Genomic DNA, 144,179 nt, shown 5'->3' on the forward strand with positions numbered 1-144,179 from the left:
GAGAAGAGTATAGAAGTGCTATCCAAGATATATATTTGGACCCAATGTTAAACCTCTTTAAGACCTCCAATAAATATCCCCACTCCACCCTGTTGAAAGCTTTCTCCGCATCCAAAGAGACCACCACTTCTGGCGTCTCTTCTGATGCTGGAGAAAAAATAATGTTAAGAAGGCAACGAATGTTGGAAAAAGAGTGTCGGTTTTTCATAAACCCAGTTTGGTCAGGTGATATGATGTTTGGTAAAATTGATTCAAGGCGAAGGGCCAGTGCTTTAGCTAAAATCTTACAATCAGCGTTTAAGAGAGAGATGGGACAGTAAGAACTACAATCAGAATCTACTTTGCCCGGTTTTAGTAATAAAGTTATTGACGCTTCGGTGAGAGTTCGAGGCAAGGTCCAGAGGGTCATTGTACATATTTTAAAGGAGAGGAGTCAGTTTATCTGAGAATTTTTTATAGAACTCTATAGGATAGCCATTTGGGCCAGGGGCCTTGCCGCTCTGCATTAGTTTAATTGAATCTACAATTTCCCGGATTACTAAAGGTTGATCCAATGCGCTCTCTTGAGTAGTAGTTATGGATGGAAATTTCAAGTTATCCAGGAAACTAATCATGATTGTTTTATCAGCAGCGCATTGTGAAGTATATAGTTCAGAGTAGAATGATTTGAAGGTGTCATTAATGACTGAAGGAATGACTGTAAGTTCATCTGTGGGGGTTCTGATTTGTCGAATTTGCCGAGATGCTGACTGGCTTTTAATTTGGCATGATAGATGGCGCCCTGCCTTCTCACCGTGGTTGTACAGGAAGCCACGCGATCGTAAGAGTAATTTTTCAGTTTCTTGTGTTGACAATAAATTGTAGTTAATTTGCAGATTTTGTCTATCTTTAACCAGTTCAGGGTATGGAGATACTGATAGCTGTCTGTCCAATTCTGTTATACTTTCCATGAGCTGCTCCTGTTTTTGTCTTCTCAAGTTGTTTTGTCTTGCTGAATAAAAAATAATCTCTCCCCAGACTACCACCTTTAATGTCTCCCAGAGTAAAGACGGGGATATGGGAGTAGAGTTGTTGGTGACAAGAAAATCATCCATCACTTTGGAAATTGTTTTGCAGAATCCGTCATCATTGAGTAGTGTGCAATTAAACCTCCATGGAGTCTGCGTTTTTTTTATAAGTGTAAACGAAAGATCAAGTAACAATGGAGCATGGTCAGATATCACTATTGTTGAATATTCTACATTATCGACAGCCGGAAGGAGATTATCATCTATGAAAAAGTAGTCAATCCTTGAAAAAGTTTTATGGACCTGGGAATAAAAAGAGAATTGTTTTTTATCTGGGTAAAGAAAGCGCCACGGGTCCACACCTCCTATTTGACCCATGAGTTTTGAAATTGTTTTGGCCATTTTTAATGGGGGGCCCTGCCTTGGACTAGATTTGTCGAGCAACGGGTCTATTGCACAGTTCAGGTCCCCCCCCCAATATTAAACGATGGGAACTGAGGTCTGGCAAAAATGAAAACACTTTCCTAATAAATGCTTCATCATCCCAATTGGGTGCATAAAGGTTGGCAAGGACAACAGACATATTATTAAGAGAACCTGAGACTATTACAAAACGACCTTGATGGTCAGTTATGACATTTGATGGGCTAAATTGGGTTCTTTTGTGTATTAAAATAGCTGTACCCCTTGCTTTGCTGCTGAAATTCGAGTGAAAAGATTGTCCAACCCATGAGGCCTTTAATCTATGGTGATCCTTAGTGGTCAGATGAGTCTCTTGTAGGAAAGCAATTTCAGTTTTAAGGTGTTTTAAATGGGAAAATACTCTACTTCTTTTGACTGAGCCGTTGATCCCTTTAACGTTCCAAGAAACAAATCTCAAGCAAGATAACCCTTTTTTGTTTGTATTAGCCATAATCACATTTGTAAAAAAATATGGTGAGATGACACAATGCCTTGTAGAAGGAAGTAGTATTAACATACAGACAGGACTAAAAGAAAAAACAAATTTGTAGGACCGAACACACAAAAACCCCAAAACAAAACCCATAGAAACAGGGAACAGATAAACACTCCTAAACCACCCTAAGCTTGTCCTGAGAACTAGAACTAGCAGCGGGACTCCATAAACTCTGTTACTTCCGTATGACATTAATCTGTGAACTAATATCACAGAGCAGATAGGGCTCCTATATCTGCGAATGTGTCTATAATGTACAGTAAGTGCCACTTAAATAGGAATAAGCACCATATTGGCAGCAGAATTATATATAGAAAATAATAATGGGGAAAAAAAAAAAAAAAATTGACCGACAGATATAACCATACCTCAAATAAGTTGCACAACAGGATGATTAGTTGCCTGCAAGCCTGGATAAACAATGTCCATGGTTTTTCTGACGCACCCGTTAATGTCCTCTTCAACGTACTTTTGGCCTGAAACGTCTTCCATACAAAGTCATCTTCCACTAACCTGTGGGAGCGATGCGCTCGTCGTAGATGTCCTGGGCTTTTTGTGGAGAATCAAAGTACAAGTTTTCATTTCTGAAGGAGACCTGGAGACGGGCGGGGTAATGTTGTGTTGTTCGCGAACGATTCGTTCGAACGAACGAATCTTTTGAGTGAACGTACTGAACCGAATCACTTCATGAACTGATTGGTTCCTTTCTCAGTTCAGTTGAGCTCCGCCGCGACCATGCCGGTATGAGTGGAACTGGCGCATTCTGTGACGTCGGCGAACGACGCAGCCAGCTACTCATCATGGGGGCGGGGGGAGGGATTGAGCGAACGATTCGTTCACCGCGGATTAACGACATGAATCACTCAGTGAACGACAACGCTCTCGCTCTCTGTTCTGCTTGCCCCAATGCCGCGAGTGATTCTCCTCCCGTCGCGAGGATATGTTTCATGCCATTGGCATCCGTTCTCCATTCATTCTCCAAGCTAACGGCTAATGTTGACTCAAGCCACATGAAAACAAACACACACATTATCTCAACACATAAAGTTATGAGAGTAGAGGAGACAGAAAGAAAGTCAGTGCAGGGCAAGGCTGAGCAGCAGCGACGCGAGGGGGAGGGGCGGGGGGTAAAGTGTAGGGCAGGCTGTTTGAGAAGATTTAAAATAAAAATAATAACTAATGTATGTACATATACATAGGCTATTATTTATCTTGATTTTTATATTATTTAAGCTATTTATTTTCTTTTTTATTGCATATTTAAGTTGATATTTCCATTTTTATATTTTTAAATGTAAGCTACAGAAATTTTAGTTTTAATGTTGGCTTTTCTGGCACTTGGTTTAATATTTGTTTAGTTTTATTTAAGGTAGCCTATTTATTTTCTTTTTGTTTGCACATTTAAGTTAATATTTTCTTTGTTATATTTTTAAACGTAGGCTACAGAACATTTAGTTTTTATGTTGGCATTTCTGGCTCTTAATTTATTTGTTTTATTTTGAAGGTATTTATTCGCCGACCAGCACACAGAACTGCTGCTGCAGAAGTGATTCGGTGATTCGCCGACCTGCGCACAGAACTGCTGCTGCAGAAGTGATTCGGTGATTCGCCGACCTGCGCACAGAACTGCTGCTGCAGAAGTGATTCGGTGATTCGCCGACCTGCGCACAGAACTGCTGCTGCAGAAGTGATTCGGTGATTCGCCGACCTGCACACAGAACTGCTGCTGCAGAAGTGATTCGGTGATTCGCCGACCTGCGCACAGAACTGCTGCTGCAGAAGTGATTCGGTGATTCGCCGACCTGCGCACACTGTAGTGCCTCCATGGGGCCCTAAGCAAAATTTGATTTTGGGGCCCTCTATTTCTGCCAATAATATTGATTGATCATTCACACACCTACTATAAACTCATTGCGGCTCTGGCAGTGTTGTTTACATTATCCTATTGTCAGCCTGGCATGTCTTTACAAATGACATGTCATTTATAAAGATATGGGGGTGGCCCAGTTAAGAACATAAATAATACCAATGAATGAACGAATGATGTCCAGAGTGCCACATATGGTTCCTAATCTTAAAATGTAGAAAACATTCAGCTACAAGAGTGGCCTGGGGTTGAACAGTCCAAGTGATAAAGCTTTGTATTTACAGTAAAAGTGTCATCTTGTCTCATCAGTCTTGTACATATTAGTCTTTAATTACTAGTTTGTATTTTTAGTTAATTGTTCATATTTAATGTTTACTTTGTACAAAGAGAGCGCAGTCTACTGAAGTTAAATTCCATGTGTGTTAAACATAACTGGACAATAAAGCTGATTCTGATTCACTTTATTATTTTTGGTAACAAAAACCTGAAACAGCAATGTGCAAAAATGTTGACCTAAAATTGTGTTTTTGTACAATAATATATCTTTGATCATTTAGAAATCATCAGTCAGACTCGTACATGCAAAAAATAAAAAATAATAATTTTTTGTTAATTGCTTTTGGGGGCCCCCTGGTGGCCGCGGGCCGGACTGTACTGTACTACGCACGCCCCCCCCCCCCCCCCCCCCCCCTCCTTTTTTTTTTTGGGGGGGGGGGGGTGATTCGGTGAACGAATCTTTTGAACGAATCAATTTAAGGAACTGATTCTAGTGATTCAGTACAGTCAAAAGAACTGCCGATCCCATCACTAGGGCGGGGCGCAGCAAGCGGAATTTCATTCCTTTCAGGTAGAGCGCATTTTTGACGGGGTTGAAAGCAGCTCGTTTCTTGGCCAAAGCAGGGCTGATGTCCGGGTAAACTCTCAGCTCGGTGCCGCGGTAATCCAGTTTATGTTGTCTAGTCCATCTGAGGACTTTTTCTTTCTCCTGGAAACGGAGGAATTTAACGATGAAAGTCCACGGTTTTCCAGCGCCAGCATCAAGTGGTCTGGGACCGAGGGAGCGGTGAGCTCTCTCTATCTCCGATGGGCTGCTGAAGACGTCAGGACCCGTTATCGCCATTAGCAAGTCAGACGCAAATTTGGTCGGATCCTGTTCTTTCTTGCTTCCCTCTGGGATGTTGATTATCCTCAAATTAGAGCGGTGGGACCGCTTCTCGAGGCCGTCCACTCGTTCCAGGAGCACCGTAGTTTGGGACTGTAGAGACTTCACAGCGGCTTCCATCTTGGGGAGTTTTTCAAAGTTTTCACCCACTGTGACTTCGGTTTTAGTCAGACGGCTGTTAAATGACGTCACCTGTTGTCCTAATAAATCGACTGACTGCTTCAGGGACTCAGTCGACTGTGGAATCAGAAAAGCCATATCAGCCTTGAAGCTATCGCGCTGTTTATTGAGGAGAGCCTCGATGTCGTTCTTGGTGACTGGGTCAGATTGACCCTCGAGTTCGGCTCTCTTGTCTTCCGACCCTGAAGCTGCTGCTGCGGCCGCCATGTTAGCTAGCTTAGCTGAGACGCTCGCTGCTCGAGCTGTTGTTGTTGTCGGTTTTGTCTTCAAGTTGCTCATTACGTCGCAATAACCACACTATTTCGCACAAAAAAGGGTGCGTCAGCCAGGAAAAAACACCGTAAAGTAGTTAGACTTTAACGAGTAAATGAAAAGTTTGACCGGAGCCCTCCTCTCACACGTCTGCCCTCTACCTCATCAAACCGGAAGTCTCCCATTTCTCTGTTCTCAATTGTTGATGACTGATGATAACAACCAAACCTACCCCCCCCCCCCCCCCCCACACCCCGAATTGTAAATAATGTAAATAATTCAATGTATACACCCTGATGATTATCTTGTGTGATGACTGTATTATGATGATAGTATATATGATAGTATATAACTGTATCATGAATCAAGTGGACCTTGACTTAAACAAGTTGAAAAACTTATTTGGGTGTTACCATTTAGTGGTCAATTGTATAGAATATGTACTTCACTGTGCAACCTACTAATAAAAGTCTCAATCAATCAATCAATCAAACCGGTCCGTGGATCGATTGGTACCGCGCCGCACAAGAAATAATTCAATTTTTTTTTTTTTTTTTTAAATAAAAAAACATTTTATTTGTTTTTTATTAAATCAACATAAAAAACACAAGACACATTTACAATTAGTGCACCAACCCAAAAAACCTCCCTCCCCCATTTATACTCATTCACACAAAAGGGTTGTTTCTTCCTGTTATTAATATTTCTGGTTCCTACATTATATATCAATATAGATCAATACAGTCTGCAAGGATATAGTCCATAAGCACACATGATTGTATTTTTTTATGAAAAAAATAAAATAAAATAAAAAATAATAATAATTCCTCCCCCGGTCCGTGGAACAAATTTTCTAGCGTTGACCGGTCCGCGGTTCCAAAAACGTTGGGGACCACTGCTCTAATAGGTGCCATTTTTGGGTCCTTATACACACTCCCTAATAATAATCGTATGTTAAAGAACAGTACGTCTGACTACGTTAGCCATAATGCTCTGTGTTCCATCAAACGATGCATCTTCGTAGCTTACCAAAGTCGTACTAAAACATTTGGACTGATTTTTGAGCAATTTTTGTGTAATGTTCTATATTCTCTATGAGACATCAACGTTTTAGTGTCGCTTGCTCACAGGTACTTGCTAGCGTCACTTATTGAACAGGTAACAACTTGCAGTCCACGCATATCTCTTATGTGTGACTGCCATCTACTGGTCACACTTATCATTATACCATGTACCAAATAAAATTACTTTGAGGTCGGTAAGCACAACCAAAATTAATATGTACATTATGCACATCGGGTTACAAGGTGCACTGTACATTTTTGAGAAAATTTAAGGATTTTAAGTGCGCCTTATAGACCAAATAATACGGTATAAATCATTTAAGCAATTAATCTGTTGTATATTGTTGGCCATGTCACTCTCCCAGGACAAAGTGACCGTGGGAGGTGTGATGAGCCAAGAAGATGCCGACGAGGAATTCGTTGAACAAAGCTTTATTTGTTCGTACGAGCCTCGGAAGGGAACTGCAGCTTTTAGGAGAAACGTATGGGCCTGATATTACTCTCTTTTTTTCTGCAAAGAACACTTCTCTTTAAGCAACTTTTTACATGAAGACACTTCCTCTGTGTTGTGCTAGTCTTGGGACAAAGCCCAATTGTTCGTACCACTGCGAACACATATGCTTTGTGACCTCTGACCCCTCATCACTGATTTGATAGATGGTGGCTCCTATATCAGATGTCGCTCATGTGCTTTTGGATGGAATAACCCCCCACAGAGTTCTTGGACCTGGGTTATTGTCACGTTCAAACACTGAGGACATCTATTAAACAAGACAAAAGGCAAGGAATCAAACAGAGACAGAATTCAATTTGGACTCAATTGAGGAGAGACGGCGTCGACCTGTAACCTCTTACAGTGTCTTAGCACGCTCAGACGAAGAAGGTTTTCGTCTCCTCTTTTATTTAGATGTTCAATGTTCACGCACCAACACATGTCTTAGCAGGAATGGGAAGTATGTAAAACAGTCATTGTTTTCGGTCACATTGAAGACCAAGAAGAGGATGTCTCGGGCTTGGGCTCTTCCTGGATCCAGCTGGGGCAGGTGTTGGGGGACAATGGATAACCCCTCCCGTCTCCTGACCACAGCTGCTTCAAGACGGCAGCGGGTCGTAAATAGCGTTGACCTCGGTTACCAAATAGTTGGAAGAGAGTTTGTGAAATACTTCAAAGAGAGTTTGTTAAATACTTCAAAGAGAGTTCCTCTGGAAGTTGAGCAGATCCTGCTATCTGTCCGTGTTGAAATCACAGTGGAGTTTCACGAGCCTTCTTCCTCTTGGTAGGCCTCGAAAGACAGCCTTCATCTTCTTATCAGGAACATAATGTAATACAACGTTTCTTTTGGGGTAACTTACAAACAATTATTCCAACAGTTATATTTAAATCAGACCCAATCTAATAGAAAATGTACATGCCATAATTTACATATACTACAAAACAAACAGAAAACGCTGAATCAAAGTGAAAGCACATGCATTCTGGACTGAATGCGGAAAGTGTGTGTTGACACTTCTTCAGAGGTATGTTGGGACTTTTTGCCTAGGGTGATTCACTCTGCAGGAGGAAAAAAATGAGGGACATGGGGACAAAACAATGTGATCTACCTTGCTTCTCCTTTATCTTTTAACTGTGTCTTGACAAAGTTTCATGAAATAATACATATGAAGAATGTATATGTAATAAATAAACATTGAACATTTGTTTATTACTAACTGTGTGTTTATGTTAAAATACTGTATAAGTTAAAAGTGACTCAGGAGTCAGAGTTCTATTATTTCTGTGGAGCAACACTGACCCCTATTGAAGAGAATAGGTATTTCTTTTGAGTATGCCCGGTACAGTTGCTGTGTATTTAATGTGTGACAGACGTTTCAAAAGAGGCTTAATATTGCATAGCAAATAAATATTGAAATACACTAAATGAAGGTTCACGTTCACACTCTGTTGTTTCAAACTTCCTGTTTGACCTTTACTCTGCCTGCAGCACACACTACATATGTGGCCCCTGCCTTCTCAATATCTGACTCTGTGAGAACACAATGAATCTGTTGTGGCTATATATATATAATCAATGTAAAGGACTTGAAAATGTAAACACTTTTCTGTAAACTCAAGATTAATATTGAGGGAAAAGCGGTAGAAAATGGATGGATGATAATTACACATCCTGTAGATTGAATCAGTCCCACAAGTTCTGATGGCTCCACTAAGGCGCCTCCCAGTAGCCTTGTTGTGTCAAGCCACCTGGACTTTTTATCCTTGGGTGCGCACACATTAATACATCTGAATTTTTTTGCTTGCTCATTGGCGTTGTGGTTAGAGTGTCCGCCCTGAGATCGGTAAGTCGTGAGTTCAAACCCCGGCCGAGTCATACCAAAGACTATAAAAATGGGACCCATTACCTCCCTGCTTGGCACTCAGCATCAAGGGTTGGAATTGGGGCTTAAATCACCAAAAATGATTCATGGGCATGGCCACCGCTGCTGCTCACTGCTCCCCTCACCTCCCAGGGGGTGGACAAGGGGATGGGTCAAATGCAGAGGACAAATTTCACCACACCTAGTGTGTGTGTGACAATTATTGGTACTTTAAATTTAACTTAACTTAACTGTTGTTGCGTACGTTGTTTTCTGGATTTGAACGTCCGCCAATTTGTTTGTAGGAAATCCATGCAACTTTTAATACATGAGGCCCTGGCCTCTGACTGTTCAATTGAAGAATGCTGGTACAGTCTAAAACTTAAGAGAAAACTGATTAAATCATCAGTAGAGGAAATACAGTATGTGTGTTAAAAGAAAGTGACAAAATGTAAGTTCTATGGGTTTTTATATGGGAAAATAATTTTTTTCTAGAGATGTCCGATAATATCGGTCGGGGTGTTTGTGTGTGTATATTTACAGCTAGAATTCACCAAGTCTTTCATATATATATATATATATATATATATATATATATATATATATATATATATATATATATATATATATATATATATATATATATATGTATATATATATATATATATATATATATATATAAATAAAATAAATACTTCAATTTCAGTGTTCATTTATTTACACATATACACACACATAACACTCATCTACTCATTGTTGAGTTAAGGGTTGAATTGTCCATCCTCTGTCACTATTTTTCTAACCATGCTGAACACCCTCTCTGATGATGCGTTGCTGTGTGGCACGCACAGAAGTGCTTTCATCAAATGCACTAGAGTCTGGAATCTTCCATCTCTCCCTAGCATGGCCCAAAACCGGCCAATCTTTGCTTCCTGAGGAAGATCTTCACTGCCAAGCACTTGGTACTCCACTACTTCTTCCCGGAGGCTATCCAGGTGCAATCGCAGCTGCGGCTTGGAACTTACAAGCGTATTTCTTCATCTTACTCGTCGTCGGCGTCGTCACGGCTGTATCTTCCTCGTTCTTCTGCTCCGTCTCCTTGTTGTGTGTGCAGTTGCGCACTGCACTCTCTAAAAGCCGTAGATGTTATTGTCACATATGCATGTACAGTAGATGGCAGTATTGTCATGTTTAAGAGTGTCACAACATTGCTGTTTACGGCAGACAAACTGCTTTACGGTAGACAAAAACGTGACTGCTGTTGTTGTGTGTTGTTACCGCGCTGGGAGGACGTTAATGAAACTGCCTAACAATAAACCCACATAAGAAACCAAGAACTCGTCCTCGATCATTCTACAGTTATAACGTCATTGGGCAGGCACGCTGTTTATATTGTGGGAAAGTGGACGTGAAAACAGGCTGTCGACACATCACACAGGTCCGCATGGAGCTGGAGAGGGCGTGGCCTCCAGCTCCGCCTGAATTTCGGGAGATTTTCGGGAGAAAATTTGTCCCGGGAGGTTTTCGGGAGAGGCGCTGAATTTCGGGAGTCTTCCGGAAAATCCGGGAGGGTTGGCAACTATGCAGCAGGGGATCATCTTGAGTGGAGACAAGTCAGCAGCGCAGAGACGTCCCCAACTGAAGCACAAATGAGTGGTCCACCCCGAGTCCCAACTTTGAACAGCTAGCGCTCAAATATTTTAGTTTTTGCCCTCAAAATCATTCTGTGTGAATTAATCTAATCCCTATCATATAGTGATACTACCCTAGGTATCGACACTATGTGTAAGCCAGCGTTTCTCAAAGTGTGGGGCGCGCCCCACTGGTGGGGAATAGAGACATGACAGGCGGGGCGCGAGGAACGGGAGGAAATTTCACTTTAATTTTTTTTTTTAAATTATATTCTTAGATTTTTTTTTGACTATGCTTTCATTTTCTAAACACACTGTAAATCATTTTGTGATTCTGTCTGTGAAATCTGCTATATAAATAAATGTAAATTACTTATTTTTCCTGTAGGCTTTAAATTTCTGGAGGAGCGAAAGTTTGACAGACATAGCAACAGTAACTAATGGGGGCGGGGCTAAGCGGAACAAATTTGACGAGACAAGAGCAGCAAACTTAAAAGCTGTCCCACTGTCAAACGACGCAGTGGCGAGACGTATATGTGACATTGCAAGTGATCTTGAGGAACAACTCGTAGACAAATTAAAAGAAAGTCGTTTTGCTTTACAAGTGGACGAAGCTACTGACAGCAATACATAGTTTTCACGCCCGACTGATTTCCCATGATGCTCCGCGCGATCCGCCATTTTGAAAGGCAAGCGCACCGGTACAACATCAGCAAATTCATATATACGAACCCCTTCACAAATGTATGCATAATGGCCGAGAAACCAGCAAAAAAGAAGTATAAAGAAGGCTTGGACAACCAGACGTTGGAAAGATACAACCAGAAGACACAATGCATAGGCGTTGACCCGTACGAAGTGCCGAAACAAAGTTTCACGTATGACCACAAATGCCTCCCGGCCATAACGTACATAGACATTTTGAACTACCTCGTCAATTACACCAGTGCCTATACAATGGAGGAATTGAGGGCATTCAAGTCTCTGGAGGCGTACAACCAGTTTATTAACGGATGGGTCAGCGACGTTAAAAGCATGACTGCAAACGAGAAAGTGCTTGTAGTGGGCAGGGTATGTATATATAACGTACATTAAAACCATGTGTTTAGCGAGGACACGTCGGACTCCTTAGGATAAGGGGAGTCTGCCCAAGCCTGTCCTCTCCCATCCACTTATATTTATTTATATATGTGATAAATTTGTTAATTTATTCAATTTGTTAGTTTTGATAATGCCCAACTGAAGAGTATAAAATATAATTCACGAGTATGACAATTTTTTTTCACTTAAATCCCAGATTGAAATGGAAAATATATGAATTTAAAGTATGCCCCCTCTCAATAACCCCCAGCCCACACACACCTTGTTATGCGCCTGTATAGCATACTAAGTGGGTTACTGGTGGTGTATGGACTACTTATGTATATACACTGATGGTGACTGAATGTATTCGAAAAACTAACAAATTATTTATTCTGTATTTTCAGGTGCGTCATTCTCAAAGGATGAACGAAACAGCATTGCGGCCATGGATTATAGCATCACCAAGTGGGATTGTAGACAGTGCTCACTGTGATTGTATGGCAGGACTGGGAGAATCCTGCACACATGTTGGAGCCCTTCTGTTCTATACCATGGAAGCATATCGAATCAGTAAAGAGAAGACAGCTACACAAGAGAAATCTTACTGGTTATTACCAACCACCGTAGACAGGGTGAACTATTCAGAGGTCAGACACATTGATTTTACAACTGCAGAAACATTAAAGAAACAATTGGACAGTGCACGAAATGGGGGCAGTGTCAGCAAAAGAAACAACCTGAAACTTCCATGTGTTCCTGAACCGTCGCCGGATGAAATTAATAATTTCATGGACTCCTTATTCAAAACAGGATCAAGAGCTTCGGTACTATCCGTCCGGAAAACATACCAAGAACACTTTGTTCCAGACGTGCTAAAAGAAGGCTATTTACCGCCATCATTTTTGACTTTAAGAGAAGAACAGTTCTTTAATATGGATGGGAGTGTTCTTAGGCAAAAATGTGAAGAAATATTTGAAACGTTGACTGTTACACAGGAACAATGCAAAAATGCGGAGTTCATTACAAAAGATCAAAGTAAATCAAGAGAGTGGCACACACTGAGGATGGGACGCGTAACAGCATCCAACATGAAGTCGGTGTGCACATCGTCCCTGGATACACCAGCAACATCTACTCTGAATGCCATCTGTGGGACCAACAAATCATTTTCAAATAAGGCAACTCAGTGGGGATGTGCCCACGAGGAAACAGCTTTAAAAGCTTACGAAACCAAAATGAATGCAGAACATGAAAACTTCAGTGTAGGCAAATGTGGACTTTTCATTAATCCAAAATACCCACATGTTGGTGCGAGTCCGGATGCCATCATGAGATGCGACTGTTGTGGAGATGGCATTGTCGAAATAAAATGCCCATACTGTGTTAAAGATAAAGAACTTAAAGATGTAGGAAATGAAGTGAATTTTCTATGTGATGGAAAACTTAAATATAATCACAGGTATTTTTACCAGGTCCAGACACAATTACTGGTGACTGAGAAAGAGTTTTGTGACTTTACAATACATCGTTCTAAAATGTTTAATAAACAGATTGAGACGTAATCCTACCTGTTACAAAGTGATCAGAACATATTTTGGAATGTTGAGATGGCTCCTCTTTCCTGTTGATGCTTGCCAACCACAAGCGTCGTCTCTCCTCGCTGATTTTCCTTGTCTGTTCTCCTTCGTTCTGTCTAATTTTAGGAATACTGAAAAATCCTCGCTGCACTGATCCATCCCGTCGATTTGTACATCCATTCACCCAACAGGAAATAACCATTATGCGCCTTTCACCAGTGTTTGCTCGAAGCTATTGTCAATAATCGTGAAGCGTGTCAACTAGGCCAGGTGTGTTTTGTTTGCCTCCCAAGATGGCGGATGACCCGGGATAACCCGGATGTGTGACGTCACGTAAACACCATGTATAAAGACTGCCTGTTCATCGCATACGTACGCTTTGTGAATGGCGAGTCACTGTGCGAGGATTTGCTGTTTTGCAAATACATAAAAAATAGAGCCACTGCTGATGAGCTGTTCAAGATAATGGACAGTTTCCTCAAAGAACACGACCTAAATGGGAAAACTGTGTGGGCTTTTGCTCTGATGGCGCACAGACCATGGCAGGGTCAAGAAACAGGCTGTAGGCTTTAATAAAGAGGGTTGCGCCAAATGCGCATTGGACACACTGCGTCATTCACCGGGAAGCACTCGCGTCAAGGCAACTCAGCCCCGAACTCAATGAGGTTTTAACATGTTGTGAGCGCGGTACATTTGATCAAAACACGACCACTGAAAGCGTGACTGTTCTCTGCACTGTGAGGAAATGGGAGCTGATCATACGGCCGTGCTGTTTCACAGTGAATCAAAGTGGCTCTCCCGGGGCAAAGTGCTGTCACTTGCCCTGTCTTGCCAAATGCATAGCTCCTCTTTTTTTTGCAAAGATTGCAAAGTGGCACTTTTATTTTATTTATTATTGAACTTGATGCAAGTTATTTGATTTATTATTGAACTTGATGCAAGTTATAACACTTTTATTTGATTTATTATTGAACTTGATGCAAGTTATAACACTTTTATTTGATTTATTATTGAACTTGATGCAACTTATAACACTTTTTTTGATTTATTATTGAACTTGATGCAAGTTATAACACTTTTATTTGATTTATTATTGAACTTGATGCAAGTTATAACACTTTTATTTGATTTATTATTGAACTTGATGCAAGTTATAACACTTGTATTTGATTTATTATTGAACTTGATGCAAGTTATAACACTTTTGTTTTATTTATTATTGAACTTTATGCAAGTTATTTTATTTCTTATTGAACTTGATGCAAGTTATACCACAGCTGCACAGTTATTTTATTCATTATTGAACTTAATGTAATTTTATGTTATTGAGTTTGAATGTATACAACTTGATGTTACTTGATGTTCAATAAATTTGAAAATGTTAAGCTTGGCATTAGCGTTCTGTTGTGGCGATGGGGGCAGGTGGGGCTTGAAAACTCCCCCTTGTCCAAAGTGGGGGATGACAAAAAAAGTTTGAGAACCACTGGTGTAAGCAATGCTCTTTATAGCAGAGGTTATGACCCCAAAAAGCATGCTACAGCAGGTAGCGTGCAAGTAAACAAGTATTTATTGTCAAAAAGTCCAAAACACAATCAGTGCAGGGAAGAAAAAGCACTGAAAACACACAGGAGATCTGTGCATGAAAGAATATCAAATCAAATCAAATCAACTTTATTTATAAAGCACATTTAAAATTTACCACAGGGGTAGCCAAAGTAGTGGACAGAGAGCTGGCAACAAACCGTATTTATAGCAAAAACACCACAAACCGTGAAAGTTCCTCTGAAGACCGGGACACCAAAAATTCGGAATGATCCCACAACCAACAAAGAAAAGAGAGTGGCTTAAATAGCCCTCCTACACCAAGTGAGACAAGTGCTAGGGGAAGGGGAAGCGCTAAGAAAGAGAATAAAGCTCGGGCAAACAGTAACCAAACAAAACAGGAAGCCGAAACAAAATAAGAGCGCAAAAAAAGGAAGTGAAGCCAAGAACTCAGGAAAAACACTAAAAAAATAAAACAAAGAATAGCCTGGCTTAACAGGTCGTAACACCTAATGGATCCACCCTCCCTCTGCGTGCACTCTTGACCACAACACATCAACAGTTGTTATTTGTCTTCTCTAACTCCTGTTAATCTACTTGTTACTTTCCTGTTAATATCGACTTCTTTTTTGGTGTAATGTGATTCCATCTACACTTTTTAAACTTTACTAAGCACTTATTTAGTCTGTTGTTTCAAGCTATCTTAATGACTAGTTTAGCGATTAGCATGCCTTCCTGTCTGCTCCTGCTTGATTTTTCTTGGTGTGTAAAATATTTAGCCTCGTCCTCCAGTGCTCCAGTGATAATAATACTCGAAACAAATTATGTTTATTTGCCACAAAAGAAGTGTTCATGATCAACTATGGACATACACAATTAGCTGCTAGCCCCTTCTATCAGCCGGGGAACCGTAAATATAAAGTATTACCAGATGGACACGGCTTTTGTGGTCAACATTTATAAGACATTAATTGACATTGGCTAATGATGCACTTTTTCTTGAAAATTTTCCGATACTGATTGTGGCCGATCGATTGACATGTCCCAATAAAAAATTATCACATTTAATTCCATAGGTTTTGTAAAATGTAATTCCAAACAGTAGATACCAGAAGACCTGACAGGAACAGACCAACCATACAAACACTAAGAGTGTAACTCTGAAAGCAGTACTTTTATGATTCCATCCATTCATCCATTTTCTGCCGCTTGTCCTTTTTGGAGTTGCGGGGGGTGCTGGAGCCTATCTCAGCTGCATTCGGGCGGTAGGTAGGGTACACCCTGGACAAGTCGCCACCTAAATTGCAGACTTTTATGATTCAGTTTTCATTATCACTGTCACATTTGAGCATGATAGCTCGCATCCTGAACCCAAAAAGATGGCAGCCAAAGTGCAAAAAAGGGACTTTTAATTAAGATTAGACAGGCAAAAAATCCAAAGGCACACCATCAACATTAGTCAACAAACCAGTGTTTTTTTTGCACGTATAGACGCTGCAGCTACTGGCTCTCTGTACTGGTGTATTTATGTGTGCTGCTGTATGAATGTGTTTGTGTAAATGGTCTCAGTACGTCATACACCCTAACTGAATTTCAGCCAGTTGGATTTAAGAGTCACGTGGAAATTACAAGCAAGTCTCATCAGTCTGGCCACATCTCAGACGACATTGCGAGAGCACTGGGCTCACAGTGGCTCAGACCGGGAAGAAGTCAACGCCGGCGGAGGCATCATAAACAAAAGAGGACCTCTGCAGGCCTGTGAGCAAAGCTTTCGCAAAAACCACACAAGCCACGGGTTCCAGGCAACAACAGGCTTCGAGACAGAATCGTGGCGACACCAGCTCATCCCAGACATAGCTGTTCAGCAGACTTGGAACACAACCTGTAGAATTATCTATACCAGGGGTCAGGAACCTTTGTGACTCAGAGAGCCATGAAAGCAAAATATTTGGAAATGTATTTCTGTGAGAGCCATATAATATATTTTAAGACTGAATTCAACTAAATGTGAGTATAATAAGCCTCAAAATTTATTATTTTAAATAATGTTGTTATAATACTCATCATTAATGCGACTTCTGGTGCTGCACGAATTTGCTGATGGCTTTGTAGTCTGATTGGTACTTGGTGAAGTTAAGCTTCATGCAGCCAGGGAAAAGAACGGCACTGCATTTATGTCCTTCACTTGCGTTTCCTCCACTTGGTTTGCCATCATGACGGTAAGATCATGAACAGTTCTTGCCGGCAGAGGCATGTCTTGTATCCGTTTAATTATCTTGTCTTTGTTCGGAAAATCATCAAAAAGTTCATTGGCTACATCCAGCATGAACGTTTTAGCATACTCGCCATCTGTGAATGGTTTTCCGTTCCTCACTAATGCTAAAGATCCAGCAAAACTAGCGGAATTATAGTCACCTGCTCAGTAGCTCTTGGCACGCTTTCTTCCTGCTGTCTCCCGCAGGGTATTTTGATGCAAAGGTAGCATGGCGTGTGTCGAAGTGTCGCTTTACATTTGACCGTTTCATCGATGCGATTTTGTCATTGCAAATTAGACACACTGCAGAACCTGCTCTCTCCACAAAGGCGAATTATTCGGTCCATTCGTCCTGAAATGTATGATACTCCCCATCTTTTTTTTTTTTTTGCCATCTTCTTTGTCAAAGGGTTAGCTTTGAGCTAATGACCGTGCAGACTGATTCAAAAGGGGGCGTTTACCTGTTTACCCAGCAACGCCCAACGTAGGCTATTTTCATCCAATTAATGGACAATTGCTCCTGCAGCCAACTGCAGCCCTGAACAAGACATGATCAGTGGAAAATCGATGGATGGATTAAAACAAGCGATAATATTTTGTTTTATCTGAAAAGCCGAAATCCGCGAGTCAGATGCAACCATCAAAAGAGCCACACCTTAGCCATAGGTTCCCGACACCATGCAGATCCTTCTACCTACAGAGAAATTAAAGATTTTTTTTTTTTTTACCTGTTGTCAAGACTGGGTCCGGGGTGTGTGCTTTTCCGGGATGCAACGGAAAGTTGGCACGGGCGAGACGGGAATTAAGGTACATTTTTAATAATAACACTCAAAAGAACAAAAGGCGCGCTCAAGGCGGATGTACAACTTGACTAATGAAAACAAAAGACTTGCACGGGGGCAAAAAACTATGAACAATAAAAAACACTAACTGTGGCAATAATAAACAAACTTACTTGGCATGGACATGAAGTGCGCAGACGTGGACAGAGTGTGACAGGGGGCATAAATGCGAGGTGAGGTCGTCAGGCCGAACAACAGAAAATGAATGAACTTAAATACTATGGACATGATTAGTGAAAGCAGGTGCGTGACTCAAAACGTGAAACAGGTGCGTGACGTGACAGGTAAAACTAATGGTTGCTATGGTGACCAGACAAGGGAGTGAAAAGACAGAAACTAAACAAAACATGACTTAAAACAAAACATGATAATACAGACATGACACCTGTTACACAAGGTCATGTCTTGTTTTAGTTTTATTATAGTTCTCCTCTGGCTAGTTCTGTTGGCAGCACTCCTTTCCTCCCTTGGTTACCTTTCTACTTGCGAGGAGCGTTGAGTGGCACACCGGCCTCTGTTGGTGATTAGGACACACATCTGCCGCCAATCCCAATAATGCCCCTTTACCTGTCTCGCCGTCAAGTCGGCGTTGGATTATTGTTCACTTTACATGACTGGTTGCTGTTGTGTATTGAGCTTCATGTTTTGTCTGCACTGTGTTACACCCAGTGACCACCAGGGGGAGTGCCAGGTGGGTTTATATATATTGGGTTGGACTTCCGTTCTGTGTGTGCAAATAAAGCTGTCTAAAGTTTACACCAGCTCCCGACTCGACTCTCGTGATCACATTGCTAAGGTGAACAATGAGTATGACTGTAAGTGTTACCGACTAACAGTCAGTATATAATAATTGGCGACGAGCACGGATGCGCCTGCCGACTGTTTAAGAGGGCGAGGGGCGGCGAATCCGCAGAGTTTATCGGCGGCTAGCGTTAGCTTAGCTTTGTTAGCGTTAGCTTCGCATAGAAGCGGGGGTACGGCTCACGTCGGGACGACACACCAGCGAGCATGGCGGGCGTCATTGGACAGATGGATGCCTTTGATGAGTCGACGGAGCAGTGGTCGACGTACGTGGAGAGGTTTGAGCACTTCGTGGCAGCAAATGGACTGAATGAGGAGAGGAAGCTGCCGGTGTTTTTCAGCGTGATGGGACCGGCGACGTACGGTTTACTGCGCAGCCTCATTGCCCCAGAGAAGCCGGGCACGAAAACGTATGGTGAGGTAGTGACATTGTTGCAAGTACATTTCTCCCCAAAGCCCATAGTGATAGCGGAGAGATATAGGTTTCATAAGAGAGATCAGGGGGAGGGGGAAACTATTACACAGTATGTAACAGATTTAAAAAAATTATCAGAGCACTGTGAATTTGGAACTTACCTGCAGGATGCACTAAGAGACAGGTTAGTGTGTGGGTTGAACAGTGAGTCGATTAAAAAGAGACTGTTAACAGAGAAGGATTTAACATACCAAAGAGCAGTTGAATTAGCAGTCTCAATAGAAACAGTGGCACGAGAATCTCAACAGCTTAGTAGCTCACAGAAGGTGAATGCTGTCTCTCTCTCCTTGCCACCGGGCCGTAAATGCACTCGTTGTGGTAGAGTAAATCACAAAATGGAGGAATGTTTTTACAAGGACCAGTCCTGCCACAATTGTGGAAAAAGGGGGCATATAGCTCGTATGTGCAGGGAGGATAAAGGGGGACCGAAGACAACAAATTTTTTTGTGGTTAAAGGAAAATTCAAAAAGAGGGCCGTTCAGGTAGAGGTGGAGACTAAGCCCAGCGACCCAGAGACAACAGATTCAGATGGGGTGGGAGGCTTACATGTAGTGGATGTAGAAAAAACCGTTAAACACGATAGCGCTGCGTCAGCGATTATCTGGGTTAGACCCAAAGTGGAGGGACAAACTATCGAAATGGAGTTAGACACAGGTGCGGCAGTGTCAATCATTTCAGAAAAACTGTACAATGCTAAATTTAGCCAGTTACGCCTCCGTACCACCAACCTCCTGTTGAGATCGTATACAGGCCAGGTTATGACACCCTTGGGGGTAATAAAAGTAGATGTGCGTCTCAACAAACAGTGGGCACATTGCCCCCTGTATGTGGTTAAGGGTGACGCTCTCTCTCTTTTTGGACGAGAATGGTTGCGAAAAGTAAAGTTAGATTGGACAATGATTAAAACTGTTCGAGCCACACATCCCATACAGGAAGACCGCACAATGGCGACAGTACTAGACAGCCATGCCAGGGTGTTCCAAGAAGGTCTAGGTACACTAAAGGGCTTTGAGGTGGCGTTAACCCTCAAGCCGGTGTATCAACCTAAGTTCTTCCAAGCACGGTCGGTGCCGTATGCACTTCGGCCGAAGGTGGAGGAGGAATTAGAGCGTTTGGAACAGGGGGGCGTACTGTCTCCAGTACAGTTTAGTGAATGGGCTACTCCAATTGTACCCATTGTAAAAAATAATGGGAAAGTACGTATATGCGGATATTTTAAAGTGACCTTGAATCTCGCGCTTTGTGCTGAACATTACCCCATTCCGAGGATAGAGGATCTTTTCGCATCGCTGGCGGGGGGGCAGCGTTTCAGCAAATTAGATCTGGCGAACGCATATTTACAGGTGCCGGTTCAGGAAAGCTCCCGTAAATATCTGACAATTACCACGCAGAAGGGAATGTTTTGCTATAACCGTCTTCCCTTCGGGATCACCTCTGCGCCGTCAATCTTTCAGAGAGTCATGGACCAAGTGTTGCAGGGTTTCCCCAACGTCCATTGTTTCCTGGACGACATTTTGGTGACTGGGGAAAACGATGCAGATCACCTAAAAAACTTAGATGCTGTGTTGGGCCGACTGGAAAAATTCGGTTTGCGAGTACAGAAGGAGAAATGTGAATTCTTCAAGAGTTCATTAGAATATTTGGGGCATGTCATTGATAAAAAAGGGCTACATAAGTCCCCAGAGAAGCTTAAGGCCATCGCGGAGGCCCCATCCCCCATTAATGTGAGTCAGCTCCGTTCTTTTTTGGGCCTGATAAACTATAATGGCCGGTTTGTTAAAAACATGGCAACCATTCTCAGCCCGTTACATGAGCTGTTGCACACCGGAGTGGCATGGAAGTGGTCACCGGAGTGTGAGAAAGCCTTTAAGGCAGCAAAAGACCACCTGCAATCAGAACAGGTGCTAACACATTATGACCCCAGGTTGCCCCTGCGGATAGCGTGCGACGCGTCGCCGTATGGGGTGGGCGCGGTACTTTCGCACGTGATGCCCGGTGGTGAGGAGAGACCCATAGCCTTTGCCTCTAGGACACTGAGCAAGGCAGAGCAAAATTATGCTCAGATTGAAAGGGAGGCGCTGGGAATTATTTTTGAGGTACGTAAATTCCACGCCTATTTGTACGGGTGCCATTTTACACTACTCACAGATCACAGACCGCTGACAAGTATATTGAGTCCCAGTAAGGCGACGCCACCTATGGCGGCCGCGCGACTGCAGCGGTGGGCGTTAGTGTTATCAGCACACAACTACACAATCCAATACAGGAAAGCAGCGGATCATGGGAATGCTGACGGTCTCTCACGGTTGCCACTGCAGGTAGCGCAAGGGGAAAAGCCAGATGCAGTAGATAGGGTGACAGTACATCACCTTGAGGCACTCCCAGTGGACAGTGAAGATATTAGGAAGGGAACTAAATATGACCCAGTGCTCTCTAGGGTAGTAGAGATGGTAGTGTCAGGCCAGTTCGTTGGGACAGTTGGGCAGAATGACGCGTTGGCACCCTTCTACATGCGACAAGACGAACTGACGGTGATCCAGGGGTGTTTGCTATGGGGCAGTAGAGTGGTGGTTCCTCCAGCGTTGAGACCGTAGCTTCTGAAAGAACTACATGCCGGGGACCCCGGCATGGTCAAGATGAAGGCCATTGCACGTAGCCATGTCTGGTGGCCGGGGTTAGACGCCCAGACTGAACAGCAGGCCAGGACATGCTCTACGTGTCAACGGGACCAAAAGAACGCGGCGCTCTCCCCACTGCACACCTGGCCATGGCCGGGATCCCCATGGCAACGGATCCATGTGGACTTTGCAGGGCCGTTCGAAGGACACATGTTCTTGGTGGTGGTAGATGCGTACTCGAATTGGCCGGAAGTACAGTTGATGAAAACGACGACGACGGAGAAGACTGTACAAGCCCTGAGGAGTGTGTTTGCCCGCAACGGAGTACCAGAGACACTGGTTAGTGACAATGGGCCACAATTCACAGCGGCAGAGTTCGGGGCATTTCTCCGGGCAAACGGAGTGAAGAACAAAAGGTCAGCGCCGTTTCACCCCGCCACGAACGGTCAAGCAGAGCGTTTTGTGCAGACGCTGAAGCGTTCATTGAAAGCATCTAGGGGAACATTTACGCTGCAACATCGAGTGGAGGCATTTTTACTCGGCTACAGGAATGCGCCTCACATGACGACGAGTGAGTCTCCGGCTATGCTCTTCCTGCGCCGTCGGCTCCGCTCACGCTTGGACCTTGTGAAGCCGAACGTGTTGGCTACGGTGGAGCTGGCGCAGGAGGGCCAACGAGAACGCAGAGCCCTGGTGGCTAAGGATAGACGGTTTGCAATGGGGGAGGCCGTGCTGGTGCGTGATTATCGACGGGGGGAGGAGAAGTGGATGCCTGGACTGGTGGCATAACAAGAGGGACCGGTATCCTACTCCGTGGATGTGGGGGCAGGCGCGCTCTGGAGACGTCACATAGAGCAGATGAGAGCCGGTGACCGTGCGCTGTTGGTTCCCACTGGTCCAGAGCAACCAGCTGTGCCGAGTGAACTGACAATTGGGACCCAGCCGGTTGTTCCTCCCCCTTCTCCGGCAAGAGGGGATGCTCTGGAAACCGGGACAGTCGCCCCTGAGCCAGGAGGGTCACCCAGACGGACAGCAGATGTTGGAGCGCCAGGCCGGAGGTATCCACTCCGGGTTACCAGAGCTCCAGACCGCCTAATCTCTGAACTGTGGGGAGTGGGTTGTTAAAGAGTCATGTCACATTTTGGGGCAGAATAATCCCCGTGGAATGACTCCGAGGTTCGGGGGTAGTCTACCCCCCGGCCTCAGTAAGCATGTATGTGTTTTAAGTTTGACTTCCCTATTTACTAACGTAGATCTAAGTGGGTATTTCAATGTATTTTATTGTTACACCGCTGATTCGCACAAAGCATCATTTTGCACATAACACATGTTCTAAGTGCTTATGGCCTAGTCTGTTTTTATAGGTTGGGTTTAATAGGGGTGGTTTTTGGTGGGTGTGAATCTGAATAAGTGGGGAGAGATGTTGTGTATTGAGCTTCATGTTTTGTCTGCACTGTGTTACACCCAGTGACCACCAGGGGGAGTGCCAGGTGGGTTTATACATATTGGGTTGGACTTCCGTTCTGTGTGTGCAAATAAAGCTGTCTAAAGTTTACACCAGCTCCCGACTCGACTCTCGTAATCACATTGCTAAGGTGAACAATGAGTATGACTGTAAGTGTTACCGACTAACAGTCAGTATATAATAGTTGCGTTCATGTATTAGCTGTACGCCAACTGCTTATGGTTCATGTTTTTTCAACCATGCTCTGCTACGGTCTTTACGATTTGCCTCAGGCTTCACGTGCGCTTTTCAGCGGCACACTTTCTTGTATCTTGCTTCGTTCAAGAATTTAAAGAATCACTTTACCTGCCCTTTGCTTCCTGCTTCCGCATATTGGGATCACGACACCGCCATCATGCCAAGACACAACAGATACTCCAAAATAAACCTATAGTGAAAATTCTGCTCATGTCTTTGTAAGAAGGTAAACAGGAAGGGATCAAATACTTATTCCCCCCAATGTGGAAAATGTTGAGTCAATTCATTGAACATGCTTGTATTCCGACTGTAGGAAGACAACAGCGCCTGTAAAAAAAAAAAAAAAACTTCAAAAGAACATGCAAACTACTCATAGGAAGATTAGCACCTTCAAATGCTAACTGTATGCCCCACATTGCCATTTCACACGTCCTTCATGCTGCATTAGTTGTACCTGCCAGTATAATTCACCGTCATAATTAATGGTCTGGTGTCCCCACATTGTCATGCCACTTAATAAACACTATTGTCAACTCAGGGCTAAGTCTGGCCTCAAGGGCACCCCTTTGCGGAACACATTTGGGCCAATAATCCTCATTTTCGGAATGTCTGCCCCCGAGTAGCTTTCAAATGTCAACTGTTTGACCAATCAAATATGTTCCTGCCTCATGCACTTCCTTGTTTACCTTGACAGAGATGTGGATGTGTGATCATGATCTCTCATTGGTTAACTTTTTTCTATCTTATAATCATGTGAGTGGATGTTCTTATTCATCAGGTCATTGTATTCTCTGGGCATTCAATCGATCGCAACTGGACTGTTCAATTTGTCTTCGAAGACGTCTCACCCAAGTCGGCTCTCGATAGCTCATGCTCATAGACTTAGAATGGTCAGATCTAAAATAGATCTGGCCAATCTATGTCTACGAACAAAAACTGATTAAGCCTACTTTAGGCCAACCTACAGTTAGAGATGCCACCACTGTAGAAACATTTAAGTCCCACCTTGATACTTATCTTATACTCTAGCTGTTAAATACTGTTTTAGACCAGTTGACTTGCCGCTTCTCTTTTTCACCACCCTCTCCTGCATAGAGAGGTTACCAGGTGGCCACGGATAATCCCTGGAGAGGTACCAGTCTGGCATACTTGCCAACCCTCCCAAATTTTCCGTGAGACTCCCAAATTTCAGTGCCTCTCCCAAAAATCTCCCGGGACATCCATTCTCCCGAAAATCTCCCGATTTTCAGCCGGACATCTATATTAGTGGCGTGCCTTAAAGGCACTGCCTTTAGCGTCGTCTCTCACCTGAAAAGGAGACTATTATATATGTCTCCGTTATCCATAGGTATATCTACAACCCATAAAGTAGGCAGGCACGGAACTATTTCTCAGCGTGTTTATTCCAGCCGGCACATTAATACTGTAGCGGCTGGCTACGGGGTGTGAGCCAATAACTTTGGCTTGGGGGCGGGACTTCCAGGAGAGATAGGGAAGTGACTGTGACGACCGGGGCGCATGGTGATGCGGGGCTCGCTCTCCCAGGAATGCAGATCGGGCTTCGGACACAGCGTGCAGGTAAGAAATTATTTATTTAAGAAATTAATTATACAGGAACAAACAAAAACGTGCTCATAGCACATAAGGCAGAAACAAAAGGAGCTAGCGTGGGAGCTAGAGGGTAACCGGGGCCTTTAGCGTGGGAGCTAGAAGGTTTAGCGCAGGAAACAAAAGTCGTCATCTGTTGTATGGAAACAAACTAGGAAGCAAGACAGAAAGACAGGGAAGGCAGGCTTAAATAATAATGTCAGTGATGACCAACAAGTGCGCATCGGGAACCCACGCGGCAGGTGAAAACAATAAGCAGCCATGGCAACAAACTCAGGTGTACAAAACAGGCACTCAAGGAGTCCAAAACTAACAAAAAACACAAGTACCTCGAAAACGTAAACAAAAATATGATCCGGGCAGCAGATCATAACAGTGACGCTGTTAATAGGAAGTGGGTGTTCGAGTTTTGCCAGGAAATGGGATAGACACACATTGGAGCTGTTGTGTGTTTGAATTACATCTTGTGCAATAAAGACAAGACAAATAAATAAGTAGTATGAGCCTACATTCCTGGGATTATGCCAGTACTCAAATGGCAAAACAAAAGCTACTCAAATAATGAAAGGTAAGTGTTTTTTTTTTTTTTTTAAAGTAAGCAGCAAGTACAGTATAGTTAGTAGAACAACTGTGTTTTCATTACTGTTTACTGTACTATATATATATATATATATATATATATATATATATATATATATATATATATATATATATATATATATAAATATATATATATATATATATATATATATATATATATATATATATATATATATATATATATATATATATATATATATATATATATATATATATAAATAAGAAATACTTTAATTTCAGTGATTTCTAGCTATAAATATACTCCTCCTCCATCTGTTGAAAAGCTCTATGGAGATGATGATTTCATTTTCCAGCATGATCTGGCCTGCCAACTCCCCTGACCTGAACCCCATAGAGAATTTGTGGGGTATTGTGAAGAAGAAGCTGAAAGACATCAGACCCAATAATGCAAATGAGCTAAAGGCCGCTATTGAAGCATCCTGGGCATCAATAACACCTCAGCAATGCCACAGGCTGATTGCCTCCAAGTCACGCCGCATTGATGCAGTAATGCGTGCAAAAGGATTCCCAACCAAGTACTGAGTGCATTAATTGACATTTTCAAATGTTTGGTTTTGTTTTGCTGTTATAAATCTTTTTTTTTACTTGGTCTGAGGAAATATTCTAATTTTTTGAGATAGGATTTTTGAGTTTTCTTAAGCTGTATGCCATAATCAGAAATATTAAAATAATAAAAGGCTTGCAATATTTCAGTTGATGTGTAATGTATCTAGAATGTAGTACATTTTTGTTTTTTTAATTGCATTACAGAAAATAAAGAACTTTATCACAATATTCTAATTTTCTGAGACAGTCCTGTAGTCTTCTCAACGTGTCCTGGGTCTTCCCCGTGGCCTCCTACCGGTCAGACGTGCCCTAAACACCTCCCTATGGAGGCGTTCGGGTGGCATCCTGACCAGATGCCCAAACCACCTCATCTGGCTCCTCTCGATGTGGAGGAGCAGCGGCTTTACTTTGAGCTCCCCCCGGATGACAGAGCTTCTCACCCTATCTCTAAGGGAGAGCCCCGCCACCCGGCGGAGGAAACTCATTGTACCCGTGATCTTGTCCTTTCGGTCACAACCCAAAGCTCATGACAATACGTGAGGATGGGAACGTAGATCGACCGTTAAATTGAAAGCTTTGCCTTACGGCTCAGCTCCTTCTTCACCACAACGGATCGATACAGCGTCCGCATTACTGAAGACGCCGCACCGATCCGCCTGTCGATCTCACGATCCACTCTTCCCTCACTCGTGAACAAGACTCCGAGGTACTTGAACTCCTCCACTTGGGGCAATAAGAAACATGTTTAATTTACGGTTAGATTTTTTTGTTAAAATAAAGCCAATAATGCAATTTTTTGTGGTCCCCTTTATTTAAAAAAGTATCAAAGTATCAAAGTATCGAAAAGTATCGAAAAGTATCGAAATACCAAAATATTCAAACCCTGGTTTGAATGCGTGTCACTGATTTTTTTTTTTTTTGTACATTACATTTTCTTTTAATCGTGTGCATGCATGTTTTATCATCTTTAGTTGTAACGGTAGTAACTTTTAATGGCCTCCATGCTTTTTTCTGAGTAAATACAGCAATAAGTGTGCGTTGGGGAATTTCTTGCATTGCACGCATCAAACACTGTTGACATTTTCAAGTGGCAGTTTGAGATTCGGGAGCAGCTGATTGAACCACTAATGTCAATTATTTTTGATTTGGGGACCGTGCCAGCTCAGTAGCCCACGTCCGACAGAGAGATAGGTTTGCTAAAATGCCAGTTCAAGTGAACAGCAGATGGGCTGAGAGAGGCAGTGCGAGGATTTTGATTGGTTTTTAAATACGAATGTGTGTGTGTGTGTGTGTGTGTGTGTGTGTGTGTGTGTGTGTGTGTGTGTGTGTGTGTGTGTGTGTGTGTGTGTGTGTGTGTGCTCGCGCACAGGGTGCGTGTGATGCGTCAGTGCGTTAGATTTGTGGCAGAAGTGCTTGTAGTTAGTGCATGCTGCATGCTGCCCCTGCTTGCTACTCTCTGCTTACAGCTATCGCCGCCAGCTAGCCCCTGGGTGGGTGAAAAGAGGAGCCGAGTGCGTAAGCCTCCTCCTGCTGGTACAAAGCCTCTCCACCACCAAGACCCCTGTGGTGCCTCCTCGTGGCCACACACGGTAAACTGCATCTTTGCGGACACAGGCTAAACTGTAGGGGATCTCGGAGCAGCAGTGGGCCCCAGAGGCGAGGCGTGCAGGCCCACCAGTGTGTGGACACGCCCTGGCGTCCGCCAACTACTGCCCCATCTATGGGTTAAATAGATATAAGACCTCAACGATGGAAGTGGCGGAGGATGACACTGCATGTCACAATGACACTGAAGGCGGATGAAGGCTGCAACAGAGGGTGGTCTCCAGTCGTCATGGATTCATGCCACTGGATCAAGGCCCCTCTCTGCCAAGGACCGTGTGGTGGCTGCAGGCGCATCAGTCTCCCCACGCTAAAAGACGTTACGCGCAGGCGTCCTCCCAAATGGGAACCCATCCATTTTACATCCCGGATACTTCAAAGTCCTTTGGCGACCGGGAAGTGGTAACGGGGGCAGGACAGTGAAGTCTGGCAGTCCCTAGCCACAACCTGGCACACAGGCGGTGGGTGTTAGATTCAGTCGTTAAGCTCATGGACTGAGGCAGAAGAGCTTCTCGGCAGCTGCACCCATGACTGAGCAGCCCTATTCAGGATCCACTCTGCTCACCCCAGTAGGGGAGGGGGTTAGAAAAGGTACCCTAAAAATAGCCTGCCTCGCAACATCCTGTCTGGAATACCGCATCCAGAGGGATCACCACCACGCGGTCAGAAACAAAAAAAACACAAATTACTCATTGGAGCCTGGAACGTGCGAACCCTCACGGACAACCAAGCCAGCAATCGACCGGAAAGGCGAACTGCCATCATCTCCAGAGAGCTAAGGAAGTTCCAGATCGACATCGCAGCACTCTCCGAGACCCGAGTGGCCGACGAAGGGCAGCTGAAGGAAGAAAAAGGCGGGTATACTTTCTTTTGGAAAGGAAAACCTGCAAATGAGCCACAAATCCACGGTGTGGGTTTTGCTATTAAGAACTGCCTCATCAACTACCTCCATGAACTCCCTGTGGGCATCAACGAGCGCCTAATGACCTTACGCCTTATGCTTGCTAGCAGTCATATGGCCACGGTCGTTAGTGCCTATGCACCAACCCTTGATGCACAGGATGAAGTTAAGGAGGCCTTTTATGCTGACCTGGACAAAGTTCTATCTGAAGTCCCCAAGGAGGACAAGTTAATCCTGCTTGGAGACTTCAACGCCAGAGTGGGACAAAACCACCACCTATGGAGGGGTACGCTGGGGAGAGAAGGGGTCGGAAATACAAATTCTAATGGTGCACTACTGCTAACTAAGTGCTCGGAGCACAACCTGGTCATTACCAACACACTTTTCCGTCAGAAAACCAAGTTCAAAACATCATGGATGCACCCTCGCTCCAAACTGTGGCATCTCATTGACTACGTCATTGTCCGCTCTAAAGACCGTCATGACGTCCTAAACACCAGAGCAATGACCAGTGCAGACGACTGCTGGACCGACCATCGCCTCATTCGCTCCATCATGTCCATCCGCTTAATGCGGAAAAGACGGATGCAGAAAAGACAGTGCCAGCCAAGAATTAACATCGAGCTGTTGAGTGACACCACCTACCAACAACAGCTGCAGGAGGCCTTTAGCGCAGCATTGCCCAAACAGTACCCAGAGGATACGGAAACACACTGGAGCACACTTTCGACTGCCATAATGAAATCCTGCAAAAATATTCTTGGTCTCAAAAAGCGGAGACATCAAGACTGGTTTGATGAGAATGACACTGAGATCCAGCAACTAATTGACAACAAGCGGCAAGCTTTCATCACTTGGCAAAATGACATCCACTGCAAAGTGAAAAGAGTAGCCCACGCCAAAGCGAAGGCAGCTGTCCAAACACAGGTTAGGAAACTGAAGAACCAGTGGTGGACAAAGAAGGCTCTGGAGATCGAGCAGCTTGCTGACTCTGGAGACACGAGAGGCTTCTTCGATGCCACAAGAGTGGTGTATGGTCCCAGCCACCGCTGCCTAACCCCCCTTCGCTCAAAGGAGGGTCTGCTGCTGCTGAAGGACAAGGACGCAATTTCAAACAGGTGGAAAGAACACTATGAGGACCTCTTAAACAGGGACACTATACCTGAGATGGAGGCTCTTGACCAACTCCCACAACAACCCACAGATGAAAGCATGGGAGAACCACCTACCTTGGATGAGCTGCAGGATGCCATTGGGAAGATGAGGAACAACAAGGCTGTTGGGCCCGACGGCATTCCAGCAGAGGTCCTGAAGAAAGGCGGACCCGATCTTACCAAGCACATCCATGCCCTGCTTCTCAAAATATGGGAAGAAGAGGAAATCCCTGCACAGCTCAGAGATGCCCTAATTGTATCCATATTTAAGAAAGGAGACAAGGCAGACTGTGGGAATTACCGTGGCATCTCTCTCCTGTCCACCATAGGGAAAGCCCTCGCTCGGGTTTTGGCCAACAGACTCACCCCCCTGTCAGAAAGCGTGCTTCCTGAGTCTCAGAGTGGATTTCGCCCAAGCAGAGGCACCACAGACATGATTTTCATCGCACGACAACTGCAAGAAAAATGCCGGGAACAAAACCAATCACTATACATGGCCTTCATAGACCTCACCAAAGCCTTCGACTCGGTTAACCGTCAGGCACTTTGGTTGGTTCTGTCCAAGATTGGCTGCCCAGATAAATACATCCGGGTACTGAGACTACTGCATGATAACATGTCAGCCACAGTGCTCAGTGGCAGTGGAGATGAAACGAAACCCTTTAGGGTAGACACAGGTGTAAAACAGGGATGTGTCATCGCTCCAACACTATTTTCCATTTTTGTTGCTACTATCCTTCATCTCACAAACATACATCTGCCCCAGGGAGTCGAAATAATGTACAGAACCGACGGTCAACTCCTCAACATCAACCGTTTCAGGGCTAAAGGTCAAACCACCACCATATCCATAATGGAGCTGCAGTATGCAGACGATAATGCCCTCATAGCCCTCTCAGAAGAGTACCTACAGTGCACTCTGTCTGCTTTTGCGAAGGCATACAAACAGCTTGGTCTTGCCATCAATATAAAGAAAACCCAAATCCTCCACCAATCACCACCAAACAGTAGTGCGCCTGTCCTGCCACCAAACCTGTCAATTGACAAAATCCGACTGGAAAATGTGGACCACTTCCCATATCTCGGGAGCCTCCTGTCATCTAAAGCTGTCATTGACGATGAAATTCACCACCGCCTCAGCTGTGCCAGTGGGGCCTTCTCAAGGCTGAGGAAGCGAGTCTTCGAGAACCGTGACCTCCAAGCAAAGACCAAAATCCTGGTCTACAAAGCAGTCGTGCTCCCCACCCTTCTGTATGGGTCAGAAGCCTGGACCACCTACAGCAGGCACTTAAAGGCACTCGAGACCTACCATCATAAATGTCTCAGAAAAATCCTCAGGATCAGCTGGGAGGACCGACGCACCAACACCAGCGTCCTGGAGGAGGCTGGTTTGCCCACCATCACTGCCACGATAGCCCAAAACCAACTCAGATGGACTGGCCATGTAGTCCGCATGCCTGACTCTCGCCTCCCAAAACAAGTCCTTTATTCCCAGCTTGTTGAAGGGAAACGGGCCCCGGGAGGTCAAAAGAAGAGATTTAAGGATAACATCAAGGCAAACCTGACAAAGTGTCGCATAGACCTTAAGTCTTGGGAAGTCAAGGCAAAAGACAGGACGATGTGGAGAAACCTTGTCTGTGAGGGTGCCGCGCAATATAATGACGACCTCCGCCATGCTGCACAAGACAAGCGCAGACAAAGAAAGGAGAGAGCATCCACCAAACAGGCCCAACCCAAACCCACCACCACTACATTCCCTTGTCCACATTGCCCCAGAATAATCGGGTCCAGAATCGGCCTCCACGCCCACCTGAAGACCCACAAAGACCAGGAAGGAGGACAGTCATACTCGACCACGAGTGACCGCCGATGATGATGATGATGGTGTGTGTGTGTGTGTGCCTATCCTAAAGAACGCTGTTTGGTCCACACGAGGTCATCTTTCTGTCTTGAGTTCATCACCGTGCACCTTTACAGTGTGTGTGTGTGCGTGTGTGTGTGTGTGTGTGTGTGTGTGTGTGTGTGTGTGTGTGTGTGTGTGTGTGTGCGTGTGTGTGTGTGTGTGTGTGTGTGTGTGTGTGTGTGTGTGTGTGTGTGTGCCTGTGTGCATATCGTAAAGAACGTTGTTTGGTCCCCACGAGGTCGTCTTTCTGTCTTGAGTTCATCACTGTGCACCTTTACGTGTGTGTGTGTGTCTGTGTGTGTGTGTGGGTGTGTGTGTGTGTGTGTGTGTGTGTGTGTGTGTGTGTGTGCTTATCCTAAAGAACGCTGTTCAAATGCAACAATACATATACGTAATGATAACTAGAGATACGAAAGAATGCAGAAAAATGGAGGGGAAGAAAGGGAAGCAACCTACATTAACCTTGTATATTGTTATAGTAACAATAGGTTAAGCTTTGTCAGTGTGCCATGTGTTACCCAGTTTACCCTAGGGCAACAACGTTAGTATATGTTTGATGAAACGTGATTATGTGCATGAGTGTATGTATGTATATGTACTTGTATATGTACAGTATGTGTGTATGTGTTTGTACAGTGAATGTGTGTGTAGATGTACGAACTTTGAGTATGTAGGTATGCACTGTATTTGTGTATGTATGTGGGAGCGTAGGTACCTAAGTATGTATGTATGTATGTATGTATTATGTATGTATGTGAGTATATGTGTATTTGTATGTACAATATATTTGACTCCCAGTGTGTGTGGGAGCCAGAGTACGGCCTCAGCCACCCAGAGAGCCCAACCCACAAACAGCAGGTGTGGCGCCCAGGGAACCAGGGACCACCGACCCCACGCAGCCAGGCCGGCCAGCGACAGGAACCCTAGAGCCAGGCCCACCGTGCCGCCCGTAAGAGCCAGCAGCAGGCCGCAGACAGACGCACCCGGCAGAGGACAAGGCACGAGAGAAGCAGGGGACAGCCAGACTTCAAACCAGCGAGAGACCCACCCCACACGGGTAGAAAGGCGGGACGCTCTGCCCGGGGGGCCCAGAGACTCCCCGCAACCGGACGGGAAGACCGCCCCCGCCCCACCAGCAACCGGGCCCCCACGAGCCCAACCCCCACCCCCGGAGAGCGCGGCACGGCCCACCCCCGGCCACCCAATTTTATGCTATTTCCAAGCATCTCCCTATTATTATCGTTGATTTTAAATGGTCAAACTAATGCATATTATATATGCATGCCCTAGTAAACAAAAAAAGTCATATTTATTTTGATTGTTACATTTTGAAGTACATTTGTGCAGGTGGGTGCGAATGTACCCATTACCAGAGCTGTAAACGTATGTAAGCTGTGACTCACATAATGAGATAAATAAAATGATCACCTTATTCAATAATGTTTATCAGGATTCTTCTGTCTTGTACTTTGAGTTTGAGCGGTTTATCAAACTGGATCATATTAGTACTTTCTTTGACTTCTTTGCTTAATCTATTTGACAGTTTAATGACACATACTGATATATTGAGCTTTGGGTTATGACCGAAAGAACAAGATCACAGTTACAAGCGGCCTAAATGAGTTTCCTCCGTTGGGTGGCGGGGCTCTACCTTAGAGATAGGGTGAGAAGAGGAGCTCAGAGTAAAGCCACTGCTCCTCCACATCGAGATGATCCAGATGAGGTGGTTCGGGCATCTGGTCAGAATGCCTCCGAACACCTCCCCAGGGAGGCGTTCAGGACACATCCAACCAGTAGGACAAGACAAGACAAAGGAGCTAATTCTCAAGCTCTCCTACACTGTAAACAGCACTTCAGGGTAAAAAGTACAGAGCATCCTCAAGGACAAACAGCACCCAGCTTATGCTGTGTTCCGGAGGAAGGACCGGGGTCACAATTTGTGACATCACAGGCCAGAGAGTATCTCTACCCACAAGGCTCGCTACCACAGCAGCTTTTTCCCAGCTGCCGAGACTTTTAGCACAGGACCTTAAGATGGGACGGAAATACTTGATGCCACATCTCATAGACTAATGTGCGATTGATACAAGTGTGCAATAATAACCTAAAAAATAAAACAACCAAAATAACAATAGTGTTACTATGCAACATGGAAAATGTGTGCAATAACCCCAAGTGCAATAAGAGATAAGTGGAATAAGACATCATATTTACTTTTTCAACTCATTGTACAGTGTTCCCCTCATTATTGTTATTCTTTGTTTCTTTTATTTACTTGTATTACTGACACTGTCTATAACTTTGTAGAGTCTACCGTATTTTCTGGACCATAAGGTGCACCGGATTATAAGGCGCACTGCCGATGAGCGGGTCTATTCAGGTCTTTTTTCATACAAAAGGCGCACCAGATTATAAGGCGCACCAAAGGGGTCATATTATGATTTTTTTTCTAAATTTAAAACATTTCCTTGTGGTCTACAAAACATGTAATGGTGGTTCCTTGGCCAAAATAATGCATAGATTATGTCTTACAGACCATTTTCAAGTTGCTTTCTGAAAGTCGCTTCAGGATGCACCGTTTAGTGGTTGGTCTTATTCACGTGGCTCACCTTCGACAGTGTCTTCTCCCCGCCATCTTTGTTGTTGCGGTGTAGTGTGCAAGGACGGGAGTGGAAGAAGTGTCAAAAGATGGAGCTAACTGTTTTAATGAGATTCAGACTTTACTTAAATCAACAACGGAGCAGCATCTTCTCATCCGTGGCTCACTAGTGCAACAACGACGGACATGTGTACCGTGAAAAACCGTCCGAATGGGACTCTCTAATAACTAAAGTTCCATGGGTGAATTATGTAAACCAGGGGTGTCAAACTCAAATACAGAGTGGGCCAAAATTTAAAACTGAACAAAGCCGCGGGCCAAGGTTGAACAAATTAACCTTTTAACAGGGACCCAAACACGTTTTGCATTGAATATTGAACAAGCAAGGCTTGTATTATAGTGACATGCAAAATCGAGTTTCAAATAATAATGATAATAATTAAAAAATATCAATGGCATATCAAATACAATTTAAATAAAAATTGAATGCCTCTTTTCTATTTGCAACCTTCCGAGGTAAATATCAACATTAACTTTTTCCACAGGCTAATACATTTGAAAATAAAATAACAATGAATAAACCATCAGTTTGCAACACACTGATCTAATCTGATGTGCCCAAGCCAGATACCTGCCATCTTTTCTTGGATGCTAGTTCATTAATGTCGGGGCTCAGGCTTTGAGCTGAGGCAACCTTCATTATCGAACGAAGGTGTTCATCAGTCATCATATCTCGTAGACCCCCCCACAATATACACCCCCGCTACCCCCCGTGCGTCGGTTGAGGTGGGCGGGGTTTGGTTGGTTTGGTGGTAGCGGGGGTGTATATTGCAGCCCGGAAGAGTTAGTGCAGCAAAGGGTTCTCTGTATTTGTTCTGTTGTGTTTATGTTGTGTTACGGTGCGGACGTTCTCCTGATATGTGTTTGTCATTCTTGTTTGTTGTGGGTTCACAGTGTGGCGCATATTTCTAACAGTGTTAAAGTTGATTATACGGCCACCGTCAGTGTAACCTGTCTCGCTGTTGATGAAGTATGCGTTGCATTCACTTGTGTATGCATGCAGAAGCCGCACATATTATGTGACTAGGCCAGCACTCGTTGGACTGGATGAAAGGTGGACGTGGTAATTTTTGGGAGGGGCACTGAAATTTGAGAGTCTCCCGGGAGGGTTGGCAAGTATGAGAATTAGCGGTGAATGCGGTGTTACCGCGGCACTGCCGCTATATATAATCGGCGGGCCAGCTCTAGTGTTAATTTGATATTGCCTCAAGGGCCAAATGAAATTACACGGCCGGCCAAATTTGGCCCGCGGGCCAGAGTTTGACACCCATGATGTAAACTCACTACACTGGTAGTTTTTAGCGCTTCCATAGCGAGATATAAGTTAGAACTGTACGCTACTTTATATTAGAAATGGCAACAGCGGAGGGTGAATGCCCCATAACAAGAAGATAGTGAAAAAGAAGAAGCTACGGCATCGGCACGGACTACAGTGGCGGACGTACGCAAATTTTCAGGACTTATGCAGATCTCAAATACACATCAGCAGGTACCAGAAGGTAAGAAAAGTTGGTTTTTCACAATATTGCAAAATAAAACGCTAAATAATATGTCTGCTAATGGGTGCCATTTTGCGGTCCTTATACACACACCATAGTAATACTTATATCTGTGACTACAGTAGCTGTAATGGGCCGACAATCCATCAAGCGATGCGGCTTCAAAGTCATGCTTAAACATTTTGACAGATTTTTGAGCGTCGTGTGTAATGTTCTTTATTTTCAATGGAACATTTAAAGTTTTGGTGTTGTTTACTGGCGTCATATTGCAGTCTCGGCGCATCTCTTATGTGCGACTACTATCTATTGGTCACGCTTATCATTACACCATGTACCAAATAAAATTGCTTCGAGGTCGGTAAGCACAACCAGAATTATTCCGTACATTAGGCGCACTGTTGATTTTTGAGAAAATGAAAGGATTTTATGTTTGCCTTATAGTCCAAAAAATACAGTTATTTAATGTATTTACCTTTAATACAACATATCTATATATTTTTTTACTTCATACTCTTTTTTTGTGTGTGTCTGTACCCCCCTCTCGCTCCTTTTTTTTCTTTCTTTTTCTGTTTTTTTCTTACAATGCCATTATATTTTCTAACTCTTTTTTTTGTAGAAGTTGACTCAGGGAGAAATGCACAATAATTCAAATGTATCTGTACTGTCCTGTACCTCTACAAATGGCAATAAACTTATATTCTATTTTATTCTATTCTATTCTAGGAGACCACGGGGAAGACAAGGTGGCCTGGGAACGCCTCAGGATCAAGTAGACGAAGTAGCTGGGGAGAGGGAAGTCTGGGCTTCTCTACTTAGGTTGCTTCCCCCGCGACCCGACTTCGGATAAGTGAAAGAAGATTGATGGATAGGGATATATTATACATACTGTATTGTGTTTTTTTTACATGTAAAACACTTCCTTGTGGTCTAAATAACATGTAATGGTGGTTCTTAGGTCAACATGTTTTACAGACCATCTTCAAGCCGCTTTCTGTCTGTCTCTTCAGAATGTGCCGTTTTGTGGCCGTATTTATATGCCTCCACTTCGACTGTGTAATCCATGTTGTAGTTTTTAGTGCTTCCGTAGCAAGTGTTATAAAGGCTGTAATTTGTATACTCATGCGCAGTCACATGATGATCTTGTGCTGTTTGAGTTTGGTGCGGTTTCCTGTTGCAAGAGGCACACAAGTTTGGTCAATTAGTCCAACTCCTTGAGTAAAATCGGCAGTTAGAGACCCTTTTTTTAGACCTGCTGGTGCTGTTTAGCACTGGAGTTGCGAAAGAAAGTAAGTTTGAGTTTATCCATAATACGCTGATGGGGATAAGTTTGTCTTTTCATCATTCTGCTAATATTAGCCTGTTAGCTTGTCCTGTCATTTGTCCGCAACCATTGAAGAGGTGATTTGGAGCGTGTTTAGGAGTATTTGTTTGCTCCCACCAGCTAATGCCTTCTAGTGGCCAATGGGCCCCAGTCAGCAATAAGTTTGTAACTTTTCCTCTTATCTTTCTTCCTAAGTGATTTCCTAAAAGGAATCCATTCAACTTCATGACGTGTTCTTAAACGCCTAAATTGTTCCAACCTGCTGTTCTTAAGTTGCTGGATGCCAAATGATTAGCGTGTGCATGTCTATCATAATTTGCATATAAACACGCCCTTATTTCCCCAATATGCATATGTAAACACCCTTAATTCCATATTTTGCATAGGTAAACGCCCTTAATTCCCCATATAAGGGCACAATTCCGGCGGAAAAGCCGACCATCACACACGGAGAAAACAAACAGGGGAAATACATAATGTCAAAACGTACGTTTAAGAAATGGGGGGTAGCTCTCGGTAGCTTAAAGCGTTCAAATAAATACTTGTCAGGGGGCGCGTGGACAGGCGGACGGACGGGGAAGGGGGTGGGTGGGTGTAAGGAACAGTGTAATTTGGCCTGTCGCCACCATCACATCTCCATTTCATCGCTGCCACCACAGCCTGGGGGCGGGGGCAATAGACTACAAACTGTGGTGAAGTAGGCCGGCTTCGTCGCGTGAAGAAGCCTACAATTTTTGGTTGTGTTTTCCGCTCCATATGCTGAATGGCAATATATGATATATATCTCGATATGTTTTCCATAAAGTAAAAACGAAACACAAAACAGTCCTGGTTACCTGAGATACTAAGAATGTCATCACCTCCAGCTGGGACTTGTCCTGATGGATGAGAACATAGATCAATGACAGATATGCATGAACTCACAAAACTTAATATTGTGTTAATGACTGTCACTCACTTTCAGTATTCCGGGTTGTTATTAGGACTCTGTAGCTCTGCCACTCTTGGAGAAGTGCCTTCAGACTGATGGGAGGGAACTGCTTGGCCAGTAGTTTTAGGTCAGAGACAGTCTGACTCTCATCAGCTTGTGGTCCTTGTGGTCCCAGTGAACTAAAAGCACCAAGAATCCCAAGCTGCTGGAACCTCAGCTCCAGGTGCTGAATGAGTCCATCAATGTAGGGGTCCATGACCAATGTAGGGGTCCATGACCTATTCCAGTGAACTAGCCCCTCAGCTATCGCTTCCCTAACAGCCAGTGCACTGACAGATATAAGTTAGAACTATACGCTACCTTGTTTTAGAAATGGCAACAGTGGAGGATGCATGTGCATCTACGAGCCAGTATGCCCCACAACAAGAGGATATAGTAAAAGAAGGAACTTACTGACATCAACTTTGAACTTGAACGTAGACACCAATGATATTTTCTGTAGTCCTGATTGTCCGTTGCAGTCTGTGTCTGTCCAGCTCAGTTGCAAATCCAAACCACACAGTTATGGATGTCCACAGGACAGACTGAATGATGGAGGTGTAAAACATGATCACCAGCTCCTGGGGCATGTCGAACTTCTTGAGCTGACGCAGGAAGTACGTCCTCTGCTGTGCCTTCTTTCTGATTGTATCTATGTGGGAGATCCACTTCAGGTCCTGTGAGATTGTAGATCCCAGAGTCAGAATGTAGACCGGAGGAGTGTGTGTGTGTGTGTGTGTGTGTGTGTGTGTGTGTGTGTGTGTGTGTGTGTGTGTGTGTGTGTGTGTGTGTGTGTGTGTGTGTGTGTGTGTGTGTTTGTAGACATACTCGTCTCTGTCCTGGATGACATCGATGACTGTGGTGTCGTCTGTGAACTTCAAGAGTTCCACAAAAGGGCCCCCTGAGGTGCAGTTACTGGTATAGAGCAGTGCTTCTCAATCATTTTTTATTAAGAAAACACTCTCCGCCGCGACTATAAATAGTATAACAGTGTTGGCGTTACCACACTTTTTGTGTCTCTTTACGCATTGAAATCAGAAAGGACGCGCAATTCCGCCGCGGGGTTTGCTTGTTTTTTTTTATTTGATCGATTATTGCTTTCCGTCTGTGTTTTGTTTTCTTTATATTCGCCAGGTCAAATTTCCGTCCCCGTTTATTGCGTTTTTATTGGTCGTACTTTTTTATTCGCCGAAAGTTTTATCAGTGACAAATTTTGCCTCAGTTTGCACTCGGGCAACTTTACCGCGAGGGGCTGTCGAAAGAAAGACTTCATGGTAAACACTAAGGTGAGTGTAAAGTCAACCTTTTTATCTTCATCCTGTGCCATGTCTCCAGTAAATGACTTGTTTTAGTCTTTGTGAGTCCATGGAAACTTCACTTTTATCTCCCGCTGGATCGACATCGTTCGAGGATGGAGACAGGCTAGCTGTTAGCTTCAAGTTAACCAGCACCCACTCATCCATCCCAAAAACATACTTTGTAGGTCAACAAACGGGGCAAATCTGTGCCTTTTGAAGTGTTAATGTGCGAGGTGTGTTCAAAGGAGTCTCTTGGAGAAGTGGCTGACAAGTAAGCAAGTGTCGCTCGCATCGCTGACATCATCACCGTCGTAGTTTACTGAAGCAGAGATGCTGACTGTGCGTTATGATAAACGCGCATGCGTCGCCAGGCTCTACTTTTTATCAATAGATTTATCAGATTTAATTTTTTATTCTCTATAGCAGGGGTGTCGATAGTGTGGCCCGGAGGCCATTTGTGGCCCGAAACTAATGTTTTAAAGGCCCGCGGCACATTCTAAAAATACTATTAAAATAAACAAAAACATAAAAGTCGAATAAAAAAGCTTACAGGTGAAATGTAATTTAGAAAAAGTTTTGCTCAAAACATAATATTGAATCAAAATCAATGTTTTTATGAATTATTGACCTATCCAAGGCTCTGATTACTTCACATCAAATGTTCCACTTAGAAAAATATTTTTTGTGGAAGATTTTGCATATTTTGTGTGCGTGCCATAAAAAACACATAGTTTTCTTTGACAAAAAGGGCAGAAAACAAACAAAAAAACAAGATGAAGAAAACAAACTTAGAATTGACGGATAAATTTGAAGTTGATGTAGACTCAAGAGATGTAAGCGTTAAATAAATAATATATCTATGCCATGGCACACGATTATCAGAATTTCATGACCTAAGCAAAAAACTTTCTACACTTTTACACTGAAATAAATACACCTACAACTTATTAAATACAAATATAGAAAAAACTACCGGAAGCAGTAAAGTTTAGATGCATGAAGGAAAGAAGAAAGTGAATGAATGTTTATAACTGAATAAATATGCATAAAAATGTGTTTTCTTTTCTATTATTTTTTCTATTAATTAAGTAACGTTTATGACAACTTTTTTCCAAAACACAATATAGAATGTGAGATATAACGGGATAAGGCATACATTTATCATTTGTTTTAAAAACGCTTACAAAAAAGTGGGACCCCAAAAAATTACTGTGGGACCCCATTTTTATGACTTGACGGGGTCCCTGGGACACCATTTTGAAAATTCCTAGCGCCAACACTGTATATGTTACTCCCTCCGAGGTCTTAATCAGGCTCAAGTCGTTCGTTTTGCTCACTGACATGTATTTTAGCCACGCATTCTTTACGTTACCAACGATGCCAAATAATAATGCTGTCAGAAGTAATGAAATAAGCAAACAGAACTTAGTCTGACATCCAATAAAAGAAAACACATTGATTTCGCATGCATATCAGAAAGAATCATACCTCATTGGCCTCATAAACTCCAAGGGAAAAAAGTTTATTTTCAATCCGAGACTCCATTAACGTCTTCTCCATCAAACACGTGTTGTCTCATGCTGCTTCCTTGATTCTGTCACATATTAATTGCCCCCAAACAATGTGACCAAACCGGAACAAAAAATATATTCCCCTCCAATTGTTGTATTTTTTATTTTATTATTACAAACCCCGTTTCCATATGAGTTGGGAAATTGTGTTAGATGTAAATATAAACGGAATACAATGATTTGCAAATCCTTTTCAACCCATATTCAATAGAATGCACTACAAAGACAAGATATTTGATGTTCAAACTCATAAACTTCTTTTTTTTTTTTTTTGCAAATAATAATTAAGTTAGAATTTCATGGCTGCAACACGTGTCAAAGTAGTTGGGAAAGGGCATGTTCACCACTGTGTTACATGGCCTTTCCTTTTAACAACACTCAGTAAACGTTTGGGAACTGAGGAGGCACATTTTTTAAGCTTTTCAGGTGGAATTCTTTCTCATTATTGCTTGATGTACAGCTTAAGTTGTTCAACAGTCCGGGGGTCTCCGTTGTGGTATTTTAGGCTTCATAATGCGCCACACATTTTCAATGGGAGACAGGTCTGGACTACAGGCAGGCCAGTCTAGTACCCGCACTCTTTTACTATGAAGCCACGTTGATGTAACACATGGCTTGGCATTGTCTTGCTGAAATAAGCAGGTGCTGAATGGCAACATATGTTGCTCCAACACCTGTTTGTACCTTTCAGCATTAATAGCGCCTTCACAGATGTGTAAGTTACCCATGTCTTGGGCACTAATACACCCCGATACCATCACAGATGCTGGCTTTTCAACTTTGCACCTATAACAATCCGGATGGTTCTTTTCCTCTTTGGTCCGGAGGACAGGACGTCCACAGTTTCCAAAAACAATTTGAAATGTGGACTCGTCAGACCACAGAACACTTTTCCACTTTGCATCAGTACATCTTAGATGAGCTCAGGCCCAGCGAAGCCGACGGCGTTTCTGGGTGTTGTTGATAAACGGCTTTCGCCTTGCATAGGAGAGTTTTAAAGGGGAACATTATCACCAGACCTATGTAAGCGTCAATATATACCTTGATGTTGCAGAAAAAAGACCATATATTTTTTTAACCGATTTCCGAACTCTAAATGGGTGAATTTTGGCGAATTAAACGCCTTTCTATTATTCGCTCTCGGAGCGATGACGTCACAACGTGACGTCACATCGGGAAGCAATCCGCCATTTTCACAAACACATTACAAACACCGAGTCAAATCAGCTCTGCTATTTTCCGTTTTTTCGACTGTTTTCCGTACCTTGGAGACATCATGCCTCATCGGTGTGTTGTCGGAGGGTGTAACAACACGAACAGTGACGGATTCAAGTTGCACCAGTGGCCCAAAGATGCGAAAGTGGCAAGAAATTGGACGTTTGTTCTGCACACTTTACCGACGAAAGCTATGCTACGACAGAGATGGCAAGAATGTGTGGATATCCTGCGACACTCAAAGCAGATGCATTTCCAACTGGACTGGACAGATCAGCTTTCAGGAAAAGAGAGCGGATGAGGGTATGTCTACAGAATATATTAATTGATGAAAACTGGGCTGTCTGCACTCTCAAAGTGCATGTTGTTGCCAAATGTATTACATATGCTGTAAACCTAGTTCATAGTTGTTAGTTTCCTTTAATGCCAAACAAACACATACCAATCGTTGGTTGGAAGGCGATCGCCGAATTTGTCCTCGCTTTCTCCCGTGTCGCTGGCTGTCGTGTCGTTTTCGTCGGTTTTGCTTGCATACGGTTTAAACCGATATGGCTCAATATCTTCAGTTTCTTCTTCAATTTCGTTTTCGCTACCTGCCTCCACACTACAACCATCCGTTTCAATACATGCGTAATCTGTTGAATCGCTTAAGCCGCTGAAATCCGAGTCTGAATACGAGCTAATGTCGCTATAACTTGCTGTTCTATCCGCCATGTTTGTTTGTATTGGCATCACTGTGTGACGTCACAGGAAAATGGACGGGTGTATATAACGATGGTTAAAATCAGGCACTTTGAAGCTTTTTTTAGGGATATTGCGTGATGGGTAAAATTTTGAAAAAAACTTAGAAAAATAAAATAAGCCACTGGGAACTGATTTTTAATGGTTTTAACCCTTCTGAAATTGTGATAATGTTCCCCTTTAACTTGCACTTACAGATGTAGCGACCAACTGTAGTTACTGACAGTAGGTTTCTGAAGTGTTCCTGAGCCTATGTGGTGATATCCTTTACACACTGATGTCGCTTGTTGATGCAGTACAGCCTGAGGGATCGAAGGTCACGGGCTTAGCTGCTTACGTGCAGTGATTTCTCCAGATTCTCTGAACCCTTTGATGATATTACGGACCGTAGATGGTGAATTCCTTAAATTCCTTGCAATAGCTGGTTGAGAAAGGTTTTTCAACAATTTGCTCACGCATTTTTTGACAAAGTGGTGACCCTCGCTCCATCCTTGTTTGTGAATGACTGAGCATTTCAAGGAATCTACTTTGATACCCAATCATGGCACCCACCTGTTCCCAATTTGCCTGTTCACCTGTGGAATGTTCCAAATAAGTGTTTGATGAGCATTCCTCAACTTTATCAGTATTTATTGCCACCTTTCCCAACTTCTTTGTCACGTGTTGCTGGCATCAAATTCTAAAGTTAATGATTATTTGCAAAAAAAAAAAAATGTTTATCATTTTGAACATCAAATATGTTGTCTTTGTAGCATATTCAACTGAATGTGGGTTGAAAAAAAGGATTTGCAAATCATTGTATTCCGTTTATATTTACATCTAACGCAATTTCCCAACTCATATGGAAACGGGGTTTGTAAGTTAATATAAAAAACAGAAGATACACTTAGTGCACCAACCCAAAAACCCTCCCACACTCATTCTCACTAATTTACACTCATTCACACAAAAGGGTTGTTTCCATCTGTTATTAATATTCTGGTTCCTACAAAATATATCAATGCAGTGTGCAAGGGATACAGTCCGTGAAGCACACAGGATTGTGTGTGCTGCTGATCCACTAATAGTACTAAACTTTGAGAGTTAATTTTACTCATTTTCATTACAAGTTTCTATGTAACTGTTTTTATTTTATTAATTTCCTTTTTTTCAAGAAAACATAGTTTTTCTTTATTCCCCTCCAATTTACATGGGTTTGTAACAAAAATAAAGTTAACATGAACTTGCATTAATTAACCCAAGGAAATACCATTTTAATCACAGTATGTGTACAATATGAACATATATGTATGCATTGTATTTATTTATTCTCACCAACTATGAAATTATATAACAAATATGCATGTTGCTTCTGTCAGCAGCTACAGTATAATTTGTATTTAAAATTGTTATAAGTATACCTCTGCATAAAATGTTATCCTTATTAATATTGAAGACAACAAAAAGAAAGAAATGTAAATCAACTTCCAACAAATAACTTTCTTTACATGGTTTTTAGTCTGTAACAGAAAAGATTTAGAGTGCATCAATTTGCCCGAAATCAGCTTTAACTTCCCGGCAACAGAGGATTATTTTAAAAAAGAAGGTGAAGCTGAATTAAAGATATGGTCAGTGTTCCTACAAAAAATGGGAATCAAAGGAGAACACATCAAAGTTTCTATGTTGCACTATATACTACATATTGATTCTATGTGCAGTTCATACTTTCAACCAAAAGGTAACACTGTTGGCACACATTACATGTGTATCAATAAACAAACGGCGTTCACAAAATGAAATCCTGTCTCAGAGTGCAGTCAGTGCAAACTTCATATCAAAATCCAGCCGTCGACTATTTGTTTGTTATTTCAAAGTGTGTCTTCATATTTCTGGCCTGTATTATGTGTCAAATTAAGTGTTATTCAAATCTTGTATGTTTTATAATGCAGTATTTGTCTAATTTTATATAATTATGTTGTGGCTATCAATGAAGATATTCACCAAGCGGGATTTCCATTTCCAGCTCAGGGTGAACAATGCTAACAATAACGCGGCAGCTAATCTTGGCGCTATCTTCACTGTGACAATCAAATTGACCAACGTTTTGATGTACACCATCTTCAATTCCTGCCTCATCAATAACACATCTCCACATCCAGACTTTGGCACGAGCAATGTCAAAAGATGAGACATGACCTCAAAATCAGGTAAAGTGCTGGCAGGTGACTGCCTGTGATTTTAGCTCAGTAGAAATACACTGGTCTCTCACAAAGGCGTCGTGGGTAAGCGTGGTAAAGTAAAATCGCCCCTTGGGCTTCAGCACCTGTGCAATAAGGCGGCTCTGCGGCCAATGATCGTAGCTGAGACTGTCAAGTCGACCAAGTTTTTGCAGAACAACTTATGCCCGCGGTTTCAGCATATGGAAGACCAGTTCTAACTTAGAGGACGTGCTCAGGATGTGATGAAGCATTTTAACGTAGTGGTCATGTTGTAGTGGCCGGGTGACTGCCATAGCAATGACACTTGGAGGATCTTCCATGCTACCAGTGAGTCCTGTAATCTACAGAAGAACACGCTCAAGGCTTCTATACCGGATTAAAGAGGTGTAAAGGTGACTATATGGGTGTTTTTTCATGTTTAGAGGGCTCTAATTGTGTTATTTTTTCGGTCCCAAACTGGCTTTGTGCTCTAAATATGAAATGTTGAATTTATTAAAAGTATTCCTAATTCGCAGATTTTTTTTTACCACCCTCAGGCCTGAACTCACTGAATTTTACTTTAATGAATGGGAATTGAAAAACAAAAAACGGATGTTTTAATTGAACTTTATTTTGAAATACAAAAGAAAAACAAAACATGCTTCTTTTTCAGTGTAGAAGAGCAATAATTAGTGAGGGTACTGGAAAAAATAAATTCACATCCGAATTGCGATTCTTATTAACTCTGATCCTGTAACAGTTCATCGTTTTCAAGAATCTTTTTTTTATTTTTTTTAATCAATTTACCAAAATACATATTTAAGGCCTTTCCTGCATTTACTTTTAGTTCATAAGCATCAGTAGCCAAGAGGAGCTTTTGTAACTCTCTAATCATGTTTTACCTAGATGTTATTATTATGTACATACCAAATAATATACTGCGAGAATCGTGTTGAGTCAAAAATGTATTCTGAATCAAAATACTTTTTTTTAGAGTCCATTTGTATTTTTTCTTTTCAATGCAAACGGAGAGGCAGTGTTCTGACTCTGTAAGTGTAAGTTCATTACTCCAAGCAACGTTTTTAAGTTTTACAATATAACTAAAACAATCTTGCTTGGGGACAGCGTGGCATGGTGGGTAAAACAGCCATGCCAGCAACTTGAAGGCTACTAAACACTAATTTGAAGGTTAATAAACACTTTTATTAACATTTCCATCACCGCTGATTGTGTTCAGGGTGACGTGGGGCAGAAATCCTATGCCAGCTCAGTCGTACTGTTCCACGGTTACAGGAAACCATAGCATATACAACAGAAGAATACACACCTGATATCCTCAGATTTAAACTACATTTTGATCAGGTTTAATGTTGAAAAAGCAAACCAAGTAACACACATTAAACATAATTAAGAAATGTATATGTCAATTAAACAACCCAACGATCAAATATTGAACACGTTCATTATGTTATAACTGATTATTTTAGCGTGCTTTTATAATTACAAGGCAACATGTGATCAAAGGTTAATTTTTTAAAGTTAAAAACATATTATATATAGTGCGTTTTTTAAATGTTTTATTAGATTACACATTTACAATCACATGTAATTAGACTTGTATGTTAAATGGTTTGTTTAATGACAATTCAGTCAGTACCCCTGTTTGTACAACAGAGGACGACATTGTATAACTAAGCGATTGAGTAGTATTTGTGGTTATGTCCGATATTTTAAAACCATTTAAACCAGAAATGGGCAAATTAAGGCCAGAGGGCCGCACCCGTTAAGCTTTTCAATCTGGCCGACCAGACAAATAATTTTGGTGGATCTTTAAGATGGAAACTGTAGCTGCCATAATGATGTGCATTGATGTTTTCAAATTACCGTAAGTCTTAAAGTTAAAGTACCAATGATTGTCACAGACACACCAGGTGTGACAAAATTATTCTCTGCATTTGACCCATCACCCTTGATCACCCCATGGGAGGTGAAGGGAGCAGTGAGCAGCAGTGAGCAGCAGTGAGCAGTAGTGAGCGGCAGTTAGCAGCGGTGCCCGCGCCCGGGAATAATTGTTGGTGATTTAACCCCCAATTCCAACCCTTGATGCTGATTGCCAAGCAGGGAGGTAATAGGTCCCATTTTTATAGTATTTGGTATGACTCGTATGTTAAATGGTTCAGGTCAGGTCTTATTCCTGCTACTGGTAAAATGTAACCCAGTACAACCTGCCGCATGGGTAGATGGGACCCGTCAGCCCAGTAAGGCGACCCATCTAGGAGAAGGTAAACTCCGATCCAAACACGCCCCTGCCTTGTGGCATACCTTTCTAGGGGAAGGCTTCGGGAGTAAACCCTGAGGAAAAATCCGGAGACGGAGTACCTAAGGTGGTCCACTGCTGGCTACAGCGGTGCAGTGGCAACTCCTGCGACACTGTTGGTGCCAAATTGTACCAGCTCTTGCTGCTCCTTTGGATCCATCATCAGTGTGAAGAGGGGGGTCCTGCTGCTTAGGCAACAGCTTGACCTCCATACTACTCTGCCCTGGCTTGCGCCCTGGAGAGGTCACTTCAGCCTCGTGTCATAGTGTGGAAACAACAACGGGAAGCCACAGCAGGCGTTGTTGCTGAGTTTAAACTTGACCTCTGGACTGGCGCAGTTTCCATAGTCGTTACGACTGACGGAGGCCTGAATGAATGGTATGACTCGGCCGGTTTGAACTCACAACCTACCGATCTCAGGGCGGACACTCTAACCACTAGGCAACTGAGTAGGTCAAACTATACAAAGTATTTCAACAGTTGGAATCTGCGCTTTTGCATGATATACTAGTTACTATATATAGTAATCTAAGTCACAGCAGCTCAGACGAGGCACCAAGCAGTGTGGGTGGGGAGCGTTTCCACAGAGTGTTTCCAGAGCGGCCAGCCTGAAATGCAGGCGTCAGGGACAGACGCGGAAGGAGATTCTTACAACAAAGTTCTGCAAGAAAAGTGATATTATATCAGATTGTAGGTGGGGTTTTTTACCCTTTGCATTCACATTTTGCCATGTTTGTTGCATTTTTGTTATGTTTCGCTTGATTGTAAATAATGTCGATCGAGAAGGGATGTGAGAAGTAAAAGAGGATCGACGTTCATATATTGTCAATATTCAGTGTTTTATCGTTCATAGTTAATATCCTAAATCCAGCATTCTTTATGTTCATGTACTTTCTGGGTGTCTCATTCAGTAGAACATTTAAAATTCCATTCCTATTTTAAGGCGGTCTGTAATAACGTTTTTAGCATTCAATCAGACATCATTGTGAGTTTTTGTGTTCCTAAAAATAGGACCCAAACACACATATTGTACAGCAGATTTTCATATCTTAAATGTGATATATATACACACACAGATAGATAGATATACCGGCCCCGACACATTTTTTTCTATAAATGTGGCCCACCGAGTCAAAATAATTGCCCAGGCCTGATTTAAACTAACGTGAACGTTGGTGTGTAGATAAATATGACAACATACATTTTTATGACCAATCAAAACGTATGTAAGACATATTCAAACCATCCATTACAAACTAATCTGAAAAGCTAACAAAGAGAAACAAAACAGTTTGGATTTGGTAATTTTTCCATAGGCAACAAGAAGCTTCAACTGTACCTTAAATTATTTAATTTGGACCTAATTATATACTTACTTGTTGTAATTTCATACTGAATACATTTGAGCAACTATTTCAATGTCTGAGAGACTTTTTTTGAAGGTGCAGTGTTCTCACCAGGGAGTATTCCAGGTAGGAAAACAAACTGATTGTGAACCTGAAGTCTAAAATGATTTACCCTAAGATGGGAAACTCTTTTGAGTGTTCTATAGATTCTAGAACAGCTTCACAAAGTTAGTTGAATCAATATTGGCTATGTGGACTGGGTTAAGACCACAATAAAAAATACATACATGATCAATAGAGTGCTGACTCTATGATTCATCATAGCAACTGAGGACAGAAAATGTTGTCTTTCTTTATCCAAATGCAACTGAAAGTGTTAATGGGCACTAATGTTGACAATGAAAACTTTCAATTGGAAATACAAATAGTAACGTAAATGATGTATCAAATATCTGAAATCAAGGTTAAAAAAATGCTTTTTTGGCAAACAAGATGATGCCTTTAGTATCTATTTGCACCACAAGATCACAATCAATTATATTTTCCCTTGCCATTCCATTCTACTTAAATATACTATTAACCTCTACCTATATTTAAAACCTACCCTACATATATTGCTTTTAAATCGCAGTGGGCCTGGTCCTGGGAGTTCTGTTGCTGGCCCGGCATGCCTGCGGGGGTCCGGTGGTCGCTTGTTTCCTTTCTGGATGGCTGGGGCCCTTCTTTAGCTCCCACGCATACTTTGAGAAAAATTGACATACATATACGCTCATATATAAAGAAGACAACAAGTAGAAGGTCAAAAAAGTGTGTAAAAGAAGGTAAAAAGAAGGTAATAAATAAATTAGTTAAAAAGTAGGTACAATAAGGTTAAAGAAAAAAAAAGTATGCACTGTGAAAGAAGGAAAAGGGTAAATAATAGGTAAATTATTTAAATCATTTTGAAAAGAAGATAAATATAGGTTAAAAAAGGTCAGAAGTAGATACATGAAGGTTAAATAAGAGGAAAACAAAGGAAACAGAAGGTAAAAAGTATGTAACAGTAGAGGTACAGTAAAGGTAGGTAACATTAGTAGGTAAGGAGGACAGTAAAAGTAAAAGAAGGTAAAATTAGTTGAAAAATAAAAGTAGGTAAAAAGTAAGTAGATGACATTAAAAAGTTTGTTAAAACAAGGCTAACAAAGGAAAAGAAGGTAAAAGTATATAAAAAAAAGAAGGTAATGAGTATGTAAAAAACATGTAAAAAACATTGCTAGCAGGATAAGTGGACTCTGGTACTCTCCAAAAACCAGCTCAAATAAAAACATTTCCTATGCTTATATATATATATATATATATATATATATATGTAAATCCAACATAGAAATGACACAATGATAATTTCTAAACAATGAATAAAGCTTAAAGAACATAATGAAGTAAAAATAGAAAGAACAAATTCCAAGCCATGGTACAATACAGTACATACATTAAATACTGTACAGGCGTGGCGAAGTTGGTAGAGTGGCCGTGCCAGCAATCGGAGGGTTGCTGGTTACTGGGGTTCAATCCCCACCTTCTACCATCCTAGTCACGTCCGTTGTGTCCTTGGGCAAGACACTTCACCCCTTGCTCCTGATGGCTGCTGGTTAGCGCCTTGCATGGCAGCTCCCGCCATCAGTGTGTGAATGTGTGTGTGAATGGGTGAATGTGGAAATACTGTCAAAGCGCTTTGAGTACCTTGTAGGTAGAAAAGCGCTATACAAGTGTAACCCATTTATCATTTATAACATACATACGAACATGCGTATGCACATATTACATATATACAAGTGAAACTCAAAAATATCAAAATATCGGGCAAAGGTTTGTTTATTCCAGCAATCATATCGACAAGGTGAAACTAATGGCATCTGCTCATATGCAACTCAAAATATTGCAATCTTTCTTTTAATACAATGTTTATGATTATGGCTTACAGCTTAATACAACTTCGAATTGAAATTCTCCAAAAACTGTGGGTTTTCAAAAACTGTAAACTGTGATTATCAACATTCCAACAAATACAAGCTTGACATATCTCACTTTGCATGTATTGAGTTTATATCAGTTTTACATTTGAAGTATATTGCTGATATGAATGAACAATGTGCTTGTTCTATCTTTGGCCAAAGTAAAACTAAGAAAACAATCTTACATTGTCGTAGATGTATTTTTAAGTTATTATGCCATGATTTAGCCCGTCTGGCCCAGGTGGGAATAGATTTACCTCCATGCGGACCCCCTGAGCTGAAATGAGTTTGACACCCCTGGTTTAGACACTATTCCACAGAATGATACATGGGCAAACGGATTACAGTAGTTTGCTACACACAGTTTTAGACCTTACAATAACTGAGACAGAACACAAAAACTTGGGACAATATTTTGGCAATAAACAAGTTGCGTAAAAGAGGTACACTGTATATAAAAATGGCAGAATTTGTGTATTACTTGAATAAATATTTTTAGCAAGGGCATGCAGATACAACTCTTTAATTTCTTATATGATACCAATATTGGAGCCTTGAGGATAGACCGATACTGCTATTGATCCGATATGATATATACAGTGTTCTGAAAAATACTTTTAAAAAGTAATTAATTATAGTTACCCGTTATTTTACCAAAAAGTAATTGTATTAGTCTTTAACGAAAGGGAAAGTAATTAATATGTTACTTTAAAAAAACAACAACTTCACAATCTCGCGTATGTAGTTGAGGGACGTTTCATATGAGAGCAGTGTGTGTGTTCTTTTAAAAGGCGGGGCCTGTTGCCTAGTGACATGCAATGTCAAAAAGGGCTTTAACAGAGCTATGTTTGTTAGCTTTAGCAGTTAGCAGCGGCAATTTGTCGGCTCTGACGCCAGCTCTTTGAATCTTTTCACCGGATTGTGTTAACTCTGGCTAATAAAGAGATTGTATGTGCTTTGATGGCGGTCATATCTTCTTGTCAACAAACGGTGTATTGTTTGGATGGCAAGTTTGTCACATAAATCTTTGATTTGGTGATCATTATTCCCATTGTGTGGTCGAGTGCGTATGTTGTTGTCTGCTGTGTCACAGTGTGATATTGCCTCTTCCTATTTGATATCAAGTTCATTTTGGTGCAGTGCTGCTTGTTGCTTTCACGAGTAAAACGGTATTTCCTGCATTAAACTTGCTGTACTTATAAAGCTGTCCTGTTGACAATATCAATCAATCAATCAATGTTTATTTATATAGCCCTAAATCACAAGTGTCTCAAAGGGCTGCACAAGCCACAACGACATCCTCGGTACAGAGCCCACATAAGGGCAAGGAAAAACTCACCCCAGTGGGACGTCGATGTGAATGACTATGAGAAACCTTGGAGAGGACCGCAAACCACATCAAAAGTAGCGTGCCAGGTTACATCAAGCTATCTTAAACGGCGTTGTAACGGGCTTAAAAGTAAATAATTACCGTATTTTCCACACTATAAGGCGCACCTAAAAACCACAAATTTTCTCAAAATTTGACAGTGCGCCTTATAACCCGGTGCACTTTATATATGGATTAATATTAAGATTCATTTTCATAAAGTTTCGGTCTCGCAACTACGGTAAACAGCCGCCATATTTTTTCCCCGTAGAAGAGGAAGTGCTTCTTCTTCTACGCAAGCAACCGCCAAGGTAAGCACCCGCCCCCATAGAACAGGAAGCGCTTCTTCTTCTACTGTAAGCAACCACCCGCCCGCGTAGAAGAAGAAGAAGCGCGCGGATATTACGTTTCATTTCCTTTCCTTTGTGTGTTTACATCTGTAAAGACCACAAAATGGCTCCTACTAAGCGACAGGGATCCGGTTCATGAAAAGACGCAATCTCTCCATCCGCACACGGATTACTATTTCACAGCAACTGCCTAAAGACTTTCAAGAAAAATTGGCTACTTTCCGTGCATATTGTAAAAACAAGATAGCTGAAAAAAAAGATCCGGCCAGAGAACATTATCAACATGGACGAGGTTCCACTGACTTTTGATATTCCTGTGAACCGCACTGTGGATACAACGGGAGCACGTACGGTGAATATTCGCACCACAGGGAATGAGAAGTCATCCTTCACTGTGGTTCTAGCTTGCCATGCTAATGGCCAGAAACTTCCACCCATGGTGATATTCAAAAGGAAGACCTTGCCAAAAGAGACCTTTCCAGCCGGCGTCATCATAAAAGCTAACTCGAAGGGATGGATGAAGAAAAGATGAGCGAGTGGTTAAGGTAAGTTTACGCGAAGAGGCCGGGTGGCTTTTTTCACGCAGCTCCGTCCATGTTGATATACGACTCTGTGCGCGCCCACATCACGCTGGTTTTTAATATATTATTAAAGTTTGACTGACCTATCTGACTGTTTTTTTGACATTCCTTTAGCGCAGTTAGATGCGGCTTATAACACGGGGCGTCTTATAGGTGGACAAAGTTTTGAAATATGCCGTTCATTGAAGGCGCGGCTTATAACCCAGGGCGCCTTATGGTGCGGAAAATACGGTAAATGACTTGTTACTCGTAAAAGCAATGGCATTAAACTTGCTGTACTTATAAAGTACAGCAAGTACTGGTTCGTAATACCAGCGTTGCTGGTATTACGAACACTGGATATATAGTCTCAAATCATAGTACATACTTTTATTTTATGGTGTGGAATGTTAGAAAAGATTTAATCAAGTGAAATTAGTCAGACAACAATGTAAGGTATGAAAAACACTAACATATTTATTATTAATTGTGTGGAATAGACTGTGCTGTCTTTAAAATTCAAGTGGAGGGGTTATTATTTTTGGCGACAAAGAGTGGCCACAATAATTTAATGAAGTTAAGGTCATAACACAGTAATTTGAATGATGCGGACACGTTTGTTACTGAATACTTTCCCATACGCTTCTGCCAGGGAGACTTTGCATGTGTAACTAATATGCAACTATAATTATTTGATATTTTTCATATTGACACGTGCGGTTTTAGACTCCTATAGCTTGCCATGTTTACCTTTTGTTAATGATGAGACTAAAATACAAGAAAAGACCAACCGCGTGTGCTTATCGGAGGACATTCAGATGTTAACTGGCTATTCAGCTTTGCACAGGTAAACACGCTGCAGGACTGCTTGTATCGGATATTTTACATGGAAGACGATATCATCCGACACTTGTTTTTTTGCTGATATCGGACCAATATCAATATCGGATCTCTAGACCCCAAATTAATGGTAAATGACACAGTTAACAACAACCCAATTGTGCCTGTTGCTTACAGTAAGACATTATATTTTAAAATGCTTGCAATCACTTCCAGGAGACGAATACAAGAAGCTGCCTTCAAAAGTATCACGTGAACTGCACAACATGACAAAAAACACTCAATCTCAGGGACATTTACACACAAAAAAACTGTGGTTTCCTGACCGCCGTGTCTGTCACTCGTCCATGTGTATTCTCTGATGGCGTTTCAGGTTGCACTTCTGTGTGAAGCGTTTACCGCAGGCTAGGCAGCAGTATGGTCTCTCTCCCGTGTGGACTCTGCGGTGGGCTTTGAGGTTGCTAAGTTTGGTGAAGCTGCGGCCGCACAGAGAGCAGCAGAAAGGCCGCTCGCCCGTGTGAATCTGCAGGTGGGCCTTCAGGTTGCTGAGATGGGGGAAACATTTGTCACAATGGCCGCAGCGCAAGGGGTGTACCGCGTGGCCGTCTGGGTGGGCCAAAGAGCGCGCGTGAGGCTGGGATCTGTTACTGACACACTGGGTGCCAGTTCGACTAACGGCAGAGGTGAATTTATTTGCAGGGTGACTTCGCTGAAGTGTAGCAGGGGGCGTGGCTTTAGACGTGGAAGGAATACGGTTCAGGGGGTCTACGTTTAAGTAAGTGCAAGACAACGCTAACGTGTTGTTCGATAGAGCAGGCTTTTTAATAGGCCGAATAAGTTGCTTCATGGCAGCCCGTGACCTGTCAAACGTGCCAACGTTAGAGTTCTGCTTCAGCTGCTCCTGTGCCGTCGTTTTACGGGGATTTGTGTTTTGCTTCGGTGCTAAATAAGTCTCTCTGTTCCTCTTAATTGCAAAAGAAGACGCAATTTCTGGCTGTGAAGTTTCTTTCTTCACACATGGGATGCCCCCACAATCCACAATTATCTCCTGCTTGACGGACACACCAAGTGAGTCAAGTTTCAAAAGTCTTCCCTTAGGGGAGGAGCTACAAAGCTGACCTCTGTCATGAGTAACAGGACTCATATTGCCTTCTGTGAAATACTCTTCCAGCCCCTGCTCTGCACGATGGACCGAAACTTTGGCTGAATCACACTTCCTGTCAGTTCCAAGGTTCTGATGATGCAGTGTTTGGCCTGTCCTACCAGCATCCATCTCCACTGACAGAAGCACAGCCATGTCGGAGTCCTCCAGGCCTTCAGGAAATGTTAAGAGGTTAGATATCATCTGTATGTACTTCAATCATTGACATTTAAATTGTGAGTACATGGCACTTCTTTATCAAGAGGATGAAACAAGAGTTGCATTAATGGGGAATGGCCCATAAATGCAACACCCACTTGGTGCCATTAGCATTCTTAGGAAAGCTAATTTTACATATTGTGGGCTAAATTAGGCATTTTCAAGCATAAAAACCGTGTGTGACTTAACATAACAAATGTAAGGTACTGCACTGTATGGCACAGCATGTCATTAACATTAAATAAAGTTGTAGCATTTTAAGATGTTTGTGTGTGTATGTGTATATATATATATATATATATATATATCAGTGTTTCCCACAGGACAGGCATCTATTTGTGGTGGCGTGGTCGGGGGTAGGGGGGTGGCGGCGGCAGCGGCGATGACCAAGAAGAACGCGGAGTTGGAATATAATTACAACACTTTATGTACATATTTATATACAGATTTGAACAATTAGTTATTCACTGAAATATATTTATTAATTGTGGTTCTTACAAAAAATATATCTTATAAAATATAAAAGCTAAAATGTCTCTTAAAGCTCTGCCCCTTTAATTAGTGCATACTAAATAATTTAACTTTAGCCTACTACTACAACCATATTATTTACCAGCAACATAAAGTGAAACAGTGGCAGAGGTGTCCTGCTACAGTCAGTCAACCTCCTCTTCCTCCTCCTCCTGCTGCTGCTGAACAGGTCGCACTGGAGCTAGTCTCGCTCGCCAGACCCTCCTCCAGAGAAGAGGGAGACACTGGAGCTTACCGTGCTGGGTGTTATACAGCCATGACTTAAATTGTGGCATTTTTAGCCATTCTGGATCGAACCCAGTCGCTCTATGTTTTGTCGTGGTCCTCTCTATAAGGCACATAAGAATATAAAATAGGACCCTTTTCATGAGAAAAGTGCATTTCGGATCTGACCCTGCTTTATTTTTCAATGTTTGCTGAGTCTCACCTGTTGCCTCCGCCCTAGCTGGCTCTACATGCTGCCTGTCTCCCTCCTCTCCTACAACATCTCCCTGCGTACTTACTATCCCTTCCTCCTCACCCTCTCTTACTGCCTCAGCTGCGGCACTAGTTGAAGCCTGGAAGTATTGGAAGCAAATTCATTTTCATACTGATGGACGTCTGTTCACTTTCCTTATGAGATTTCTAAGTGTCTACACCGTTTTGATAATACCTCCTGTGGTCCGGACTGTAGGCCTACCTCCTCTCCAAGTCCAGCCCTTTTCGGCCGTTGAAAATATTTTTCTATACTCATCTGTGTGAAGGAGTGAACATCCAACAGTAGAATTTATTACTAACGAGCAGAACCGCTCTATGTACAGTGCCGTCTAACCTTAAGCGGCAGCAGCTCAACACATGCAAGGTTCAACGTTAAGGTTTTTTTCTACTTGCCCGACTTCTCAAATCTACTTGCCCCAATATTTTTACTTGTCCTGCCTAGGTTTTTTTCTGGCTGTGTAGTGCTCATGGCTTATATCTTACTAAAATCCTTCCCGTTGACTATTTACAACACTACACAGTAATTATTATTATTATTATTATTATTATCTATAATTACATTTAAATGGCATTGCATACATGTAAAATTAAATGCTATTTCACATTATTTGACCAGTAGCAGTTACACCCATCTGAACAGGTCAGCCACCTGTTTAAAGCCCGATCACAGTTGAAATCTTGAAATGAAGGGCCTTTAATGGCCAAAACATTAACCTGGACAACATTTTAACAGCTGGTTGGCTCAGATTTTATTCTTTTCATTGCATTCACATGCTGCAGTGGACAGTGGACAATTATCTTCAGTATTAATGCAGTATCTGAAGCACCGTCTCCAACGTTAAATATATGACGAGCCGCGAGCGATGCAGCTATAACTTATCTACCTATAACCTATATTACCCTCGTATTTTGATCCGGTCGGTCCGTTTTTCTTTTACTCCGTCGTCGTCGTCGTCGTCTTCTTCTTCTTCTTCTTCTTCTGGCCCACCAGGTGAATTAAGTGCTATTGGCGGAGTTACAATGCATAGTAGGCTACCGCCACCTACTGCACTGGAGTTGTAACGACAAGGTACATTCACAGACAGAGTCCCATTGCTTTTATGAGCGATCGAGCGAGTCAAAAGCCGAAAAATCCATTTGTGGCGGCCCGCCACAAATAAATGAATGTGTGGGAAACACTATATATATATATATATATATATATATATATATATATATAGGGACGGCATGGCGAAGTTGGGAGAGTGGCCGTGCCAGCAATCTGAGGGTTACTGGTTCAATCCCCACCTTCTACCATCCTAGTCACGTCCGTTGTGTCCTTGAGCAAGACACTTCACCCTTGCTCCTGATGGGACTGGTTAGCGCCGTGCATGGCAGCTCCTGCCATCAGTGTGTGAATGGGTGAATGTGGAAAACAGTGTCAAAGCGCTTTGAGTTCCTTAAAAAGGTAGAAAAGCGCTATACAGAGTGTATAGGGTGTACATTTGGACAGAGTGTATAGGGTGTACATTTTGCGCAGAGTGTATAGAGTGTACATTGTACAGAGTGTACACTTTTCTCTTCCACACCTTTCTTTGCACTTCTATATTTTGTATATTTTTACATATTTACACATTGTTTTCTTGTATGCACACATCGCGCTGTATGGAATGGCCTCAATCTCGTTACCCTGCGTAATGACAATAAAGCTGATTCTGATTCTGATACAAGTACGACCCATTTACCATTTGTATTAACGATTTGTATTAACGATTTGATTTGTGTGGTTGCCGATTTGTATCAGTAACAGTATTATTTTACGACACGACCTGAAATGATTCAGTGTAATGAAATCGATTCAGTAGGACTGGGCGACATATCGATTTTATCAATATATTCCAGTTTATTGTTGCAGACGATTTAAATAAAAAAAATAAAAAAAGGTTTTTTCTTTCTCCAGCATGTTTTTTTTGCCCCCATGAGCTTCCGTAGCCCTCGCCTGCCCTCTAACTTCCCTAGCGGAGGTCAACAAACCGAGCAAAACTAGGTTAATGCTAATGCTAACGAGCGCAAGACGTCTTTTCCAAAGAAAAGAAAAGTGTTTGAGTTTATTTCGAACATGCATGTGTACAACATGACACTTCACAATTTCCAGTTTCTCTATTCAACATGTTCGAGAAGGAGTAAGAAGAAGCAGAGCTTATTTAATCCTACTCATTTTCCTTTACATAGCAGTTGCTAACACTTTTGTTCACTTCCTGTTCTCAATTTATTCACAATATACTACATAAATAAAAACATTAAACATAAATAATTTATGAAGTAAGTTATATTTCATATGGTGAGATGAATACGATTATCTAAAAAATGAATGGATGGATGCAATAAATTCAGAATGTTTATCATGGTTCTTCTTCTTTGTACTTTGTAAACACTTTAACTTTGAAGAGCTTCTTGAATTGGATCATATTAGTACATTGTTTGAGCCATCCATCCATCCATTTTCTACCGCTTATTCCCTTCGGGGTTGCGGGGGGCGCTGGAGCCTATCTCAGCTACAATCGGGCGGAAGGTGGGGTACATCCTGGACAAGTCGCCACCTCATTGCAGGGCCAACACAGATAGACAGACAACATTCACACTCACATTCACACACTAGGGCAGGGGTCACCAACATTTTTGAAACCAAGAGGTACTTCTTGGGTACTGATTAATGCGAATTTTTAGAACAGGCCAGCGGGCTATTCATCTGGTCCTTATGGGCTACCTGGTGCCCTGCACTAGGGGCCAATTTAGTGTTGCCAATCAACCTATCCCCAAGTGCATGTCTTTGGAAGTGGGAGGAAGCCGGAGTACCTGGAGGGAACCCACGCAGTCACGGGGAGGACATGCACACTCCACACAGAAAGATCCCGAGCGCAGGATCGAACCCAGGACCTTCGTATTGTAAGGCAGACGCACTAACCCCTTCTTCAACCATGCTGCCGACATTGTTTGATTTCTTTGCTAAATCCATTCCATAATTTAATTCCAAATACTAAAGGTCTTAAGTGTTGTACGTGCATACAAATGTTTTAAATTACATTTTTCTGTAAGGTTATATTCCTCCTCTTCTGTTGAGAAGAATTGTTGTTTATTTTTTGGTAGCAGATTGTAGTTTGTTTTGTGCATCATTTTAGCTGTTTGCAAATTCACTATGTTGTGGAATTTCACTATTTTTGATTCAATGAATAAAGGGTTTGAATGTTCTCTATTTCCAACATTATGTTTTATTCTAGCTGATCTTTTTTGTTACACCGTTAATTAATGAAGTGTACTTTTGTAGTTGTTTCCCCATATTTCTGCACAATAGTTAAAGTTAAAGTACCAATGATTGTCACACACACACTAGGTGTGGTGAAATTTGTCCTCTGCATTTGACCCATCCCCTTGATCACCCCCTGGGAAGTGAGGGGAGCAGTGGGCAGCAGCGGCGCCGCGCCCGGGAATCATTTTTGGTGATTTAACCCCCAATTCCAACCCTTGATGCTGAGTGCCAAGCAGGGAGGTAATGTGTCCCATTTTTATAGTCTTTGGTATGACTCGGCCGGGGTTTGAACTCACAACCTACCGATCTCAGGGCGGACACTCTAACCACTAGGCCACTGAGACGGTAATAACTCAGATATAGTAACACTAGTGAGCAGTAGAGAATATAAAGTGATTTTTGGTCCAATACATGTTAAGCTTTATTCATTATTGACATGTTTCTGGCCTCCTTATGTTGTATATTTGTATATGGGATTTCCAGTTAATTTTATCATCAATCATTATACCTAGAAATTTGGTTTCATTTACTCTTTCAATTTCTATTCTGTCTGTTTGTATTTGTGTTTGACTTTGTCTTCTACTGTTACCAAATAGTATTATATTAGTTTTACTGAGGATCGTCTGTTTTTGTCAAGCCATCTTTTGTTAATTTCTTCTGTTATTTGTATTAGCTTCTTTCTGTGTGTTCTCTCCTGAACAAAACACTGTTGTATCGTCCGCAAATAGTCCTAACCATACAAATGTCATTTTTATAAAGATTGAACAATTTTGGTCCTAGTATTGATCCGTGGGGTACAGGACATATTTAGCATTGTAGATGTGTGTTCGCCTAGCTTGACGTAGTGTTTCCTGTTGGTTAAGTAACTTCTAACCCAGTTTAAGACCAACCCTCTGATGCCATACCGTTCAAATGTTTTGATTAAAACATTGTGATTGTGTCAAATGCTTTAGTTACGGTATATCCATAAACACTGCTGCTGCACATTCTTTCCTATCTATTGTAATTACCTCTGTAATTTTGATTAAAGCCATCAAAGTTGAAATATTAGTTCGAGTATTCTATGTTTTTATTTTATGAAACTCTCTGATCTGTTATTGAACAGTTTTTCACTGATTTTAGAACATTGTGGAAGTAAAGAAACCGGTCAATAATTTGCAAAATGGTGTTTGTCTCCAGTCTTATACATTGGTTCAACTTTAGCTGTTTTTATTTTGTTTTGGAATTTGCCTGTTTGAAATGATAGGTTACTAATAATATGCATTAATGGCTCTGAGTCAGAGTCCATGGTTCTCGCCCGGAAAAGGGTGGAATGCCATCTTCGGGTTGGGGAGGAGACCCTGCCCCAAGTGGAGGAGTTGAAGTACCTCGGAGTCTTGTTCACGAGTGAGGGAAGAGTGGATCGTGAGATCGACAGGCGGATCGGTGCGGCATCTTCAGTAATGCGGACGCTGTATCGATCCGTTGTGGTGAAGAAGGAGCTGAGCCGGAAGGCAAAGCTCTCAATTTACCGGTCGATCTACGTTCCCATCCTCACCTATGGTCATGAGCTTTGGGTTATGACCGAAAGGACAAGATCACGGGTACAAGCGGCCGAAATGAGTTTCCTCCGCCGGGTGGCGGGGCTCTCCCTTAGAGATAGGGTGAGAAGCTCTGTCATCCGGGGGGAGCTCAAAGTAAAGCCGCTGCTCCTCCACATCGAGAGGAGCCAGATGAGGTGGTTCGAGCATCTGGTCAGGATGCCACCCGATCGCCTCCCTCGGGAGGTGTTTAGGGCACGTCCGACCGGTAGGAGGCCACGGGGAAGACCCAGGACACGTTGGGAAGACTATGTCTCTCGGCTGGCCTGGGAACGCCTCGGGATCCCCCGGGAGGAGCTGGACAAAGTGGCTGGGGAGAGGGAAGTCTGGGCTTCCCTGTTTAGGCTGCTGCCCCCGCGACCCGACCTCGGATAAGCGGAAGAAGATGGATGGATGGATGACCCTGAGATCTCCTCAATAACCTTTTTTATTGTTTCCATATCAATTTCATTACAATTAATTGAAGTCTTAGATTTGCATTTTTTTCACAATTTTAACTATTTCCTCCTGTATCACTTTCGTGAGGAACATTGAGTTGGGATTTCTCTCTATGGTGTCATTATAGTCCTCGGTTGAAACTGGGTCTGAAATCCTTTCTTCCAATTTTGGTCCAATATTTACAACGTAATTATTGAAGCTTTCAACTACTTCCTTCATGTTGTCATTATTTATGTTTCCGTCTGAGAAGTATTGGGGGTAATCCCTCTTAGTGCCATTTTTAATAATGCTATTGAGAATGCCCCATGTTGCTCTCATATTGTTTTTGTTCCTGTCTAATAATTGACTGTAATATTATTTTCTACATGTTCATAGTATGTTAGTTAGCTTGTTTTTATACGTTGTGTACTTATTTTCTGCCTCTGTAGTTCTTTGTGTTATACATTTTCTATATAATGTGTTTTTCTTGGTACAAGCATTTTTTTAATCATTTTGTCATTCATGGTTGATTGTTCTTTCTCTACTGAGTTATTTCCATGGACAATTTTCTTCATAAAGCATTATGAATGTGTTTAAAACATTTTCATATGCTTCATCAACATAATTTTCATTATACACATTGTCCCAATTTTGCTTTTCAAGCTAATTTTTTTAAAGCAATCCTCCTCTTTGTGCATAGTAGACTTCTGCTTGCTTTGCTTTGCTCGTATTCCCTGCACTGAACTTGCTGGGCTTTTGACGCTGACATGTTTACATACAACCACATCAACAGTAGCGTCCTATGTTACATCAGAACTCTGATCACTATGTGTAAATGTTTCTGCCACAATACGCTGCTTTTTAGCGGGAGTTGCAGTCTTGTTCGCCTTGTAAGGTAGTTGTATTTCCCGCACTCAGCTGTTTTTTGTGCTGCTGCCTTTTTTAAACACTTTGCGCTGTGCAGTCATTTGTTCCACGCGTGTTGCCGCAAAACCAAAGTACTGACAACACTTTTATTTTCTTTGAAACAAACGTCTGTCTCTCTCTTGTTAGCGTTAGCATTAGCCATGTTTTGAATCTCTGCTAAGGAAAATAGGGGGCGGGCGAGATCTACGGAAGCCCTGGCGGCAAAAAGTATGCTGGAGCAAAAGGAGACTTTTTTTTTTTTGTTAATTTTTAAATAGTCTACGACGAAAACCTCAAATACATATCGATAAAATCAATATACCGCCGAGACCTAGGTGACACCCTTATTAATTCACATATGTTATTTATCACTCTAGTTGAGTTGAACAAACTCTTTTCAAGCGTCAAACATACGTACATGGAAAATATCTGCAACTTGTTGACGTCAGAGCAGACAGCAGACAATGAGGACACCTTTGATGGTGTTTACTAGTGTAATTATAATGAATTATTACTACCGTATATTAGCTATAATTAAGACAGTAAAGTAATTTGACAATGAGTTCTGAGTATGTTGTTATTGCCATCTACTGTCTACTTTTAAGTCTGTGTGGTATAAAACAAGTAAAATATTAATACATGCATTTGTTTTTCAAATCTTGATTAAATCCTTTGCTTTTTTAATTTAAGGTTGTAAGGAACACTTAAAAGAGGTGTTTTGCAACATTTACACAAGATGCCTAAAGGGCGCAAACTTTCCAATGCATTTTACACAGCATATCACGGCCCTCCTACGACTTCTCGTACATAATGACGTAAGTAGATACGTACATAACACATGTATGTGCATGAGCTTTAGGTACAAAAACCTATTTAGATAGATAGCTGTCATTGAATGTATATTGTATTATAACAATAATATGACTGCAAATAATTTGTCGCTTCTCTTGGACTCTTTTTGTATTTGTGCACACGCTCGCTGCCCGGAAATGTGCTCAAAGTATGCGCTGACCAGCCCTCCTACATTGTCACTGTCCTCTTCAACCTCTCTTTGGCACAGGCACTCATCCCACCCTGCCTTAAATACGCCACAATTATCCCGGTACCCAAGAAAGCTGCAACAACCAACCTCAACGACTATCACCCAGTAGCACTCATCATGAAGTGCTTCGAGAGGCTGGTCCTACACCACATCCAAGCATGCCCCCTCCCATTCTAGACCCACAATAGTTTGCCTACCGGGAAAACAGATCCACGGACGACGCCATAACCAAAGCTCTCCAATCTGCACTGAGCCACCTGGAACACCGGGATGTCAAGATGCTTTTCATCGACTATAGCTCCGCCTTCAATACTAACATATCAGACATCCTGGATACCAAACTGCTAGACTTAGGCCTCCCCACACCAACCTGTTTTTGGATTAAGGACTTCCTGACCAACCGACCCCAGACGGTGAAACTCGGCGCCCATCTCTCCTCCTTCCGCACACTCAGCATCGGCTCTCCACAGGGCTGTGTGCTGAGCCCTTTGCTGTATTCCCTCTACACCCATGACTGTAGTCCAGCCCACCCGGAGAACACCATCATCAAATTACCTGATGACACAACGGGGGTTGGACCCATTACAGGGGGGGGGATGAGTCTGCATACAGAGATGAGGTCCTGAAACTAACAGCATGGTGTTCAGTGAATAACCTGGCACTGAACACTACAAAAACCAAGGAACTCATCGTTGATTTCAGAAAAAAAAACTCTACATTGACGGCGAGGAGGTGGAGAGAGTCAGCTCTTTCAAGTTCCTCGGCACCCTCTATCTACAGACCACTCCTGGACCCCAAATACAACTGCGGTCATCCGGAAGGTCCAGCGCAGACTCCACTTCCTGAGGGTGCTGAGGAAGAACAGACTGGAGAGGCAGCTGATGGTAAACTTCTATCGCTCGGCTGTCGAAAGCCTGCTGATGTACTGCATAACAGCATGGTACGCCAGCTGCACTGAAGCAGACAGGAAGGCGATTCAGAGGGTCATAAACTCTGCACAAAAAATCATCGGCTGCCCCCTCCCCTCCCTGAAGGATTTACACAACTCCCGCTGCCTCAACGGAGCAAAAAACATTACCAAAGACAGCATACCCCCTGGCTTTCACCTGTGCGACCTGCTACCATCAGGCAGGCGCTACAGGTGCATCAGAGCCAGAACAAAAGAGCTGTCACCATCTTGAACTCAAACTTGTAATATGGTTGAAATGTGTTTGTCCTTCATAAACTTTCATTTATGTTCCAACACAAAGCACGTAGTTTACCACCACTTCCGTTGAAAACACTGGGAAACAGTTGGGCGCGATCTTTAGCGGTAATTTTTGTTACATTTCCACATCCCTGTCAATGTCAACAAGAAAATGAGGAAGGCGGGTGGGAGATGCAGGGACACATTTTATTGGTTCAAGAGTTGATGTGGGCCTTTGAAGGCTGTTTAGGGACAATTCGACCGGCGAAAATGATGACAATATGTGCAGGAAGTTGCAGAGACCGTAAAAAGTCGCGAGGCAATTCATAGTTTGTGGGAATTGTGGGAACATCGTGAATTCCAGGAAGAATTCTTAAATACTAAATCTACTCCACTATAAATGATATCAATGTATGAAGATGGACAGAAAAACATGACAACTTACCGATTCCATCTTTCACCACTGGCACCACATCAGTATGTTCTGGTGTCTAAACAGAGAAAATATTGCTACATTTAATTTGATTATCTTCATATTAGGATCAACAAGATTACTTAGCAGACCAAATGTTTCGGGTCTGTGTTGAAAGTCAAAGTTGACCAACTTCTCATTTTATAGCAACAACGTTCTACTACGGTATACAAGTGAGGGGCACAATTTATAATCTCGAGTTAACTTTTACCAACTCAGAAGCAATGCAGCAGCTCACCGGCTCAGAAATGTATGTCAACAGCAGCATACGCTCGTTAGCTGTCTGTGATCACAGCGCCTCTAAAAGTAGTTCCTTAACATTAGCGCTCATAATAGTAATATCGTTAATACTTGGTTATTATTTAGGTGACTAGACCCCCCGCTACCCCGAAAGGGACGAGCGATAAAAAATGGATGGATGGAATGGAATATTGTTGCCATTTTTTTAATGTTTTTAGACGCCTTCCCAAGGGCACAATAGATTACACCCAGAGCTCCATTGTTAGTTGACTTTTGCTCACGTTTATTTACTAGTTAGATTGCATTAAAAAAATTAAAAAGTATATGTGTACTTGTCTTACATTAAGATTTGTGAATGACATGCACACATTTAAAAAAGTGCAGTTTCCTATTAAGCCAGCCCAGCCATTAGCACACTAGCTTGCTTCGACTGTAAATGAGCAGTATCACCGATCTGTGAGTTTATCGAAGTAACGTTATCTATCAGGGTTTTACGATCACTTTAATTTGAAGTGGTAATGATAACCGTTAGCAATTTTTAGAGAAGTTTATAAATAATACTGTTTATTGTTACATCCCTATTTTACCTTTCCTCCCAGACTAAGTTAAAAATGGCCTGGCAAACCAACAAATGCTGTCAACTAGGGATGTCCCGATAAAAAAAATGTTGTCCTCTGATTTCGAGTCCTGATTCAATACTTTGACAATAGATCATGGAACTAAAAATGTTTTATAGCAAGTAACTTAACTGAACTTACCCTAAACACAGTAAGACATTTTTAAAAAGCTGGTCTTATTAAAATGTATAATTTGCTAGTAAATCAGATGATGTATTAAATTTGTGGTATTGGATGCTACTTACAATTGTATTTTACTATTGGCTCCCATTTGTTTCCAGCTGCTTACTCCTTGAGTTTTTACACAAGAAACACCACCAAAAATATTTTGTAATAAGAAAAATATAAATCGAATTACTTTTAGTAGTGTTTATATACTTACACAACACTAGGTATTTGATACTATTTACATCTAGATAAATTACCCAGACTATACATTGCTTAGCTTCTTGTGTTGCCCTTTTTAGCATGCTTAGCATTCTTTTTCTCATGTTCTCCAGTTATAATATTTGAAGGAAACATCCTATTTTTTTTGCCATAGTGGTGAGGATTAGTATCTTAGAAGCGGCTTTTCACTGTAAATAGACAACGCGTTTGTTGCAGCTTGCTCACAAATTGGAGCCGGTGTTGTGGCAAGACATGCACCCCCCTGGAATTCATGCAACTCTTGCATGTGTCTATAACAAGGAATATGGAAATATAATTATGTCTCCCTGAGCGTGCATACCTTTTAAAGGAATCTTTAGTGTGACTGTGAGTACAATCTTTGGTTTATGGAAATGTAATTGTGTCTCCCTGAGCATGCATACCTTTTGAAGGAATCTTTAGTTTGATTGTGAGTACAATCTTTGGCTAAGTTCAAAATGCAGGGTCAAATCCGATCTTTTTAGTGGCCGTTCACGTTCCCAAAAAAATGTGAACGCAATCTGACCCGCATTTGAATATGACGTCGCACACACTGCAGTCCTTACGGAAGTCAAAATGAAGAACTGGAGTCTGGCATCCAATCAATGGGCAGCATAGGAATGCTTTACTCTTATAGGGCTTGAAAGTGTCATGTGGAAATGCATTGCATTGTGGGTCTTTCTGGACTCTGAATTACTTATTTACAAGGCTAAATACAAGACTTTGTGCTTAAGTTTAAGTTTTGTTTGCTTTAACAAGTATAAAACATGGCATGAACGTGCCTCATCTATAAACTGTGACAATCGTGGTCATGATCGCTTCAGTAAAATAAAGGATTTTGTGGTTTTAGTCGAGGGGCAATCCCACAAAAATGTATAAGTATTATTTTTGGAGTAGTAGTGCAGGGATCAACGTTTTTAAAAGTAATATTGGGCCTATTTTTTTCAGGGAAACTTTATGAAATGAGGCTGGGCACCCTCACTCCATCTCCAACACATACAAGATGAAAACCGTATATTATGCGCAATTTGGGCGGCGGATAATGAGCCTAAACCGACTTTGCATTTTGAAATTCTTCAGCGGTATAAAAACTTTCTCCGTTGACAACATATACACAAGTTAGAGGGACAAGCGGTATAAAATGGATGGATGGCTTCGACAACAGCGGCAGCTTACACAAATATCTGTCAATTGGACGTGCTCATGTCAATCAATTCAACCAATTGAACTTATTTTTTTCGAGGTAGCGAGCCTTTGGAGTAAAGTACAGTTAGTCTCGGTGCGGTCCCTTGATGTTTTTATTTTGTACCATAGATTTTAATCCAGGTTGTTGCTCTCTCACACATTACCGCAGGTACAGTAAAACCATGTAAACAAAACCTACATCCAGCAAAAATGGCTACACAATAGCCACAATGCATTGCGAAATCACGTGCCCTTAAGAGCCCTATTCTTTATATTTAGTCAAGTGACTTTTTCTTACCAATTTACTTCTGGTGAACAAAGTGACACTTCACCCTTACCCACAGTGCCGCTCACAATGGTGAATGAATGATAGGTAGTGGTCGGAGGTGTCGTAGGTGCAAACTGGCAGCCACGCTTCCGTCAGTCTACCCCAGGGCAGCTGTGGCTACGAAAGCAGCTTACCACCACCAGGTGTGTATGAATGATGGGTTCTCACTTCTCTGTGAAGCGCTTTGAGTGTCTAGAAAAGCGCTATATAAATCTAATCCATTATTATTATTATCATCATTTTAGCGAATATAACCGTGCCAACAGCCTGAAACAACGCAAGTATAGAGCATTTTTCTTCACGAAAGGCAAACCACCGCCCAGAACGCATTAAACAACACACGCTCACATGACCACCACTTTGCATATTTAATGAGCCGGACTAATGAATTGATTAACGTGGACCCCGACTTTAACAAGTTGAAAAACTTATTTGGGTGTTACCATTTAGTGGTCAATTGTACGGAATATGTACTGTACTGTGCAATCTACTAATAACAGTTTCAATCAATCAATCAAAAACGGGACATCAGGTGATGTCAAATGATGTGACTTATTTACATGAGTGAGAGCTGCAGGAGTCTGGTCCTCTTCTGTTCTTCGACTTCTCAATGATCTGTCATCACTGTATGTCTCTCTCTTCAAACCGCATTCCTTCAACGCATCTGGGGAATAAAAAGGATGTTATTCCACATAGTTTGATATTAGAAAATGGTGGCATGTCGTTAAGCATGTTCTTACCATCTTGCAGGTCTTCTGAAGTGTTGCCAGTGTCACAACTTGCATCAACACTCATCCGTCTTTCTTTCACACCATTGTCACTTAATTTCTTCTCAGCACATTCCAACTTCACCCTCAGGGTCTGCACCTCGCGGTTCTTGCGCTTAATTTCCTCCAAGAAGCCATCCTCGACCAACTGTGTGACCTTAAACATGGCGCTTTTCACCAGGGTCTCCATCACGTCCAACAGCTCTGTCTGGAAGGTGACGACGAGTGTCTCCAGCTCGGACATAATGTAATAATGTTTTTGTTTTTTTATACCAACAAATTTTAAAATGTCGTCGATTTGTGCAGCCGCTACTCGAATATTCGTATTTCTTTGACAAATTCTGCCTCGCTAGCTGAGCATGTTTATGGTTTCTACCGATACTACAGGAACATTTGTGCCATTTATACTGTCTTAGCTCTATCCGCTGCCATATTTTACCCACAAAAAAGAACTAAAAGGACCAGCAAATGCAAAAACACGCTTGTTAAACCCGTTAAAATGTGTTGTCAGCTTCGCGACCGACATTTTGTTTGTCGGCTGTGACGTCACGTACACTCTCGACGGTGGTCGCTTGGAGGACAAACTGTGACACCAAACGCGTTTAATTAAAGTGAAACCCTGACGCTGCACTACCTTGTTTCTTGTTGAGTTGGTTGAGTTTGAGTTTATTTCGAACATGCATGCATACAACATTTTACATCACAATTTCCAGTTTCTCTATTCAACATGTTCGAAACGGAGTAGGAAGAAGCGGAGTTGATTTAATCCTACCCCTTTTCCTTTACATAGCACTTGCTAACACTTTTGTTCACTTCCTGTTCTCAATTTATTCAAAATATACTCCATAAGTAATGATAATAAAATTAAATCAATTATTATTCGTGAAGTAAGTTATATTTCATATGGTGAGATGAGTAAGATTATCTAGAAATGGAATGGATTGATGAAATAAATTCAGAATGTTTATCATGTTTCTTCTTCTTTGTACTTTGTAAACACTTTAAGTTTGAAGAGTTTCTTGAAGTGGATCATATTAGTACATTGTTCAATTTATTTGCTTAATCCAGTCCATAATTTAATGGACTGGATACTGATATACTGAAGGTCTTAAGTGTTGTATGTGTGTACAGATGTTTTAAATTGCATTTTTCTCTAATGTTATATTTCTCCTTTTTTGTTGAGAAGAATTGTTGTATATTATTGGGTAGCAGATTGTAGTGTGGAGGAAATGTTACCTTTATGCTTACACTCACACTAAATTATAGTAAAGTGTTAGCCAACTATTACACTGCACATTTATGAGCAAACAAAATATACAGTAACTTCATTTTCAGGCCTGTAAAGGTTGCATTTTAAATATGAATTGAAGGAAGCAGAATTTGACTTCCAAATGACAGGGATGGTGGGTATTTTCCAGAATCATGCTAACTGTATATTCACTCATAGATGAGTTTTACATAACTTATATAATTCTAATTACTATGAACCTCATGTCTTGAAATACTCATTATAGAAGGCTTAACATATCTTGAGTTGCATGTTATGAGCCTTTGTTGTATATTAATTTCAACTTGTAAATCGAATTGCTGGAAAAAACAACAACAAATCATTGCACAATATTCTAATTTATTGAATATTGTTTCACCTGTATACATACAATTTATGAAAAATAATTTAACAAATACTTAATTTCCCATAATTATTCATTTAATGGGGGGAATGTGTGCTTACGTTTAGAGTTTAAAAAGTCCCAGAATTATATATTTAATAGAGGGAATGTGTACTTACATTTAGAGTTGAAATTGTTTTAGTATTAAAGACAAAACCTTTGTTTAACATGACAAATGATTTATGATGCGTTTAATTCTACTTCATGTGGTATAAAGATTGATTGATTGATTTCAACATCCATTGAGTGGTGTCAAGTCGATCCAAATCCCAATCCTTCAAATAAATCGAATTGAAATTCCAAATTAGGATTTTTTTCCATAAGCCTAGTAAATAACACAATATTACAATCCCCTAATTTTCATTTGTTACACGCAATTAAGTTGTTTCTAGATTTTGAATTATAGAATGTTGGTCAAATGTATAAAACATGTTTCCATTTGTACTCTATTTGTAAAAGTATATCTAGGAGAGTTGATAAGATAAAAGCTCATCATATGATATAAAGGTTTGAAATATAATTGTAACACAAAACCATGCATGCTCAGTTGTTATTGAGTTAGAGCAGGCCTGGGCAATTATTTTGACTCAGGGGGCAAAATTTAGAGAAACAAATGTGTCTGGGGGCCGGATATAATTGATTTTTAGGAACACTAATACAAAACCTCACAATGTCTGATTGAAAGCTAAAAACGTTATGACACACCGCCTTAAAAAACATGATGGAATTGTAAGTTTTTTTTACTGAGTGAGACACCCAGAATGTACATGAAAATAAAGAATGTGGGATTTACAATATCAACCATGACCGATAAAACACTGAATATTGACAACAAATGAACGCCACACCCCTTCTCGATATTTTACAATAAAGCGAAACGCAACAAACACAGCGAAATATGAACGCGAAGGGTAAAAAAAAATCCCACCTACAATCTGATATATCTGATATGTCACTAGGCCGCTCTGGAAACACTCTGTGGAAACGCTCCCCACCCACAGTGCTTGATGCCTCGTCTGAGCTGCGGTGACTTAGATTACCATAGTAACTAGTACATCATGCAAAAGTGCAGATCGCAACCACTGAAATACTTTTTATAGTTCAAGACTTACGGTAATTTGAAAACATCACTGCACATCATAATGGCAGCTACAGTTTCCCTCTTAAAGATCTAAAAACTTTATTTGGGAATGTCCGGCGGGCCAGATTGAAAAGCTCAACGGGACACCTACGGCCCCCGGGCCTTAATTTGCCCAGGTCTGAGTTAGAGCATTAAATCATAAGTACTATTGATGTGTTTTTTTCCCCAGTGTGAAGTCTTACCCCAGATTTCCACTGGATGCGCAATGGCTGCTTAACGGCGCCGCTACTGAACATCTCCGCCATTCGCCCATCCCCACCGCCGTTCTGATGCGCATTGATGCTGCTCCGCCGTGCAGTGAAGTAGCGTGGACTTCTACGAGATCACGCGAATCCGCACGTAATCACGCGGTGAGGAGTTGTAGTAAATCGAAACAAAAGTATATTTTTCTGTCCTCCCAGAGGAGCTGAAGCAAATGAACTTGGTCCTGCCATTCGGAATAAGTAAAGGCTGCTGAACGGCAACACCGGGGAACGTCTTGAGCTTGGCCGTATCAGTACACGTAGGCGGGCGGGCGTCTGTGATGGCACTGACTTGATCCGTGGAAAATACGACAGTTTTGCCTTGCAGAACGACTAGTTTACTTTTATTATTTGTACCAAGCAATAACTCAACAGTAACATCATCCATGGCAAGCGTTGTGCACACACACAAACAACACTTCTCATTCAACCACTCCACTGCTTCCCCAGCCTCCGTATCAGCTGGTATTTGACAAAGGCCCCGAAATAGCTGTCCATCCTGTAATATTGTATGATTCTTTGTTTTTGGACCTACAAAATCAGCATGTCTTATCCATGTGTGTCAACAATGCGAAATTATTTTTGACAAGTTGACTTCTAGTCCGTCTCCGCCCATTAGGACGTTTCAAAGTGTAAAATATGATTTGCTTAGAACACAGAGTATTTTATTTTGAAAGTAAACAGGATAATTTATTTAGTGTTAGCTAAATTGATCCGCTGTGTTGTGCCTTCTGGCAAATACACACTTAGACAAACTTTATTGATCCACAAGGGAAATTGTTAAAAAAATTTTTAGACTTAGACAAACTTTATTGATCCACAAGGAAAATAAAGATAAGTGATTACAAAAAGCAAGAAAAGTTGAGAATAATACCAAAAAAAGTAAAAAGGAGGAATTCAAAGGAGCTACTGTGATATGCAGTCATTCTTTCAGGCGCATCAAAGGGAAAAAAAAAGAAATATAGAAGTATAAAATATATATAATATATCAAATAAATATAAAATATAGAATCTCTGTGTACATTTAGCACAGTAACGCGATACGCCACCGGCATGGTGTCACCATGCGCAAGTGGTTCTGCAACAGTTGATATCGACACATTGACTTGAATGGAAACGGAAAGAATCCGCCGCCATCATGTTGCCGTTTCGCATCCAGTGGAAATCTGGCGTTGTGTCGACACTGAGCAGAAGTGGAGGTGTTGGTGTGTTACACACACACACAACACAATCGTGGGCACACAGACAGGAGGGAAAGAACGGGGTGAAAGAATATTGCTACACAATTAGAGACCACATGCTGGAAAGGTGGGGAACATGAGTAGCAGGAAACAAAATTTAAGATTGTTTGTTTCAGAATGCTAACATTTGCTAAACGTGAGCAAAAACTGTTACCTGGATACAGCTTTCTCATTACATTTTACATACTCATTCATATTTTGTCGTTATAATTTTTATTTCACTGTAAATAGTTTGAAAAGTACAAAATATTACACACAACTAGATTGTAATCCTTAAACATGTGATTTATATTTTTACACAAAAAAATTTAATTGCATGAATTTGGGTAATAAATTAAGTCAATAAGCAACAACAAAATTTGAGGAGTTGTTTGGGAGTCGAAAGAGACTGATGTTTGTAAGGGAGTCGGGGCAAAAGAACAGACTCTCTTAAAAGAGACAACATTCCTAACACTAATTAATACAGCCTGATATAAAGTGGAATCCTAGACATAAGAACAACTTATTAATCCTTCTGTTACATTTTCAAACAAATATAATTTTATCATTACCAAAAAATGTAGGAACAGTAAAGAAATGAAGTAACCAGAGGACATAATTTAGCTAAAATAACAAGCATCAAAAAAGTGTTTGATTATGATATTCACGCCTCTACAGATGTGTCAAATGTTTGCGTTGATGTGATCTCAGATGATCCAGGCGTTTAAAGCTAAGGCCGCACACGGTACAGCAGTATGGTCTTTCTCCTGTGTGGGTACGCTGGTGCACCTTTAATATATCAGCTCGCGTGAAGCTCTTGTGACATGTGGCGCACTGATGTGGTTTTTCTTGAGTGTGGATTCTTTGGTGCAGCTTCAGGTTCCACAAACGGCTGAATTTGTTCCCGCACACGCCGCAGCAGTACCGTTTGTCGCCGCACTGGCCACACTTGTGTGTCTTCAGGTCAGAGAACGATGAGAAACTTTTACCACAACGGCTGCAATGGTGAAGCTCCTGCCTTGAATGGATCCTCTGGCTGACGTCGAGGTTACAGGCTGGAGTGACTGTTTTTTTGCAGTGCTCACAGGAGCACGGTGGAGCGCTACCTCCGTGTGTTTGCTTGTGTGCAAAATGGGCAGCAGAGTGAGGAAAGGAGAGAGAGCGTTGGTTACAAAAACGGCCCCTCGCTCCTCTCACTGCTCTAAAATGTGCGTTATCACAAGCAGGGAACGCTTTCGAGGACCCATACAGATCTCCTGTGCTAACCAAAGATGTGTCGCCTTGGTCCTGGTAGCTCAATCTTTGGCTTGAACTGCTTGAAGCATGCATGAGGCTCTGGTTCTGAATGTAACCGTCCTCGTTAATCAGCAAACAAGATAATTCTCTTAAATCTATGTCAGCTCTTGAGCCGCCCCCATACATCACTTCACCTGTTTGGAAAGTTTGTTCCTTAGCCTCCTCCGGTGCGTCTCTATCCCCTTCATAGTGACTGGTAAAAGTCATGTCTGCGCCTGGTTGCGAGGATCCTTGTAGTTCCAAACTAGCAACATCATCCATGCTCATGTCTCCATAATTAGTCTTTTTAAAGTCATCCATCATATACCTGCCCTCCAGAGGTGTTTCCAAGTGGACACTTTGAGAAGATTCCAACGTCTGGTCAAAGCTTGCTCCCCAGTTTATGTGTGAGTGTTTACTTGGCCCGGGCAGAACTGACGTCTCTGCTTCTGATAATAATAAACAGGAGAGAAGGAGCAATAAAATATGGTTGCTTGGTTTTGTAAGGCTTTTAAAATTGAGAAAGCAATCCCTCTAAGATTTTGATGTTTTTGTGATTGTTGCAGCCTTAAATGGCTAATTTCACAGCAGCTTCTTCAAAATGTTGCAGCAAAAATTGCAACGGTTTGACGATTTTTCAGCTTGGAATTGTATTAATTTGTTATCAATGTTACAGTGTTCTTTGTACCCTCAAACCGAAAAAGTACCAGAATTCAACAAATTAAAGTAAATAGTAGGGGTGTCCTGATTTTTTTCACTTCTGATACAATACCAATTTAAGTAATGCCCGATACTGATATGGATCCGATAGGATATCAGTACAAAATATAAATCCATGTAGAGCTGAAGGAGAGCTGTCTTCAAATAGTCGGAGATTTGGCGATTCTGATGCGACAAACAACCTCAAAGTGGAATCGTCCGGTATTAATATAATCTCTCCCCTCTGTGAGAGGGAGGCGAGTTAATACCCGCTGAGGCCCCCACATACAGCAGGTGTGATTGGACAATGAATTGATTGCATGCATCCTCATCATGTCTTCTTTAAATATTAGATACAACTTATTGGGTGCATAGCAAGTTTTTAGAGAGTAAGCAGGGTTTTCCCTACATGTAATAATTTGTGGCGCAGAGCCACAGCAATATGAAAGCCACCACATCTTAAAAATGCCACCTTAAGAATCAGGGTATTTTGCATAAACACAAATTGAAGTAATACATTCTACGGGGACAGCGAGGCGAAGTTGGTAGAGTGGCTGTGCCAGCAATCGGAGGGTTGCTGGTTACTAGGGTTCAATCCCCACTTTCTACCATCCTAGTCACGTCTGTTGTGTCCTTGGGCAAGACACTTCACCCCTTGCTCTTGATGGCTGCTGGTTAGCGTCTTGCATGGCAGCTCCCGCCATCAGTGTGTGAATGTGTGTGTGAATGGGTGAATGTGGAAATACTGTCAAAGCGCTTTGAGTACCTTGAAGCGCTATACAAGTATAACCCATTAATCATTTATTATGAATGGATATATTTACCTAATTATTTATACACTTTTGACGAGTGATGCACTGAAAATTCGGCTTCTGTCCCCGTGCGGTCAGGGTATGGCAGCTAGTCCTCCAACTACGTTACACGCACAGCTCCCCTTTGCACTCCAGCCAGTCCGACCCAGCCATTAGAGCCAATCCTTGTCCAGAAGTTACAAATCTGAATTGCTGATTTCCCTTACCCGCCTTGTTCTTCTAAAATGCCACAGGCTGTTTACCTGTGCACCAGAGCAAACCTCACTGTGGTTGAGCCTTTTATTAAGGTGGAAAAAGTTGCAAATTATATCATTGTTTGGTTCACTTTAATAATTGACTGTATTCCTTTTATAATTACCGTGAATTAACTTGGAATATTTGTGTATATCTGCTAGAGCACATACATGTGACGTTACTGACACCTAATGACGAGTCAGTATATACTACTACTACATACTATATCACATCTGTGTTTTTGTCTTTAAAAAAATGTCATACATTCAACTGATCGTCGACGATGAGCAAAAGCTAGCAAATCGGGTTTGACTATGAAAATCCTTAGTCGAAGACAGCCACACATACTTGTTTTATTATGTAGTGTATAATGTTAGAAAAGGTTTGATCACGTGAAATTAGTCGGATAGAGAATAGTAGGTCAGAAAAACATTAACCTATTTATTATCAACCATCTGGAATGAACTTATGTTGTCTTTCAGTTGAAGTGGAGTGCTAATTACGTTTTTTGGCGACACCTATTGTCCACAATAATTAATTGTGTTAATCTCAAGATGCAGTTAATTGTATGATGCAGACATATTTGTTACTGGATATTTTATGTGTAAGTAATATGCAACTATAATTATTTGATACTTGTCCGTATTGACAAATGTGCTGTTTTAGGCCGTAATATTGTTCAATTAGGACACTTATTACGTACAGTATGTCTAGCTTTTGTGCTATTGTGTGCTTAGATGTTGTGTAGCTGCTAGGTCCTAGTAGCCTACAACTTACCATGTTTACCTTTTGTAAACGATTTGACTAAAATACAAGAAAAGACCAACACTGTGTGCTTATTGGAGGACACTTTATTAAACACGCTGCAGGATTTTTTGTATCGGAGATTTTAGATGTAAACCTATATCAACCAATACTGTGTTGTTTTTTATCGCTCCGATATTAAAATTAGATCTGGACACCCCTGCTAAATATCAATTATTAGCACACAACATGTTTGCATGGTTTCAAAAATTAATAGTGATGTGTTACACATGTTTTATCATCACACAGTGAAACGAAACTTGACTTACAAGTATACATTAGATGAAAATAAAAGCCTATCCTCTAAACCTATTGTCAAATTACCATATTATGAAAACAAACACCACCAAAAAAATCCACAAGTTGGAGACATTCTCAGAAGAATAAAATCTAAACTTTGATAAACGTTTGAGCGCCTACTGAGGGACAAATGTATTTGCCAAAATGGATAGAATTGGTTGGATTGGCGTGAACGCAACATCGCAGATTGCTGAAGAGTTTAAAATAGGTACATACCATCTACGTCCTCGGAATCTTTAGCTTCGGGTGTAATGCGAAGGGCTTCCTCCAGCAGCCGATCTAGATTTGGCACGTTTGAAGACTACCAAAAAGCAAAACAAAATAATGTTTCACAAGAAGCGACAGCATAAATTTAGTAATACTGCAATCTTTAGCAAATGGGTCATTCCATCGAATAGGTGCATTGCTTGTTTTAACTCTTTAAAAATAAACTATGTATTTACACTGAAAAAGGTTTTTTTTTTTTCAACTTTTACTCTGTTAATACTTTTACTGAACTAGTCCAAATGTATCGTCATATCATTTTTGTACAAGGTTTCCAAGTTGAAGATGACTCGTTTGAGCAACAGGACTGAAACTAACAGCAGTGAGTTTTTAGTATAGAATGATAAACTACAACATGACTGACGGGGTGAAAACGCAGTTGAAGTGGAGACACAAAGACCACTAACAAAACGGCGCATCCTGAAGACACGGCTTGAAGATGGTCGTAAAACATACTCTATAACCAATTACATGTTTTGTAGACCACAAGGAAGTATTTTAAATGTAGAAAAAGCATAAATGGCACGACCCTTTTAAAGGGGATCTGCACTTTTTGGGGGAATTTTGCCTATTAATCACAATCCTTATGTGAAACAATAACACATTGGTTTTTCTGTCATTACATCATTGCATCTATTGCGCCCATAAAGCCATCAATTGCAGCGCATTAAAGGCCGACTGAAACCCACTACTACCGACCACGCAGTCTGATAGTTTATATATCAATGATTCAATCTTAACATTGCAACACATGCCAATACGGCCGGGTTAGCTTACTAAAGTGCAATTTTAAATTTTGCGCAAAATATCCTGCTGAAAACGTTTCTGTATGATGACGTCAGCGCGTGACGTCACAGATTGTAGAGGACATTTTGGGACAGCATGGTGGCCATCTATTAAGTCGTCTGTTTTCATCGCAAAATTCCACAGTATTCTGGACATCTGTGTTGGTGAATCTTTTGCAATTTGTTCAATGAACAATGGAGACAGCAAAGAAGAAAGCTGTAGGTGGGAAGCGGTGTATTGCGGCCGACTGCAGCAACACAAACACAGCCGGTGTTTCATTGTTTACATTCCCGGAAGATGACAGTCAAGCTTTACCATTGGCCTGTGGAGAACTGGGACAACAGAGACTCTTACCAGGAGGACTTTGAGTTGGATGCGCAGACGCGGTACCGTGATTACGCATGCAGCTGTGGCTTCCAAACATTTGATCGCTTGCCCGTACGTGCGTACCGCTATGTGCATGTCACGTACGTAACTTTGGGGACTTTGGGGAAATATATGTGCTGTATGAACTTTGGGGAGGTGAACGGTACTTTGGGCTGTGGGATTCAGTGTGTTGTGCAGGTGTTTGAGTTGTATTGGCGGGTTATATGGACGGGAGGGGGGAGGTGTTTGTTATGCGGGATTAATTTGTGGCATATTAAATATAAGCCTGGTTGTGTTGTGGCTAATAGAGTATTGTGTTTATTTACTGTTTTAGTCATTCCCAGCTGAATATCAGGTCCCACCCGCCTCTCACAGCATCTTCCCTATCTGAATCGCTCCCACTGCCCTCTAGTCCTTCACTCTCACTTTCCTCATCCACAAATCTTTCATACTCGCTCAAATTAATGGGGAAATCGTCGCTTTCTCGGTCCGAATCGCTCTCGCTGCTGGTGGCCATGATTGTAAACAATGTGCAGATGTGAGGAGCTCCACAACCTGTGACGTCACACTACTCGTCTGCTACTTCCGGTACAGGCAAGGCTTTTTTATCAGCGACCAAAAGTTGCAAACTTTATCGTCGATGTTCTCTACTAAATTCTTCCAGCAAAAATATGGCAATATCGCGAAATGATCAAGTATGACACATAGAATGGACCTGCTATCCCCGTTTAAATAAGAAAATCGCATTTCAGTCGGCCTTTAATTTCACAGACACATTGCAACCTTCGCTTATTTCCTTCAACAACTACTAATCATGGCAAACTTCATGATATACAACGACGACTACTTCGGGACAAATGATGATCAAGAACCTTATATTTTTCAACCTGAATATTAGGGGGATGATCTACGAGTTTTAGAAGCAGAGTGATAAGCAGATCCAGCAAAGAGCACTATTGCTAAGTGATCAACAAGAAATACAATCTTCAAACATAATAAAACAATCACTTACTGTACAATGTCTGCTCTCACTGGGATGCCGATTGATGGGTTATTCATAACTTTCATTTAGATTAAGAATGAATCATAGTCCTCACGCAGGTAAAACAAAAACAAGTGTGTTTTTGTCTCTTCTCGCCATCTTCGGGTCTAAGCTGATGTCAAAGTTGACCAACTTCTCGGTTTATGGCCACAATCTTCTACTAATTCTGATTTATAATCTAAAATGACCTTTAACCAACTCAGAGGCGATGCAGGAGCTCACCGTCTCAACAGCTGCATAAGCTTGTTACCTCTGAGATCACGGCACCGCTAAAAGTAGTTCTTCAGCGTTAAATTTGGTCAATATTCAGGCCACGAGAGGTAAATGGAGTATTGTTGGAGGTCTTTAGAGGGCTTTATGGGAGAATAGATTACTCCCATTTTATTATCCACCTCGTATTTGCCGTATATTACAAATTATATTGCATAAAAAAGATGAACAAATGTCTTACATAGGGATAGTGAATGATAGGCAAAATTCCGAACAAAGTTCAATTCCCCTTTGAGATACTGAGAAATGCAGTTTATTTGCTGTAATGGAGGTGATAATTATTAGCATAGAGGAGTGGGTCCAAACTTTCTATGGAGATACATAATTAGCTGCTAGTTGCATGTCAGCCGGGGAGCTAAAAATAAAAAACAGCGTCAGCCAGAGTGGATTGATGTTTGTGATCGGCAATGAAATGCATTAATCAGGAATGGCGATCAGCTACTTTATCACAACAAGTCTCTGACACTGATCTGTGGCCGATCGATCGGCACATCCCACACCTCAGAGAATATCCTGAAGCCACTAAAGTCTCTCATCAAGAGAACACTAAAAAATATTGACAAAAAGCCCCTAAAGTATCATTATTGTAACATTTTAACTAAGTATAATATTTTCCATCCATCCATCCATTTTCTACCGCGTATTCCCTTTGGGGTCGCGGGGGGCGCTGGAGCCTATCTCAGCTACAATCGGGCGGAAGGCGGGGTACACCCTGGACAAGTCGCCACCTCATCGCAGGGCAGTATAATATTTTGGATTTAGATAATTATCAGATATTCATGGATACTTGCCTCATCTTTAGAGTTCTAAATAAACTTGCTTCCCCTACCTTGATAGATTGTATTAATTTAAAAAAATTGCAGGCAAGTAAACACCAGAGCAGTGACCAGAGGGGACTGCAACATACAAAGGCGCAGGACTAAATTTGGCCAAATGGTGGGGTCTATCAGAGGCATACAGTTATGGAACAGGCTGCCAGCCCATGACAGAAACTGTGACAGCTATTTAACATTTAAAACTGCACTGAAACAGTGGTTTAAAACTAATCAGACATGCACGCACAATTAGATTATTAACTTGTTTTTTTGTTTGTTTTATTTTTTTTGTCCATGGTCTGTGCTTATGGTATGTTTGCAATATGTAATGCCTTGTGATTTATGTATTCTTTTGCATCATGACCTGTTGAATGTATTAACCTGCCTTAGGACAACGGATGAATATGAGCTGTTGTGCTAACTGCGGCATATTTACATTATTGCTCTATCTTGATGAATATGCATTGTCCTAATTCAAATAAATACATAAAATAAAATACATCCCAATTAAAAAGACAACACATTACACAGTTCCCAGGATTTATACAGCAAATACCTGTGACACTTTCATATCGACACAGACCTCCTCTTCCATACGAGAAGGATGTCCAGCAGCATCTTCTTGGCTTTGCATATCTTCTTGCAGTTCACTCTCTTGTTTAAGGTTTTTTTCTACAGAAGAAGAGAGTATAAATAATTAGGATCTATAATTGATTGTTTTATTACACTTTATTAGCCACACATTGGACTATTAGGATAGGGTGTACCCCACCTTCCGCCCTAATGCAGCTGAGATAGGCTCCGGCACCCCCCGCGACCCCGAACGGGACAAGCGGTAGAAAATGGATGGATGGATGGATATACTATAGGACATGTGTTTATCTGTACAGTTATGATTTAATGTTCACATTAGACAAAGCCCAAACGATTAAGCCTAAACTATCCTCCAACATCGACTCATACAAACAAGAGACAGAAGGGGCTGTGAGTTGGTGTGAAGAGAAAAATCTGATTTTAAAATGTAAAAAAAACAAAGGAGATGGTTTTTGATCCCAAATCTGTGGGGGATCACAGCCCAATCATTATCCATGGGGAGAGAATGGAGCAGGTGTCCTCCTACAGGTAATAAGGTATTTGTTTTGATTCCCAGTTAACTTGGGCCAACCAAGTTGACTCTGTTTGCTCCCGTATTAACCAGTGCCTGCACTTTCTAAGGAGGCTCAGGGTCCACGGTGTGGCAAGTAATATCATGATGTTGTTTTATAAGGCAAACATTGAATCTGTCATCCGTTATGGCATCTCCATATGGTTTGGAAATCTGTCTGTCAAACTCAAAACCCAACTTCAAAAACGTATCAATAATTGGAATGCAGCCCCCTTATTCCCTTCAAGAAATATTCGACAAGACTGTGAGGAAACAGGGTCTTAAAATCACCCATTACCCACACCACATACTTCATAGTGAAATTGTGTTGATGCCAAATGGTAAACGGCAGAGAACAGCAACATACAAACTCAACAGGTATAGATTTTCCTTTGTCCCACTGGCAATCAAAGCACTTAACAACAGAAAACCACTGTAATAACCTGATGCAATAATAAGGAGTGCAATATTGGGATAGTGCAATACAGGGGGAGTGGATTGTGTGATCTCATAACAAACTGATATACCTGCACACTGTTCACTGTTGTCACTGTATTGTCGGATGAACTGTATGTATGTATGTATGGATGGATGTATGGATGGATGTGCAACGTTTATTGTCTCCTTGGAGACAATAAAGCTAATTTTCCATCCATCCAACCATCCATTTGCTACCGCTTGTCCCTTTTTGGGGTGGCGGGGGGTGCTGGAGCCTATCTCAGCTGTACTCGGCAGAAGGCAGCGTACACCCTGGACAAGTCGCCACCTCATCGCAGGGCCAACACAGATAGACAGACAACGTTCACACACACATTCACACACGAGGGCCAATTTACTGTTGCCAATCAACCTAGCCCCAGGTGCGTGTTTTTGGAGGTGGGAGGAAGCCGGAGTACCCGGAGGGAACCCACGCAGTCACGGGGAGAACATGCAAACTCCACACAGAAAGATCCCGAGCCCGGGATTGAACTCACGACCTTCGTATTGTGAGGCACATGCACTAACCCCTGTTGCACCGTGCTGCCCATAAAAGCTAATTATCCATCCATCCATTTTCAACCGCTTGTCCCTTTTGGGGTAGCGGGGGGGGGGGGGGGCTATCTCATTATTATTATTATTATTATGAACAAGAAACACAAAATATAAGGTAATGAGGGTATGTATTACCTATCTGCATCACTTTTGGCTTCTCTTTGTTGGGCACTTGCAGTGCACTGAAGTCTGCACATTTCAGTCCTCTGTCGCCCTGTGGCTCTTTGCGTTTGCTCTCCGACCACTTTAGTCTCCTCTTTAGGCGCTCGACCTGCTCCCTGCACCGTGCGACCTCCTCCACGAAACTGTCCTGCACAAGCCTGGTGATCTCATACATAGCGGCTTTGAATACCGTCTCCATCACACCGGAAAGCTGCGACTGGAAGGTTACGAGTGGGTCGGCCATGATCCCCTTTGCAGTTCTCAAAAGTGATGAAACGACTGGCCCTTTACACCTGTCAGCTCTTTTGTTTGTCCTGGGTGGCTTAATTATATCAATGCAGCATAACTTAGCATCGACTGCTAAGCCTCTCCTTCACCTGGCAGCGAGGTTTCGATGACCAACATTTACAGTGACTTTTGCTCCTTATGCCTAAGACGACATTACTCCAAGCCATGAAACACAACTACAATATATCTACAAATAAATAACATGTACTTAATTTTGTGAAGCAAACGAATTTCATCTTGGTTCCGTCATCCATCGCCCCGCCGACATTTTGACTACGGCGAGTATTTTGGGACAAAATAAAAAAATAGCGTATTTGTTTTTGTACGGTTTTGTGTTACGTACGCAGAGGACATGATATACTTTAAAATAAATAAAAACACAATATCACTTGCACGTAGTTTGTGCTGCAAATAAGTATATTTGTAAAATTTGTATTTAAAAAAAAATAAAAAAAATTATTGAACAACAAACATACATGTATAATGCACACAAAAGTCAAGGCACTTTCAACATCAGCGAAACATGTCAATGAAATAAAACAAAAACAAATACAGATAGAGTATTAAATAATAATAATAATAAAAAAATATGAAAAAACACCTAAAAGGGCTACCTAAATCACTTTAAATGTTTACATACATTTAAGAGCTTTTGTACTCTTAAACATTCTCCAAGATGTGATTGATAATTGTAACCCATTAAGCCAATTAAAAAAATCGACATTTATGTAGGAAAATGTTTGCCTGGAGCATAATAATGTTGACAGATATTTATAAATTACAGTCGTTTACAGAAATACCAAATTTAATCTCTTCTATAGAGAATGGGGATGTCTCCACACCCTTGTTTCTCAGCCAATCTCTGATCTCCTCCCAAAACACATGTACAGTCTCACATTCCACAAACAGATACAACAGCCATCATGTTAAATTTAAGCTTCCAAAAACATTTGAAGGGTATATTCCATTAATAATATTAAATTGTATTTATTTAATTTAGGGAATAATTAAGTATGTAATATACCTCGTCCTTATTTTTCTAAGCTCACCTTTTGTAAACTTCTTCAGGTTATATTGTTTATGAACTGTGCCCGGAAAATATTATTTCACTAAAACTGCCTTCATATAAGTTGGAACATTTTTCATCACAGAAATGAACATCTTCAATATGAAGTTTTCTCAGACAAGGGGTAGGTTTTGAATAGAAAACATATTGAGTCACCATAGATTTTAAGGATAGATGTATTGATTTGGTGATCTTTTGAAGCAAAATAAATATCTTATTCGTTACATAAACAATCACCATTCCGCCATTTTACTACGGTGAGAAGTTTGGGACAAACCTTAAAAAGAGACGGTAATACATGTAACATTTAATTTAGTTTTAGTCTACACAAATACGATGATATATGTTGGGGCTTTAGTGGGTTTAGACACACAAACTTTGTTCGGAATGACTAGAAATACCAACGTTGTTTTTCTTTGTTGCCAACCGCGCATGCGCGTAGTCGCTGAAAGCAGACGGGAGCAGAAGTGCGTCACGTCAGCACGCACACACAAAGCGGGGACGGTTTTAGGAAGCCATATTGGAGACCGTCGACACGCAACATTTCGACTAAGCTGTGACCACTACTTAAAAAAGCGCGGCTGTAATTACGAATTCGGAAGAAAGACTACCACGCTGCGATGTCGACGGGCGATTTTCAGACCAAGTATGCCTCCTTCATGGAGGGTATAGTGAAGAGTACAGTCGCAGAAACTACCAAACTTTTCGAAGGTATGGTCGACGAATTAAAGGAGGAATTATCCAAAGTCAAGATGGAGAACGAGGCCCTGAAAACCACATGTCGAGTAAAAGAAAACGCCAAAACCTTGGCGATTAGCGAATCGTGTCAAAGTGACGACGTCCCTGAGATGTGTGATACATCAATACAGTGCGGTGAGTATTTTGTTTGATTTGTAAAATACTAATTTAGTTTTTTTAATTTGGCAAAGTTCGTATTTGTAACGATGAATTGTGTTGGATACACGCGGTGCTTTGGAACAACGGGAGGGTCTCACTTCCGGTACGCGTGGGACGGACAATAGGAGGGAAACTTCGAGAATCTTTAATTATTATGCTAAAGTACAACCTTACATGTCGATGTCAGTTACGTACAAAAATCTTCGTTCTTCTTTATGGTTAGCATAAAAAATGGCCTCTGCATTATATTGTTAGATAATACTTGCAATTCCACTTCCCGTAGCAAGCTTTGGTGTCACACCAAAGGCCGCGCCGGTGTTGTACCGAAATCTGTTACCCATCAGAATTTGTAACTCCAGGGGGCGATGTTCCCATGGCGTTTGTTTGATGGTTAAACGGTAAACCCAAAGAGGAGGAGAAGAAGAACGCTTGCGTAAATGGCGTAAACTATCCTTAATGCTGAAACGTCAGTTGTCAGAATTTCAGCATTAATAATAACAATGGACTCATACTATAATGAAAGTAAGTCATTGATTTCCAGAATGTGTGTAATTTATTAATGCTGAAATTCTGACAACTGACGTTTCATTCCATTATAGCTTTTAATCCGGAAAATGTATGTGTGTGAGAGAGAATCAACAGCTGATACAATGGACTCATACTATAATGAAAGTAAGTCATTGATTTCCAGAATATGTGTAATTTATTAATGCTGAAATTCTGACAACTGACGTTTCAGCATTAAGGATAGTTTACGCCATTTACGCAAGCGTTCTTCTTCTCCTCCTCTTTGGGCTTGCCGTTTAACCATCAAACAAACGCCATGGGAACATCGCCCCCTGGAGTTACAAATTCCGATGGGTAACAGATTTCGGTACAACACCGTTTCCGGTTCTAATGGCGTTTTTTTTTAGCTTTGTTGAGCGTAATAAATGATATGAAAAATATAACAATACACAACATGTAGGTAAGGGCTTGTATATATTATAAATATTAAAATATATTGGTAGAAGATTAAATATTAATTACACGCATTTTGTAGAAAGGTGGTCAAAGCTTTCAATATGACACAAACGTGTAATTTGCATAATTAGTTACGATGTGTGTCTTAAATTTGCATCTTTGAATTTTACAGCGTAAATGATATTGTTGATTTTACAACATCGTACACTGGTTTGTGGATTTACTGTATACTCCCGTAGGCTTTGCGATGCTTGATTTGAACTGAACACGTCTTTGTTCGTTCTCCGTCTCGGCCAGTGTGTTTTCTTGCTCTTGTCCACTTCCTTGACCTGTCAGCGGCTGCTTTTATTTCCTCTTTTGTCTGATTTATAATTTGTGGGAGTGGGACATAGATGTAGTAATCTTTGGGCAACTCACGATCCAATTAAGATTAATATTCAGGGGCCACAGTTGAATTAAACTCTAAATCGATTATTTATGCATCTAAAATCATTAGGTGTGTAACAGTATTGTAGATACCACGGTACCGGTATTTTGGTTTCCAAGTCTTCATAATAATACTGTGTCGCCTGACTGTATCATACTAAAACTTAGTGTGTAGTTTTTTTCTTGCGCATTAGTGTAGGCTGTGTACAGGCTACATTCCCCAGAATCTTATGCGCAGGGTGTGGTTCATGTAAGCATTAAGTGAAGTGTGTTCTTAGTCGATGAGAGGAATAGTTTTTTAGACATTTCCTGAAAAATGTCATCAAAATCTATCCATACCTATTTGCGTTATGTTGCTAACAAACAGACAAAAAAACCCTGGTGGAGGCAAGATAGTATGCGTTCTGCAAAGCAATGCATGCCACTTTCGTCTCCAGTGTTTCCAAGGCGATATAGAGCCAGTCGGTCACCAAAAAAATGTTCAGTGCGGGAAATATGAGGAAACAGAAAAACCACTTGATAAATCCTCAATCCATCCATTTTTCCACCCCTTGTCTCTCTCGATGTCGCGAACGGTCTGAAGACTATTCCAGCTGCACTCAGGTGTAGGGCAGCGTACACCCTGGACAAGTCGCCTCCTCTTTAACTGTCATCTTGAAAATGTTGACGCCAGCGAAGGCAAAAATCAGTTACAGTGTTTCCCACACATTCATTTATTTGTGGCGGCCCGCCACGAAAGAAGTACGTCTGCCACAAATGGATTTTTCGGCTTTTGACTCGCTCGACCGCTCATAAAAGCAATGGGACTCTGTCTGTGAATGTACCTTGTAGTTACAACTCCGGTGCAGTAGGTGGCGGTAGCCTACTATGCATTGTAACTCTGCCAATAGCACTTAATTCACCTGGTGGGCCAGAAGAAGAAGAAGAAGACGACGGAGTAAAAGAACAGACCGACCGGATCAAAATACGAGGGTAATATAGGTAGATAGGTTATAGCTGCATCGCTTGCGTTAATCCGCGATTTCACCGAGCGTTTCACTGACGGTGAGCAGCCTGGCGCTGCTTCATTAACACCGCCGCTGTTTGACTCGGGGTCCGGGGCAGACGCACGTAATAACAGTCACCTGTTTTCATACTGACGAGCTAACGTGTCCAGGTTATAACCCTGTTGTCAATAAACACACGTGGAGACGGTGCTTCAGATACTACATTAATACTCAAGCTAAAATGTCCACTGTCCACTGCAGCATGTGAATGCAATGAAAAGAATAAAATCTGAGCCAACCAGCTGTTAAAATGTTGTCCAGGTTAATGTTTTGGCCATTAAAGGCCCTTCATTTCAAGATTTCAACTGTGATCGGGCTTTAAACAGGTGGCTGACCTGTTCAGATGGGTGTAACTGCTACTGGTCCAATAATGTGAAATATCATTTAATTTTACATGTATGCAGTGCCATTTAAATGTAATTATAGATAATAATAATAATAAATACTGTGTAGTGTTGTAAATAGTCAACGGGAAGCATTTTAGTAAGATATAAGCCATGAGCACTACACAGCCAGAAAAAAACCTAGGCAGGACAAGTAAAAATATTGGGGAAAGCAGATTTGAGAAGTCGGCCAAGTAGAAAAAAACCTTAATGTTGAACCCTGCATGTGTTGAGCTGCTGCCGCTTAAGGTTAGACGGCACTGTACATAGAGCGGTTCTGCTCGTTAGTAATAAATTCTAATGTTGGATGTTCACAGATGAGTATAGAAAAATATTTTCAACGGCCGAAAAGGGCTCGACTTGGAGAGGAGGTAGGCCTACAGTCCGGACCACAGGTGCGACCTGTTCAGCAGCAGCATGAGGAGGAGGAGGAGGTTGACTGACTGTGGCAGGACACCTCTGCCTCTGTTTCACTTCATCCATCCATCCATTTTCTACCGCTTATTCCCTTTTGGGGTCGCGGGGGGGCGCTGGAGCCTATCTCAGCTACAATCGGGCGGAAGGCGGTGTACACCCTGGACAAGTCGCCACCTCATCGCAGGGCCAACACAGATAGACAGACAACATTCACACTCACATTCACACACTAGGGCCAATTTAGTGTTGCCAATCAACCTATCCCCAGGTGCATGTCTTTGGAGGTGGGAGGAAGCCGGAGTACCCGGAGGGAACCCACGCAGTCACAGGGAGAACATGCAAACTCCATGTTGCTGGTAAATAATATGGTTGTAGTAGTAGGCTAAAGTTAAGTTATTTAGTATTCACTAATTAAAGGGGCAGAGCTTTAAGAGACATTTTAGCTTTTTTATTTTATAAGATATATTTTTTGTAAGAACCACAATTAATAAATATATTTCAGTGAATCACTAATTGTTCAAATCTGTATATAAATATGTACATAAAATGTTGTAATTATATTCCAACTCCGCGTTCTTCTTGGTCATCGCCGCTGCCGCCCCCGCCCCTCGACCACACCACCACAAATAGATGCCTGTCCTGTGGGAAACACTGAAGTTCACTTATGTAGCCCCTAATTATAAATATCTCAAAGGGCTGTACAAGCCACAACAACATCCTCGTCTCAGATCCCACATCAGGGCAAAAAATAAGAAATTTAAAAACGCATCAAGACAATTGCTTTTATTTTTCTTCATCACTGATTTCTGCTCACTGCAGACTTTATAAAAGCCAACATACATAATAAAACATCACTTACTGTGCAAGGTCTGCTGTCATTAGGATGCCGACTGCTGAGAAGTTCATATATTCCCATATAGATGAAAAATGTCTCATAATCCTTGCAAAGAAACTGGGTGGGGTAACACTTTTTGTGTCGTTCTCGCCACTTCCAGGTCCTATATTGCGGTCAAAGTATTTAACAATGCCAAAGGGGGTGCGTGCTACCTCGGGCCGCAAGCTTTTTTTGTTGTACCAGAATATGTTGAAGCGTATGCAGCACTTGGCTTCACTGTAACCACGGTGGGAGACGAGGAAAGACCGGTGTGTTGTTTCTTTTAATGTTAATAAGCTCACAATATTGTGCAGAGGTTTAGTTAAAACAATTTTCAAGACAAATTATACTATTTATAGTCACGGTGAAGAGTAAGGGGCGCGCAAAATATTCCAAGTGGTGTCGTAACAAAATATTTCAGAAGCTCTGCATTGGGAGTGTAAAATTTGTGCCAATATTACAGCGGACATATGCGCTAGTCTTCATGGGAAATGTGGTCTTCCTTCTGGCAAAACACTACCGCTTTGGTCCTCTGGGCCATCAAAATCAACTAAAACTGTAAGTTTTTATGATAGATAGATAGTACTTTATTGATTCCTTCAAGAGAGTTCCCTCAGGAAAAAAAAAAGTGGGGCTTCAATACTGTAGTTTGATCGTACTGTGACATTTTGATATTGTTACATTTCTAATAATGATTATATTGTATATTATTATTGTTCTATTGTATATTGTTATTATAATGTACACTTATATTTATTTAATCTAAATGTATTACATTTAATTATGAATGATATGTCTACATGACTCCTCCTTTGGCTACTGGCAATTGCAGTGTTGGATAATATCGGGTTTTTGGATTAGTGCGCACAACATAAATATATATATATACCGTATTTTCCGCACCATAAGCCGCCCTGGGTTATAAGCCGCGCCTTCAATGAACGGCATATTTCAAAACTTTGTCCACCTATAAGCCGCCCCGTGTTATAAGCCGCATCTAACTGCGCTAAAGGGAATGTCAAAAAAACAGTCAGATAGGTCAGTCAAACTTTAATAATATATAAAAAACCAGCGTTCTAACAACTCTGATTACTCCCAAAATGTACGGTAATGTGGAAATGTGCAATCACAAACATAGTAAAATTCAAAATAGTGCAGAGCAATAACATCAATAACTTAATATTGCTCGAACGTTAATGTCACAACACACAAAATAAACATAACGCTCACTTTCTGAAGTTATTCTTCATTCATAAATCCCTCGAATTCTTCTCCTTCGGTGTCCGAATTAAAAAGTTGGGCGAATACGGGATCCAAAATGGCCGGCTCCGTCTCGTCGAAGTCATTGCCTTCCGGAAAGCTCGGACCACAGTTGTGACCGAAATATCCGCCCAGGCATTTACGATCCACTGGCAGATGTTGGCGTATGTCGTCCGGCGCTGTCTCCCTGTCTTAGTGAAGGTGTGTTCGCCTTCGGTCATCCATTGTTCCCACGCCGTTTGCAGTCGTGCTTTAAATGCCCTGTTGACACCAATATCGAGCGGTTGGAGTTCTTTGGTTAATCCACCCGGAATGACGGCGAGTGTTGTATTTGTGTGCTTCACTTGTTTTTTGACACCATCTGTGATGTGGGTGCGCATGGAGTCGTATATCAACATGGAACACACAAAGGAAATGAAACGTAATACCCGCGCGCTTCTTCTTCTATGGGGGCGGGTGGTTGCTTACAGTAGAAGAAGAAGCGCTTCCTCTTCTATGGGGGCGGGTGCTTACCTTGGCGGTTGCTTGCCGTAGAAGAAGAAGCGCTTCCTCTTCTACGGGGAAAAAAGATGGCGGCTGTTTACCGTAGTTGCGAGACCTAAACTTTATGAAAATGAATCTTAATATTAATCCATATATAAAGCGCACCGGGTTATAAGCCGCACTGTCAGCTTTTGAGTAAATTTGTGGTTTTTAGGTGCGGCTAATAGTGCGGAAAATACGATATATATATATATATATATATATATATATATATATGTATATATATATATGTGTGTATATATATGTATATATATATATATATATATATATATATATATATTTATAGTGTATATACATATGCTGCAACAACTAATCGATTATAAAAATAGTTGGCGATTAATTTAGTCATCGATTCGTTGGATCTATGCTATGCGCATGCGTTGAGGCTACGTTTATTTATTTTAATTTTAATTTTTTTAACCCAAAGACATGCACCTGGGGATAAGTTGATTGGCAACACTAAAATTGGCCCTAGTGTGTGAATGTGAGTGGAATTGTTGTCTGTCTATCTGTGTTGGCCCTGCGATGAGGTGGCGACTTGTCCAGGGTGTACCCCGCCTTCCGCCCGATTGTAGCTGAGATAGACTCCAGCGACCCCAAAAGGGAATAAGCGGTAGAAAATGGATGGATGGATTTTTTTAACCTTTATTTATAAACTGCAACACTTTACAAACAGCTGAGAAACAATAATCAGAATAATAGGGGTGTAACGGTACGTGTATTTGTATCGAACCGTTTCGGTACAGGGGTTTCGGTTCGGTGCAGAGGTGTACCGAACGAGTTTCCACACGAACATATTAAGTAGCGTACTGCACGTTGTGTAAACAATACTCACAATGCCCGACATTTGAGGCATTCATGAAACTCCGCCCAGGGTTGCGTGTATTTTCAATGTACGTTCAGGGTTAAGAAGGTTAAAAACACAACAAATTGTGCGCACAGCAGCATTCGTGAGGAAGGGGGAGAGACAGAGAGAGCGAGAGAGTTGTGATAAACGCGCATGCGTCGTCAGGCTGTGCTTTTTATCGATAGATTTATCAGATTTAATTTTTTATCTATAGCAGGGGTGTCAAAAGTGTGCATTTTTGTAACATTTTCCTTGTTTTATTTGGCAAGTTGAAAGAACATGGCGCCAGTATGCTGTTTTTTTTTTCCAATAAAATACTGGAAAGGATAGAAATGTAGTTTGTCTCTTTTATCCGATTATTAATCGAAGTAATAATCGACAGATTCATCGATTATCAAATTAATCGTTAGTTTCAGCCCTAATACATATACATTTATGTGTGTGTGTGTGTGTGTGTGTGTGTGTGTGTGTGTGTGTGTGTGTGTGTGTGTGTGTGTGTGTGTGTGTGTGTGTGTGTGTGTGTATGTGTATGTGTATATATATATACCGTATTTTCCGCACCATAAGGCGCCCTGGGTTATAAGCCGCGCCTTCAATGAACGGCATATTTCAAAACTTTGTCCACCTATAAGCCGCCCCGTGTTGTAAGCCGCATCTAACTGCGCTAAAGGAATGTCAAAAAAACAGTCAAATAGGTCAGTCAAACTTTAATAATATATTAAAACCAGCGTGATGTGGGCGCGCATGGAATCGTATATCAACATGGACGAAGCTGCGTGAAAAAAGCCACCCGGCCTCTTCGCGTAAACTTAAACTTACCTTAACCACTCGCTCATCTTTTCTTCATCCATCCCTTCGAGTTAGCTTTTATGATGACGCCGGCTGGAAAGGTCTCTTTTGGCAAGGTCTTCCTTTTGAATATCACCATGGGTGGAAGTTTCTGGCCATTAGCATGGCAAGCTAGAACCACAGTGAAGGATGACTTCTCATTCCCTGTGGTGCGAATATTCACCGTACGTGCTCCCGTTGTATCCACAGTGCGGTTCACAGGAATATCAGTTGCTGTGAAATAGTAATCCGTGTGCGGATGGAGAGATTGCGTCTTTTCATGAACCGGATCCCTGTCGTTTAGTAGGAGCCATTTTGTGGTCTTTACAGATGTAAACACACAAAGGAAATGAAACGTACGGTAATATCCGCGCGCTTTTTCTGCTTCTACGCGGGCGGGTGGTTGCTTACAGTAGAAGAAGAAGTGCTTCCTGTTCTATGGGGGCGGGTGCTTACCTTGGCGGTTGCTTGCGTAGAAGAAGAAGCGCTTCCTGTTCTACCGGGGAAAAAGATGGCAGCTGTTTACCGTAGTTACGAGACCGAAACTTTATGAAAATGAATCTTAATATTTATCCATATATAAAGCGCACCGGGTTATAAGGCGCACTGTCAGCTTTTGAGAAAATTTGTGGTTTTTAGGTGCGCCTTATAGTGCGGAAAATACGGTATAGATATATATATATATATATATATATATATATAAATAAATATATACATGGAAGGCTGGATACATGCAAACTGTATTAGCCTACTAACAAATAAATAAAAGTCCCTACAGGCATCCATGATTTAATTTTTGTTCCTTCTAAAACTGCAAAATGTTCAGACACTTTGGTCACAGTCGCCAAGTGGCGTTTGGACATTTGTCCATCGATTCATGAATCGCCTACATTTGATTGTGATGCATCGAATAATTATTCATTTTTACCACCTCTATCTAGTATTTAACCACACAGTTTGTAGAGAAATCGTACTCATCACGAGAACCGGAGAAACTGCTCTACTGCTCATCTTTTATTAGAAAACATCATTTATCTCACACATTAGGCTCCTTTCCACCAAAAGTTTTTGGTTCCTTGAACCTCCAGCTTCTGGAACTAAAGGTTCCTGTTGAAGTCAGCCACGAAAAGGCGAGGGAACACTATTGTAAATCATTTAAGTGTATTGTTGACCTTTGATTTCCATTTTGACTTTGTGTATTCATGTTTGCAGACCTTCTTCCTGGCCACGACTTGCCTGATATGTTGTGTCAATCGATGGGAGAAAGCAGAGATGATCAAAACATGCAATGTGATCGAGAGCAGATGGTTTACATCCTTCTAAAGGACCATGACTATGATGCTTCAAATGATGAATATTGTCAGTTGACAAAACCCGAGGTGTGATGTGTGTTAAATTTTGAAGCAAAATGTTTTTGTAGTAGTTATACAAAACACAACCCTCTGAAGTTGAACATGCTCATCATTTTGACACGCTGCAAAGTTTTTGTACAAGCAGTAACCGCAATCTAACTTTGGTAAAACTAAAAGTCAAATCCAAAAAGGTTTTGATTTGTAGTTGCTGTGCTCAACCAGCTGCAAAGTTATTTCATTCAATACACTCATGCATTTTGTGTTGGAAGTTGGCCGCTATTAAGTTTGTAATTTTTTCTTCTCCCCTGTATGTTTCAAAGGTCTCTGAACCCCCTGTCGTCAGCAGGGAAAAAGAGTGGGCTGTTACAGGTAAGAAATTTAATTATTGACAAACATTGTTTTAAACACCAACAACACAACTTGTTTACCTCCATCCGTTTTCAGATTCAGCACCAAAATATTCTCGTGAAACTGAAACAGAATGCCCTCAAATTTACCAGCGATGTTCATATGGATCGTGCAGAAAAAGTGATGATTCGTCAATTCAACGCAGTTCGGAAGGGGATTGCAAGATACAGATTCTTTCAGTGAAGTCACTTGCTATAACAAATAGCACCAAGGAAGTGGCATCTGGTTCTGATCAAATGTTATCAGAATTTGCGACTAAAGGATCCCCTGGTCCCACAACATTCAAAAAACAATCGGCAGTACCAGAGGTTCGAATTCAGAAACAACCTTTAGGTGAAACACCAAGAAATGAACATACATATGTTGCTGTGTTGCAGTACAGCAATGTTCCCCGCCCAGGAGAACAACAGGGGGAGCAAACATTGCTGATATCCGACTTTGAATTGAATGTGCCTGTAAAGATTAACAGTAGACAAAGAAGACAGCCCTCAAGAAAAGTGAAACGATTGCATAACACTAAAAAAAAAATAAGTGTTTTAAGATCAAATAGTGATGCAGGACATGATGAAGAGATGTCTTCTATTTGCAAGGGGGACACATCTTTATGTGGGGTTCCAGAAGTCTCTCAAAGTATGTCAGAAGATGCTATAACCATTGTTTCTACAGCAACGCAAAACAGATCATCAGAAGACTCGGAAAACCCTAATACAGGGCCCCAGACTGTTTCAGTATTAGCTCCGTTAGAAACAGGTTCATCGTCTGAGTCTCAACTGCCCTGCATGGAAATAAAAGACAGATCTAGTCATGCTCCAAGCACTGACATTCCATCTGCCACGTTACACAGCCGGACTGCGGCATCGGAACAAGCACCACCATGTCAGGTCACGGAAAGCAACACATCTGCAACGCTTCAGGATGCAATGCTACTCGTCGAAGCAATGGATCAGTCAACAAAGGATTGTATCCTCCCACAAGAAAAGATAGACCAATCAACGTGTATGCCCCTTGTCACCTTACCATCTAAGGTCCAATCTCCAGTAACTACTCAAGCATTGCCAGCACAGTCACCACCAACCCTACATATAAATGATCAAGTTGCAGAAGTGGTACCTACAATGGAGCAATCCACAAACACTTCTAGCAATTCAGAGTCTCAGATTGGAGTGCAACAACATTGCACTACTCCTTTGAACCTTATTACATCTACATCATCTTTGACTTCTACAGTAGTAGAGTTGTTTGAGCAAAGCTCACTTTCTTTTCCAATTGTGGTAGCATCTGAACAAAACCCGGTAGATTCAGTCCCAGATGAGGTCATCGATCTCTCCAAATCATCACCATTCAGTCATCCACCATGTACTATTGCCCCGCTCTCTCCAAATCAGATTTCAGCTGTTGTGTCCACTGTTGCTGCTGCACAGAGTAAATGTTCCTTGTCTATGGGAATTTCTGAAATGAAAACTGTTACTGCAACGACAGCTGCTACTGTTGTCGACCCTGAAACAACAATCGGTTCAATAGAACTAAAGGCACACACTAAAATAAAAATAATAATTCCTAGACCTACATCAGCTGTTGGGACTGGTCAGACCCAATCGTCGGAGACTGAAGACGATTTTGTTGGACCAGATGATGATGTCAGCATGTCGGCATCACAGCCAAGCAACATGTGTAGCAATTCTAGAATTACTTCAGATGGAACGGAAAAGTCATCGTTAACTGAACAAATACCAATAATTATATCGCCCTTTTCACCCACACCGCTGGATTGTGAAAGTTTACAAATAACACACTCAGAGCAAGCGGAAACATCTTCAACTGAGGGTGTACCCATCAGCGGATTTCATATGACCAAAGTGGTGGTAAAATTAAAAAAGCTGCCAGTGTTCACTAAAACTGTTCTAGTTTCAGAACTGGATTCTTATGAAAGGCTTGCTAAACCAGCTAGCATATCATATGCTGCCAATGCCCAGGCATTAAACCCAATCCCAGAAGTCCCTTCAATACCAACCGGCATTTGTCCTAATTTAAAAGATACATCTGTTGTTGAAGCTGTGAATGAGTCTCCAATATCAGAGTATATATCATCATGCACTATTGTGGAGGAGGAACCAGACTTTGTGCCATCCTGTTCGCTTTCTAATGTGTGCGAACCTGTCTCAATGAAATCAACAATAGACTTTGAGAAGGCTAAACTATCAACTGTACCTGATCAAACAACCAAGCTTTCTTTCAACATGACTGAAGAAATCAACATCCCAGAACAGAAAACCCCTGTTACACCCAAGGACTTATCTGACCCTCGGTCACAATGGACTAAAACGCAATTCCTCGCCCAGTTGGAAGTGACACCTGTAAACCAGGACTCTCAAAAGGTAATGTGAATGTAGCCATTTGTGGTTAGTATATTTACTGATTATTGCAATTCCAAGCTTACTATATTACATTATATCCTAAAGGTGCTGTGAAAAAAATTTAATGCGTGTAATTTTACCTTTTAGGTATCAACAAAAGAGTTTGCAGAAGAGTCCAGGAGAAAGTCACAGAGAAACTCTGTTGTTGCCCGTCTCAGAAGTCACCTCAAAATTCACTTGCAAGCTAAAAAAAACAAAGTAAGTTCTCAGCCACTTACAGGAAAACGGAACACCCGTGGAAGTCAAAAGAAGCCAACATCAGAGAATGTTGTTACCACTAACCTAGAGTCCACCAAGCCAATTTCTCTTAGCACAAAAAGTCCCCCTGAGCTCCAAACAGAGACTGAATACTCTCAAGCTAGTCTCAAGAGACAAGGGAATACAAATACCTGTCCTACTGAAAACACTACTTTCACAATTACTCCTGTTTGCCCAGAAAGCCTGATTGTAAGTAAAGATGCTCCATCTCCAGAAAACACAACAACCAGCACTTTAGTTATTTCCCCACTGCCCACCCCTGTAAGCCCCAAGAAACCAACATTAGAGAATGTTGCTACTACAGACCTTGAGTCCACAAAGCACACTCCTGTTAGCACAGAAATTCCACCAGAGTTACAAACAGAAACTGGGTACTCTCAAGCTCGTCTCAAGAAACAGAGCAATGCAGATACCAGTCCAACTGAAAACAGAGCTTTCAAGACTGCTCCAGTTTGCCTCATAAGTCCGGTTGTAAGTAAAGATGCTCTATCTCTGGAAAACACAACCACCAACACTTTAAATATTATTCCCCCACAGCCAGACATTGAGGTAAACATCACCAATGGAAACCCAACAAAACATTCATTAGACAATGACAGCATAAAGATAGGATCTACTATTGAACACATTTCAATAAACTGTACACCGCAAGTTATTGTTGAAGAATGTTCAAACCAAAATTTTGAATCCCCTGTACATCCTAGTTCAATTATAGAGACAAATAACTTGATTGAGACACATATGCCTCCTCTAAATGAGTGTAAGTCTGCCCCATGTACCGATGATGCTATCTCTGAAAAGTCCGAAGATACAAATCTGATTCCAGTGTCGGGTTTAGCAGAAGATAAGCCTTGTGTTAAAGAGACATTGCCAGCCAAGATTACTGGAAAGTCTAGCACAAACAATGCTGATATTAGCCATAAGAAGTCAAAAGCAAATGCTGTGTGTCTAAGGTCAAGGAAAACTAAAGATACCACCAGCCCTTTAAAAAATACACTCCCACCTCAGAGTCGTAAGAAGTGTATCACCGCCCAGGAAAATGCTCGTTCTAAAAAGTCCCAGAAAAAATGCCCACAACAAGCTAGGTCTGCTCATAAAAAGGCAGAATCTTCAAGACTAAAGAGTGACTGTGCTAGTTCAAAAAAGTCCAATTCATCTTCTGTCAGTCTAATGAAAGATAGTACCAGATCTAAAAAGTCTTGCAGTGAATCTCTCAGTAGTCCCAACCTTGCTAAAGAAGCACGCACATCAAAGCAGTCAAAAAGAGCATGTGGTTCATTATTGGGAAATACTGTATCCCCAAGTCCCAAACTTGCTATAGAAGCACACACATCTAAGCAGTTCAAAAGAAAATCTGGTTCATTATTGGGAAATACTGTACCCCCAAGTCCCAACATTGCTAAAGAAGCACATACATCTAAGCAGTCAAAAAGAGCATCTGGTTCATTATTGGGAAATACTGTACCCCCTAGTCCTAATCTTGCTAAAGAAGCACACACATCTAAACAATTAAAAAGAAAACCTAGTTCATTATTGGGAAATACTGTACCTCCAAGTGTTCATTGGATTAAATTGCCTATTATTGTTTCCAGTTCAAGTAAAAGCAGAGAATCTGCAGCTAAGAAATCCAGACTGAGTCAAAACTGCAGTATTTCAGAAAATGTAAAATTACGAACTGCCCAGAAATTAGCAAAAACAAAGACAGTTTCCGAAATAAACCAATCCAAACAATCAAATTTAAAGAAAACAAAGCAAGCGACAAAGCAATATGGGAGCGATGAGACTGGAACCAGAACTCAAATCGTGTGGACTCCTACAGGGCCAGCGAGGGAGGCTACTTCAGTAAGAGGAAAACGATCTTCGTTTTCACCAACCCAGATAGAGGAACGCTCCTCAAAACCTCAGAATCACACTGTAGTCTCTTTGACGAGTCCTTCTTACCACCCAATACTTTTCAAAGCGCCACCTATTGTATCACCATTGCAGCCTTTAGCTGTCATAGGTGACCGTCTGCTCAAGAACCAGTGTGGGCAATGTGGTCGTGTATTGAGCAGCCCTGCTGCTCTTGAGAGCCACGTCAGTCTCCATACAGGTTACAGACCATTCTCTTGCGATCACTGCGGGAAGAACTTTCCTGACGACAAAACCCTTAGACGGCATGACAGAGTGCACCGCAACGGTCGGATCCATGTCTGCCATCGATGCGGGAAGGGTTTCGTATATGCTTTTGGCCTCACCAAACATCTTCAGATGGTACATGGGAAATTTAAACCATATGTCTGCATGTTCTGCGAAAAGGCTTTTTTCACAAAGAGAGAAGTGACGGACCACATCCGGATCCACACAGGGGAGAAACCATTCCCCTGCCACTTATGTGAGAAGAGGTTTGTCAGGAGAGTGGAGCTAAACGTGCATCTGAGGTGGCATAATGGAGAGAAAAGATTCTGGTGTCCGTTTTGTGGGAAAGGATTTTTAGACTGCAATAACATGAAAAGACATAAGATGATCCATACAGGAGAGAAACCGCATTCTTGCCCGCATTGCCCGAAAAACTTTACACAGTCAGGCCACTTGAAAAAGCATGTTAGGAATGTACATAAAATTCAATAGGAAGAGAGTTTGTATTGTATAAATAAGGAAATATAGTTTGTGAATTTTTACTAAAAAGTGTTTATGGGACACGTTTTTGCCATGTCACAGATTATTATTAGAAATTATATATTCAATAAAGAGAAATATAACCCATTGTATTGTTTTTTTAATTTAATCTTTTTTGTATTTAATGCCAAAACAATTGTTTTTCTATAATTACTTTCACATGTTGCCCCTCCATTCTTTTATTACTTGAGATATTAATCCTGTATCCACATGTCAAGGTATTATTGTGACAAAACATACACAAGGACCTGTATGTCATCCAAAGCAATTCAATACAGTAAGGATTTAGTTGTCTACGCATAAAGAAAGTTTCATTATCTTTGGCACCAGTCTAACAAGTCAAATGTGAGTCTGAGCCAGAGAAACCAGATTTATGTTCTTAGCATTGTTTACAATGAAAATGGACACGAGTCAAAACACAAAGGCATTGGCAGACTTAACGCACTAAGCCTAATAGATCATGAAAATTGAATAACCCAAATTTCCCCACATTGCAAACTATCAATATCTGCAAACTCAACAATTTGCGATCAGCAAGAGGCGTTACAGCTCACCTAGATGCTGAAGGTTCTCAGGGAAGAGGCCTCGTGGCCTGATTGAGGGAGATACTGATTCTAGTGCCATTAAATAAATATTTCTTAAGAAAAACGTGGATAATTTGCACATTCCTTGATTAAATACAGGACGGGACCCTGAGGTGTGTGCAATCCTTTTACTGTATACATTTGCATGCCTGTTTTTATTGCCAATATAATATTTACAGAAATATTGCACACCTTATCTTTTAAAACAGTATTTCTGATGTAAGTTTGATGACATAATTCAGTATATCAGTTGTTTTGATTGCCATTGTTTGAGAACGGGTTTACAAACTAGGAATTTTTCTTGGTGCAATAGTGCAACATAAAACACATAACACAGAATAGGTAATAAAAAGAGCTGTAACTGAGCTGTCAGATCTTGTTATTGTTCATGTGCCTGATGGCCGAGGGGAAACAACTTCAGGTGGCGGGAGGTGTGGGTCTGGATGGACCGTAGTCTCCTGTCTGAGGGGAGAGGGGAGAATAGTTTGTGTCCAGGGTGAGAAGGGTCAGCTGTGATCCGACCCACACGCCTCTTGGTCCTGGAGGAGAACAGGTCCTGGAGGGATGGGACCTTGCAGTCAATCACCTTCTCAGCAGCACGTACGATGCACTGCAGTCGATGCTTGTCCTGGACTGTGGCGCCGGGGAACCACGCGGTGATGGAGGAGGTCAGGATGGACTCGATGGCTGTGTAAAACTGCACCAGCATCTCGGTCGGCACCTCAGATGCCACAGGAGGTACATCCTCTGCTGGGCCTTCTTGATGAGGAAGCTGATGGTCGGCTCCCACTTGAGGTCCTGGGTGATGGTGGTGCCCAAGAAACGGAAGGAGTCCACAATGGGGATGGGAGAGTCAATCAGGGTGAGTGGGGATGGTGGGGCTGTGACTTTCCTGAAGTCCATGATCATCTCCACTGTTTTCTGGGCGTTCAGCTCCAGGTTGTTGAGGCTGCACCAGGGCCTGGGGGGCTTTGGGCTTATAGTGCGTAAGGGCCCTTAGCCCTCTCCAAACATGCGCGCAGCTACCGCTGTGGAGGAGCTGCGCGCATGTTTGAAGACGACAGACTGGGAGGCAATTGGAGCGACCACGGACAATCTGGACGAGTATATGGACACTGTGACCTCATACATTCAGTTCAATGAGGCGTGCATCATTCCAACGCGCACCTGGGCTTGTTATAACAACGACGAGCCCTGGTTCACACCCAAGCTCCGATAGCTGCGCAAGAATAAGGAGGCTGCGTGAAGAGGGGACCGGAGAAGCGAAGTACTACTTCCAACAGGGAAGTGGAGAAAACTAAATCTGTGTACTCTAACCGTCTACAGCAGGGATCCCCATACTAAAGCCCGCGGGCCGGATCCGGCCCCCCAGCATCCAAAATCCGGCCCACAGGAAGTTTTATTTTTTTATTTTTATAAATCTTTCCTTTCTAATCCATTTTCTACCGCTTGTTACTCTTGGTGTCTCCTAGCCGCTCAGGCAAATCATATTGTCTAAAAATGAATTTTCCCATCGATAACGTGACAATGTTAAATATTGATGATTATCAATGTTAATTGATGTTAAATGACAAAAGGGATTATAAAGACTGTATACATGTATATCTGTATGTATGTATATATATATATATATATATATATATATATATATATATATGTATATGCATACACACAACCTGGCCCCCGGCCAAATTTTTTTAACCCAATGCGGCCCCCGAGTCAAAAAGTTTGGGGACCCCTGGTCTATAAGAACAGTTCAGCTCCAATGATTCTGCGGCCGTTTGGAGAGGGCTAAGGACCCTTACGAACTACAGGTAAAAGCCAGTAAATTAGAATATTTTGAAAAACTTGATTTATTTCAGTAATTGCATTCAAAAGGTGTAACTTGTACATTATATTTATTTATTTGCACACAGACTGATGCATTCAAATGTTTATTTCATTTAATTTTGATGATTTGAAGTGGCAACAAATGAAAATCCAAAATTCCGTGTGTCACAAAATTAGAATATTACTTAAGGCTAAAACAAAAAAGGGATTTTTAGAAATGTTGGCCAACTGAAAAGTATGAAAATGAAAAATATGAGCATGTACAATACTCAATACTTGGTTGGAGCTCCTTTTGCCTCAATTACTGCGTTAATGCGGCGTGGCATGGAGTCGATGAGTTTCTGGCACTGCTCAGGTGTTATGAGAGCCCAGGTTGCTCTGATAGTGGCCTTCAACTCTTCTGCATTTTTGGGTCTGGCATTCTGCATCTTCCTTTTCACAATACCCCACAGATTTTCTATGGGGCTAAGGTCAGGGGAGTTGGCGGGCCAATTTAGAACAGAAATACCATGGTCCGTAAACCAGGCACGGGTAGATTTTGCGCTGTGTGCAGGCGCCAAGTCCTGTTGGAACTTGAAATCTCCATCTCCATAGAGCAGGTCAGCAGCAGGAAGCATGAAGTGCTCTAAAACTTGCTGGTAGACGGCTGCGTTGACCCTGGATCTCAGGAAACAGAGTGGACCGACACCAGCAGATGACATGGCACCCCAAACCATCACCCAACCATGCAAATTTTGCATTTCCTTTGGAAATCGAGGTCCCAGAGTCTGGAGGAAGACAGGAGAGGCACAGGATCCACGTTGCCTGAAGTCTAGTGTAAAGTTTCCACCATCAGTGATGGTTTGGGGTGCCATGTCATCTGCTGGTGTCGGTCCACTCTGTTTCCTGAGATCCAGGGTTAACGCAGCCGTCTACCAGCAAGTTTTAGAGCACTTCATGCTTCCTGCTGCTGACCTGCTCTATGGAGATGGAGATTTCAAGTTCCAACAGGACTTGGCGCCTGCACACAGCGCAAAATCTACCCGTGCCTGGTTTACGGACCATGGTATTTCTGTTCTAAATTGGCCCGCCAACTCCCCTGACCTTAGGCCCATAGAAAATCTGTGGGGTATTGTGAAAAGGAAGATGCAGAATGCCAGACCCAAAAACGCAGAAGAGTTGAAGGCCACTATCAGAGCAACCTGGGCTCTCATAACACCTGAGCAGTGCCAGAAACTCATCGACTCCATGCCACGCCGCATTAACGCAGTAATTGAGGCAAAAGGAGCTCCAACCAAGTATTGAGTATTGTACATGCTCATATTTTTCATTTTCATACTTTTCAGTTGGCCAACATTTCTAAAAATCCCTTTTTTGTATTAGCCTTAAGTAATATTCTAATTTTGTGACACACGGAATTTTGGATTTTCATTTGTTGCCACTTCAAATCATCAAAATTAAATGAAATAAACATTTGAATGCATCAGTCTGTGTGCAATGAATACATATAATGTACAAGTTACACCTTTTGAATGCAATTACTGAAATAAATCAAGTTTTTCAAAATATTCTAATTTACTGGCTTTTACCTGTATAAACAAAATTACATTTTCCAAAAAAAAATAAAAAAATGTATGTACAGTCCAGATTATGTTCAGGTCACTCAAAATTAGGGAACACAACAACAGATAGCATACAATCTATAAACATAATTACACTTTCAACATAAGCCTTTGAGGACTTCCCATCTTTTTATGTTTTTTGGCATCATTTTCGTTTTCAACCATGTAACTTTTTAAAGTTAAAAAATACTGAATACATGTTTTAAAAAAAGTAATACTAAGTGAATATCTGTTTTTGGCCTTAAAAATAAACCTTTTACCGAGTACTATAATTAAATTGATTAAATCATGATTGTCAATGAACTCTCCCAAAATAACAGAAACCACATCAAGCTTCATAACCAAACCAATCCTTAAACACATTTTTTCAACTTCCACCCAAAACGAAGACACAATATGACAATACCAAAACAAATGCAGGGTGGATTCAGACTCCTGAAAACAAAATCGGCAGTCATCTGACTCTGTCATATTCCATAATTTTAACATTTTCCTCGTGGGTAAGAAGTTATAAATAATTTTAATTTGAAAATAACGATTTTGCACATCAATAGTAGTTTTATAGATTAGTTTGAATATGGCATCCTACGGCAACGGGCAGTTAAAAAAGTCCTCCCATTTTCCATATGTATTATATGGGACAGCCTTCAAAGATTTCTTTATTAAAAAAAACTTATACATTTTTCTATTTATTTTAGTTCCTTTTTGCCAACTCGAATTTATTATTAGAGGTTTACAAACTAATAATTTAGTAGTTCCATAATTAATTATTTGTTTCCATCTTTTCCCAATTACTCCAGTTAGTTGATTAAATGAAAAACTTGAACAAGCATCACCATACATAGTTATAAATTCATCATACTTCATAATCTTACCATTGTCATTGATAATATCATTGACAAAAATGATTCCTCTTTTTTCCAGTACAACTCACAAAGATACATTTCTCCAGGTATAATTAGCCATTTATCATGTTTGGTTTAGGAGTTATGCTTAAATAACTGTCATATTGAGTGTGGCAGTTATACTGTCATTATGAGTAAAACCTATTTTTTGTATTTGTAAACCTTACCAAAATACCTGATTCTGGTAAAACCCACATCGATACAATATTACAGGAATTTTTAGACATAAAGCATGTTTGGTTTTGGAGTTATGTTTATATAACTTTCATATTTAGTATGAAAGTTATACCATCATATTGAGTAAAAAAACAAACTAATTTGTATCTTTACAAACCTTACAAAATATTGTTTTCCAGTAAAATTCACAAATATACCTTTCTCTAGGCATTATTAGTCATTTTGCATTTGTGTTTTAGGAGTTATGTTTAAATAACTGTCATATTGAGTGTGGCAGTTATACTGTCACTATGAGTAAAACCTAATTTTTGTTTTTGTAAACCTTACCAAAATACCTGATTCTGATAAAACTCACATATATTCAATATTACAGGTATTTTTAGTCTTCACAAACCTTACAAAATATTATATAAAAATTGGGGTTTTCTCATAATGACAGTATAAGTGCTATATTCAATTTTACAGTTATTTAAACATAACTTCCTAACCACACATGCAAATAGGCTAATAAAGCCTAAAACAATGCATCCTTGTGAGTTTTACTTGAAACATATGCTATTTTAAGGCTTGCAAACACAAAAAGTAGTTTTTTATTCATTATGACAGTAATGTTCTTAAAATCCTGAGATAATGCGAAATAAGCAATAAAAATGTTTTTCAAAATAATTCCTACAACAAACATGCAACATGTCTAATAATGCCTGGATACATGTATCTTTGTTAGTTATACTAGAAAAAATATATTTTGTAAGTTTTACAAAGACTCAAGTTAGTTTTTTTAATACAATATGACAGTATAACTGTCATACCAAATATGAAAGTTATATAAACATAACTCCAAAACTGAACATGCATTATGTCTAAAAATGCCTAAAATATTGTATCCATGTGAGTTTTACAAGAATCAGTTAATTTGGTAAGGTGTACAATTACATAAATTAGGGGTTTACTCATAATGACAGTTAACTGCTACATTCAATTTGACTGTTATTTAAACATCACTCCCTAACCACACATGAAAAATAGGTTAATAAAGCCTAAACAATGCATCCTTGTGAGTTTTACTCGAAACATATGCTATTTTAAGGCTTGCAAACACAAAAAGTAGTTTTTTTACTCATTTTGACAGTAATGTTCTTAAAATCCTGAGATAATGCGAAATAAGCAATAAAAATGTTTTTCAACATAATTCCTACACCAAACATGCAACATGTCTAATAATGCCTGAAGACATGTATCTTTGTTAGTTTTACTAGAAAAAATATGTTTTGTAAGTTTTGCCATGACTCAAGTTAGTTTTTTTAAATTCAATATGACAGTATAAATGTCATACCAAATATATGTTATATAAACATAACTCCAAAACTGAACATGCATTATGTCTAAAAATGCCTAAAATATTGCATCTATGATAGTTTTAAAAGAATCAGGTTATTTGGTAAGGTTTACAAATACAATTTTTTTTCCTTTCATAATGACAGATAACTGCTACATTTAATTTGACAGTTATTTAAACATAACTTCCTAACCACACATGCAAAAAGGCTAATAAAGCCTAAAACAGTGCATCCTTGTGAGTTTTACTCGAAACATATGCTTTTTTAAGGCTTGCAAACACTAAAAGTAATTTTTTACTCATTATGACAGTAATGTTCTTAAAATCCTGAGATAATGCGAAATAAGCATTAAAAATGTTTTTCAACATAATTCCTACACCAAGCATGCAACATGTCTAATAATGCCTGGATACATGTATCTTTGTTAGTTATACTAGAAAAATTATCTTTTGTAAGTTTTACAAAGACGCAAGATAGTTTTTTTTCCCAATATGACATTATAACTGTCATACCAAATATGAAAGTTATATAAACATAACTCCAAAACTGAACATGCATTTTGTCTAAAAATGCCTGTAATATTGTATCTATGTGAGTTTCACCAGAATCAGGTAATTTGGTAAGGTTTACAAATACAGAAATTGTTTTTTTTCATAATGACAATATAACTACTTCATTCAATTTGACTGTTATTTAAACATAACTTCCTAATCACACATGCAAATAGGTTAATAAAGCCTAAAACAATGCATCCTTGTGAGTTTTACTCGAAACATTTGCTATTTTAAGGCTTGCAAACACAAAAAGTAGTTTTTTACTCATTATGACAGTAATGTTCTCAAAATCCTGAGATAATGCGAAATAAGCAATAAAAATGTTTTTCAACATAATTCCTACACCAAACATGCAACATGTCTAATAATGCCTGGATACATGTATCTTTGTTAGTTATACTAGAAAAAATATCTTTTGTAAGTTTTACAAAGACTCAAGTTAGTTTTTTTAATACAATATGACAGTATAACTGTCATACCAAATAAGGAAGTTATATAAACATAACTCCAAAACTAAACATGCATTATGTCTAAAAATGCCTAAAATATTGTATCTATGTGAGTTTTGCAAGAATCAGTTAATTTGGTAAGGTGTACAATTACATAAATTAGGGGTTTACTCATAATGACAGATAACTGTTACATTCAAATTGACAGTTATTTAAACATAACTTCTAACCACATATGCAAAATAGGCTAATAAAGCCTAAAACAATGCATCCATGTGAGTTTTACTCGAAACATATGCTATTTTAAGGCTTGCAAACACAAAAAGTAGTTTTTTACTCATTATGACAGTAATGTTCTGAAAATCCTGAGATAAAGCGAAATAAGCAATAAAAATGTTTTTCAACATTATTCCTACACCAAACAAGCAACATGTTTAATAATGCGTGAAGATATGTATCTTTGTTAGTTTTACTTAAAAAATTATCTTTTGTAAGTTTTTAAAAGAGGCAAGTTAGTTTTTTTAATACAATATGACAGTATAACTGTCATACTAAATGTAAAATGTATATAAACCTAACTCCAAAACTGAACATGCATTATGTCTAAAAATGCCTGTAATATTGTATATATGTGAGTTTTACCAGAATCAGGTAATTTGGTAAGGTTTACAAATTTAACTTTTTTTTTTTTTCATAATGACAGTATATCTGCTACATTCAATTTGCTGTTATTTAAACATAACTCCTAAACCAAACATGATAAATGGCTAATTATGCCTGGAGAAATGTATCTTTGTGAGTTTTGGGGGGGAAAAAAATGTAAGGTTTATAAAGACACAAGTTTTTTGTTTTTTTTTACTCAATATGATGGTATAACTGTCATACTAAATATGAAAGTTGTATAAACATAACTCCAAAACCAAACATGCATTTTGTCTAAAAATGCCTGTAATATTGTATCTATGTGAGTTTCACCAGAATCAGGTAATTTGGTAAGGTTTACAAATACAGAAATTGTTTTTTTTCATAATGACAATATAACTACTTCATTCAATTTGACTGTTATTTAAACATAACTTCCTAATCACACATGCAAATAGGTTAATAAAGCCTAAAACAATGCATCCTTGTGAGTTTTACTCGAAACATTTGCTATTTTAAGGCTTGCAAACACAAAAAGTAGTTTTTTACTCATTATGACAGTAATGTTCTCAAAATCCTGAGATAATGCGAAATAAGCAATAAAAATGTTTTTCAACATAATTCCTACACCAAACATGCAACATGTCTAATAATGCCTGGATACATGTATCTTTGTTAGTTATACTAGAAAAAATATCTTTTGTAAGTTTTACAAAGACTCAAGTTAGTTTTTTTAATACAATATGACAGTATAACTGTCATACCAAATAAGGAAGTTATATAAACATAACTCCAAAACTAAACATGCATTATGTCTAAAAATGCCTAAAATATTGTATCTATGTGAGTTTTGCAAGAATCAGTTAATTTGGTAAGGTGTACAATTACATAAATTAGGGGTTTACTCATAATGACAGATAACTGTTACATTCAAATTGACAGTTATTTAAACATAACTTCTAACCACATATGCAAAATAGGCTAATAAAGCCTAAAACAATGCATCCATGTGAGTTTTACTCGAAACATATGCTATTTTAAGGCTTGCAAACACAAAAAGTAGTTTTTTACTCATTATGACAGTAATGTTCTGAAAATCCTGAGATAAAGCGAAATAAGCAATAAAAATGTTTTTCAACATTATTCCTACACCAAACAAGCAACATGTTTAATAATGCGTGAAGATATGTATCTTTGTTAGTTTTACTTAAAAAATTATCTTTTGTAAGTTTTTAAAAGAGGCAAGTTAGTTTTTTTAATACAATATGACAGTATAACTGTCATACTAAATGTAAAATGTATATAAACCTAACTCCAAAACTGAACATGCATTATGTCTAAAAATGCCTGTAATATTGTATATATGTGAGTTTTACCAGAATCAGGTAATTTGGTAAGGTTTACAAATTTAACTTTTTTTTTTTTTTCATAATGACAGTATATCTGCTACATTCAATTTGCTGTTATTTAAACATAACTCCTAAACCAAACATGATAAATGGCTAATTATGCCTGGAGAAATGTATCTTTGTGAGTTTTGGGGGGGAAAAAAATGTAAGGTTTATAAAGACACAAGTTTTTTGTTTTTTTTTACTCAATATGATGGTATAACTGTCATACTAAATATGAAAGTTGTATAAACATAACTCCAAAACCAAACATGCATTATGTCTAAAAATGCCTGCAATATTGTATCTATGTGATTTTTACCAGAATCAGGTATTTTTGGTAAGGTTTACAAATACAAAAATTAGGTTTTACTCATAATGACAGTATACTGTCACATTCAATCTGACAGTTATTTAAACATAACTCCTAAACCACAAATACAAAATGGCTAATAATGTCTGGAGAAATGTATCTTTGTGAGTTTTCCTGGAAAAAAATAAATATTTTTTAAGGTTTGTAAAGACACAAGTTAGTTTTTTTTACTTAATATGACAGTATAACTGTCATAGTAAATATGAAAGTTAAATAAACATAACTCCAAAACCAAACTTGCAATACGTCTAAAAATGCCTGTAATATTGAATCTATGTGAGTTTTATCAGAATCAGGTATTTAGGTAAGGTTTACAAATACAAAAATTGGGTTTTACTCATAATGACAGTATAACTGCCATATTCAAAATAACAGTTATTTAAACACAACTCCTAAACCAAACATGCTAAATGGCTAATAATGCCTGGAGAAATGTATCTTTGTGAATTTTACTGGAAAAAACTATTTTGTAAGGTTTGTAAAGACAAAAGTTTTTTTTTTTTACTGAATATGATGGTATAACTGTGCTTCACGGTGGCAGAGGGTTTAGTGCATCTGCCTCACAATACGAAGGTCCTGAGCAGGGCCGGCCCGTGGCATAGGCCGTATAGGCAAATGCTAAGGGCGCCGTCCATCAGGGGGCGCCACGCCAGTGCCACAAATGTTGGAGAAAAAAAAAGAAAAAAAAAGTTGGTACTATTATTTCTAAATACAAAAAATAATCCCACGTTAATTAAAATGCAAAGTAAAGCCTATTTAATAGAAATATTATTTGTTACAACTAATGCCTGAAGACATGTATCTTTTAGTTTTACTAGAAAAATTATCTTTTGTAAGTTTTGCCGTGACGCAAGTTAGTTTTTTTTAATTCAATATGACAGTATAAATGTCATACCAAATATAAAAGTTATATAAACATAACTCCAAAACTGAACATGCATTATGTCTAAAAATGACTAAAATATTACATCTATGATAGTTTTAAAAGAATCAGGTAATTTGGTAAGGTTTACAAATACAAAAATTAGGGTTTACTCATAATGACAGATAACTGCTACATTCAATTTGACAGTTATTTAAACATAACTTCCTAACCACACATGCAAAAAGGCTAATAAAGCCTAAAACAGTGCATCCTTGTGAGTTTTACTCGAAACATATGCTTTTTTAAGGCTTGCAAACACTAAAAGTAATTTTTTACTCAATATGACAGTAATGTTCTTAAAATCCTGAGATAATGCGAAATAAGCAATAGAAATGTTTTTCATCATAATTCCTACACCAAGCATGCAACATGTCTAATAATGCCTGGATACATGTATCTTTGTTAGTTATACTAGAAAAAATATCTTTTGTAAGTTTTACAAAGACGCAAGGTAGTTTTTTTTCCAATATGACAGTATAACTGTCATACCAAATATGAAAGTTATATAAACATAACTCCAAAACTGAACATGCATCATGTCTAAAAATGCCTGTAATATTGTATCTATGTGAGTTTTACCAGAATCAAGTAGTTTGGTAAGGTTTACAAATACAAAAATTGTTTTTTTTTTTCATAATGACAGTATAACTGCTACATTCAATTTGACTGTTATTTAAACATAACTTCCTAATCACACATGCAAATAGGTTAAAAAAGCCTAAAACAATGCATCCTTGTGAGTTTTACTCGAAACATTTGCTATTTTAAGGCTTGCAAACACAAAAAGTAGTTTTTTACTCATTATGACAGTAATGTTCTTAAAATCCTGAGATAATGCGAAATAAGCCATACAAATGTTTTTCAACATAATTCCTACACTACAAATGCAACATGTCTAATAATGCCTGAAGACATGTATCTTTGTTAGTTTTACTAGAAAAATTATCTTTTGTAAGTTTTGCAAAGAGGCAAGTTTGTTTTTTTAATTCAATATGACAGTATAACTGTCATACCAAATATGAAAGTTATGTAAACATAACTCCAAAACTGAACATGCATTATGTCTAAAAATGCCTAAAATATTGTATCTATGTGAGTTTTACAAGAATCAAGTAATTTGGTAAGGTTTACAAATACAACTTTTTTTTTTTCATAATGACAGTATATCTGCTACATTCAATTTGACTGTTAGTTAAACATAACTCCCTAACCACGAATGCAAAAAGGCTAAAAAAGCCTAAAACAATTTATCCTTGTGAGTTTTACTCGAAACATATGCTTTTTTAAGGTTTGCAAACACTAAAAGTAGTTTTTTACTCAATATGACAGTAATGTTCTTAAAATCCTGAGATAATGAGAAAAAAGCAATAAAAATGTTTTTCAACATAATTCCTACACCAAACATGCAAAATGTCTAATAATGCCTGGAGACTTGTACCCTGTTAGTTTCACTAGAGAAAAATAACTTTTGTAAGTTTTGCCATGACGCAAGTTAGTTTTTTTTAATTCAATATGACAGTATAACTGTCATACCAAATATAAAAGTTATATAATTATAACTCCAAAACTGAACATGCATTTTGTCTAAAAATGCCTGTAATATTGTATCTATGTGAGTTTAACCAGGTTTACAAATACAAAAATTGTTTTTTTTTTCATAATGACAGTATAACTGCTACATTCAATTTGACTGTTATTTAAACATAACTTCCTAACCACACATGCAAATAGGTTAATAAAGCCTAAAACAATGCATCCTTGTGAGTTTTACTCGAAACATTTGCTATTTTAAGTCTTGCAAACACAAAAAGTAGTTTTTTTCTTTTTATGACAGTAATATTCCTAAAAATTTTGAGATAATGCAATATAAGCAATAAAAATGTTTTTCAACATAATTCCTACACCAAACATGCAACATGTCTAATAATGCCTGAAAACATGTATCTTTGTTACTTTTACTAGAAAAAATATCTTTTGTAAGTTTTGCAAAGAGGCAAGTTAGTTTTTTTAATTCTATATGACAGTATAACTGTAGACATGTTGCATGTGTAGTTTAGGAGTTATGATTCAATAAATGTCATATTGAGTGTGACAGTTTACTTTCATAAAGAGTAAAACCTAATTTTTGCTCTTGCAAACCTTACTAAAACAACTGATTATAGTTAAACTCACATGGATTCAATAATACAGGCATTTTTACACATTTTGCAATTTTTAGTTTAGAAATTATGATTAAATACATTTTTATTGCTTTTTTCGCATTATCTCAGAATTTTTTTTTTTTTTTTTTTTTTTTTTTTTTTTTTTTTTTTTTTATGTCCTGTCCAGCTTCTCAGGCAAATCATATAGTTGATGTAGATGCCCATGTCGGCTGTTCAGATTTACTTTACAAAAGAGAAGTGTAGGATACTTCTCTTGTTGCCTTATTTGTATTTGACTTTATTAAATGTATTTATATTATCATTTAGTGCAGCCGGGCCGGAGCAGGAGGGGATAGAAAGAGAAAAAAAAAAGAAGACAGAGGGGGAAATTGTGGGGACAAGAGGGGGATTAGACAGAGAGACAAAAACAACAACAGCAAACAACAACAACAACAACAATAGAGCAACATCAGCAAATATGACATGTACAAATATGATGGTAAAAGTAATAGCAAATAAGCAGTTAGCGAAAAATAAAAAATAATACAGAAATAACAATGAGCATTATTACACTACAAATGGATCAATACAAATACCAATAGAAATAGCGCTATTGATAATGAACAATACCAATAATTTACCTTTATTATCAACAATACAGTTGTTTAAATGCAACAATACATATACGTAATGATAACTTGAGATACGAAAGAATGCAGAAAAATGGAGGGGGAGAAAGAGAAGCAACCTACATTAACCTTGTAGATTGTTATAGTCACAATAGGTTAAGCTTTGTCAGTGTGCCATGTGTTACACCCAGTTTACCCTAGGGCAACAACGTTAATATATGTTTGATGAAACGTGATTATGTGCATGAGTGTAAGTATGCATATGTACTTGTATATGTACAGAATGTGTATATGTGTTTGTACAATGAATGTATATGTACAGAATGTGTATATGTGTTTGTACAGTGAATGTATATGTACAGTATGTGTATGTGTATGTTTGTATATTGAATGTGCGTGTGGATGTACGAACATTAGGTAGGTAAATATGTACTGTATTTGTGTATGTATGTGGGAGCGTAGGTACCTATGTACGTATGTGAGCATATGTGAATTTGCATGTACAATACAATCGACTCCCAGAGTGCGTGGGAGCCAGAGCACGGCCCCATCACCCCCGAGAGCCCAACCCACAAACAGGAGGCGTGGTGCCCAGGGAACCAGGGACCACCGCCCCCACGCAGCCAAGCCGGCCAGCGACAGGAACCCCAGAGCCCGACCCACCGTACCGCCCACAAGGGCCAGCAGCAGGCCGCAGACAGACGCACCCGGCAGAGGACAGGGCACGAGAAAAGCAGGGGACAGCCAGACCCCAAGCCAGCGAGAGACTACACCCCACACGGGCAGAAAGGCGAGACGCCCCGCCCGAGGGACCCAGAGACTCCCCGCAACCGGACGGGAAGACCGCCCCCGCCCCACCGGCAACCGGGCCCCCACGAGCCCACCCCCCACCCCCGGAGAGCGCGGCGAGGCCAGCCCCCGGCCACCCCACCCAAACCGGCCGCCGCAGGACCACCCAGGCACAGGGCCACGGGAACCACCCACCCCACCCGCAGGGACCCCAACGATGGAGATGGAACAACCAGCAACCGCCCCGCCGAGGCCCCCCCCTGAGGGAGGGGAAAATTAAAAAATAATATTAATAAAATATATTAAAAAATAAATAAATTAATAAATTAATTAATTAATTAATTAAAAAAAAAAAAAAAAAAAAGAATTAAAAGAAGATCACAGACATGCTGACAAACAAGGTCACTACCCCAGCAACTGGCCGACTCGCAGCACCTCGGAATACCTTGCAGCACCAAGCTACCACAACAGACGCAGGGACTAGGCCCAACAGGCCCCAACCAAGACGGGCACCCGGAAGGGATGGACAGCGGGACCCAGGAGCTCCAGACACGCAGTTCGGATGCAGTAGCCTGAGGCGTCGACCCCCGTCTGACAGGCAGGCCCAGAGCGTACCCCCAGAAATATACATACATACATACATATATACATACACATACACACATACACGTATACATACCCACACATACACATATATACATATACATACACATATGTACACATACACATATATAAACATACATACATACACACACATATACATACATATACACAGTTCGTCAGCCCCGACAGCCATCACGCGCGCGCGCTGCCATCAGTCACAACATCAGCCACACCCCTGCACCAGACCCAGCAGCCACGGGGGCCCACACCACAAACAAACGGCAACAGAAACAGCAGCCGCAATAACCCCAGACAGCCAGCACCAGCCAATCAAATCAAAGCGATCAAAAAAAAACTGCGACCAGCAACCACACGCCACCAGGGCCACGGAGACCAGCCGGCGCCAGCCCGCCGGTCAGCCCGAACGCCAACACGCAAACAAGAGACACCAACAACCCCCCCAACCAAAAGGCCCCCCACCCCAACCCAAACCCGCACAAACACACCACCGCCCAAACAACCGAGACACAGCATCCAGACCAGACACGGGGGCTGCGCCGCCACCACACCAAGTCACCAACAGAGACCCCACAGCGCAAGGTCGGGCCACACGGGCACGGACCCCATCCAACAGGAAGTGAGACCCGCGCGACGCCACACACAAATAAATAATAAGATTAAAAAAATAAAAAATAAAATAAAATAAAAAATAAAATTTAAAAAATAAAATAAAATAAAAATAAGTAAATAATAAAAATAAAAATAATAAATACATTAAAAATAAAAAAATATATATAACAATAATAAATGAATAAAAGCCTGGCAGGCCACCAGACCGCAGTCCCCCCGGCCGACGAGGCAATGAGGGGTGCGCCGAACCCCAAACCCCCCATGCATGTGTACAAGGCCCCCAGAGTGTCTACTGTGTAGTTAAAATTAGGAGGTCAGCCGTTACAGCCGACCTCCAGTCCCTATTGATGTGTGTACTGTAGCGTGAGTGAGATATGTATGCTTGTGGGAACTAATAATGCGATTAAAATTGGGGGACATCAAGGTCATGGTGGGTCCCAACCAAACCAAGCCCCCCAAATCCTAAGTGTCTAATATGCAGCTAAGATTGAGGGATGGACGAGCAGGGGACAAGACAGGAGGACTGGAGCCCCATTGGAGGCATCCTCAACCCCCCGCCATGCCTCCCCGCAGGACAATCCCCAAAGTCCTATATATGTGTGACTGTGTGCGCTATAAGTAGGAGGAGTAGAGGGCCCGGACATCCCCCCAGTCCACGCGGCCGACAACCAGGAACTACGGCCAGGAGGCCGCCACCCCCCGCCACAGCCCGTGACCCACACCAGACCACTTTAACGTGACGCCACGCGAGCCCCTCCCCCCGCCAAACAAAGCCAGCCCCCGCCCGCCCCAACCCAACCCTGCAGAGCCCATACCGGCAACCAAACGCAGAGAAACCGCACAGCCCCCACGCCCAATGCAAACACCGCATCCCGGCCATCCACACAGCAACGTGCCCATACGAGTCCCGGCCAGGGGAAGGAGCCCCCCAACGGGGCAAGAAGCCAATGCATCCCGTCCGCCCGCCAGCCCCCAAACCAGCCGGCAAGCCAACGCCAGCCAGCCCCACAACCCCACAAGCGCACAGACACCAGCCACAGTCCCCCAACCACTCCAACCCAACACAGCGATGCCAACCGCTGGTATCACCGCAGCAACCATCACCACCACCGCCCGTCCGCAGCGTAAACACCCGCGGCCGCCGAAACCAAAACAAAAAAGCGACCGACCCCGTAAACCACAACAACGCACACCCCCGGCTACCACCGAGGCCACCAACCCACCTACCCCAACTCATCCACCGCCAGGCCAATTGAGCCACCGGACATCCACACCCATGCACACACCTACACATTCATATACACATACATACATGCATATACATATACATACACATACACACATATACACACGCATGCATATACATATAAACATACACATCCACACATATATACACATTAATACACCCACACACATATACATAAGCCCACATATACACAAACACATACATACACAACACACACACAAAAAAAAAAAAAAAAAAAAAAAATTATCTCAGAATTTTAAGAACATTACTGTCATATTGAGTAAAAAACTACTTTTTGTGTTTGCAAGCCTTAAAAAAGCATATGTTTCGAGTAAAACTCACAATAATGCATTATTTCAGGCAATATTAGCTCCGCCGGGTGGCGGGGCTCTCCCTTAGAGATAGGGTGAGAAGCTCTGTCATCTGGGGGGAGCTCAAAGTAAAGCCGCTGCTCCTCCACATCGAGAGGAGCCAGATGAGGTGGTTCGGGCATCTGGTCAGGATGCCACCCGATCGCCTCCCTCGGGAGGTGTTTAGGGCACGTCCGACCGGTAGGAGGCCACGGGGAAGACCCAGGACACGTTGGGAAGACTATGTCTCCCGGCTGGCCTGGGAACGCCTCGGGATCTCCCGGGAGGAGCTGGACGAAGTGGCTGGGGCGAGGGAAGTCTGGGCTTCCCTGCTTAGGCTGCTGCCCCCGCGACCCGACCTCGGATAAGCGGAAGAAGATGGATGGATGGATAGATGGATGGATGGATGGATGGATATTAGCTCATTGTTATGTGTAGTTTAGGAGTTATGTTTAATTTACTGTCACCCTAATTTTTCTAATTGCAAACCTTTCAAACACAACTGATTCTAGTAAGACATACATTGATTCAATATTACTGGCATTTTTACACATTTTGCATGTTTGGTTTAGGAATTATAATGGAATACATTTTTTTTTTTGCTTTTTTCGTATTATCTCAGGATTTTAAGAACATTACTGTCATATTGAGTAAAAAACTACTTTTTGTGTTTGCAAGATTTAAAAAAGCATATGTTTCGAGGAAAACTCCTAAGGATGCATTATTTCAGGCATCAATAGCCATTTTGCTTGTGTGGATTAGGAGTTTTTAAATAACTGTCATATTGCGTGTGACAGTTTTACTGTCATTATGAGTAAAACCTAATTTTTGTATTTTTAAACCTTATAAACCTCCTGATTCTAGTAAAATTCACAAAGATACAACAAGATATTACAGGCTTTTTTTAGACATAATGCAGGTTTGGTTTTGGAGTTAGGTTTATAACTTTTCATATTTAGTATGACAGTTATACTGTCATATTAAGTAAAAAAAAAAAAAAAAAGACTTGTGTCTTTGCAAACCTTACAAAATATTTTTTTCCAGTAAAACTCACAAAGATACATTTCTCTTATTAGCCATTTTGCATGTGTGGTTTCGGAATTATGTTTAAATAACTGTCAGATACAGAGACAGAGACAGTATACATGGGGAAGGCGTGGCGCAGTTGGGAGAGTGGCCGTTCCAGCAACCTGAGGGTTCTTGGTTCGATCCCCACCTTCTACCAACCTCGTCACGTCCGTTGTGTCCTTGAGGGAGACACTTTACCCTTGCTCCTGATGGGTTGTGGTTAGGGCCTTGCATGCCAGCTCCCGCCATCAGTGTGTGTGTGTGAATGGATGAATGGAAAAATAGTGTCAAAGCGCTTTGTGTACCTTGAAGGTAGAAAAGCGCTATACAAGTATAACCCATTTACCATAGGGAGTAAAACCAAATGTTTGTATTTACAAACCATACAAAAACAACTCATTCTAGTAAAAGTCACACAGATACAATATTTTAGGCATTTTTAGACATAATGAATGTTTGGTTTTGGAGTTATGTTTATATAACCTCCTTTCTGAGCCGCCACCTTATCGTGGTAGAGGAGTTTGCGTGTCCCACTGATCCTAGGAGCTATGCTGTCTATGGGCTTCTATGCCCCCTCGTAGGCTCTCCCAAGACAAATAGGTCCTTGGTGAGGGATCAGCCAAAGAGCAGCTCAAAGACCTTTATGAAAAGTACAAATCGAGGTCCTAGATTTTTCCTCGCCCGGACGTGGGTCACCGTGGCTCCCCTGTGGAGCCAGGCCCAGAGGTGGGGCACGATGGCGAGCGCCTGTTGGCTGGCTCAGCTCAATGAAGCAACGTGGTTCCCTCCTCCAATGGGCTCACCACTCATGGGCTGGGTTATAGAGGTCGGGTGCAGTGTGAGCTGAGCGGCAGCCGAAGGCAGGGCACTTGGCGGTCCGATCATCGGCTACATAAGCTAGCTCTTCTGACGTGAAATGTCACCTCGCTGGGAGGGAAGGAGCCTGAGCTGGTGTGCGAGGTGCGAGGTACAGGAACCTGTTCCCTCGACAGTCTTCCACTATGGCGTTGCAAGCAATGAGAGGCTGGGGTGGCAATTCTTGTTGTCCCCCCGGCTCAAAGACAAGAGTATGGGGTATCGGACTGTCTGATTGTGGCGGGTCGCTCCCTGTATGATCAGTCTCACCGATTCTGTTGTTAACTTTTATGGACAGAATTGCAGTCATGGCGTTAAGGGGATCCGGTTTGGTGGTTGCAGGATTAGGTCTCTGCTTTTTGCAGTTGATGTGGTCCTGATGGCTTCAACTGGCCAGGATCTCCATTGGATAGCCGAGTATGAAGCGACTGGGATGAGAATCAGCACCTCCAAGTCCGAGTCCATGGTTCTCGCCCGGTAAAGGGTGGGGTGCCATTTCCAGGTTGAGGAGGCAATGGCACATACTAGATGGCCCCAAGTGGAGGAGTTCAAGTACCTAGGAGTCTTGTTCACGAGTGAGGGAAGAGTGGATCATGAGATCCACAGGCGGATCGGTGCGGCGTCGTCAGTAATGAGGACGCTATATCGATCCATTGTGGTGAAGAAGGAGCTGAGCCAGAATTAAAAGCTCTAAATTTACCGGTCGATCTACATTCCCATCCTGCACCCATGGTCATGGTTATGACCGAAAAGACAAGATCCCAGGTACAAGCGGCCAAATTGAGTTTCCTCCGCCGGGTGGCGGGTCTCTCCCTTAGAGATAGGATAAGAAGCTCTGTCATCCGGGAGGAACTCAGAGTAAAGCGCTGCTCCTCCACATTGAGAGGAGCCAGATGAGGTGGTTCGGGCATCTGCTCAGGATACCACCCGAACGCCTCCCGAGGGAGGTGTTTAGGGCAAGTCCGACCGGCAGGAGGCCACGGGGAAGACCCAGGACACATTGGGAAGATTATGTCTCCCGGCTGGCCTGGGAACGCCTCAGGATCCCCCGAGAAGAGCTGGAAGAAGTGGCTGGGGAGAGGGAAGTCTGGGCTTCTCTGTTTAGGCTGCTGCCCCCGCAACCCGACCTTGGTTAAGCGGAAGAAAATGGATGGATTTAGTAACGACAACAAAAAATGATTCTAGTAAAACTCACATGGATACAATTTTACAGGTATTTTTAGACATAATGCATGTTTGGTTTTGGAATTATGTTTATATAACTTTCATATGTATTATGACAGTTATACTGTCATCTTGAGTAAAACTAACTTGTGTCTTTACAAACATTACAAACTATGTTTTTCCAGTAAAACTCACAAAAATAATGTTTTCCAGGCATTATTAGACATTTTTCATGTGTGGTTTAGGAAATATGTTTAAATAACTGTCATATTGAATGTGGCAGTTATACTGTTATTATGTGTAAAACCAAATTTTTGTACTCACATAGATTCAATATTACAGGCATTTTTAGACATTTCACATGTTTGAATACATTTTTATTGCTTTTTTCGTTAGGGCAAGGAAGGCCACGGGGAAGACCCAGGACACATTGGGAAGACTATGTCTCAGGCTGGCCTGGGAACGCCTCGGGATCCCCCGAGAAGAGCTGGACAAAGTGGCTGGGGCTTCTCTGCTTAGGCTGCTGCCCCCGCAACCCGACCTCGGATAAGCGGAAGAAAATGGATGGATTTAGTATGACAGTTATACTGTCATATTGGGTAAAAAAACTATTTTTCATAGATTCAATATTACAGGCATCTTTAGATGGATTGCATGTTTGGTTTTGGAGATATGTTTATACAACTTTCATATTTAGTATGACAGTTATACTGTCATATTGAGTAAAAAAAACAAAAACTTGTGTCTGCAAACCTTACAAAAGATTATTATTCTAGTAAAATTAACAAAGATACATTTTTCCAAGCATTATTAGCATTTGTTGTTTTGGAGTTATAATGCTTGCGTTGAGAGGCGACGGGCTCGGGTGGCAATTCTTGTTGCCCCCCGGCTCAAAGCCTGCACGTTGGAGTTCAACCCAGCTTTCCTCCGCCTTCGGGTGGGGGGACGGGTCCTGACTGTTGTTTGGCCTTACGCGCCAAACGGCAGCTCAGAGTACCCACCCTTTTTGGATTCACTCGAGGGAGTACTGGAAAGTGCTCCACCGGGTGATTCCCTCGTTCTACTGGGGGCCTTCAACGCTCATCTTGGCAACAACAGTGAAACCTGGAGAGGCGTGATTGGGAAGAATGGCCGCCCGGATCTGAACCCGAGTGGTGTTTTGTTATTGGACTTTTGTGCTCGTCACACATTGTCAATAACAAACACCAAGTTCAAACATAAGGGTGTCCATATGTGCACTTGGCACCAGGACACCCTAGGCCGCAGTTCCATGATCGATTTTGTAGTTGTGTCATCGGATTTGCGGTCTCATGTTTTGGACACTCGGGTGAAGAGAGGGGCGGAGCTTTCTACCGATCACCACCTGGTGGTGAGTTGGCTGCGATGGTGGGGGAGGATGCCTGACAGACCTGGCAGGCCCAAACGCATTGTGAGGGTTTGCTGGGAACGCCTCCGGAAGAACTTTGAACATGTCACGAGGGAGGCGCTGGACATTGAGTCTGAGTGGACCATGTTCCGTGCCTCTCTTGTCGAGCCGGCTGATTGGAGCTGTGGCCGCAAGGAGTTTGGTGCCTGTCGTGGCGGTAATCCTAGAACCCGCTGGTGGACACCAGCAGTGAGGGATGCCGTCAAGCTGAAGAAAGAGCCTATCGGGTCCTTTTGGCTCATGGGACTCCAGAGGCAGCCGACAGGCCAAGCGAAGTGCGGCTTCAGCGGTCGCAGAGGCAAAAACTCGGACATGGGAGGAGTTTGGAGAAGCCATGGAAAACGACTTCCAGACGGCTTCGAAGCGATTCTGGACCACCATCCGCCGGCTCAAGGGGGGGCAGCAGTGCACTGTAACACCGTGTATGGTGAGGATGGTGCGCTGCTGACCTCTACTGCAGCTGTTATTGATCGGTGGAGGGAATACTTCGAAGACCTCCTTAATCCCACCAACATGTCTTCCTATGCGGAAGCATTGCCTGGGGAATCTGTGGTGGGCTCTCCTATTTCTGGGGCTGAGGATGCCAAGGTAGTTAAAAAGCTCCTCAATGGCAACGCCCTGGGGGTGGATGAGATCCGTCCGGAGTTCCTTAAGGCTCTGGATGCTGTGGGGCTGTCTTGGTTGACAAGACTCTGCAACATCTCGTGGACATCGGGGGCGGTACTTCTGGATTGGGAGACCGGGGTGGTGGTTCCTCTCTTTAAGAAGGGGAACCAGAGGGTGTGTTTCAACAATCGTGAGATCACACTCCTCAGTCTTCCCGGTAAGGTCTATTCATGTGTACTGGAGAAGAGGCTACGCCGGATAGTCGAACCTCGGATTCAGGAGGAACAGTGTGGTTTACGTCCTGGTCGTGGAACTGCGGACCAGCTTTATACTCTCGGCAGGGTCCTTGAGGGTGCATGGGAGTTTGCCCAACCAGTCTACATGTGCTTTATGGACTTGGAGAAGGCATTCGACCATTTACCCCTGGAAGTCCTGTGGGGAGTGCTTAGAGAGTATGGGGTAACGGACTGTCTTATTGTGGCGGTTCGCTCCCTTTGCAAGAGTCAGAGCTTGGTCCGCATTGCCGGCAGTAAGTCGGACCCGTTTCCAGTGAGGGTTGGACTCCGCCAAGGCTGCCCTTTGTCACCGATTCTGTTCATAACCTTTATGGACAGAATTTCTAGGCGCAGTCAGGGCGTTGAGGGGATCCGGTTTGGTGTCTGCAGGATTAGGTCTCTGCTATTTGCAGATGATGTGGTCCTGATGGCTTATTCTGGCCAAGATCTTCAACCCTCACTGGATCGGTTCGCAGACGAGTGTGAAGTGACTGGGATGTGAATCAGCACCTCCACGTCCGAGTCCATGGTTCTCGCCCGGAAAAGGGTGGAGTGCCATCTCCGGGTTGGGGAGGAGATCTTGCCCCAAGTGGAGGAGTTCAAGGACCTCAGAGTCTTGTTCACGAGTGAGGGAAGAGTGGATCGTGAGATCGACAGGCGGAACGGTGCGGCGTCTTCAGTAATGCGGACGCTGTATTGATCCGTTGTGGTGAAGAAGGAGCTGAGCCGGAAGGCAAAGCTCTCGATTTACCGGTTCGATCTACGTTCCCATCCTCACCTATGGTCATGAGCTTTGTGTCATGGCCAAAAGGACAAAATCACGGGTACAAGCGGCCGAAATGAGTTTCCTCCGCCGGGTGGCGGGGCTCTCCCTTAGAGATAGGGTGAGAAGCTCTGTCATCCGGGAGGAGCTCAAAGTAAAGCCATTGCTCCTCCATTTCGAGAGGAGCCAGATGAGGTGGTTCGGGCATCTGGTCAGGATGCCACCCGAACGCCTCCCTAGGGAGGTGTTTCGGGCACGTCCGACCGGTAGGAGGCCCAGGAAGACCCAGGAAACGGGAAGCTTATCTCTCCCGGCTGGCCTGGAACGCCCCAGGATCCCCCGGGAGGAGCTGGACGAAGTGGCTGGGGAGAGGAAAGTCTGGGCTTCCCTGCTTAGGCTGCAGCCCCCGCAACCCGACCTCGGATAAGCGGAAGAAAATGGATGGCTGGATGGATGGAGTTATGTTTAAATAACTGTCATAAAGAGTAAAACCTCATTTTTGTATTTGTAAACCTTACCAAAACAACTGATTTTAGTAAAACTCACACAGATTCAATATTACAGGCATTTTTAGACATTTTGCTTATTTGGTGTAGGAATTATGATGGAATACATTGTTTTTGCTTATTTCGCATTATCTCAGGATTTTAAGAACTTTACTGTCATATAGAGGAAACCAAATACTTTTTGTGTTTGCAAGCCTTAAAAAAGCATATGTTTCGAGTAAAACTCACAAGAATGCCTTATTTCAGGCATTATTAGCCATTTTTTATGTGTAGTTCAGGCATACTTGCCAATACTCCTGGATTTTCCAGGAGACTCCCGAAATTCAGCGCATCTCACGAAAACCTCCCGGGACAAATTTTCTCCCGAAAATCTCCCGAAATTCAGGCTGATCTGAGTGAGGACAGCCTGTATTCACGTCTGCTTTCCCACGATATAAACAGCATGCCTGCCCAATCACGTTATAACTGTAGAATGATCGAGGGCGAGTTCTTGGTTTCTTATGTGGGTTTATTGTTGGGTAGTTTCATTAACGTCCTCCCAGCGCGGTAACAACACAAAACAACAGCAGTCACGTTTTCGTCTACCGTAAAGCAGTTTGTCTGCCGTAAACAGCAATGTTGTGACACTCTTTAAACAGGGCAATACTGCCATCTACTGTACATGCATATGTGACAATAACATCCAGGGCTTTTAGAGAATGCAGTGCACAACTGCGCACACAACAAGGAGACAAAGCAGAAGAACGCGGAAGATACAGCCATGGCGACGCCGACGACGAGTAAGATGAAGAAACACGCTTATAAGTTCCAAGCCGCAGCTGCGATTGGACCTAGATAGCCTCCGGGAAGAAGTAGTGGAATACCAAGTGCTTGGCAGTGAAGATCTTCCTCAGGAAGCAAAGATTGACCGGTTTTTGGCCATGCTCGGGAGGGATGGAAAATTCCAGACTCTCGTGCATTTGATGAAAGCACTTTTGTGCGTGCCACACAGCAATGCATCATCAGAGAGGGTGTTCTGGTTATAAAAATAGTGTTCATGGTTATAAAAATAGTGACAGAGAATAGAACAAGGATGGACAATTCAACCCTTAACTCAACAATGAGTAGATGAGTGTTATGTGTGTGTATATGTGTAAATAAATGAAAACTGAAATTCAAGTATTTATTTTATATGTATATATATAAATATATATATATATGTCTTATATCTCCTGATGATTGAGGGAACCCCTCATGAAACAGGCCTGTAGAGATGAAGTAGTCTTGTGATTATTTTCCCCACACATACATATATATATATATATATATATATATATATATATATAGCTAGAATTCACTGAAAGTCAAGTTTTTTTTATATATGTGTGTGTATATATATATATATATATATATATATATATATATATATATATATATATATACTGAAATCGGAGGTCTCAATGTTGGCAAGTATGAGTTTAGGAGTTATGTTTAAATAACTGTCATAGTGAGTGTGGCAGTCATATTGAGTAAAAAAAACTAACTTGTTTCTTTGCAAACCTCACAAAAGAAAACGTTTCTAATAAAAATCACAAAGATACATTTCTTCACGCATTATTAGACATTTTTCATGTGTGGTTTAGGAATTATGTTTAAATAACTGTCATATTGAGTGTGGCAGTTATACTGTCATTATGTGTAAAACCTAATTTTGTATTTGCAAACCTTATAAAAACAACTGATTCTAGTAAAACATAGATTCAATTTTACAGGCATTTTTAGACATTTTACATGTTTGGTTTAGGAGTTGTGTTTGAATACATTTTTTATTTTTTATTCTCATTGTTGCTTTTTATTTTTATTCTATTGTAATATGTTTCTATTTTGTTTCAATTTATACAATTTATACAATTTATATATTTGTCCCGAAAAGAGCTGGACAAAGTGATAATGATAATGATAATGGGTTGTACTTGTATAGCGCTTTTCTACCTTCAAGGTACTCAAAGCGCTTTGACACTACTTCCACATTTACCCATTCACACACACATTCACACACTGATGGAGGGAGCTGCCATGCAAGGCGCTACCAGCACCCATCAAGAGCAAGGGTGAAGTGTCTTGCTCAGGACACAACGGACATGACGAGGTTGGTACTAGGTGGGGATTGAACCAGGGACCCTCGGGTCGCGCACGGCCACTCTTCCACTGCGCCACGCCGTCCCTTGTGGCTGGGGAGAGGAAAGTCTGGGCTTCTCTGCTTAGGCTGCTGCCCCCGCAACCTGACCTCGGATAAGCAGGAAGAAAATGGATGGATTTAGTATGACAGATATACTGTCATATTAAGTAAAAAAATAACTTGGGTATTTGCAAACATTACAAAATATATTTTTTCTAGTAAAACTCACAAAGATACATAACTCAAGGCATTATTAGCCATTTTGCATGTGTGGTTTAGGACTTATGTTTAAATAATCGTCAGATTGAGTGTGACAGTATACTGTCATAGTGAGTAAAACCCATATTTTGTAATTGCAAACCTTATGAAAACAAATGATTCTACTAAAACTCACATGGATACAATATTACGGGCAGGCCCGCCCTAACCAATCTGGCGCCCTAGGCAAGATTTTAGGTGGCGCCCCCCCACATCGGCAGTGAAGTGTATATACTCACAAGAAACCGAATAGCTTTGTCTTTGACCTTTTTTTTTACTTACAACCAGAGGTGGGTAGTAACGCGCTACATTTACTCCGTTACATCTACTTGAGTAAATTTTGGGATAAATTGTACTTCTAAGAGTAGTTTTAATGCAACATACTTTTACTTTTACTTAAGTATATTTATAGAGAAGGAACGCTACTTTTACTCCGCTACTTTTATCTACATTCAGCTCGCTACTCGCTACTAATTTTTATCGATCTGTTAATGCACGCTTTGTTTGTTTTGGTCTGTCAGACAGACCTTCAAAGTGCCTGCCTTACTGGTGACGTTTCACTTCGTTCCACCAATCAGATGCAGTCACTGGTGACGTTGGACCAATCAAACAGAGCCAGGTGGTCACATGACCTGACTTAAACAAGTTGAAAAACTTATTGGGGTGTTACCATTTAGTGGTCAATTGTACGGAATATTTACTGTACTGTGCAATCTAATCATAAAAGTTCCAATCAATCAATCAAAAGTGTGAAGGAAAAAATATACTTTTTTTATTTCAACCGTACATCCCGTCAAAAGCCTCAAGACTGACCGCATATGAGGACGTTCCTGTCTTCACAATAAAAATGCCGCTCCATCGCGCCTGCGCTTTCAAAACAAGAGTCTCCGAAAGCCAGCGCAAACAAGCTAGCAAGCTACGGAGTTTGACGCCAATATATTTCTTGTAAAGTGTATAAAAACGAATATGGAAGCTGGACAAACAAGGTGCCAAAAACCAACCACTTTCATGTGGTATTAGACAGAAAGGAGGAACTTTTCTTCTCCTCCATTTGAAAACGTGGACGTTATCATCACTACTGTCTGATTACAGTCAACGCAAGTCATCAGAATCAGGTAATACACCAATTTATATTCTAGTCTGCATGAAAGAAAATAATCTATATGTTAAACATGCATGTATATTCATTAAAACATCTTTAACATGTAAACAAAAACAGCAAAATAATTACATATAAATTATATACTGTATATATCAATGTATATGTATGTATATATATATATATATATATATATATATATATATATATATATATATATATATATATATATATATATATATATATATGTGTGTGTGTGTGTGTGTATGTTACTCATCAGTTACTCAGTACTTGAGTAGTTTTTTCACAACATACTTTTTACTTTTACTCAAGTAAATATTTGGGTGACTACTCCTTACTTTTACTTGAGTAATAAATCTCTAAAGTAACAGTACTCTTACTTGAGTACAATTTCTGGCTACTCTAGCCACCTCTGCTTACAACTATACCTAATATATAAAGGGGTGGAAAAGTGACTATTACCTGCAGGGCAAACATTAGCTAACCAGAAGGCAATAACAATGTAAACAAAAACACCTGCTTAAAAGATCTAATACAAATGTCCCTGAGGAATGTAAGGTGGGAGTACTGTAATTACCTAACGTTACATTATTATTTTCCATAACAATTTAGCCCCCTCCACAATATTAACCCGACGTTAAAACAGAACTAGCTATTTATTGATTAGCAATTGCCGAATCATGTAACATTAGCTTAATGCTAAAAAGCCAGGGTACTATCACATTCTGTAACAGACAAATAATTTCATGTAGGCTAACGTTACCTACCTGCTACCTCTGTCTTTTCTCGTTTCTCCTCCTCTTCTTTTCTCTTTTTTCTTCCCTGGGCACCTGACAGTTTTGGCCGTTTTGACATCTTGTGTTGATTTTTTGATGTGGTGACGTCCAAAAAGAGTCATGATACGGGAAAGGGGGGGGGGGGGGACCGTGCGGGGGGAAGGGGGGGGCGTAATGTTTTAACAAATAATATTTCTATTAAATAGGCTTTAATTTGCATTTTAATTAACGTGGGATTATTTTTTGTATTTAGAAATAATAGTACCAACTTTTTTTTTTTTTTTTTTTTCTCCAACATTTGTGGCACTGGCGTGGCGCCCCCTGATGAACGGCGCCCTTAGCATTTGCCTATACGGCCTATGCCACGGGCCGGCCCTGATTACGGGCATTTTTAGACATAATGCATGTTTGGTTTTGGAGTAATGTTTATATATTTTTCATATTTTGTATGACAGTAATACTGTCATATTGAATAAAAAAAACTAACTTGTATCTGTACAAACCTTAAAAAATATTTTTTTTTCCAGTAAAACTCACAAAGAGACATTTCTCCAGGCATTATTAGCCATTGTGCACATGTGGTTTAGGAGTTATGTTTAAATAAATGTCAAATTGAACGTGGCAGTTATACTGTTATTATGAGTAAAACCTAATTTTTGTAAATGTTAACCTTACCACAATACCTGATTCTGGTAAAACTCACATAGATTCAATATTACAGGCATTTTTAGACATTTTACATGTTTGGTTTAGAGTTGTGTTTGAATACATTTGTATTGCTTTTTTCATTAGGGCAAGTCCGACGGGCAGGAGGCCGCGGGGAAGACCCAGGACACATTGGGAAGACTATGTCTCCTGGCTGGGCTGTCGAACGCCTCGGGATCCCCCGAGATGAGCTGGACGAAGTGGTTGGGGATAGGGAAGTCCGGGCTTCTCTGCTTAGGCTGCTGCCCCTGCAACCGGACCTCGGATAAGCGGAAGAAAATGGATGGATTTAGTATGACAGTTATACTGTCATATTAAGTAAAAAAAACTAACTTACAAAATATATTTTTTCTAGTAAAACTCACAAAGATACATATCTACAGGCATTATTAGCCATTTTGCATGTGTGGTTTAGGAGTTATGTTTAAATAACTGTCATATTGAATGTGGCAGTAATACTGTCATCATGACCTAATTTTTGTAATTGTAAACCTTACCAAAATACCTGATTCTGGTAAAACTCACAAATATTCAATATTACAGGCATTTTTAGACAGATTACATGTTTGGTTTTGGGGTTATGTTTATACAACTTTCATATTTAGTATAACAGTTATACTATCATATTGAGTACAAAAAACTAAAATGTGTTTCTTTGCAAACCATAAAAAAAGATCATTGTTTTAGTTAATCTAACAAAGATACATTTCTCCAAGCATTATTAGTCATTTTGCATTTGTTGTTTAGGAGTTATGTTTAAATAACTGTCATAGTGAGTAAAACCTAATTTTTGTATTTGCAAAAACCTTACAAAAACAACTGATTCTAGTAAAACTCACATGGATGCAATATTGCAGGCATTTTTAGACATGATGCATGTTTGATTTTGGAGTTGTGTGTATATAACTTTCATATTTAGTATTACAGTAATACTGTCATATTGAGTAATAAAAACTAACTTGTGTCTTTACAAACCTTACAAAATATTTTTTTTCCTGCAAAACTCACAAAGAGACATTTCTCCAGGCATTATTAGCCATTTGGCATGTGTGGTTTAGGAGTTATGTTTAAATAACTGTCAGATTGAGTGTGACAGTATACTGTGAGTAAAACCCATATTTTGTATTTGCAAACCTTACAAAAACAACTGATTCTAGTAAAACTCCCATGGATACAAAATTACAGGCATTTTTAGAGATAATGCATGTTTGGTTTTGGAGTTATGTTTATATAACTTCCATATTTAGTATGACAGTAACACTGTCATATTGAGTAAAAAAAACTAACTTGTGTCGGTACAAACATTACGAAATATTTTTTTTCCAGTAAAACTCACAAAGAGACATTTCTCCAGGCATTAATAGCCATTGTGCATTTGTGGTTTAGGAGTTATGTTTAAATAGATGTCAAATTGAATGTGGCAGTTATACTGTCATTATGAGTGAAACCTAAATTTTGTAATTGTAAACCTTACCAAAATACCTGATTCTGGTAAAACTCACATAGATTCATTATTACATGCATTTTTAGACGGATTGCATGTTTGGTTTTGGAGTTTTGATTATACAACTTTCATATTTAGTATGACAGTTATACTGTATATTACCATTGAGTAAAAAAAAACCTAACTTGTGTCTTTGCAAACCTTACAAAAGATCGTTATTCTAGTAAAGACTTAGACTTAGACTTTCTTTTTATTGTCATTCAAATTTGAACTTTACAGCACAGATAAGAACGAAATGTCGTAGTGCAGGATAAAAAAGCAATAAGGTGCATATTTCGATAAATAAATATATATAAATAATATATAAATACTATATATATATATATATATATATATATATATATATATACATATATATATATAATAAATAAATATATATAAATATATATATAAATAGATAAATAGATTACTGTGCAGATAAATATATTGCACTTTTTTCACATGCGCCCACGTTTATGGGTGTATGTTATATTGTTTATTTTATTCCAGCGAGTTAATTCATTTTGAGGGGAGTTGAGGAGATAATTTAATTATGATGCGTTCAAGAGTCTTACGGCCTGAGGGAAGAAGCTGCTACAGAAGCTGGAGGTTCTGCTTCGGAGGCTGCGGAACCTCTTTCTAGAGTCCAGCAGTGAAAACTGTCCTTGGTGGGGGTGGGAGGAGTCTTTGCAAATTTTCTGAGCCCTGGTGAGGCAGCACTTTTTGCGATCTCCTGGATAGGAGGAAGAGGAGTCCTGATGATCTTTTCCGCCGTCCTCACCACTCTCTGGAGATACTTCCAGTCTGAGGCACTGCAGGCTCCAGTCCAGACAGAGATGCTGTTGGTCAGCAGGCTCGCTATAACAACGATACATCTCTCCAAGCATTATTTTGCATTTGTTGTTTAGGAGTTATGTTTAAATAACTGTCAAAGTAAATAAAACCTAATTTTGGTATTTGAAAACCTTAAAAAAACAACTTATTCTAGTAAAACTCACACAGATACAATATTACAGGCATTTTTAGACATAATACATATTTGGTTTTGGAGTAATGTTTGGCGCAGTGGAAGAATGGCCGTGCGAGACCCGAGGGTCCCTGGTTCAATCCCCACCTAGTACCAACCTCGTCATGTCCGTTGTGTCCTGAGCAAGACACTTCACCCTTGCTCCTGATGGGTGCTGGTTAGCGCCTTGCATGGCAGCTCCCTCCAACAGTGTGTGAATGGGTAAATGTGGAAGTAGTGTCAAAGCGCTTTGAGTACCTTGAAGGTAGAAAAGCGCTATACAAGTACAACCCATTTATTTATTTATATATAGTATGACAGCTATACTGTTATATTGAGTAAAAAAAACTAACTTGTGTCTTTACAAACCTTACACAATATATTTTTTCTAGTAAAACTCACAAAGAGACATTTCCCCAGGTATTATTAGCCATTGTGCATGTGTGGTTTAGGAGTTATGTTTAAATAAATGTCAAATTGAATGTGGCAGGTATACTGTCATGAGTAAAACCTAATTTTTGTAATTGTAAACCTTACCAAAATACCTGATTCTGGTAAAACTCACATAGATTGAATATTACATGCATTTGTAGACGGATTGCTTGTTTGGTTTTGGAGTTATGTTTTTACAACTTTCATATTTAGTATGACAGTTATACTGTCATATTGAGTAAAAAAAACAAATAACTTGCGTCTTTGCAAACCTTACAAAAGATCATTATTCTGGTAAAGACTTAGACTTTCTTTTTATTGTCATTCAAATTTGAACTTTACAGCATAGATAACACAATTTCGTTACATAAGCTCATGGTAGTGCAGGATAAAAAAGCAATAAGGTGCATTTATAAATAAATAAATAAATAAAAATATATAAATATATATATAAAATAAATAAATATACTTAAATATATATAAATAAATAAAAAGATTACTGTGCAGATAAATATATTGCACTTTTTCCACATGCGCCCACGTTTATGGGTGTATGTTATGTTTTTTGTTTATTCCAGCGAGTTAATCCATTTTGAGGGGAGTTGAGGGGATAATTTAATTATAATGCGTTCAAGAGTCTTACGGCCTGAGGGAAGAAGCTGGAGGTTCTGCTTCGGAGTCTGCGGAACCTCTTTCTAGAGTCCAGCAGTGAAAACAGTCCTTGGTGGGGGTGGGAGGAGTCTTTGCAAATTTTTTGAGCCCTGGTCAGGCAGCGCTTTTTGCGATCTCCTGGATAAGAGGAAGAGGATTCCTGAAGATCTTTTCCGCGGTCCTCACCACTCTCTGGAGAGACTTCCAGTCTGATCAGGCACTGCAGGCTCCAGTCCAGACAGAGATGCTGTTGGTCAGCAGGCTCTCTATAACAAAGATACAGTTCTCCAAGCATAATTAGCTATTTGCATTTGTTGTTTAGGATTTATGTTTAAATAACTGTCATAGTGAGTAAAACCTAAATTTTGTATTTGCAAACCTTACAAAAACAATTGATTCGAGGAAAACTCAGATACAATATCACAGGCATTTTTAGACATAATGCATGTTTGGTTTTGGAGTTGTGTTTATATAACTTTCATATTTAGTATTACAGTAATACTGTCATATTGAGTAAAGAAAAAACAACTAACTTGTGTCTTTACAAACCTTACAAAATATTTTTCCCAGTAAAATTCAAAGATACATTTCTACAGGCATTATTAGCCATTTTGCATGTGCGGTTTAGGATTTATGTTTAAATAATTGTCATATTGAGTGTGACAGTAAAGTCATAGTGAGTAAAACAAACTAACTTGTGTCTTTGCAATGCTTACAAAAGAAAATGTTACTAGTAAAACTCACAAAAGATACATTTCTTCATGCATTATTAGAAAATGTTCATGTGTAGTTTAGGAGTTATGTTTTAATAACTGTCAAATTGAGTATGGCAGTTATACTGTCATTAAGTGTTAAACCTAATTTTTGTATTTGCAAACCTTACAAAAACAACTGATTCTAGTAAAACTCATATAGATTCAATATTGCAGGCATTTAGACATTTCACATGTTTGGTTTAGGAGTTGTGTTTGAATACATTTTAATTGCTTTTTTCGTTAGGGCAAGTCCGACCGGCAGGAGGCCACAGGGAAGCCCCAGGACACATTGGGACGACTATGTCAGCCGGCTGGCCTGGGAACGCTTCGGGATCCCCCGAGAAGAGCTGGACGAAGTGGCTGGGGAGAGGGAAGTCTGGGCTTCTCTGCTTAGGCTGCTGCCCCCGCAACCCGACCTCGGATAAGCGGAAGAAAATGGATACATTTAGTATGACAGTTATACTATTATATTGAGTAAAAAAAACTAACTTGTGTCTTTAAAAAACCTTACAAATTATATGTTTTCTAGTAAAACTCACAAAGATACATCTCCAGGCAATATAAGCCTTTTTGCATGTGGTTTAGGGGTTATGTTTAAATAACTGCCATATTGAATGTGGCAGTTATACTGTCATGAGTAAAACCTAATTTTTGTAATTGTAAACCTTACCAAAATACCTGATTCTGGTAAAACTCATAGATTCAATATTACAGGCATTTTTAGACGGATTGCATGTGTAGTTTTGAAATTATGTTTATACAACTTTCTTATTTAGTATGACAGTGATACTATCATATTGAGTAAAAAAAACTAACTTGTGTCTTTGCAAACCTTACAAAAGAACATTTTAGTAAAACTCAAAGATACATCTCCAGGCATTATTAGCCATTTTGCATTTGTTGTTTAGGAGTTATGTTTAAATAACTGGCATAGTGAGTAAAACTTAATTTTTGTATTTGCAAACCTTACAAAAACAACTGATTCTAGTAATACTCACATGGATACAATATTACAGGCATTTTTAGACATAATGCATGTTTGGTTATAGAGTTATGTTTATATAACTTTCATATTTAGTATGACAGTAAAACTGTCATATTGAGTAAAAAAAACTAACTTGTGTCTTTGCAATCCTTACAAAAGATCATTATTCTAGTAAAACTCAAAGATACATTCCTCCAGGCATTATTAGCCACTTTGCATGTGTGGTTTAGGAGATATGTTTTAAACAACTGTCATATTTAGGTGGCAGTTATATGTCTATGCGTAAAACCTAATTTTTGTATTTGCAAATCTTTCAAAAACAACTGATTACAGTAATTGTCACATAGTTTTAATATTACAGGTATTTTTAGACATTTTGCATTGTTGGTTTAGGAATTATGTTGCAATACATTTTTATTGCTTTTTTTGCATTATCTCAGGATTGTAAAAATATTAGTCAAATCGAGTAAAAAACTACTGATTGGGTGTGGCAGTTATACTGTCATTATGTGTAAAACCTAATTGTTGTATTTGCAAACCTTACAAAAACAACTGATTGTAGTAAAACTCACATGGATAAAATATTACAGGCATTTTTAGACATAATACATCTTTGGTTTATGAATCGTGTTCGATTGCTCCTGCTCACAGAACCACACAGCCAGCGCACAACACACGAGCCACAAGCCCACAGCCCAAGGCAGTTAAATACCCCTGCAAATCCACAAGGCACGACACTTACTTTGGAGTCAGAGTTTCCTCTGCCCCTGCGTATTGTGGGATTCTGGAGGTTCTTTTCGGTAGCCTGCGGGTCTGCTGGGTAGTCTTGGGGATTCCTTCTCAACCTGCGCGCGTTCACCCGGTCCTCCTTGTCAAGCCTGACGATCCTCCTGGTCGCTCCTTTTTAAATGTGTGCAGCCCTAATGCTCCACAGGTGCGTCTGATTTCAGGTGCCGTTCGATTGGGCACTTTGGTTGTCAGGGGCAACAAGCTAAAAGGGGCAACGTCTTAAATGCCAGCAAAGTCCACAAGGAATAAACTTATGCAATTAAAAATACAGTCAAAGTCCTCAAAGTGTCAAAACATGCAATCAAATTGTAAAATGTAAAAACATGCAATTAAAATCTACAACAATAAAAACACTCAGACATGCATGACAATGAAACAAAAAAAATAAAATCCCCTACTTGTGTCCCATCACATCCCCCCCATACATTATCGTTGTCAGTCCCTGCAACGGGGGGAACTCTCGTCTGCATAGCGGGCAGGCAACTGTCGGTCAAAGCCTTTTTTAGCTCTTCAAAGGACGTCTGACACTCTGGTGTCCACACTATTTTGTGGGCCTGTGCCTTCTTGTCGGTGGGACGGCCAGTGAGGCCGTCCCACCGACATTTATTTAGGGGACGGGCTATTTTAGCAAACCCAGCCACAAAACGTTGGTAATAGCCTGCCAATCCAAGAAACGCTCTCACTTCCTTGACAGTGGTCGGAGCGGCCCAGTCCTGTACTGCCTTAATTTTACCTGAGTCCGGTCTCACTCCATCCCGATCCACCACGTGTCCCAAGAATTTCACCTCACGCTGAAAGAGCTTGCACTTAGAGGGCTTGAGTTTAAGTCCATGTCGCTAACCGTTCAAACACCTGGTCCAGGTGCTGTAGATGGGCAGTGAAATCAACAGAAAAAATTATTATGTCATCAAGATAAACCAACAATGATTCCGCTATTTGACCATTCAAACAATGATGTATAAGCCGTTGGAAAGTGGCAGGTGCATTGCATAGACCAAATGGCATGCGTTCAAACTCGAACAGTCCGAGGAGAGTTGTAAATGCAGTCTTTTCACGATCGTCCGGGTGCACCTCCACTTGCCAATACCCACTAGCGAGGTCTAAGGTCGAAAACCATTCAGATTTGCTCAGACCAGTTAGGGTCTCTTCGATTCAGGGGAACGGAAAGGCGTCTTTATGTGTAACTGAGTTTAACCTCCGGTAGTCTACACAAAAGCGCCAACTTTTTGCGGACTAACACTATAGGCGCTGCCCAGGGACTGCAGCTTTCCTTTATCACTCTCTGTTCAAGCATACCTGAAAGCATGCAGTGTCTTCACTTCCTTATGCAACAGAGGCGGGATGGGTCGGTATCTCTCCCTGGTAGGGGCGGAATCTCCAGTCAGTATCCTGTGTTGCACAACACTGGTCCTTCCAAAGTCCTCATGTTGTGCAAACACCTTCTCCCACTTCGCCAGCAGGGCGCGTAGCTGCACCTGTTGCTGCTCAGACAGATCCGGCTTATCACTCAAATCCCTAACTTCTGGGGACAGTTCTGGATTGGTTTGGGCTGTGGCATCAATGAGTGACACTTCTACCACACCCTCCTCTACTAGAGATAAACACAGATCCTCAGCTCCATGCACATCACTATCATCAACACAGAACAGCTGCCCTAGCTTCTCAAATCGTTTTAAGGAAATACTGTAGGAATGGGGGTTATAAACACGGAGGGGCAGCCTACCTCTGTTCACCACGACCAGTGATTTTGCCACGCCAACTGCACCGGCAGTTGGCGTGGCAGGGCGCAGTAGTTAGCCCTGCACCAACATCTCCTTTGGGGGATATGTAATACTAGTCTTCGAGGCCAATCTCACGTGGCCTAGCAAGCCATCTTCAGCAGCAACAGCTTCTATACGGGAACATGTAGCAAAAGCTTCCCTCCACACCTTTTGCTTTTGAAGATGCCGAAGAGTAGAGGTCTTAGGACATTTAAAAACGGCATCCCAACAACCCACGATTAGATTCATACCTATTATGAAGGGGTGTGTACAGTTTTGATCCGCAACAATTACTACTCCTCTTTCGGGAACTTTAACACCCTCTACCTCAAAATCAAGAACCGCATAGCCGATATAGGGGATTTCCAGGCCATTAGCTGCTCTTAGACGAAAAAGGGTAGGGGTCCTTTCGAGCTTAGCTTCGGTAAAGTGAGCATTAAATAGGCTTTCGGACATTAGCGTCACTTGGGACCCGGTGTCTAAAAGTCCTGGCAGAATAGTGCCTCCAGCATCTACTTGTATTGTGGGGCATTGACCTACAAATGTTTCTGGAGCCCTGGATGATGTTGGCGTGGTGGCCAGCCCTGCAACTCGGATCTCAGCAGCAGGGACATTTAGTTTAAATCCGGTGCATGTGTAGTTGCAGTGCTGAATTTTTAGACATAATGCATGTTTGGTTTTGGAGTTATGTTTATATAACTTGTGTTTATAGTATGACAGTTATACTGTTATATTGAGTAAAAAAAACTAACTTGTGTCTTTGCAAACCTTACAAAAGAAAATGTTACTAGTAAAACTCACAAAGATACATTTCTTCATGCATTATTAGAAAATGTTCATGTGTAGTTTTGAAGTTATGTTTATATAACTTTCATATATAGTATGACAGTTATACTGTTATATTGAGTAAAAAAAACTAACTTGTGTCTTTACAAACCTTACAAAATATTGTTTCCCAGTAAAACTCACAAAGATACATTTCTTCATGCATTATTAGAAAATGTTCATGTGTAGTTTTGAAGTTATGTTTATATAACTTTCATATATAGTATGACAGTTATACTGTCAAAGTGAGTAAAAAAAAACTAACTCGTGTCTTTGCAAACCTTACAAAAGAAAATGTTACTAGTAAAACTCACAAAGATACATTTCTTCATGCATTATTAGAAAATGGTCATGTGTAGTTTAGGAGTTATGCTTAAATAACTGTCATTTTGAGTGTGGTAGTATAACTGCCACACATATTGAGTTATAAAGTTAAGTGTAAAACCTAATTTTTGTATTTGCAAACCTTACAGAAACAACTGATTCTTGTAAAACTCACATAGATTCAATATTAAAGGCATTTTAGACATTTTACATGTTTTGTTTAGGAGTTGTGTTTGAATACATTAGTATTGCTTTTTTCGTTAAGGCAAGTCCAAACGGCAGGAGGCCACGGGGAAGACACAGGACACATTGGGAAGATTATATCAGCTGGCTGGCCTGGGAACGCCTCGGGATCCCCCGAGAGGAGCTGGACGAAGTAGCTGGGGATAGGGAAGTCTGGGCTTCTCTGCTTAGGCTGCAGCCCCCGTAACACGACCTCGGATAAGCGGAAGAAAATGGATGGATTTAGTATGAGTAAAAAAAAACTAACTTTTGTTTTTGTAAACATTCAAAATATATTTTTTTTAGTAAAACTCACAAAGATACATGGAGTTTAAATAACTGTCATAGTAAGTAAAACCTATTTTTTGTATTTGAAAACCTTACAAAAACAACTGATACTAGTAAAACTCACATGGATTCAATATAACAGGCATTTTTACACATTTTGCATGTTTGGTTTAGAAATTATGATGGAACACATTTTTATTGCTTTTTTCGCATTATCTCAGGATTATAAGAATATTACTGTCACATTGAGTAAAAACTACTTTCTGTGTTTGCAAGGATTAAAAAAGCATATTTTTCGAGTAAAACTCCTAAGGATGCATTATTTCAGGCATCATTAGCCATTTAGCATTTGTAGTTTAGGAGTTATGTTTAAATAACTGTCATATTAAATGTAACAGTATACTCTCATATAGAGTAAAACCTATTTTTTGTATTTGCAAACCTTACAAAAACAACTGATTCTAGTAAAACTCACATGGATTTAATATTACAGGCATTTTTAAACATTTTACATTGTTGGTTTAGGAATTATGTTGGAATACATTTTTATTGCTTTTTTCGCATTATCTCAGGATTTTAAGAACATTACTGTCATATTGAGTAAAAAACTACTTTTTGTGTTTGCAAGCCTTAAAAAAAGCATATGTTTCGAGTAAAACTCACAATAATGCATTATTTCAGGCAATAATAGCTCATTTTTATGTGTAGTTTAGGAGTTATGTTTATTTACTGTTATATTGAGTGTACTTGTCATGGTGAAAAAAACCTAATTTTTTTTATTTGCAAAAATTTCAAACACAACCGGTTCTAGTAAAACTCACATGGATTCAATATTACAGGCATTTTTACAAATTTTGCATGTTTAGTTTAGAAATTATGATTGAATACATTTTTATTGCCTTTTTCGCATTTTCTCAGGACTTTAAGAACATAACTGTCATATTGAGTAAAAAAATACTTTTTGTGTTTGCAAGCCTTAAGAAAGCATATGTTTCGAGGAAAACTCCCAAGGATCCAATATTTCAAACAATATTAGCCATTTTGCATGAGTAGTTTAGGAGTTATGATTAAAAAACTGTCATATTGAGTGTGACAGTTTACTTTCATAAAGAGTAAAACCTAATATTTGTTTTTGCAAACCTTACTAAAACAACTGATTCTAGTAAAACTCACATGGATTCAATAATAGGCATTTTTACACATTTTGCATGTTTAAGTTAGAAATTATGATTGAATACATTTTTATTGCTTTTTTTGCATTATCTCAGGATTTTAAGAACATTACTGTCATATTGAGTAAAAAATACTTTTTGTGTTTGCAAGCCTTAAGAAAGCATATGTTTCGAGGAAAACTCCCAAGGATCCATTATTTCAAACATTATTAGCCATTTTGCATGAGTAGTTTAGGAGTTATGATTAAAAAATTGTCATATTGAGTGTGACAGTTTACTTTCATAAAGAGTAAAACCTAATTTTTGTTTTTGCAAACCTTACTAAAACAACTGATTCTAGTAAAACTCACATGGATTTAATATTACAGGCATTTTTAGACATTTTTCATTGTTGGTTTAGGAATTATGTTGGAATACATTTGTATTGCTTTTTTCGCATTATCTCAGAATTTTAAGAACATTACTGTCATATTGAATAAAAACTACTTTTTGTGTTTGCAATCCTTAAAAAAGCATATGTTTCGAGTAAAACTCACAAGAATAAATTATTTCAGGCAATATTAGCTCATTTTTAAGTGTAGTTTAGGAGTTATGTTTAATTTACTGTCATATTGAGTCATGGTGAAAAAAACCTAATTTTTGTATTTGCAAAAATTTCAAACACAACCTAATCTAGTAAAACTCACATTGATTCAATATCACAGGCATTTTTACACATTTTGCATGTTTGATTTAGGAAATATGATTGAATATATTTTCATTGCTTTTTTCGCATTATCTCAGTATTTTAGGAATATTACTGTCATATTGAGTAAAAAGCTACTTTTTGTTTGCAAGATTTGAAAAAGCATATGTTTCGAGTAAAACTCCGTAGAATGCATTTTTTGAGGCATCATTAGACATTTTGCATGTGTAGTTTAGGAGTTATGAATAAATAAATGTCATATTGAGTGTGACAGTTTACTTTCATGAAGAGTAAAACCTAATTTTTGTGTTTGCAAACCTTACTAAAACAACTGATTCTAGTTAAACTCACATGGATTCAATAATACAGGCATTTTTACACATTTTGCATGTTTAGTTTAGAAATTATGATTGAATACATTTTTATTGCTTTTTTCGCATTATCTCAGGATTTTAAGAACATTACTGTCATATTGAGTAAAAAAAATACTTTTTGTGTTTGCAAGCCTTAAGAAAGCATATGTTTCGAGTAAAACTCACAAGAATGCATTATTTCAGGCAATATTAGCTCATTTTTAAGTGTAGTTTAGGAGTTATGTTTATTTTACTGTCATATTGAGTGTACATTGTCATGGTGAAAAAAACCTAATTTTTGTATTTGCAAAAATTTCAAACACAACCTAATCTAGTAAAACTCACATGGATTCAATATTACAGGCATTTTTACACATTTTGCATGTTAGATTTAGGAAATATGATTGAATGTATTTTCATTGCTTTTTTTGCATTATCTCAGTATTTTAGGAATATTACTGTCATATTGAGTAAAAAACTACTTTTTGTGTTTGCAAGATTTGAAAAAGCATATGTTTCGGGTAAAACTCCGTAGAATGCATTATTTGAGGCATCATTAGACATTTTGCATGTGTAGTTTAGGAGTTATGAATAAATAAATGTCATATTGAGTGTGACAGTTTACTTTCATAAAGAGTAAAACCTAATTTTTGTGTTTGCAAACCTTACTAAAACAACTGATTCTAGTTAAACTCACATGGATTCAATAATACAGGCATTTTTACACATTTTGCATGTTTAGTTTAGAAATTATGATTGAATACATTTTTATTGCTTTTTTCGCAGTATCTCAGGAGTTTAAGAACATTACTGTCATATTGAGTAAAAAAAAATACTTTTTGTGTTTGCAAGCCTTAAGAAAGCATAAGTTTCGAGGAAAACTCCCAAGAATCCATTATTTCAAACATTATTAGCCATTTTGCATGAGTAGTTTAGGAGTTATGATTAAAAAACTGTCATATTGAGTGTGACAGTTTACTTTCATAAAGAGTAAAACTTAATTTTTGTTTTTGCAAACTTCACTAAAACAGCTGATTCTAGTAAAACTCACATGGATTCAATAATACAGGCATTTTTACACATTTTGCATGTTTAGTTTAGAAATTATGATTGAATACATTTTTATTGCTTTTTTCGCATTATCTCAGGATTTTAAGAACATTACTGTCATATTGAGTAAAAAATACTTTTTGTGTTTGCAAGCCTTAAGAAAGCATATGTTTCGAGGAAAACTCCCAAGGATCCATTATTTCAAACATTATTAGCCATTTTGCATGAGTGGTTTAGGAGTTATGATTAAAAAACTGTCATATTGAGTGTGACAGTTTAGAGTAAAACATAATTTTTGCTCTTGCAAACCTTACTAAAACAACTGATTCTAGTGAAACTCACATGGATTTAATATTACTGGCATTTTTAGACATTTTGCATTGTTGGTTTAGGAATTATGTTGGAATACATTTTTATTGCTTTTTTCGCATTATCTCAGAATTTTAAGAACATTACTGTCATATTGAGTAAAAACTACTTTTTGCTTGCAAGATTTGAAAAAGCATATGTTTCGAGTAAAACTCCGTAGAATGCATTATTTGAGGCACCATTAGACATTTTGCATGTGTAGTTTAGGAGTTATGATTCAATAAATGTCATATTGAGTGTGACAGTTTACTTTCATAAAGAGTAAAACCTAATTTTTGCTCTTGCAAACCTTACTAAAACAACTGATTCTAGTTAAACTCGCATGGATTCAATAATACAGGCATTTTTACACATTTTGCAATTTTTAGTTTAGAAATTATGATTGAATACATTTTTATTGCTTTTTTCGCATTATCTCAGAATTTTAAGAACATTACTGTCATATTGAGTAAAAAACTACTTTTTGTGTTTGCAAGCCTTAAAAAAGCATATGATTCGAGTAAACTCACAAGAATGCATTATTTCATGCAATATTAGCTCCGCCGGGTGGCGGGGCTCTCCCTTAGAGATAGGGTGAGAAGCTCTGTCATCTGGGGGGAGCTCAAAGTAAAGCCGCTGCTCCTCCACATCGAGAGGAGCCAGATGAGGTGGTTCGGGCATCTGGTCAGGATGCCACCCGATCGCCTCCCTCGGGAGGTGTTTAGGGCACGTCCGACCGGTAGGAGGCCACGGGGAAGACCCAGGACACGTTGGGAAGACTATGTCTCCCGGCTGGCCTGGGAACGCCTCGGGATCTCCCGGGAGGAGCTGGACGAAGGGGCTGGGGAGAGGGAAGTCTGGGCTTCCCTGCTTAGGCTGCTGCCCCCGCGACCCGACCTCGGATAAGCGGAAGAAGATGGATGGATGGATAGATGGATGGATGGATGGATGGATATTAGCTCATTGTTCTGTGTAGTTTAGGAGTTATGTTTAATTTACTGTCACCCTAATTTTTCTAATTGCAAACCTTTCAAACACAACTGATTCTAGTAAGACATACATTGATTCAATATTACTGGCATTTTTACACATTTTGCATGTTTGGTTTAGGAATTATAATGGAATACATTTTTTTTGTTGCTTTTTTCGTATTATCTCAGGATTTTAAGAACATTACTGTCATATTGAGTAAAAGACTACTTTTTGTGTTTGCAAGATTTAAAAAAGCATATGTTTCGAGGAAAACTCCTAAGGATGAATTATTTCAGGCATCAATAGCCATTTTGCTTGTGTGGATTAGGAGTTTTTAAATAACTGTCATATTGCGTGTGACAGTTTTACTGTCATTATGAGTAAAACCTAATTTTTGTATTTTTAAACCTTATAAACCTCCTGATTCTAGTAAAATTCACCTTGGAGTTAGGTTTATAACTTTTCATATTTAGTATGACAGTTATACTGTCATATTAAGTAAAAAAAAGAAGAAAAAAAAGACTTGTGTCTTTGCAAACCTTACAAAATATTTTTTTCCAGTAAAACTCACAAAGATACATTTCTCTTATTAGCCATTTTGCATGTGTGGTTTTTAAATAACTGTCAGATACAGAGACAGAGACAGTATACATGGGGAAGGCGTGGCGCAGTTGGGAGAGTGGCCAATCCAGCAACCTGAGGGTTCTTGGTTCGATCCCCACCTTCTACCAACCTCGTCACGTCCGTTGTGTCCTTGAGGGAGACACTTTACCCTTGCTCCTGATGGGTTGTGGTTAGGGCCTTGCATGCCAGCTCCCGCCATCAGTGTGTGTGTGTGAATGGATGAATGGAAAAATAGTGTCAAAGCGCTTTGTGTACCTTGAAGGTAGAAAAGCGCTATACAAGTATAACCCATTTACCATAGTGAGTAAAACCAAATGTTTGTATTTACAAACCTTACAAAAACAACTCATTCTAGTAAAAGTCACACAGATACAATATTTTAGGCATTTTTAGACATAATGAATGTTTGGTTTTGGAGTTATGTTTATATAACCTCCTTTCTGAGCCGCCACCTTATCGTGGTAGAGGAGTTTGCGTGTCCCACTGATCCTAGGAGCTATGCTGTCTGTGGGCTTCTATGCCCCCTCGTAGGCTCTCCCAAGACAAATAGGTCCTTGGTGAGGGATCAGCCAAAGAGCAGCTCAAAGACCTTTATGAAAAGTACAAATCGAGGTCCTAGATTTTTCCTCGCCCGGACGCGGGTCACCGTGGCTCCCCTGTGGAGCCAGGCCCAGAGGTGGGGCACGAT

The 144,179-nt window shown here is 40.5% G+C and overlaps 2 protein-coding genes and 1 long non-coding RNA gene across 4 annotated transcripts; 1 reads left to right on the forward strand and 2 right to left on the reverse strand.

Annotated features, from left to right (window-relative positions):
- Window positions 1-50,652: 50,652 nt before the first annotated feature.
- On the reverse strand, window positions 50,653-69,555 carry LOC133621672 (uncharacterized). The gene is made up of 4 exons (XM_061983926.2): window positions 68,702-69,555; window positions 68,522-68,625; window positions 65,160-65,205; window positions 50,653-55,243 (listed from the first exon to the last, which is right to left on the reverse strand). Exons 1-4 carry the CDS (start codon window positions 68,970-68,972, stop codon window positions 54,267-54,269), a joined length of 1,398 nt encoding a protein of 465 aa, XP_061839910.1. The 5' UTR covers window positions 68,973-69,555; the 3' UTR covers window positions 50,653-54,266.
- An 826-nt stretch (window positions 69,556-70,381) lies between these two features.
- Window positions 70,382-83,748, reverse strand: LOC133621673 (uncharacterized). Of its 2 annotated transcripts, none has more exons than XM_061983928.1 (4): window positions 82,980-83,748; window positions 81,252-81,340; window positions 77,342-77,426; window positions 70,382-74,725 (listed from the first exon to the last, which is right to left on the reverse strand). In XM_061983928.1, exons 1-4 carry the CDS (start codon window positions 83,248-83,250, stop codon window positions 73,674-73,676), a joined length of 1,497 nt encoding a protein of 498 aa, XP_061839912.1. In that variant the 5' UTR covers window positions 83,251-83,748; the 3' UTR covers window positions 70,382-73,673. The 2 variants fall into 2 exon arrangements, with proteins under 2 accessions (XP_061839912.1, XP_061839911.1); XM_061983927.1 differs by having other exon boundaries at window positions 81,225-81,340.
- Window positions 83,749-84,825: 1,077 nt separating this feature from the next.
- LOC133621674 (uncharacterized) lies at window positions 84,826-100,868 on the forward strand. The gene is made up of 5 exons (XR_012051167.1): window positions 84,826-85,233; window positions 94,057-94,223; window positions 94,517-94,565; window positions 94,641-96,979; window positions 97,106-100,868. It is a non-coding gene; the product is annotated as an uncharacterized lncRNA (long non-coding RNA).
- The last annotated feature ends 43,311 nt before the right edge of the window (window positions 100,869-144,179 follow it).

This window comes from Nerophis lumbriciformis, linkage group LG25 (assembly GCF_033978685.3).
Source record: "Nerophis lumbriciformis linkage group LG25, RoL_Nlum_v2.1, whole genome shotgun sequence".
Lineage (NCBI taxonomy): Eukaryota > Metazoa > Chordata > Actinopteri > Syngnathiformes > Syngnathidae > Nerophis > Nerophis lumbriciformis.

Coding starts and splice junctions, on each gene's coding strand:
- LOC133621672 (XM_061983926.2), bottom strand. CDS start 68,972: ATGTCCGAGCTGGAGACACTCGTCGTCACCTTCCAGACAGAGCTGTTG. Junction 65,206..68,521: donor CTCCTGCAGCTCTCACTCAT/GTAAATAAGTCA, acceptor TTCTCTGTTTAG/ACACCAGAACATACTGATGT. Junction 55,244..65,159: donor AGTGGTGAAAGATGGAATCG/GTAAGTTGTCAT, acceptor CATTTCCTGAAG/GCCTGGAGGACTCCGACATG.
- LOC133621673 (XM_061983927.1), bottom strand. CDS start 83,250: ATGGCCGACCCACTCGTAACCTTCCAGTCGCAGCTTTCCGGTGTGATG. Junction 81,341..82,979: donor GCCAAAAGTGATGCAGATAG/GTAATACATACC, acceptor CTTCTTCTGTAG/AAAAAAACCTTAAACAAGAG. Junction 77,427..81,224: donor TCGATATGAAAGTGTCACAG/GTATTTGCTGTA, acceptor GCTTTTTGGTAG/TCTTCAAACGTGCCAAATCT.